This window comes from Gracilinanus agilis, chromosome 1, assembly GCF_016433145.1.
Source record: "Gracilinanus agilis isolate LMUSP501 chromosome 1, AgileGrace, whole genome shotgun sequence".
Classification (NCBI taxonomy): domain Eukaryota; kingdom Metazoa; phylum Chordata; class Mammalia; order Didelphimorphia; family Didelphidae; genus Gracilinanus; species Gracilinanus agilis.
Genome location: NC_058130.1, coordinates 134,257,816 through 134,388,030, shown reverse-complemented (window position 1 = coordinate 134,388,030; position 130,215 = coordinate 134,257,816). Strand labels below are relative to the sequence as shown.

At 46.8% G+C, this 130,215-nt stretch overlaps 3 protein-coding genes, 1 long non-coding RNA gene and 2 other non-coding genes across 6 annotated transcripts; 2 read left to right on the top strand and 4 right to left on the bottom strand.

Annotated features, from left to right (window-relative positions):
• The first annotated feature begins 8,584 nt into the window (after window positions 1-8,584).
• RAB26 (RAB26, member RAS oncogene family) lies at window positions 8,585-39,034 on the top strand. Its single transcript, XM_044657086.1, has 9 exons — window positions 8,585-8,794; window positions 13,497-13,607; window positions 30,576-30,617; window positions 30,742-30,808; window positions 31,204-31,256; window positions 37,045-37,110; window positions 37,348-37,404; window positions 38,437-38,513; window positions 38,932-39,034. The coding sequence occupies exons 1-9, from the start codon at window positions 8,585-8,587 to the stop codon at window positions 39,032-39,034; spliced, it is 786 nt and encodes a 261-aa protein (XP_044513021.1).
• Window positions 39,035-42,725: 3,691 nt separating this feature from the next.
• On the bottom strand, window positions 42,726-45,730 carry LOC123230900. Its single transcript, XR_006505092.1, has 3 exons — window positions 45,545-45,730; window positions 43,574-43,611; window positions 42,726-43,345 (listed from the first exon to the last, which is right to left on the bottom strand). It is a non-coding gene; the product is annotated as an uncharacterized LOC123230900 (long non-coding RNA).
• LOC123232788 lies at window positions 43,453-43,535 on the bottom strand. Its single transcript, XR_006505293.1, has one exon. It is a non-coding gene; the product is annotated as a small nucleolar RNA SNORD60 (small nucleolar RNA).
• Window positions 43,703-43,786, bottom strand: LOC123232789. Its single transcript, XR_006505294.1, has one exon. It is a non-coding gene; the product is annotated as a small nucleolar RNA SNORD60 (small nucleolar RNA).
• A 16,426-nt stretch (window positions 45,731-62,156) lies between the features above and the next one.
• TRAF7 (TNF receptor associated factor 7) lies at window positions 62,157-107,284 on the top strand. Its single transcript, XM_044657222.1, has 21 exons — window positions 62,157-62,227; window positions 73,841-73,959; window positions 77,755-77,812; window positions 81,306-81,397; window positions 86,298-86,414; window positions 90,631-90,723; window positions 92,201-92,234; window positions 94,363-94,546; window positions 94,841-94,975; window positions 96,059-96,276; window positions 96,857-96,930; window positions 97,535-97,583; window positions 97,773-97,900; window positions 99,281-99,363; window positions 100,012-100,051; window positions 100,818-100,934; window positions 104,469-104,591; window positions 105,416-105,535; window positions 105,807-105,938; window positions 106,046-106,165; window positions 106,534-107,284. The coding sequence occupies exons 2-21, from the start codon at window positions 73,879-73,881 to the stop codon at window positions 106,546-106,548; spliced, it is 2,013 nt and encodes a 670-aa protein (XP_044513157.1). The 5' UTR covers window positions 62,157-62,227; window positions 73,841-73,878; the 3' UTR covers window positions 106,549-107,284.
• Window positions 107,285-110,409: 3,125 nt separating this feature from the next.
• Window positions 110,410-123,590, bottom strand: CASKIN1 (CASK interacting protein 1). The gene is made up of 17 exons (XM_044657085.1): window positions 123,445-123,590; window positions 123,234-123,329; window positions 122,874-123,004; window positions 121,282-121,390; window positions 120,918-121,026; window positions 120,690-120,784; window positions 120,005-120,122; window positions 118,179-118,280; window positions 117,954-118,048; window positions 117,769-117,853; window positions 117,550-117,638; window positions 116,442-116,552; window positions 116,258-116,359; window positions 114,301-114,439; window positions 112,005-114,056; window positions 110,982-111,384; window positions 110,410-110,689 (listed from the first exon to the last, which is right to left on the bottom strand). Exons 1-17 carry the CDS (start codon window positions 123,586-123,588, stop codon window positions 110,593-110,595), a joined length of 4,077 nt encoding a protein of 1,358 aa, XP_044513020.1. The 5' UTR covers window positions 123,589-123,590; the 3' UTR covers window positions 110,410-110,592.
• Window positions 123,591-130,215: the final 6,625 nt, after the last annotated feature.

Genomic DNA, 130,215 nt, shown 5'->3' with positions numbered 1-130,215 from the left:
GGGAGGAAGAGGAAAAGGGAGAGAGGGAAAAGAAGGGAGGCAGAGAGGGAAAAGAAGGGAGGCAGAGAGAAAGAGAGGGGAAGAGAGGGAGAGAAGAAGAGAGAGTGAGGGATTGGGGAAGAGAGGGGGAGTGGAAGAGAAAGAAAGAGAGGAAAAGGAGAGAGGGAGAGAAAGAGAGAGGAAAGGAGGAAGAGAGGAAGGGAGAGGGAGGGAGAGGTGGGGGGGGAAAGAGAGAATGCTTAACAATGGAAATAGGTCGAGGACTGAGAAAAGGCCATTGGATTTGATTCACTGGTAACACTGGAAAGAGCAGTTTCAGCAGAATGGCAGGGTTGGAAGCCAGATTGCAAGAGATTGAAAAGTGAGTAGGAAGTGAGGAAATGGAGGCCACAAGGGCAAGCAGAGGATGGGTTCCTTCTAGGAATTCTGTCATGAAAGGGGGAAGAAATGTAGGATGATAGCTTCAGGAGATGGCAGGGTCTAGTGGGAGGTGTTCTAAGGACAGGGAGATCTGGACATGTTTGTAGGCAGCCTAGAAGGAGCCAGTGGATAAGGAGAGATTGAAGATGAGAGAAGAAGAAATGATTGGGGGCCAAAATCCTGGAGGAGGTAGATCAGTCACAAGTTAGATATTGATCTTGACTAGGTGAAAAGGCCCAGTCTTTCAAAAGAGGCTAGAACAAAGGAGAGAATAGGAGAATAATGTAGAGAGATTTTGAAGTATAGAGTAGAAGAAAAGAATTAACTCATAGACAACTGATCCTCAAGCTGGAGGCTCTGGTGAGAAAAAGAGAAGCTATGTGATTAAGTATTTAGGGAAGAAAGAGAAGGTTCCCAATTGGTACTGTGGGGAAAATCAAGAACCATGATAAGTGAGGTATCAATTGAGACTAGATCTTGTATTTGTATCCCTACTCTGTGTCAGGCACTGTGCTAAGTGCTTTTTTACAAAGAGTATCTCTTTTGATCCTTTTGAGATAGGTGCTATTATAATCTCCATTTTATAGTTGATTTAAATTTGAGGCAAATAGAGGTTAAGTAATTTGTTCAGGGTCCACTGACAGTAAGTGCCTGAGGCCAGGTCTGAACTGAAAAAACATGTAACATGGCCCAGCTCCTCCTCTCAAGACTGGATTCATGGGGACTATGTCTAATCCTAGGGGCTGACCCTAAGAAGGTGACCTCTTCTCTTTGGCTCATGTCCCCCTCTTGAAATTCCTCTACCCATCTCAACTTCTTAGTATCTTGCATCTTGAAATTGCACTTCTGCTGTCTCCTTGACCAAAGAACAAGCCCCTTTGGGAGAAGAAACAAATTTCTCCTTTGTAAATGTAAGACTCCCCTCCTCTACTGCATTATATTGACTCACAGAAGTAAGGATAACTGATGCACAATGGAGATGTGGGCCTCTTTCTTCTGGTTATGGGTGGGTGGAAGGATCACTAGATTGGAACCTCATAGGCTACCTCACAGGGTGCACATCCTGCTCAAGCAGCCCCAGTATTTTGGGGTCCCATTTTGGAATGAGTCAAAGATCCTGCAGGGTTGGGGCCTTTGAGGGCATGCTATGGGGAGCATACTCAATTTTGCACCTGAGGAAAAATGATATCAGAAATGAGCTTCTGAGGGAGAGGACAGAGAGGTGGAGGAGCTGACCCTGGTCATACATAGAGTTTCTCACTGGTTGTCAATGAAGGAAGGCCATGGCCACACCTGGAGATGGTCTCTCAATAAGAACCAGAAGAAGGAAATCATGTGAGTTAAGGAAATTAAAGTAAATCCACTTTAAGCCAGACAGATATGAAATCTGACTGTTACCAGAGATGGAGGGATGAAATCTGTAGCCAGTGACATATTAGCTACTTGGTGCCCCCATGTGGCTGTGGGCCTCTCTGTGACCCAGGTTCCTAATGAGTTTAAGAAATCTAGATGGCCAAGTCTGACTGGCATCTCTCTTTCCATGGAGATGCCAGAGAAACTGGTCACACCCAGCAGGGGCCAGTGAGGGAGAGCTACAAAATGCAATCTTCTTCCTATGCCAGAGCAAAGAGAAGGATAGGTAGGATCTAGGACATCAGGAGGAACTTTTCCCCAGTGACAGAGCCATTACTGAAGTATGAGCCATTGGTTCCATTGAAAGCTAGATTCTGGCTTCACAGAGATTCTTGCCTGCACCCCTCAGAGGGAAGGTTGTATGGAGTATAGCCCTCAGAATGGAACACTAAGGCCAAGGAGGTAAGAAGCTTAGCATCAATTGCTAGAGGCATTCCATAAAAATGTCCATTCTGGAATATCCATCTGAGTATACTTTTTTCTTTCTCTAATGCCTGGATCATCCAAGGCTAACCTTGGAAGCAGAGCTTAGTAGGTGCCTTATTCGTACCTCAGGGACTTCCTGCTTCAGGAAAGCCAGATCTCTCTTAGGAGGATAACAAACATCCCTTTCTCCACACATATCCTCCAAGAAGCTGCCTGTGCAAAAATGTCTGCCCTGAACTTCCATATCTGTAGCTAGTTCCATGCTTTGTTTGCCTGTGTGGTGACTGTTATGTCTATGATTGTCTGTATTTGTGAGACCACATATAATTGTGTATGTGTATGTTATATGAGGACATAGTGTCAGGAATTACACATAACTGTATGTATCTAGACGTGTATGATTACATACCCATGACTCTGATATGATGTGTGTCCATGTCTATGTATGTCATTACATGTGCATGTAGATATGTGACCATGTATATACTTGTGACTACATAGGCTAAAGGATTTTAGATTTAGAAAGGGAAAGGACCTAGAGCTCATCTAGTCTGACCTCTCACTTTCTGGGCAAGGAAAGGGAGGGCCAGAGAAATTGCAACCTGCTTAGGGATGAGATTCAAACCTCAGTCCTCTGACTCCCAGTCTGTGCCTCTTTTCCATGTTCATAAGTATGCTATATGATTGCATATGGCTACACACATGTCTCTGTATAGGACTACCTATATGTAGGTAAGCACCTACATGTGATTACATGTTACTATGTGTAGGTGTATGTGTAGACAGGTAGATGGATGGATGGATAAATAGATGGATGGATAGATAGATGAATAGATGGATAAACAGATAGATGGATAAATAGATGGATAGATAGATGGATGGATGGATGGATAGATAGATAGACAGACAGACAGACAGACAGACAGACAGACAGATAGGTAGATAGATAGATAGATAAATAGATAGATAGATAGATAGATAGATAGATAGATGTAAATATGTGTGTGAGTGTATGAGGTGTTCAGGGAGGACTGGCACCTCTGGGGTGAGGACTTGCCAAACCCTTTTCAGGACTGTTCATCCACCTTTGATGTCTACCTCTCAACCACCCCTCACCTGGGGTTTCAAGAAGCTGTAGTGTGTACAGAGGCCAAACCCTAGTAAAACTGTTTTGGCAGGCAGGTTAAACCAGGTTGAGGGTAGCTGATAAGCCTCAAACCCTTCAGTGAGTTAGGGAAATGTCTACACCAAGGATTTGAAGACTTCCTCTGGCAGAAAGGCCAGATGTAAACAATGTATTCCAGTAACCATGAGGGTGATTGAATCAGGTGCTGTGGAGCACTTAGAGCTTGGTCAGACATTGGAGACACCAAAGTCATCCCTTGCATCCATCCCCAGTGATCCTAACTTTTGTCTTGCCACTGGACTTGGATGACTGGAAGAAAGAATGAGGTTGATGACTGCCCAACTTTACCTCACCAATTACTGGAAAGTTAAGGCATCGCCAAAAGTGATGTCATTGGTCCGCTTTGTATGTATATGTGTGTGTGAGAGAGAGAGAGATGAACAGACCCAAGACCAGTGATAGAGAGGTCAGTAAGTGATGGAGGAGCACCAATTAACTGTCCAACTCCAGGGGGCAGCCTTTTCCTATAGGAAGAGTTCAGAGTCTGTAGGACTCTCCTAGCCTTGAAGTCACCCCTCCCTCCATCACTTCCCCTCAAAAGTACTGAGATTTCAATAAAATGGTTACACAAGCAGCTCAGTATATAATCAGGTCCAGAGACTAAAGGGAAACCCCCCCCCCCTCATTTTCAAAGTCCTCCTTTTCACACCTTTACTAGCCTCATACTCTCCAAAGGATTCTCATTTTTTTGAGTGGAACTGCAGATAGCACAGAGAAATTGAGATAGGCTGGGGATATAGCCAACTGCAGGAGTTCCTCATCTTAGTGAAGAGATGGGGGGGGTCTATGGATATAGTATGTGGTATACCCAGCCGGACTGATTCTGTTAAAATGCTTTTCTTCATTATAAGAGAGGGTTCAGTTACAAGGGAGATGAGGTTTAAGGAGATGTGTCTGTGATATAAAAATAAAAAGCATCAATAAAATTTTTAAGAAAAAATAAATGAGATAAGGAAGTTTGAATAGATGATATCTAAGATTGCTTCTAGCTATATGATTCCATGAATCCAGGATTTATAAAGATAGAAATTTTCATAAAGATAGAAAGATTCCAAATATATATGTGTTTTCTATATATGTATGTGTGTGTATATATATGCATGTTTGTATTATATAACATATATATATAAAATATTCCAAAAGTCTTAAACTTTAAAGCTTAAAATTATACTAAGACTTTTTGGGTACTCTACATAGAGAATGGAAGGAGACTGAGGGAATGATAATGGTGATGATGATGATGATGATGAAGAAAGCCTTTTTCTTGGATAAAGCTTGCTCTAAGCTGGTGGTGGGGAGCAGGGAAAGCTAGTTTCATTATAAAAGTCTTAATCCCATGATGACTGAGCCTCCTTCTCTAAGATCCTGTGGGGGAGAAAGACCAAATACCAGTGGGAATGACCTCTTCCTTCAGGTCATACCTCAGAATCCAACTTTGAGGGATTGCCCTTCCCCAAAATGAATATGGATGAGGGGTTCTGGACACTCAACCCACTGTCCTTCCATTCCTTCCCTCTATCTGTCTCTGGCCATTGATAGTTAGTGGTCCCCGCTATCCTCAGAGACACTGATGGAATGATCCATTGCCTAAGCTAGAGCCTGGGCAGCTACTTCCCTGGCTTAGCCTGAAACAGGAAAATGGATGAGGAAAAAAATGTGAGGGGGACCTAGGGAAAACAACCTCTGTAACAAGGGCACGGTTTGATTACTTTGAATAGGGACTGGTGTTTTTGCCATTGTCCTAACATGGCCTCTTTCAATTCACAATCCCCAGCCTTTTTCTCCATTGGTAGCTCTTCCCTAATAACCATGGTAGTGTATTCAATTTTTTCCCACTATTGCCTTCTTTTCCTCTGGAAACCTATTTGACCTCCGTTAGCCCAATAACCCTGAGATTTCCCCTTGACTCTAATGCCCCTTTGAGTAATCATCCTATCTCTTCCCCTTTCCCTTACTATCAGATTTCTAGAAAAAAGTAGCCTCAATGGCGTCTGGCAACATCTGTGCATTTTCTCATTACTGTCTCAGTCTAGCCTTAGACCTAATTGCTCCAACAACAGCACTTCCCTCTCTGGGTCATTAATGACTGCTTATTGCCAAATCCAAGGCCCTTTCTTCTCATTCTATCAAAGCAGAATTGCATAGTAGAAAGATCATTGGATTTGGACCTGTCTGTTCAGTTCCCTCATCTGTAAAATGAGAGCTTTGGCTCATTCCAATTCTAAAATCTTTTGATTCTATTTGCTCTTTCTAAAGCATTTGACATTGACTACCCCCAGCACTAAATTTGACATCAGATGATGTAGATTCAAATACCACCTCTACCGGTGTGACCCTGGTCAAGTCACTTAATCTTCCCAGGCCTCAGTTGGACTAGATGGTCTTTGTGGTCTCTAAATCTAAAGTCCTCTTATTCTTTCCCCTTTCGTGGCATCTGCCCTCTTTTGGTTACTCTTTTGTTCCTTTGTGGTCTCCTTAACTGCTTTCTCATCATTCTTCTACTGCCTAAATTCAAGCATTTTCTAAGGCTCTCCTTTAACCTTTCCTCCATTCCAGTTCTCTTCCTGGCCCCTACAACAGTTCCTTTATTGAAATCATCAATTCCCATGGCTTCAATTAACACTTCTATACAAATGTGAAAATTTGTATCTCCAGCATGACCCCAGAACTCCAGGCCTACCTTTCCAATTGCCAGCTGTACATTTCTATCTTTATATTCTTCTGGTGCCTCAAACCCAAAGCATCCAAAACTAAACTTGTCATTTTCCCTTAAAACCTTCCCTTTCAGTGGGATGGCAAAAAACCAAAGGGAGACTCTTCAATTAAGGAATGGCTGAATAAATTATGGTAAATTAACATGAAGGACTACTATGGTGCTATGAGAAAGGAGGAAATAGGTGATTTCAAAGAGATGTGGAAAGACTTTATCTGATAAAGCAGAACCAGAATTTACCTCTAACATCAGTCAGTATAATAAAAACTGAACAATTTTGAGGACGTTGATAGGAAGGAAGTGAACAGAACTAGGAGGACAATTTATACAGTGATGATACTGTAAAAACAGATTACTTTGAAAGCCATAAGAACTCTGCTTAATACAATGACTGTTCCTCACTATTGATGACCAAAGATACAACATGCTCTCCAATACAGAGAGGTACTGAATGGAGGGTGTGGAATGGTGTGTGTGTGTGTGTGTGTGTGTGTGTGTGTGTGTGTGTATTAGATACGTCAATTGAGGGAATTTGTTTTGCTTGACAATGCATATTTAGAACAAGAAATTTGTTTTTCTTTCTTTTCAATGGGAGGAATGGGAGACAGATTTCTGTCAATTTTTTAAATGGGAAGAGGGTGCTAGAGCTGTGAAATGTTGCCTGCCCTTTTATCCGAGGTCACTAGATTATTAGTTTTCGTAACTTTTAATTAATTACAAAGGGATATCTTACAAACTAAGGGTTATTTGTAAATTTAATGCAAAAACAAAACACATATCAATAGGATAGAAAAGGAAAAAAAAATTTAAAAGACCTTTCTCCTCTGCCCTGCGTTTTTTATGGCCTTTTTAAAATTTATGGTGGATACCACCCCCCATCTAGTCAACAACCAAGGCTCAAAACATTTATTGAGCTTGACTCATTCTTTTTCTCATTTCCTCAGATGTTCAACTAGTTTCCAAGTCCTGTAAATTCTACCTCCAAAATACCTGTTGAGTCTTTCACTCCTTTCCATTTGAACAGCCCATCACACACTAATTCTGGCCCTTATCATCTCTCCATTCTTATAACAGCCTCCTGATTGGCCTCTCTGCCTCCAGTTTCTTCCTTGAATCCATCTTTCATGGAACTGCTAGATTAATCTTTCTAATGCACAGTGGTGATCAGGCTATTCCCCTGCTTTCTCCACTGCCTCTGAGATACAGACTCCTCATCTGATCATTCAGGGCCTTCCATGGTTTGACTCCAACCTACCTTTCTAGCCTTATTCATATAATTTCCTTTCATATATTCTACTCTCCCGCAAAACTGGACTATTTGCCCTTTGCCTATCTTGTTCTGAACTTTTCCCACCTCTGTGCCAACAATGGCTTCCCCCACACCTTTCCACCTGTTGAAATCTTTCTGAATTTAAGACCATCTCAGCGGCCATGTCCCCAGCCAAGCTTTCCCTGAAGCCACAAGTGAATTCTCCCTTTTCTCATCTCTCTAACCTGATTCCATCCTGTTTAGGGTTCGACTACACTAATCCTAGTGAATCACTTCTCTCCTCTACAAATACGGTTCACTTGCCATTTACATTATAGTGTATCATCCTTCCTACTAAATCATAATCTCCACCTGGTCAGGAACTGTTTTCCTCCTGAGGGAACACGAACTCCTTTGTCCTGGTATCCCCAGGGCCTAACACAGTCTATGTCTTTTATATAGTCGGTGCTTAATAAATGCTGGTTAAATGGAATTGTTTCATATCACTTACCTAGGAAAATGGCTTCCACATCGGAGGGGTTTCTATTTGGTTCGGCCGAATCAAATGTGCTTATGTGTGTCTGTCTGTCCGCGTGAACGTGTGTGTGGCTGCGTGCCTGTCTTTCTCGATGTCTGTCTGTCTATGTGTACCCACTTGTGTGTGTGCTCCCTTCGTCTCCCTTCGAGATATCAGGTCGGGACAGAGGGGGTGGAAGGGAAGGGCTAGGAGCCGGATGGGCAGCAGGGGGGAGGTCATCCCTTTCCCCAATGTTCCCCCAACTCCGGGCTCCTCCCCAGGACACCTCTCGGGGACTACTCGATGCTGTTTGCACAGGCTCAGCCCTTTTCCTACTGCCAGTGGCAGAGGTGGCGAAACCCAGGGGTTGAGTAGCTGCCAGACCTGTCGATCAAAGGCAGGGTGGGCCAGGGGGCGTGCCAGGAGAGGGGCTTTGGCTGGGTTGGGCCGGACTGGGCTAGGCTCAGCTGGGGTCTGGGCGGGGCCGGGCTGGGGATGCGCTGTGCTGCGCTGGGCACTGCGCCGCCGCCGGGCTGAGGATGCTGGCGCTGCCGCGGGACTCTCGCCGCCGTCTGGGGAACAGAGCAGTCCAAGCCCGAGCCCGAGCGCAGTGAACGTCGTGCCCCGGGAACCCTAGGACCCCAGGACCTCTGACTCACGATGTCCCGGAAAAAGACCCCTAAGAGTAAAGCGGGAAGTACGCCCGCCTCTTCTCTGCCCACAGCCAAGGAAAACGGGCCGGTGGGCTCCGGAGGGGGCGGCTCTAGCCCGGGCCCTGGCCCTGCCCCCGAGGCACCGAGAAATGGGCTCCTGCTGCCAGGCCGTCCGTCCCTTAGCAGCAGCGGTGATTTCTACGACGTTGCCTTCAAGGTAAGCACCGGGATCCTAAGGGAGACAGACAGAGGGGGAGGGGGGGTACAGAACAGATCCTGCGGGGCTGGTGGACAGACGGAGCAGACCCATCGCGGCTTAAGGTGGTAGGCACAGACCATAGGCTATGAGTGTTTGGCAGAGGGGCACAGACCATGGGATGGGGGATTGGCCCAGGACCACAGATCGTGGGTTGGCAATGGTTGACACAGGGGCAAACCCTGAAGGACTGAGAGTAGTTAACAGTCACAGACCCCAAAGGGTTGGAGAAGGGGGAGGATCGAAGAAGAGCTAGGACCGTGGACCCCAGTAGTAAGACCGGCAGACTTTGTGAGCATAGGATGCAGCAGCAGGTGGCCCAGGGCACGACTCTGCTGATGGGGACCCTGGAGAAGTGTGGCACCTGGAAGCTGAGCTGGCCTGGTGTGACCTTTTCTAAGCGAACACATGCAGCCCTTTCCTAAGCTCTGGCTTTACCTCAAGCCCTGCAGGACCACAGTTTGGAGAAGGGGATCTAGAAGATTAGAAAGGGGCTTACTAGCTAGCCGAGGGCTATCAATCCCCCTCTAATTTTGACCACTGGGGTTGGGGGCAGACAAGAGAACCTTGGTGTGTTCCCTAACTCTTCAGGTTCTCTGTGATGGCCCTGGAGATGGACCCTCCCCTTTGGGCTGAAACACAAGTAGCTCAAGGCTCCCTGCCTTTCTTTCCCTTGGAGCAAGTCTGACAGTGAGGGACTTGGAAGTTCACACCAACAGATTTCATTGACTTCAAAGCTGACCTCTTTCTAGGCTCTGCTCTTTTGCCATTTCCTTAAAGAACAATTTCAGAGGCTTTCTATCTTTATTGTAATATACAAACTCCTCATCTTGGCACTGAAAGTCTGGCTCCAGCCTACCTCCCCAATTTATTTCACATAATCTCCTTTCATTGTATTTCAGCCAGACTGGCCTACTTTCTGTTCCCCCAACTCAGAGTCCCATCTTCTGCCTACATTTGAGAAAGCACAGGCTGTCTATCTGCCATGTCTGGAATGTACTCATCTCCACCTCTTAGAATCCTTAAGTTCCAGGGCATACCAGCCCCAAATTCTCAGATGTAAACTGATGCCCCTCCGCCCCAATCTCCTTCATTCCAATAAAAGGTCAGATAAACGTGAAGCTCATGAACAGGGGTAGCTAGGTAGCTCAGTGAATAGAGAGCCAGGCCTGGAGATGGGAGGTGCTGGGTTCAAATCTGGCCTCAGACATTTCCCATCTGTGTGACCCTGAGCAAGTCACTTAACCTCGGTTGCCTAGCCCTTATCTCTCTTCTACCTAAGAACTAAGATGTAGTATCAAGTCTAAGACAGAAAGTAAAGGTTTTAAGGGTGGGGGAAAGAATTCTTAGCTTCCTTCAGAACTTAATTTAGATGCTATCTCCTATAGAATGCCCTTCCTGATTATTAGTACTATTCTCTGGTTCTGCCTTGGTGATGACTACTTTCTCCCTCCTCAAATTATCCTTATTTATGCTCTTATTTATTTGTGTTAATATTGTATCACTTATCCCATATATCCTTATGTTCTTATTTATCCATGTTAATATTGTATCCTCCTTGTAAAATGTGTCTTTGTATCTCTGTTACCTATCATGACATGTTGCACATAGTAGGCATTTAATAAATACTTGATGAATTGCCATATTGAATGCAAATTGAGGAGCTGGGTTGTAACTCCTCTAATATGTGAGTGATTTCCCTACATCACCACTTCCCAGGGAATTGGCCATCTCCCTGATTAACCTGGAACAGCCCCTGGGCAAAGGGTTGACCCAGGTCACCAAGTGCTGGAGATGGAGACCTTTGGCAGCAATGAAAGGCACTTGGCCATCTGGGAGTGGTCAAGCAGACCTGGGCACCAGTCAGAACTTTTAGTCCTGAGGCTTTCCCAGAAGTTTAGCTTGGTTAAGCCTGCCCATGAAGCCCCCCAGGCTGACTGGTCAGTGAGTTGGAGAGTGGGTACTGTTAGCAGGATTTAGATATTTCTTAATCTTGACCCTGAGGCAGCCAGCCTTTCCAGAATCTGAAAAACTGGCATCTCCTTTGAGTAAGGAGAGGTCAGCTCCCTTTGAAGTCTGTTTATCCTTCTGCCCTCACTGGCTAAAGAGCAGGGCAGGGGGGAGGAAATTGAGGTTTCTGAATGGACACTTGTTCAGCATTGCTGTGGGATCCACATGGTCTAGGGCAAAGAAAGAGGATCTCTTAGTGTGGAGGCCACTAGAGTCTGGCACAGACTCTAGGCTGAGCTCTCTAGTCAGGAGGAAAACATCAACTTGTCCTACATGGACCTACCCCAACCATACATTAAGAATATATATAGGACAGCTAGGTAACCAGGCCTAGAGTTAGGAGGTCCTGGGTTCAAATCTGACTTTAGGCACTTCTTAGCTGTGTGACCCTGGGCAAGACACTTAACCTCAATTGCCTAGCCCTTGTGGCTCTTCTATCTTAGAACTGATACTGAGACAGAAGATAAGGGTTAAAAAAAAAACAAAAACAAACAACCCTACTTGGTCATTCCCTCTTTCCAATTCCTTGACCTCCCAGGGGGAAAAAATAACCTCCCAAAAGATTCTCCCTTATTTTCCTGAGCCCCCCAAGCTCATGTGACATTTTATTGTGATGAAGGGGGATTGGGGTGGTGGGGCATCAGTTTACATCTGAGAGTGGTTGGGCTGGAGGGACGAGTGGGTATGCTCAGATCATACCTCTTATGGCTAATGTTGTGTTGGGGAGTCAGATTGTAGCTCCTAAGGACAAGGGGAAAGGTTCATATCACACTTACTTGGTGTAAAGGGTAGGGTTCAAATCTCACCTCCTTAAAGTAGAAGTGTTAGGCTGCCAGAGAGGAATCAAATTCTGCATCCTGAAGGTAAAGGTGTTAGATTGGGGGAAGGGGGTGTCTGATCATTTTCCTGAAGGTGGGGCTGTTGGGCTACAGGAATGAATTAACACTTCTTGAATCCTGGGAGGGTCACTTTGGGGAGATAGGGATTCTGCCCAGATAAACACCTAGAAGGACCAGGATTGGGGAGTCAAAAGACCTGAATTCTATTCTTAGCTCTACCATTTATTTGCTGGGGAAATATCTAACTTCTCTGGGCTTTGGTTTCCATTTTTGTAAAATGGGGGCACATGTAACACTCAGGGCTATTGCGAGAATGAAGTTTAAAAAAAAAAAAGATGTAAATCCTTTGTAACCTAAAAAGTGCAACATAAACGTTAGCAATTCTTACCATCATACCTTGGGGGAAGGCTAAATAGGAGTCAGATAGGAGGCTTGGGCATTTGGGACATGGCTCTGACAAAAGGCATGTCCACCTGGGCAGGTATCATACCTTTCTCTCTCTCTCTCTCTCTCTCTCCTCTCTCTCTCCTTTTTATTTATTTGTTTGTCTTTTTTTAATATTTTTTTCCATGTTTCCATGATTCATTTTCTTTCTGTCCCCTTTTTCCTCTCCCCTCCCAGAGCTGACAAGCAATTCCACTGGGTTGTCATTCCTCTCTTAAGCTGCACTTTCCTCTTTTCTTTAAAATGAGGATAAAAACATTTGTGTTGCCTACTTCATGGGGCTGTTCAGAGGAAAATGCTTTGTAAATCTTAAGGCACTATGGGAATGTGAGTTTTATTATTAGTCATTATTTTTTAGAGGTAGCAAAGTGTGTATTAGATAGAGCTTTGGAGTTGGGAAGACCTAGTTTCAGATCTTGGCCTTGCCACTTACTGCCCTGTGTGACCTTGGGCAAGTCACTTTAACTGCACAAGCAAATCTAAGTCAATAGTCAGTTAGCAAGAACATATTTAGGGTTTGGTATGTGCCAGTCACTGTGCCAAGACTCATAGATAAGCCTACATTAGGGAAAGGAGTTTCCACACTGGGAGTTCCCAGTGCTAATGATGGGAAATGAGGACAGGTTACTTGATTCTCTGAGAAAGGGCAGATGGTAGCCATCCAGAGATAGATGGTAAGGAGAGGCTTTAGATCAGGGGTCAGCAATGTATGGCTCTCAAGCCATATCTGGCTCTTTTGAGGGCCAGATATGGCTCTTTCTGCAGGAGCCATAAAGTCAATTTTTTTTCAGGCGCTGTTACAGGAGCGCGCACTGTGAGCACTGTACAGCTCTCACGAAATTACATTTTAAAAAATGTGGCGTTTATGGCTCTCATGGCCAAAAAGGTTGCCGACCCCTGCTTTAGATTGTCTATGCCTCATCAACCCAGGACAGTCTTTTACCTGAAATTCTAAGAGTAGAGGACTCAGGGTCTTTCTTTGTGCCCCCCTTTGTGGGGAAAGCAGAGACAAGAATAATTGCTGTGCAGACTAGTACTCCTTTCTCTTTTCATGCTCCCTCCAGTATTTGGGGATGCTATGAGGAAAATGAGAGAAGAACCTGAGGAGTCTGAAGTATGTGGTGGCTCATGACAAAATGGGCCTCACTGTAACCTGCTGGGGATGAAGAAGGACCCTTGCTCATCTAGGCTGGGAACCAAGAGTCCCGGGACTGAGTCTACAGCTGCTGCCAGCAGCCTCAACAGCCCTCTTCAGGGCTGCCATGGCATTCTCCAGGGTTCTTGTTTCCTTAAGAACCCCCTAGCCTCCTGAGCCAGGGAAATTCTTCTTGCCTTTCTAGGCCTGACCATCTGCCCTTCTCTCTCCTCAGGTGATGCTGGTAGGAGACTCAGGTGTGGGGAAGACCTGTCTGCTGGTTCGATTCAAGGATGGAGCCTTCTTGGCTGGGACCTTCATTTCCACTGTGGGCATAGACTTCAGGGTAAGAGCTCCAAACACTCTTCTGGCCCCATACTTAATGACCTGCTGATAAAGAAAGAGATTGCCAGGATTAAAGGTTGAGGGGGAGGAGGCTGACAGGCTCAAAGAGTAGGGACCTGTGGGGGTTTTCCTGTCTCTGGGGCAACCTCTGGCCCTGGCAGCTAGAAGTCCCTGGAGAATGGTGTTGGAAGGGAAATGTTATGAGTGAAAGCCCTCCACAGCTCTCTCTGATCTCTCTTTCCCTGTTTTTATGTATGTGGGTGTATGTGTCTTTCTGTATGGAGGGCTGGGGGTGGGAATCTGTTTCCTGATGTCACCATGTGAAGGGCTCTGGAGTTGCTGTATTCCTGTCTTTCTGTGTGTCCCTCTTTGTGTATCTTGTCCGTGTGGGTCTAAGCTTGTGTCTGCCTGTTTGTGTGTATGTGAGCCCTCTCCTCTAGAGAAGCTAGTTTAGTCTTTAGCCGAGAGAGAGAGAGAGAGAGAGAGAGAGAGAGAGAGAGAGAGAGAGAGAGAGAGAGAGAGAGANAGAGAGAGAGAGAGAGAGAGAGAGAGAGAGAGAGAGAGAGAGAGAGAGAGAGTGTGTAGCTGTGCCTTGTGATGTGAGATATAGCATCTCACATCTCTCAATCTCTATGTGTGTCTCACTCTGCATCTGTTTCTCTGGTTACCATTTGGAGACACACAGAGCAAGGGGCTGGGTCTTGAGATCCTGGGTCTTTATGGGGAATTAAAAAAAACCCTTTCCTCTAATCCTGACAGTCCCCTCCACTTGCTCTGAAATTCCAGGTTCCAGAATTGGTTTTTAGTTTTAATTTCCTGATAAAGAATAAGGACATGTAGGCTGTCTTTCTTGCAACCTAATTACAAACATTTTTATCAGAAACTGGATCCATGGGCTCCACACAAGCAGGCTTGGGCCTCTTTTACCCTGGGGGAATGATATTTGTCTGACTCTATCCAGTGCCCCCTACACACCCAGTCTCAGGACCAGAATGATTCTTCCAGAGGCCAGGTTATGTCCTCCTGGGTGGATTCTGCCTTTCTTCAGAGAAGGTGCTATGCTCAGCTCAGCTTGGGTCCCTACAACAGGGACAGTTTCCTAATGTCTGAGCCAAAGCTGCTAACTTCAATTCAATGTAATTATCGGTAATCCTAGAGTTGTATCTTCTGGGCTTCTGCTTGGGGGGAAGGAGGCCTGTGGGAAGATTAAAAGGCTCTGTGGGGATTCACAGGCATAAAGCCATTGGGCAAACTCCTTTTCCAATAAAGGAAGATTCTGGCTTCTCAACAAGGCCCCTTCCTGCCCCTTTCCATTGCTTTTCTGGCCCCTTTCTGCCTACTTCTCAAACAGTGGATAGGGTACTAATGGAGAAGTCTGGGATAACTTGGACTTGGATACTGGAAAGGGTAGAGGGGCTAAAACAATAATGGAAAGAGACAGGAAACAGGAGAGTGGAGCAAAGAGAAAATCTCTCCATAATCATACATTACCCTGCTGTACATGCCTCCCTCCCCTCCCCACCTCCCCCAAGCAAGACTGGGAGCCCAAGAGGGAGCAATTGAGCAGTTGAACATAGCTCCAGGCCCGTTCTCTGAGTCAGAGAGCCACTCTGGCGGCAACTGTGGGGTGATCCAAATGGTCCCTAGGGTTTGGGAGATCAAAAGGCAGAACATCTGCTCTTTGGTCCAGACTCCCAGCAGGTGCTGCTTGGATCCTCCCCATTCTGTCTCCTACAGATGGCTGGCCCTGGCTGGGTTCCCTGGGGTATCAGGATGGGGCTGAAGCTAGAGGAGCAGCTCAGTAGAAGAGGTGTAAAGCTTGGGTTGGTGGGAATTGGCTCCTATTTCAAGGGCTTCTCTTCCTTTGCCTCCTTTCCCTCTCAAGGCAGATGAAAGCCAAGCTTTATCACCCCTTCACAACCCAGGAGCCTCTTTCCCCACCTTCTCCCTAGCTTGAAGTTCTCAGTAGAAGAAGGACCCATCAAGGCAAGAGATTACCAAGTTGCCTGAGGCTGTGTGAGGGCAGAGGTCTTGGTTCAATCAGCCTCTATGTCCAAAAACCCCAAGCCCTTCCTGGGCTTTGCCAACTCCACACCTCTCTTTATCTATATGGATTTTAAGTGTGGTTGCTTTTCATGGGAGCGATTGACTGACCTGGGATATCTCCGTGTAACTCTGTGTGTGCACTCATGTGAATCTAACCAGCAGAGCTAGCAGAAGACAAGCTGTTGCTCTAGCAACCCCCCCCCCCCCTTCCCAGTCCCACCTCCTCTCCCAGGTCTGGGAAGTGACTCACTAGAAGCACAGGTGCCATGTATCCCCCTTCTCCTCAAGTCCACAGCTTCCCTCCTGCTCCACTTGGTCTGGGCCTGAAAGGTGTTCCAGTCTCCTAGGGGGCACACCTGATGAATGTGTTCAGCGTCCTCAAGGTCATTTGGAGTGGCCTGATGGGCTAGTGCAATCTGAGGCTTAATGGCACCCTGTTTGGGCGTCTGCAACTGGGCAACCTTACAGTGGCAGCAGGGGGTATGGTGCTGCCACTTACCGCCTGCTCCCTGAACACTCTGTTCCCTCCAATGTGCACATTAATATTCAAACCATAATGGCATTAATCTCACTTGGCTTGTCCTTAGTCCCATAAGGTGCTGACGTGATCCACCATAATAGCCTGAGATGAACCCAGGCGCCTCTCAAATGAAGAGTATTAACAACTAAATAAATAGTGTTATTTGTAACAAACAAAACAAAATCCAACTTGTCAACAGTGCAGAGTAGGAAATGGCAGCTTGTCCCATTTTTCCCTTTGCTGGATGGAAACAGTGGAAGGAGTACTGGATTTTGAGTCAGAAGATCTAGGTTCAGATTCTGGCTCTCCCACTCACACTGGCTAGGCAACTTTGGGCACAGAAATTCACCTCTCAGACTGGGTCTGTTTCATAGTCATGAGCTCATGAATCTGGAGCTGGAAGGACCTCAGGGGCCATCTAGTTCCACCCCTTTATTTTATAGATGAGGAAAGTGAGGTTCCGGGCACTTAAGTGACTTGCCTGAGGTCATATACATAATGTAAGCTTAGAGGTGGGATTTGGATTTGGGTCTTTCATCTCAGGCGGCTTGGTGCTCAATGGACAGGGCCCCAGGCCCCAAATTCCCTAGTTCAAATCTGACCTCCCATTTGTTTGTATGTGACCCTAGGCAAGTCACCTATTCCTGTTTACCTCAGTTTCCCCATTTATAAAATGAGCTGGAGAAGGAAATGGCAAGCCCCTCCAGTATCTTTGTGAAGAAGACCCCTACATGGGATCATGAAGAGATTGACATGACTAAAGAACAATGAAGCAACACCTTCCATCTCAGGAAGCAGCCTTTGCATTGTACCATATCATTTCTTTCTTTGTGACTTAAGTGGGTTGGACTACACAGCCTCTAAGATCCTTTCCTGCTCTGACACTGTGATCCTTTGGCCTTTTGTTTTCCTGGGAATCATAGGAATTCATAGTTGGGCAGATGCCTCCGGGAAATCCCAAAGTACTTATCTTCTAATTCCTGGGAATTCCTCAAGCATTATCTATCAGTTATTATGCTACACTTCTCAGTAAGGAGGTAAGAGAAGCCAATGGATAAAGGGTTAGACTTGGAGTTAAGAAATCTTGGGGTTTGAATCCTATCTCAGACACTTACTAGCTAATCTGTGAAATGTGGATAACAGAACCTGCTTCACAGAATTGGCTTGAGGATCAGGTGAGAAGATATATGTGAAAAGAAGAGGAAGGGGACTTGGGATTTCATAGGCATCAGGAATTCCCAGATAAGGAACTTCCTCTACTAATGCAGGTAGCCATCTTATTTGCAGCTTAGAATCTTAAGGAGTTACCTTGAGCACTAAAGGGTTAAAGTTACTTATCCATCAGAGGTGGAACTTGAATGCATATCTGCCTGAAACAGGACAGTGATGTAGTGGCTAGAGCACTGGAGATGGAGTCAGGAAGATCTGTGTTAAAATCCTTACTCAGACATTCACTAGCCATGTGACCCTGGGCAAGTCATTTAATTTATCTGAACTTCAGTTTCCACATCTGCAAATTGTTGCTCAGTCATTTCAGTCATGTTTGACTCTTTATGACCCCATTTCTTGGCAAAGATATTGGAGTGGTTTGTCATTCCTTCTGAAGTTCATTTTTCAGATGAGGAAACTGAGGCAAACAGGGTTGAGTGACTTGCCATGGGTCACACAACTGGTGTCTGAGGCCTAGGTTTGAATTCAAGTCTTCCTGATTGGTGCTCTGTCCACTGCACCATCTTGCTGCCCCCATATGTAAATTGAGGACTGAAAATAGTATCTACCTTGAAGTGCCTTCCTAATGTAATATATCTCTCTACATTTATTTATGTGTTGTTGATAGAATATTAATATTGTTAATATTAATATATCAAATATTAAACATATGCTATTATCAACAATATCAATAACAATATTGTATTCCTGGTTTTCTATCCATTGCAAAGCACTTTGCAAATTTTAAAGCACTATAATTATCCGTTATTATTATTATTATTATTACTGTTTATTTGGTTGGTTAGTTGGTTGATATTTCTTGGGCTGTTCCTCTGTGTCACTGTAGTAGAACTAATTGTGCCTGGCTTGATAGCCTTTTCCCAGACAGATTGCTTAAGATGCCCCTGATCAGCCGTCAAGTTTCCTGTCTTTTCTGAGGCACTGCCAGGAGGTGGTTTCGGTGCCACATGAAATATTTGCTGGGAAGCCAGAGCTGAGGCGCCATATCTGCTCTTGCTGCCAGCCAGAAGGCCTTCCTTCTCCTGCTCTAACTCTTGCCCAGCGTCTCCTGGAGGCAGCTGTCAAAGCCCCACTGATATTAACGTGCCAAGTCTGTTCTTGAAAATGGAGTTATCGGCTACAATGGCTATAACCTGTAGGATCCGGTGGCAGGGAGTCTCAGAAACAGGGCTACTTGCTGACTTCTCTCTGCCCCAGGACAGCCTGAGGAAGGGGCAGAAGGGCCTTTGCCCTTGTCTTTCCCAAGATACTGTTCCAGAGGGGCAGAACAGTGTATCCACCAAAATGCTCCCTGTCTCTGATCTTTAAGCTCTCACAGATGTTGCAGTACCTGAATTATTGATGCCCAGCCTTTGCTGCTTTAGGCGCATGCTGTGGCGATACTTAGAGAGTGAGACTGGGAGGGAGTATGTGAAAGCTGAGGCTATGAGATGATGGACAGATACCAGGTGGTCCCTTAGCCCATGGGGTAGTTCTGAGCTCCATCCCACGACCCACACACACCATGTTCTGGCTGCTCTCCACCAACCAGTCTCTGGCACAGTTTGAAGAGTTAGCAGATGGGTTGTCCCTCAAGCCCTTAGCACCGGGCAAGGTTGGTGGTTTGTTTTCTAGAGATGATCCATGTGTGGCCAGAGTGCCACTGGGTGTACAAGTGGGAGCAGGGAACAGGGCAAGTCAGCAGCCCACTCTTAATTTCCATGGCCTGGGAAAGGAGCAGAGGAGACTGCTGAGTTATCATGTCACATTTTTAGAGATGAAAGAGGCTTTAGAAGTGATCTGGTTCAACTCTCTCATTTTATACATGAGGCCCAGAGAGAGAAAGAGCTTGCCTGACTTCAGTGGCAGAGTAAAAAGATCATGAAGGAGTTAATTAGAAAAGGCTTCCTGAAAGTGGTAAGCTTTGAATTGGTTCTTTTTTTTTTTTTTAAACCCTTGCCTCTGTCTTAGAATCAATACTGTGTATTGGTTCTAAGGTAGAAGAGCAGAAGATCAGTAAGAACTAGGCAATGGGGGTTAAGTGACTTGCCCAGGGTCACCCAGCTAGAAAGTATCCGAGGTTAGATTTGAAACTAGGACCTTCTATATCCCAGGCCTGTCTATTTGTTGAACCACCTAGATCAGTGGGTTCCCAAACTTTTTTGGCCTGCCGCCCCCTTTCCAGAAAAAAATTACTTAGTGCCCCTGGAAATTAATTTTTTTTAATTTTAATAATATTAATAGGAAAGATAAATGCACCTGTGGCCATCGCCACTCCCCTGGATCGCTGCAGCACCCACCAGGGGGCGGTGGCACCCACTTTAGGAATCACTGACCTAGATGCTCTTCACTCGTCCTTTTAACAGCTTCTAATGTAACATGATCTCAAGATTCTTCCCCATCCTGGAGACTTTTCTAGCTCTTAATTGCCAAGCCTTATCCCAGGGGTGGGACATGTACATCCTTGGTCTAACCAAGCTTTAGGGGAAGGGGAAACCCAGACGTAGGCTTCAAAGGAGCTGCAGGGTGTCTGGAAGACAAGACTCACCCATAGGAGACAATTAGAGAAGGATTAAGGGCATCTAAGTGTTCTGAGACTTCAGTGGGTGTAGATAGGAGAAGATTGGAGAGAGGACAGAACTTGAGCTGAGCTTTGAAGGACAGTCAGAAGAACTCTGAGACTGATCAAACTGAGGTCAGGACCCAGGGCAGAACAAGAAAGCTCAAGTCTCGGAAGTCAGTAGGGGTCTCCAGAATTGATTGGTTTTTACCAATTTAGTTAGTTTCTAAGGTCTACATTGTCTTCATTTTAGTGGTTTACCTTCCTCAGAGATGGACAAGGGTTTGTACCCAGGTATCTAATTGACATCTGTTGAGTCAAGGAGTGACACAGAGCCATCCATGTCCACTCAATCCCCTTGAAATTGGCTTTTTGTTCACTCTTGGTCAGCTTTATGAGGAAGCTGAAATAAAGGTCAGACTTCCACTTGGGGCTAGGATACAGAACAAAACTAACTAGATTGTACAAGGAAGGAAGGAAGGAACTCTCAATCTTGACCTCACTGGTTACATATTCTAACTAGTGAGCTCACCAAGCACGGGCAGCCCACTTGGGACAAACTCCCTCCTGTTCCAGCCCACCACAGCCACCTCTTCTATGGGTCTCCACTTACCTCATCCACTCCCTCTATATTCAGTAAATCAACATTTATTAAGCTCTTACTATGTACCAGGCACTGTGCTAAGCCCTGGGGATACGAAGAAAGACAAAAGACAGTTCCTGTCCTCAAGGAGCCCACAATTTCTAATCTTAATAAACACTAATTAAACAATAATAATGAACTTTACTATGTGCCAGGCACTGGGCTACAAAGACCAAGCCTAAGGAACTTACATTCTTCTGGGGAGCATATTAGGTGTACGAGTCAATAAATACAAAGTGATTTAGAGAGAGAGACCTAATAACTAGAGTCAGGAAAGACCTGGTGTAGGACAGACATAACACTTGAGCTGTTTTTTGAAGAAAGTTAGGGAAAAGAGGCAGCTAGGTAGGTGGTTCAGTGGATAGAGCACTGTGGAGTTGGGAGGACCAGGATTCGCATCTAGCCTTATAACTTCCTGGCTGTGTCACTCTGGGCAAGTCACTTAACCCTAATTAGCCTAGCCCTTATCATTCTTCTGCCTTGGAACTGATACTTAGTATTGATTCTAAAACAGAAGGTAAGGATTTTTTAAAAAAGAAAAAAGAAAAGAAAGCAAGCTAAGGAAACATGCAATGTAAGGTAGAGATGAGAAAAGATGGCATTGCTTGGACAGACCTAGAAGCTAGAGACGGAATAGCATGTTTGTCTGGAACAGAGAACAAAATGAACCAAAGAGTGGAAAGGGAGGTGAAAGCCAGATTGTGGAGAGCTTTAATTGCCAGGCTGAGGACTTTATATTTTATCCTGGAGTCAATAGAGAGCCACTGAAGATTTTTGAGTAGGGAAGTGTCATAATCAGATTTGGGTTTTAAGGATATCGATTTGGCAGCTGTGTGGGAGATGGATGGAAGAGGAGAGAATAATAAAGGCAGGAAAACCAGTCAGGAGACTACTCCAGTTGTCCAGCCTAAAGATGATGATGGCCTTCTAAGGCATTTTTCTTGGGAAAAACAAAGCAGGGGAGGGAAGGTCCTCAGCCTTTGTGCTGGCTCCCCTTCTTCCTTTATCTTGAGAGATCCTGGTTTGTGGGAATTCTGATTCTATGACTCCCTTCCTTTCTTAAATACTCATAGGCAAATATTTATGAAGCCCCTATTTATTATGTGCCAGGCACTGTGCTAAAAACAAATACTATCTCATTTGATAGAAGGAGAATGCCCCAGAATTATGGGCAGCTCTAGGGAAATCTGGAGGGGAAGAGGGACAAATCAGAAAGCAAGGACAGAAGAGCTCAGCAGGTTCCCTGGAAGAAGGAAGCCAGTCAGGAGTTCTTTTAAATGATGTTTCATTTCTGCTAATTGAGTCTCAATTATCCTGGGACCAATGATGGATTATGGGGTTGTCTAGTCCTGTGTTTGCTTCTCCTGTTCCTTTACCCTGGCATGTTAGCTTGACAGCAGAGAGGGCCTAAGACCCAATCTCCTTGTGTGTTCCTGGAGGTGGGAGTGGGAGTGAGAAGGGTGGCACTATATATAGAGAGCCCTGCCTGACCACGTGTCAACTGCTAGGTTTTGTGGGAGGATGGGGTTTCTTTGTTCGAGACTGAGATGCACTCTGATGGATCTGTGGAGGGAAAGGTTTAGAGACAGGGAAGTTAGGTGGGCTGATAAGAAAGCCTCCAGCTCAGACACAGGCAGAGGTGATGGGTGTGCAGAATCTAACACTATCACTCCCAGAGCCCCAAAATGCAGCCCCCACCACCACTGAAGACTCTAGGTAGCCTAGGCTCAAGCAAGGAACAGTATTTGTGTCTCTCAGTGTGCATAGGGCTCTGGCATTAGCAAGTAAAGCTCCCTTACAGTCTCTCAGCCTGCTCACTTAAGACCTCCCGTCCTTACCAGGTCCTGCCCAGAGGGGAAATTGGAAAATATTAGTGCCAAAAGTTTCAATCAGTTCTTCACCCACTAATTAACCATAATGAATTCTAATCGATTAAATCATTATAATTGGGTTTGTAACTTTCTTTTTTGTTTGTAAAAAAAAAAAAACTCTTACCTTCCATCTTAGAATCAATACTGCATATTGGTTCCAAGGAAAAAGAACAGTAAGGGTTAGACAACTGGACTTTAGTGTCTTTCCCAGGGTCACACAGTTAGGAAGTATCTGAGGCTAGATTTGAACCCAGGACCTCCTGTCTCTAGGCTTGGCTGTTAATCCACTAAGTAACCTAGCTTTCCCAAGTTTGTAACTTTCTATCCTGCCTCTGATTCTGACTTCTGAGGATAGTTGAGGCAGAAAATGGACAAGATAACCTTGACTACTTCTTCCGAAGAAGGGTTGAAATTCATAACTTCTCTTTGACAAGAACTTTCTCCTCTCCCACTTTCAGGCATGGGAAGTTCCAGTCCCTTCACCCTCTGTCCATAGTGATCAGTGTGTGCAAAGACCAGAATATCTTCAATATTCACTGGGACTTCAATGATTCTAAGACCCTTAATAGGCAAGATCTGTTGATGCTGCCATTAGCAGATTCTTTCACTACTCCCCTATTCTCTAATGAGGCCAGGCAAGTAGGACATGACCCCTGAACACTGTAAGCACTGCATAAATGTTGATTGGGTTCAATTTTTAATCAAATTGGATGGATTAACACCAGTTTTCTCCTGGTGATTATGTATGGTTTCAAATCATACAATGATACGATCTCTAAGGAATCAAAATTGTCCACAGGGCAAGAGATATGTTTAGAGAATGCTCAGAGAATTTAGGTCAAATTTTGGATGAACAGAATAAAATAATGGAGTCAGATTCAATGGAGATTTATGTTTGTGCATATTGACTTAGGAAACCACAAATTAACATTATCTATGTTGTATTATACTTTTTTTTTAAACCCTTGTACTTCGGTGTATTGTCTCATAGGTGGAAGATTGGTAAGGGTGGGCAATGGGGGTCAAGTGACTTGCCCAGGGTCACACAGCTGGGAAGTGGCTGAGGTCAAATTTGAACCTAGGACCTCCTGTCTCTAGGCCTGACTCTCACTCCACTGAGCTACCCAGCTGCCCCCTATACTTTTTATTTATTTTATTAAACATTTCCCAATTACATTTTGATCTGATTTGGGGCCATACTCAGGATGGGCTGATAATGAAGAATAATAGACGGGTAATCCATTAATGGTACCCTCCTAATAGTAAGACATCTCTACCCCCCAGCATGCTGGGTAGATCTCTTGTGGAAGATTTATGGGGGGATGTGGCCTGATTGCAATCTTTGTGACTAGGAGTTCCCATACCTATGAGATCACAGTCCCATTGAAGAAGAATGAAATAGGTATTATATGGATTATCTTAAGAATAGCAAAACGAGTCTAATTACTCAAATATACAAGGAATTAAAGCAATTGTATAAAAAATCAAGCCATTCCCCAATTGATAAATGGGCAAGAGACATGAATAGGCAATTTTCAGGTAAAGAAATCAAAAGTATCAATAAGCACATGAGAAAGTGTTCCAAATCTCTAATAATTAGAGAAATGCAAATCAAAACAACTCTGAGGTATCACCTCACACCTAGCAGATTGGCTAAAATGAAAGAAGGGGAGAGTAATGAATGTTGGAGGGGATGTGGCAAAATTGGGACATTAATGCATTGCTGGTGGAGTTGTGAACTGATCCAGCCATTCTGGCTGGCAATTTGGAATCATGCTCAAAGGGCTATAAAAGAATGCCTGCCCTTTGATCCAGCCATACCATTGTTGGGTTTGTACCCCAAAGAGATCATAGATAAACAGACTTGTATGAAAATATTTATAGCTGCGCTTTTTGTGGTGGCAACAAACTGGAAAAGGAGGGTATGTCCTTCAATTGGGGAATGGCTGAACAAATTATGGTATATGCTGGTGATGGAATACTATTGTGCTAAAAGGAATAACAAACTGGAGAAGTTCCGGGTGAACTGGAAAAACCTCCAGGAACTGATGCAGAGCGAAAGGAGCAGAGCCAAAAGAACATTGTACACAGAGACTGATATACTATGGTAAAATCGAATGTAATGGACCTCTGTACCAGCAGCAATACAAAAACCCAGGACAATTCTGAGGGATTTATGGTAAAGAAAACTACCCACATTCAGAGGAAGAACTGCAGGAGAGGAAACACATAAGAAAAGCAACTGCTTGAACGTATGGGTCGGGGTGGACATGATTGGGGATGTGGACTCGAAACTACCACACCAATGCAACTACCAACAATTTGGAAATAGGTCTTGATCAAGGACACATGACAAAACCAGTGGAAATGTGCGTCGGCCATGGGTGGGGGGAGTGCGGGGGGTGAAGGGGAAAGTAGGAGCATGAATCATGTAACCATGTTAAAAATGATTATTAATAAATGTTTAAAAAAAAAAGAATAGCAAAATGTTAATAGTGGAAGGATCCAGGGCAGCAGATAGGTGGCTTAGTGGATAAAGAGCCATATGTAAAGGGAAGTTCTGGGTTCAGATTTGGCCTCTGATACTTCCTAGCTCTGTGATACTGGGCAAGTCACAATTGCCTAGCCCTTACTGCTTTTCCATCTTGGAGTAGATACTTAGTATTGATTTTAAGACAGAAGATATGGTTTAAAAAAAAATCAGTAGAAGAGACCTCAGATATTTCATTGTTTATACAGGCCCATGATGGTAAGTACTTGCTCAAGGGTACAAGTGAGTTAAGGGGTAGAACAGGGATTAGTATTCAGGTCTCTTGACTCATAGAATGCCCTATATGCCAGGCATTGTGTTAAGTGCTTTACCAATATAATTCATTTAATCATAAGTTTAGAGTTTTTTCCCTTCACCACACTCCTATTAGATTTATTCTATTTAATATATATAACCATCTAACATAGAACATCTGACCATTGTGTGGCATGAATATAAAAAATGCGGATATCTAGGATCTGGACCATTCTGGCTTCTGAGAGACTGTGATTTCCACCATTTGTGGAGAATAGGCATGTACGGCTAGAATTACACTGACTGTGGCCTAGGCAGAAGGGGAAGAGGTCTAGGTAAACAAGATCTCTTTTAGGAACTGATTCACTCCTATGCTTACAAGAGTAGGATTGCATTAGAATCATATCTTACTTGGTCAGCTAGTGGCTCAGTGAATAGAGAGGCAGACCTGAAGATGGGAAGTCCTGGGTTCAAATGTGACCTCAAACACTTCCTGCCCATGTGACCCTAGGCAAGTCACTTAGCCCCAATTGTCTAGCCCTCTCCACTCTTCTGCCTTGGAACCAACAGTTGTTATCAATTCTAAGACAGAAGGTAAGGGTTAAAAAAAGAAAAAAGACTCATATCTACCTATTACCCATCAGATGTTTGTTGCAAATAAATATTGATGCTCTTTTAGGAGTTCTGAATTTAAAAAACAAAAAAAATTCAACAGCAACAACAACAAAACACTTTCTCTGGTTGTTCCCAAGAGGATGGTAACCGCTTACTCTTTGCCAGCTTAGCTCTCTCCCACCCAACACTAGTTACACAAAAGATAGTCTTTGATAGCAAGCAAGCACATTTATCCAAGCAAATAGTGACCAGAAATCAAGGAAGCAATGCAAATTAGAATAGAGATAGAATACACAAAAGAAAATTAGTTCTTCAACTCAAGAATGAGATAAAACTTCAACTCAATCAAAGGGAGAATGAGCTCACCAGGAAAGTTCATTCTCAGCAGTCTCTGTGGGGTACAAATTATGGGAATCAATAGACATGTTGAGGAGCCAGACCCCTCAAATCTGTGGCTCTGGGGACTTCCACTCTTCAAAAGTTTGTGCCTTCTCTCTTACCTGTCTTTTTCATTTTAAAAAATTTAGTATGTTTTATTTTTCCCAATTACATGTAATAATTTTTAACTTCATTTTCCAAAATTTTGAGTTCCGAGTTCTCTCCTTTCCTCTCCTTGACCTGTCCCTGAGACATCAAGCAACTTGATCTGGGTTAGACATGTGTGATCTTGCACAACATATGTCCACATTAGTCATGCTGTGGAGAAGACTTGTATGAAATAAAAACAAAAAAAAAACACTAAAAAAAGTGAAAATAGCATGTTTTTGTTTTTTGTTTTTTGTTTTTAAAACCCTTACCTTCCATCTTTGAGTCAATACTGTGTATTGGCTCCAAGGCAGAAGAGTGGTAAGAGTAGGCAATGGGGGTTAAGTGACTTGCCCAGGGTCACCCAGCTGGGAAGTGTCTGAGGCCAGATTTGAACCCAGGACCTAGGGTCTCTAGGCCTGGCTCTCAATCCACTGAGCTACCCAGTTGCCCCCAGTAGCATGTTTTGATTTGCATTCAGACTCCCTATCAGTTTTTTCTCTGGAGGTGAAGGGTGTTTTTCATCATGAGTCCTTTGGAATTGTCTTTGATCACTGCACTGCTGGGAATAGCTAAAGCCATTCATGGTTGTTCTACAATATTGCTGTTGCTGTGTATAATGTTCTCCTGACTCTGCTTATTTCATTTTGCATCAGTTCATGTAGATCTTTCTAGATTTTTCTGAAATCCTTCTGCTCATTATTTCTTATAGCATACTAGTATTCCATAAAAATCATATACTACAACATGTTCGGTCATTCCCCAGTGGATGGACATTGCCTCAATTTCTGATTCTTTTCGGGAACAAAAAGAGCTGCTATGTGTATTTTTGTACGAATAGGTCCTTTTCCCTTTTTAAAAAAAATTTATTTGGGATACAGACCCAGGAGTGATATTGCTGGATCAAAAGGGGGCATGCACAGTTTTATAGTCCTTTGATGCCTTTTTTTTCCTCCAAAGTCTTTCCACACTTATAGGATCTTCTCAGTCAATCAGGAGTCATACACTTAGAGCTACACAATAGACATCCCTTCCACATTGTGGGGATTAGGGTGCAGCACCCCTTATCTGGAAAATTCATGTAAAATTTTTTGGCCCTCTTTTCATACTAGAGAAGTCCAAATTGTGTTTACAGTATCTTATTGTAAATTTGGGGTTAGGGGCAGCTGGGTGGCTCAGTGGATTGAGAGCCAGACCTAGAGACCCTAGGTCCTGGGTTCAAATCTGGCCTCAGACACTTCCTAGCTGTGTGACTCTGGGCAAGTCACTTAACCCCCATTGCCTAGCACTTACACTCTTCTGCCTCGGAGCCAATACACAGTGTTGACTCCAAGACAGAAGGTCAGGGTCTAAAACAAATAAATAAATAAATGAATGAATTGGTGGTTAAATATGCATTTCTGAATTTCTAAACTTCTGTGTCATCTGCTGGTCTATCTGTAGCTTCTGTGAAACTCCCCAAAAATTCCCATTGAATTTCTTATGCTGACCCTCAATATTTCAACAGCACAATGGGTAAAGTCAAGATGTGGAAGGGATAACTGTACACAGTATCGTGTGATTGTCCTTTATGGAACTGCCTCACCTACCTGGGGATAGGGTGGTGGTATATCTAGAACCTGATTCTTAACACTATCCCTTCTCACTTTCCTCCCCTCATTAAGAGACTTCCTCATTTAAATTTAGCATTAAGGACTCTCATTTCTCATTTCTGCAACAGATCTCAACTTGAGACAGGAATCAGTCCATTTCTAAGTGCCTGTGAAGCCCCTGAGTGCCTTGTCCTATGTAATTAGGGGGAGGAAGGCACAGGAGAAGCTGACCCAGGCTCTGTCCTCTGGCAACTCAAAAGATTGAATGAGAAGAGAAGAGGAGGCTGAAGGTTAAAATGAGAGAACTAAATGCCCAAGTGTGTAACTCAGATTGAAGGCTATGGGTCTTCAGAGAGAGGGGAATTAATGTAGGCTGATGTGGTCATGAAATACTTTCTAAAGAAGGTGGGACTTGGGACAGCTAGGTGATTCTGTGAACAGAGAGCCAGGTCTGGAGACTGGACGACCTGGGTTTAAATCTGGTCTCAATCACTTCTTCTTCTTCTTTTTTAATCCCTTACCTTCCATCTTTGAGTCAATACTGTGTATAGGCTCCAAGGCAGAAGAGTGATAAGGGTAGGCAGTGGGGGTCAAGTGACTTGCCCAGGGTCACACAGCTGGGAAGTGTCTGAGGTCAGATTTGAACTTAGGACCTCCCGTCTCTAATCCAGGCTCTCAATCCACCGAGCCACCCAGCTGCCCCTTCAATCACTTTTTAGCTGTGTAACCCTAGATAAGTCTTAACCACAATTGCTTAGCCCTTGTAACCAATACTTAGTATTGATTTTAAGATAGAAGGCAAAGGTTAAAAAAAAAAAAAAAGGGAAGACTTTTGAGCCAGGCCTTGAAGGATGGATAAAGAAGAGGGAGGGGAACAGCATGAGCCAAAGCATGGAGATGGGGAATGAAGCTGAGAGGAAGCCATCCTGGTTGGAGTAGAATTTGTGCTTTGATAGGAAAGACAAGTCTAGAAAAGCACATTAGAGGCAGGCTCTTGTAGGGACCTGAGTTTAGACTTAATTCTTTAGGCATTAGGGATGAGTAGTTATTGATACCTATGCAACCCAGGGTCCTTGTGTTTGCCATTAGAGGCTCTTGAGCCACATAGAATTGTGAAAGAATACAGGCACTGTGGATGAGAGACCAGCCTTGAGAGATGCAAACTCGGCCTCTTACAAGCCCTGTGATGGTGAATGAGTCATTGGACCTTTCTAAGTCTTATTTTTTCTCATCTGGTAAATGGGGTAGTCATGCCTGCTGTGTGTGTGAGAGGGGGGATAGAGGGAGGGGAATGGAGAGGAGGGAAAGAGGAAGAGAGGGGACAGGGAGATAAAGATCCAGGAAGGAGAGGGGGGAAGAAGGAAGAAGAGAAGGAGAGGGGAAGCACAGAATTCAGTTGGCTTCTTTCCTAGCTCCTTCCCTGAGTGAGGTCTCAGTTTAGACACCTTTGGGAAACAGGGTGAATGTGAGCTGGCATAAGTGTGAACAGGAAGCCCATCTGTTTATCCATATATCTTCTCATCCCCCACCCATTCCCAGTATCAGAACTCTGGGCCTGATGGCTTTGGGAGTTTAGGATGAACCTTATCCTACCTAATACCTTAAGTGGCTTCTCCTTTCTGCCCAGAGGGAGCCTCCAGCCATGTGGGACCAAAGAGGGACCCTTAGCTGAGAGTAAACACATCTGGGGTCAGCCTGAGAGTCTCAGCCTATTCCCAGGCTGAGTAGAATTGAGGAGTGCTCCCTGGAGGCAAGAGGGCAGGCAGGAAAGAATCTTTTCTTTCCTCTCTAGGGCTTTACCATAGCTATTTTTATTTATTTTTTTATTTTTATTTTGAATATTTTCCCATAGTTACATGTTTCATGTTCTTTCCCTCTCCCCAAAGCCCCCCAGCCCCCCTTAGGCGACGCACAATTCCACTGGGTTTTACATGTATCATTGATTAAGACCTAATTCCATATTATTGATAGTTGGACTAGAGTTATCGTTTAATGTCTACATCCCCAATAGTATCCCCATCAGCCCATGTGTTCAAGCAGTTGTTTTTCTCCTGTTTTTCCTCCCACAGTTCTTCCTCTGAATGTGGCTAGTTTTCTTTTTCATAAGTCCCTCAGCCTTGCTCTGGATTCTAGCATTGCTGTATTATAGCTATTTTTAGAGAATAACAATAGCACACTAAGTTTCTATGACATCTTATCATTTAAAAAGTTCAGAGTCTCTCATGATCCTGGTAATGAACCTGCAAAGTCATCAAAGCAGGTATGGCAATCCCATTTTACAGATGAGAACACTTAGACCCAGAGAAATCAAGCTCAGATCTCCATTTGGATTCTATTCCCTGCTATTGAAGGAATTAACACAAACCCTTCATATAATTTATAATGATTTCACTGAGAAATCATGTAGGAGGGAGGGGTACTACAATGTGGAAGGGCAAAATGGCAGGATTGGATCTTGCAGAAAAGCCAAGAGAGCTATGGAGCAGGCTTCTTCTAGTGGGGGGCCCGGAATCAGGTTAGAACCTCTTCAGACTGTGTTGGCTTTGCCTCTAGAACTGAGCCCAGTATCTCTCCTGGGGGAGAGATTTTTTCTACTTTTCCAGAATAAAGTCTTGAATGTGGATGGGGTGAAAGTAAAGCTCCAGGTGAGTGGAGATGTGGCCCTGGGGCAATGGGAGCAGAGGCTGGAGGTGGGGGTGGGTGGAGACTCCCTAGGGCTCTGGGGGGGTGGGATGGTGTCTCTGGCTTGATGGCCTCTCTGGGTTTCAGATCTGGGACACTGCTGGGCAGGAGAGGTTCAGAAGTGTGACCCACGCCTATTACCGGGATGCCCATGGTGAGCTCTGGGCCCAAGGGACCTCTTAGTCCATCCCCTGAACAGCCATTCCCAAGCAAGAGAGCCGAGTGAGAGGGCTAGTTTGGATCCCCATCTACGAGGATATGCAGCAGCAGCCCTTATTCTTACAGAGTTGGAGGGTGGGGAGGGAAGTGAGGGAAAGTATGGAGCCCTAGAGCCCCCCCCTCCCCCAGGGGTGGGGATGGCCCTCAGACACCTGGGGAAAAGGGAAGGGCTGATCCTGGGCTCTCAGAATCTCAGATATCCTCATGGGGTAGTCAGGTCGCTGCTTCTGAGGTGTGTGAATAGACTAGGATGAGGTAGGCATCATGTGAGAGAGGTGTGATGGGTGACTTGACTGTGAGTCGTTCACATCCCTTTCCTTCTCCCCACAGCTCTCCTGCTGCTTTATGATGTCACTAACAGAGCATCCTTTGACAACATCCAAGTAAGTGATAGGGGAGGGGGTTTTGTGCCAGAAGCTTCCACCCCAAGGCAGGGGGAGGGACCATATGACCCCCGAGTGCCCACAAGCTCACTGAGATGAATGTGGCGAGGGCCAGGGCCAGCTGAGCTTATATTAAGACTGTGCTTGCAGCGAACCCATTCTCTTTCCCTTCTTACCCAGACCCAGCCTGCACACAGCTCTGAACAGAAGCTGCAATGGGGGTGGACTCTGCCCCCTTCCTTGACACACCCAGGCCCACCAAGGGTCAGTCAAGCAAGAGTGACAGCAAATATTATTTCAGTGTTTGCCAGGAAAGCATATGGACATATGGCGAGTGGAGTCCAGGAAACTGGGACATTGGCAATAGGAAAGAAACCTCCTAGGTAGCAGATGGAGGTGCAGTGACGGGGTCAGCCTTTTTCTCTTCCTCTCATAGAATTCAAACACCAGGTTTTTTGGAGACTCTGAGGACAGGCTGAGAATCAGAGCCTCTTTCTCAACTCCTTTGCCCACAAATTCCTCATTCTAAGTCCCATGATCTCTTTTCTATCTTTATTCTGTGTCTCCACCACCACGCCACACCTGTGATGATTTTCCCCTCCTATGTATGCCATGTCCCCCAAACCCCTTGCCTTTTTCTCCCCCCATATTGTGTCTCCCTAATCTTCAAACCAAGTCTTTTGTCTCTTAACCCTCCCCCCAACGGCCTGTGACCTTCTTCCAGCTACCATCCAGGTGACTTGAGATACGCACACCCCTTTGACTCTCACAGAGAGGGAAGATGTTAAGCCCACAAAGACAGGCTCAGAAATCTCTTTCCTGAATCTTTAAATAGGGGAGAGGGACTGGGCAGGCTCCGGACTGAGGATGAGGTACTTGGGCTCAGACAGAGTTGGGAATGGGAGGAGACATGGTCAGAGAGCTTCCTTTCTGGAACAGTGTTTCTGATCCATGTTCCTTTTTTTTTTTTTTTAAACCCTTACCATCCATCTTAGAATCAATATTGTATAATGGTTCCAAGGCAGAAGAGTGGTAAGGGCTAGGCCAGTGGTTCCCAAACTTTTTTGGCCTACTACCCTTTTCCAGAAAAAATATTACTTAGCGCCCCCTGGAAATTATGAAACTATTTATTGAACTCAGAATAGAATGTAATACAAAAAAAGTGTGGCCATCACTGCCTTCCTGTATCGCTGCAGCACCCAGCAGGGGGTGGTAGCGCCCACTTTGGGAATCACTGGGCTAGGCAATGGGGGTTAAGTGACTTGCCCAGGGACACACAGCTAGGAAGTGTCTGAGGCCAGATTTGAACCCAGGACCTCCCATCTCTAGGCCTGGCTCTCAATCCACTGAGCCACCTAGTTGCTTCCTGATCCATATTTCTAACAAATAAAAATCTCACTTAAGGGAGAGATAGAGTCAGAGATGTGATGAGAGGTGGTTGGATGGGGGCATAGTGGATCTGAGAAGGTAGGTTGCAGTGAGTCTGACAAGAAGATGGAGATTGACCAGCCTGGAATGGTCAATTCCTAACATCCTATTTTAGGAAAAGTATCGAAAAGCTGGAGAGTATCTCAAAGAGGCTTACCAGGATAGTGGTCATAATGGACATCATGCTAGATATTAATTTCTTGGAGGAGCTAGGGATGTTTCAACTGGAGAAAAAAAAGGAAGAGAGGGGAGGGAGCCCATGACTGCAGCTCTTGAAGGGCATTTGGGTGGGCGAGAATCTGATTAGACCTGTTTTTACTTGGCTTCACAGGGCAGGACTAGAAATAATGAGTGGAAGATGCACGGAGACAGGCAAATTTCAGTTCTATAAATTTCTGATCTGATTAGATCTGCCTAGAAGTGGAATTGGTTGTCTGCCTCGGGAAGCAATGAATTCCCCATCACTGGAATTTTCAAGGAGAGACTGGAGGACAATTCGTCAGGGATGTTGTTGAGGGAATTCCTGTTCATAGAGGTTGAGCTAAACGATCTCTGAGATCCCTTTAAATGGCCATATCTGGGAGCAGTGAGGTAGTTCAATAGACAGAGAGACAGGCCTAGACATGGGAGGTCCTGGGTTCAAATGTGGCCTCAGACACTTCCTCACTCTGTGTCCCTGGGCATGTCACTTGATACCCATTGCCTAGTCCTTACTGCTCCTCTGCCTTAGAACCAATCCATAATATTGATTCAAAGATGGAAGGTAAGGTTTTAAATATGTAAATAAAATTTTAAAATAAAAAATAAAATAAATGACCATATTTTGGGGAAAAAGGGCAACTACAACATCCGTCCATCTATCTTCTTCAAATGCGAAGTGGAGAACACATTCATTTCCACATTTATCTAGGGCCTAGTGTGTGTAGAGCATGGCACTAGTGACTATGGGAAGATAACAGCTTTAGAGAAGATGAGGAGCTTATTTCCCTACCAGTTAGTGGATAAAGAAACAAACAGAGTACTTGATTTGGAGTAAGAAGACCTGAGTTCAAATTCAAGGGCTCTTCTACATACTTCCTATGTATGATCTTGGACTAAGTACTCTAAGCCTAGACTAAATGAAAGAAGGGTTCTTAACATTTTTTTGTGTGTTTTGGGCAGTCTGGTGAAGCCTATGGACCCCATTTCAGAATGCTTTTAAATGTATAAAATAAAATACATGGGATTACAAAGGCAACTGGTTAGCTCAGTGGATAGAGCATTGGGCCTGGAATCAGTAAGACCTGAGTCCACATCTAGCCTCAGAAATTACTAGCTGTGTGACCTTGGATAAGTCACTTAAATCTGTTTGTCTCTGTTTCCTCACATGTAAAATAAGTTGGAAAAGGAAATGGCAAATCACTCCAGTATCTTTGCCAAGAAAAACCTGAATGGGATCACAAAGAGTAGGACATGACTGAAATGACTGAACAACAACAACTATTATTAGAATATTTTTTTAAAAAGCCAAGTTTACAGACTCCAGGTGAACAGCTGACTAGACAATCTGTAAGGTCCCTTGTAGATCTATACCTTTCCGAACCTGGAATGTAGCTAATTATACTACGGTGGGTTTTTTAACTGACCTGCCTGTGATTTCAACTGCCATGGGAGTTCTCTGTGAGGAACTTTCACTAAATAAACTCAGTGGCCCCTGGGGAACATATTATAACCTTACAAAGTTTTCTTGGGGTACTGAGAGGTTACCTCAACTTATCCAAGGCCACATATCTAGTAGATAGCAATTGAATCCAGGTTTCCCTGATTAAGAGACCAGTCTACTCAACTCACCCTCTCGGGGAAAATCAAGAGGATGGACTAGGTGTTCTCTTTAAAAACCAAAATCCTTACCTTCTATCTTAGTAGCAATACTGTGCATTTCCAGGGCAGAAGAGGCAGTGGGGGTTAAGTGACTCACCCAGGGTCACACAGCTAGGAAGTATCTGAGACCAAATGTAAACCCAGGACCTCCGGACTTTGGTCCTGGCTCTCACTCTATTGAGCCTCCTGGCTGCCCCCACGTGTTCTCTTTAAGGTCCTTTCCAATTCTAAAATCCTCTGAACGTACAACGCATAAAGGAATCATAAGATGCCTTCTCTAACAGGATAAGCTGACTGTAAGTGGAGCTGGGCCGTGAACATAGTCGATGCAGACAAGAGATCTGATGGTTTCCATGCTTAGCCCTGGGTGAACTTTCTAGCTCCTTCCCACAGTGGTGCTTGGAGGTTTGAGAAGGTAGCCCAAGCCCAAGCCAGACACCAAAGCCTGGAGGATCAGAAGACTCATCCTCCTCCTTGGCTCTAGCCCAGAAGAAAGATGGGAGCCAGACGGGATCTGTATTGGCCAAGGCAGGGCATCTGGGCCCCATAGTTCAGGAAGTGCCCAGGCTCTCTCCCCTCCCCAAATCCTTCATCGACTAGCCCCAGCTTTGTGCCAATGTCTCTTCACCTCCATCTAGTGGTGATTTCAAGTCTAGGCTTTTGCTTGTAGCCCACAGGAAAGGGGGAAGAGGTAGAGTGATCCTAAGTAATATCAACAATGATAACCAGAATCGCTAACATTTATATAGCACTTACTGTGCTAGGTGCTTTACAATGATCATCTCACACGATTCTCACAACAGCCCAGGGAAGTGCTATCATTATCCCCATTTTTTACAGATGGGGAACCTGAGGCAAACAGAGGTTAAATGACTTGCCTAGGGTCATATAGCTAAATGTCTAAAGCTGGATTTAAACTCAAGTTTTCCTGCCTCCAGGCCCAGTGCTCTAGCCACTGCACCATCCAGCTGCCCTTCGATACTGGATTATTTTGCCATTTCCTTTTTCTCCAGCTCATTTTAAAGATGAGGAACTGAGGCAAACAGGGTTAAATGACTTGCTCAGGGCCACATAGCTAATAAGTGTCAGAGGCCAGATTAGAACTCAGGCAGAGGAATCTCCCTGATTCTAGGCCAGGCACTTTATCTACACTATCAGAGGTCCTCTCCTATTAAGTCCCATTCCTACATTTTACAGATTCCTCCTAAATCTTCCCAGAATTCCCACCAACTCCCTAGCTCCCAGTTACAATGAGGGAATCTCTTCATCATTTGAGCAGGATATATATTTACCTGGCTCCCCCAGGGTATAAAAGGGGGTAGAAAGGCACTAAAAAAGTATAATAGCCTCTAAACTTACTCCTAGAGGAAGTATTGTAGATAAAGGTCAATTCCCCAGTAGAGCAGAAGGGATATGGTCAGAGCTCTTATCTCCTGAGTTATGGCGGAGGAGAAACTGAGTTTGGAGTCAGAGGATCTGAGTGAGTTTGAGTCCTAGCACTGTCATGAGCTGTGTGGTCTTGGGAGAGCTATTTATCCCTCTGAACCTCAGTTGTCTCATCTGTCAAATGGGGATGCTGACACTACCAGTAGACACCACCAAAGAGAGATTGTGAGGACTGAATGAGATTATCTATAAAATGCCTTCTAACTCATAAAAGTGCCAGATGAAGGTGTCCATTCAAACATTTGCTAAGTGTCTATTATGTCTAGGGCATGCTGCTTAGCCCTGAAGGAGATATTGAGGATTTTTTTCCTTTAATTTTTAAATTCCATTTTCTTTTCTTTTCTGTTCTGAATTCTCTCCCCATTCCCTTTTCTTCCCCCCACCTCACCTACCACCACCTACTGAGAAAGCAGGAGAAACAAGACTTTAATGGTTTGGGATTATATATGGACATACAGAATTTAGACACAGAAGCTGCCTTCCTGGAGCTTTCAGGCTGGTAGGAAGCTAGATCACAATACACAATGTTATATTTTATGTGGAGTAGAGAGATACAAAATAATGAGCTCTATGAAGTCTGAGGGAAGGAGGTCCTTATTATAAGGGGTGAGGGAGACTTGGCACATAGTAGCTTTTTGGAGGCGGGGTTCTGGACTTGTGATAGTAGGCATTTCAGAAACATTTGTTGATTAAAAACTAATAGGCAAAGGGCAGTTAGGTAGCACAGTAGAGTTCCAGGTTTGGAGATGGAAGGTTCTGGGCTCAAACAGATTTGATCAAAACAGATCTCAGATTCTGCCAAGCTGTGTGACCCTAGGCAAGTCACTTAACTCCAATTGTGCAACCCTTACTTCTCCTCTGCCTTAGAACCAATATACAGTAAGGTAGAAGGTGAGGGTTTAAAAAATAATAATAATAGGCACTCTGGGGAAGTGGCTTAAGTTGGCCGGGGAGTCATGGAGACCTGGCTTTGGGGATGTTGGGGGAGGAAGGGTGGTCACTTTCTGGGTAAACTTCTAGGATAGAGACTAGAGTTTCCCTTCTTTCCCTGTAGGCCTGGCTGACTGAGATCCATGAATACGCACAGAAAGATGTGGTGCTTATGCTATTGGGAAACAAGGTAGGTGTCCATTGTGGCCTACACTGGACCTTGGCCGGGGAAAAAGCAGAGCTTGGCTATTTGGAGGTCTTGGCCCTAAGTCTTCCTGGCCAGCAGACTGTTTTTAGTATCTGTTGGCAGGTGATTGCCATTCAGACTCAGCTGAGCATTGCTTCCTTGATGGCTAGAAAGCCTTTTCTGTCCCTCAAGAAGCCCAGAAGGCCTCACTGCACTCTTATTCTTTGCACACCATTTTAGGTGGACTCTACCCAGGAGCGAGTGGTAAAAAGGGAAGATGGGGAGAAGTTGGCCAAGGTGAGCACACCTGTTGGGTGTTTAATTGGGGGGGGGGGGGGAGGGTGGATAGAAATAGGTCAACTAACAGAAATACTCAATGGCAGCAGTGAGCCAAGACCAGCTCTTGTTTATGTCCAGCTTGGTGACTTGGTCCTCTAGGAAATAGGATGACTCACTGTTAGAAACAAATATGCAAAGGCCCCAGTGGGCTGTTGACCAAACTCTAATTGCAGTGACCTATCTTGGTCCCAGATGATAAAACATACTTCCCTCCTCTTGCTAAAGAGGTGGGGGACTATGGATGTGGAATATTGAATTCTGTCAAATATGGTCAATCTGAGGGTAGGTTTTAAAGAAAAAACAGTAGTATAAGAATGCAAAATGGGACATATGAAGCCTGCTGTAATATCCCTGTGCTTGTAGCCAAGCCCATTGGCATGGAATACTAAGGCCTATGGCTGAGGAGGGAATTAAGAATTGACAGAGAAGCAACTAGGTGGCTCAAGGGATTGAGAGCCAGGACTTGAAACTGGGAAATTCTAGGTTCAAATATGGCCTCAGACATTTCCTAGCTGTGTCACTCTGGACAAATCACTTAACCTCCATTGCCCAGCCTTTACTACTCTGTTGTCTTGGAACCAGCCCTCATTACTGATTCCAAGATGGAAAGTAAAGGCTATTTTTTTTTTTAAAGTGGGGAGAAGAGACACAAAAAAAGCAAGCTCCTTAGTCCCTTGCCAAAAGACCCCAATTCTTGTATCAGGACTGGGTATGGAGAATGCTGGTCAGCACATCCTCCTCCTCTAACTTAGGCTGAGTAGAACTCATTGACAGATGTCCCTGGGACAGAATTCTTTTGAGTCTACAAATTCTCTGAATAGTCATGGGGAAGGCAGCTATTGAGAGTGAGGAATGATCTTAAGAGACCCCAGGGCTTTTGGTGGTGAACCATCCCCCTACCCTAAAGGCCCCCAGGATTATACAGGAGGGCCTGCCCGCCCGATGCTCTGCTCCCTTACCTCCCCTCCAGCTGGCAAGCATGTTTTGCAGGAGTATGGGGTGCCCTTCATGGAGACGAGCGCCAAGACAGGCCTGAATGTGGATTTGGCCTTTAAGGCCATTGCAAAGTAAGTGCCCTCTTTTTCCTCCCCCTCTCTATTTTGGGTCTTTCTTTCTGACTTGGACATGTGCATGGGAATGTTTATGGGGGTATGCACCAATTTTTTTTTGACTTGCCATTTTGTTCTTTGAAGATTTAAGACACTTCCTGTCCTTGGTGGCCTGGATCTACTGCTCATTTGCTCAAATAGGTTTTTAAGCTTTAGTCCTCCCCATGGCCCATGGCCCAGCCAGGCTTTCTCTGCCCATATCATTTACATTTTGGGGGGAAGAGAGGCCAACACTACCATTTGCATACATGCAAAGTATCTTATGGCAGTTATTGGCTTGACTCTTGCATGTATGTGCTCAAGCAAACTTGTCCGAGTCCAAAGATGAATGCTAGCTGGCACATTCTAGTTGCCTTCCATTTCTCTCTCCTTGCAGGGAACTGAAGCACAGGTCCATGAAGCTGCCCAGTGAACCCAAATTCAAATTGCATGACTATGTGAAGAGAGAAGTTCGAGGCTCAGGCTGTTGCCGCCCCTGACCTGGAGTTCCTCAAGCCTTTGAACCCTGCCCAGGGACAGGTGACTGTGCTCCAGTGCCCATGAGCCACCTTTCTTGTGGACAGTCTATGCATGTCTGTTGTGTGTCACTCTTTGTAAAGGTGAAAGAAGGGAGGTGCAGATAAAAGGACAGCAAACTGGGTGGGAGAAACGATTCTCCTAGAGGGAAAAGAACAGTGAAGGGAGATGACTTTGAACCAGCAAGGTTCTAGACCTGCCTGGAAACACGGTGCTGGGACAACTAGTTCCAGACTCAGTTCCTGGAATTAAGGTTCAGTAACTTCTCTTTTTGGCTGGTCAGGAAACTCATTCCCTGGCTCTGTAAGGTAATGCCGACAAAGGTACTGAATCTCATCGGTTTTGGATGCTCAGTGTGGCATGTTCCCTTCATAAAGCATCTCTCTTGACCAAATGAGTTTTGCCAAAGCTGTTTACAGACAGAAGATAAAAGGGTCAGCCCTAAAAAGGACATGCCTTTGTCCTTGTCCAGCTGCTCACTGTAGGTTACTGGCTTTTCCAGGAAAAAAAAAAATTGTAATTTCAACCAATTGGCTTTCCCACATGTTAACTCACTGGCTTTCAATGAACTTGAGTTTCACCCACCACATGCAGGGGTCCAACTTGGCAAATTTCCATAATAGGGGCACTGGTTCCCTGAATTTTTGCTGCTGTTCCTCCCTAATATCTTCCAATGTGTGGTTTCTATCCTGTTTTTTATTTATTTGATTTCTCAAGGTTTCTTTTGAAATCCCTCCTTATAAAGCTATTGAGTATAAAGAGAAAGGTTGTGGTTTCCCAAAATTTGTTGGAATGGACAATCACGGAAGAGCCTCAAGATTTGCTTTCATTATAATGCCAGAAAACAAAGTTACAGATGAATTTCAGACTCATCTACTGTTCAACTATTCCACAAAGGTAGGGCTTATATTTCCCCACTACCAGGGTACCCAGGATTAAAGTTCAAGTGGAACCTCCAAGAGGGTAAACAGGGCTAAATTGTCCCAAGTAGAATTGGGAACACTAGCATTTCAATATTATTTCTCTCCTTCCCTCGCACCTTTGGGGAGGTCTCAAGTTTGGAACCCTACTCTGCTGACCAAATGGGACTCTAGTTTTGTGTTTAGTGGACCTGATGGACCTGTATCCTTTGGACTATTAGATTGTGAGCTCTTTGAGGGCAGGGACCACCTTTTGCCTTTTTTGTATTCCCAGTGCTTAACAGAGTGCCTGACACTTAGTAGGCACTTAATCATTGACAAAAACCTGAGCTGCCCTGAATGCTGGCAAACTGGAATAGAAGATGTAGTTCCAGTCTGAGTGCCAATCTCCACTCTTGCTAAGAGGATAAATGTACACAAGGTTTGTATTTATCCTCTTTATTCCTTGAGGTGATAAATAAGTTTAGGAACCAGGTATAGATAATAAAGATAACCTACATGGTAGTACTTTGAGGTATTTTCCTATTAGGAATTGAGAAACAGCATCTTTTTTTTTGGTGTTCTTAAATAGGATAAGGTCATGGGTAATGACCTTAAATTAACTTACAAATGTAGTTTTTTAAAGTTTCTAAATATATTCTTGTCATCCCAATCAAGCCTCTCAATAATCCTCAAATAGGCAAGGTTTTCCATTTATGGGTGATAAATCAGATTCATATTATCCAAGATGGTCACCCAGCTGGCCCTTAAACCAAGTCTCCCAATTCTTCCCCATGGTGAAGCCTGTTAAAATAGGCTCAGCCACAAGGCTATTTTTCCCCCTTAATGGAAAGAGAACTGTTCTCTCCTTCACAAGAATACATTCCAGTTAAGACAAACTGAAAAACAAAACCCTGTTTTCACTGACTTAAACAGTACCATCACTTGAAACCATTTGGTGGGGCTTGGAAATAAAATGATACTGGGGGTATGCTATTGAAACAAGTCTAAGAGGAGCCTTATTCACCAGCAAACTCCATTTATGTGGAGACTGCATAGAATATTTTATAGGTAATTAGGAAACAATTCTCTAATTTACCAAGTCTAATTTGGAATACTGGTCGAAAATGTGGGCTCTGATCAAGTTTCAGGGCCTCACCAAAAAAAGACCTGAACATTAAGGGTAACAAGGTCCTGAAATTATTTCTATTTAATCAAGTCACCTTGATGGTAACAGTGTAATGACTGAATTTCACAGGAGCTTAAATAGCATAAGACAGCATCCACACCAGGAAAGTAGACTGAAGAGTAAGAAACAAAGCTTTTGCCTTGTATTAAAAAAGGTTCATTAGTATCAACAGCTGTAAATTCAGTGGTCATGCTATATTCTGTCTGATGATAGCTTTTATATCATGAAGTGCTGCTGAGACAAAAATGGAAGTTCCCCTGACCTTGTACAAACTTCTTGTTGGCCCTTCTGTTCATGGATATTATATTCTATAATGCTGTCAATAAACGTTTCTTGGGTTTTTTAAGAGCAATGTTGTGTTTTGTGTTTGGCACATAAATTTTAAAAATTAAAACTATGGCAAATCAAGATAACTTATGACTCAAGGTAAAGATTAAACTTTCTACCAAGGGCATGCAGTAAAAGGGATATGCCCACTCAAAACCTGCTTCCAACCTAAATTGTGTACTTACCCTTTTGCTTCCTTGTAATAGTTTAAATGGCAACCTCCCAAAAAGACTGCCCAAGAGCTCACTCGTCTCCATAAATAATTCACAAGAGGATGAACATAAATTTGGCTCCATATGCCATTTCTAGTTGGCACATAGTCCAGGAAAATTTGAAGGGCACAACTCGTAAGGGACTGCTGTAAATGGCCTATCTCTTTCTAGGACTAGCCAGGAAACAAGAACAGCAAAAGAAATGCATTTCCTGTGTTTTAAAAAATACTTCAAAACAAATACTGGTCTATTATGATCTTAGGCAAATCAATTGAAGGAAAGTGGGATGAAGGGGGAAGTAATATAATAGACCTGTGATGGCAAACAGAGCATAAACAGACCCTTCTGTGGACACAGGAGCCAGAGTTGCTCCCTTCCCTCTCTCCACTGAGCCTCCCCACCCTCTGCTAGAACAGCCCTATCGAAGTGTGTGTGAGTGTGTTCCGGTATGCAGTTTCTAATAGCTGTAATAGATCTTCCAAACTCTTAAGAAAATCGATCACTCAGAAGGCAATGAAAATCATATCATTTGCGGGGGAAGCTACATGGCTCAGAAGATTGTAGAGGAGATTCTCATTCAACTATGGACTGTACTACTATAGCCACTGAGATCCCTTATGTTTCTGATATTTCATGTTTGAATGTTTTTCAGTAATGCCTTCCTCTTCATGACCCTTATTTGGAGTTTTCTTAGCAGATACTGGAGTGTTTTTGCCATTTCCTTCTCCAGCTCATTTTACAAATGAGAAACTGAGACAAAAGGGTTAAGTGACTTGTTCAGGATCACACAGCCAGTATAGTATGTGAGGTTCAACTTGAACTTGGGTCTTCCTGACTCCAGGCCCATCACGACTCTTCCACTGAGCCACCAAGCCTATAGTTTAACAGGTCTTGTCCAATATAAATATCAATGGCGCATACAGTGATAAGATGCCAGAAAGTAGCAATTTACCAATTTTCATTTTATTCAGAACTTAAACATACAATTATAACATGATATAATATATATCAAAACAGTAATCAGTGGATGCCAATAATACAAACTAGGAATACCGTCTAAGCTTGAGCTCAGACATAAGTTCCTTGCAAACTCAAACATGCCAGGTAACTGCATTAAGCATGGCATAGTTGGAAGTGGTATATAGAAAGGTGAGTAATGTCCTCCCTCTCCCCAATTTCCCTAACATTGGTAGGGAAACAAGTATTGTAAGTGTATAAATATATATCATATAACAGAAATTATATATTTAATTAAGACACAGGGCAATAGATTGAGGGAGAAAGGATAAACAGTCCAAAAGAGAACCACCATCATCTCTGCTAACTGATTGCCCTGGAATTTGCCCATGGACATATTTGAACAGACTCCATTGTGGGACTATGCCTGTAAAGGCCACAAGCCAGAGACAGAAATGAATTCTTTCTGACCAATTTTAGCTCTTGTCAGAGTCTAATCAAATGCCTCTTTTATGGCAGGTGCCCCTTTACTGCTACTATGGAATTACTTCTTTTCACTAGTTTATCTATATGCATTCTGCCAAAATGTGTTAAGAGTATAGGGTTTTCCCAGCTCTAAATCTTTAACTTACCAACAACACAGAATAGAAATGCAGAGAAATTTATTGTAGCTTGCTATCTTCGTGGAATCTAGAAATGAAAAAGATCCACCACATATTTAGAAGGAACACTTGATAGGCTGATAATTTTCTGCCACCCATTTTTCAATTCATGCCCAATGAATTGTAATCTTTATTGAGCCTCAGGGTTGCTATATAATCAAACTGCATATGCAGGTTTCATACGAGGTGTCAGAAATGTAAATGTCTCATCATCGGCTCAGATTATCACAAAAATAAAAATATTAAAAAGTCTGACCTGTTTGGTACTAAGTTCATCCACAGCATAGGGTATACCTAAAAGTATAAACAGTGCAGTTATTACCTACAATTCACCTGAATAAAACTCTTAAATAAATTGCAGTTGCAGAATAATTGACAAAATATGCAGCCTCAGATCTTAAGCATAATCAAGTATTGGTACTGGCAATACTCATACGAGGTGTCAGAAATGTGGATTTCATCATTGGCTACCGAGATGTGGCAAATGGCCCAAGATAATTAAGTGGAGTTCACTAAGGGGTAGATGCTTATTTTAGAGAAGGAGAATACTTTCAATTGTAATTGTGGAACTTCTGGGGCCTGCTGAGATCAGGTAAGCTGTTAACTTAAAACAGAAAAAATGATATCCCTAGGGCTAATATTTTCCTTCAGTGTTCTCCCACTAGATGGCAGCAAATAAACGGAATACTAACAGCTCTCTAAAAAGTCAGTCCTGAACTCAATCCAACCATTCTGGATGGAAATTTGGAACTATGCCCAGAGAGTGCTAAAAGACTGCCTCCCCTTCCATCCAGCCATACCATTGCTGGGTTTGTACCCCCCCAAAGAGATCATACATAAAAAGGCTTGTACAAAAATATTTATAGCCGCGCTTTTTGTGGTGGCAAAAAAAAACTGGAAAACTAGGGAATGCCCTTCAATTGGGGAATGGCTGAACAAATTGTGGTATATGCTGGTGATGGAATTCTCTTGTGCTCAAAGGAATAATAAACTGGAGGAATTCCATGTGAACTGGAAAGATCTCCAGGAATTGATGCAGTGAAAGAAGCAGATTGCTACACTGTGGTAAAATAGAATGTAATGGACTTCTGTACTAGCAGCAATGTAATGACTCAGGACAATTCTGAGAGATTTATGGAAAAGAACACTACCCACATTCACAGGAAGAACTACAGGAATGGAAACAAAAGAAAAACAACTGTCTGAACACATGGGTTGAAGAGGACATGATTGGGGATTTAGACTGGAAAGGATCACACCAAAGCAACTATCAATTATATCATCAATTATATGTAAATAAGTCTTGATTAACCAAATGTGCGTTGGCAGGAGGGGGGGGATGAAGGGGAAATTAAAACATAAATCATGTAACCATGGAAAATTTTAATTAAAAAAAAGTTTAGGGGCAGCTGGGTAGCTCAGTGGAGTGAGAGTCAGGCCTAGAGACAGGAGGTCCTAGGTTCAAACCCGGCCTCAGCCACTTCCCAGCTGTGTGACCCTGGGCAGGTCACTTGACCCCCATTGCCTACCCTTACCACTCTTCTGCCTAGGAGCCAATAACAGAAGTTAAGGGCTTTAAAAAAAAAATATTTAAACTAAAAAGTCACACTCAAGATTACTCGCCCAGTCTAATTTCCCTAACTAGGTAGATATTGAGCTGCTCCACCTGGGCACCCAGGGATATCTGGTCCTAGCAGTTTACTAAAGAGCCTACTATGCTCTTTATATATATAAATATATATATATACTGTGCTAAGGTACTAGGATTACAAAGGTCAAAGCCAATCCCTGCTCTGTACCTAGTTCCTCTAGTCTGGATCGTCTGGAGCAAAGTTCTAAAACTTTGGGGCCCGAGACCATGAACTACTCTCGAGCAACGAAAACGTGTTTGTTCCCACACGCCCCAAGTTTAGGGGGAGGTGGAAAGGAATTCTCATTCTCAGTTTAAGAGCAGGATTCCCGGAGTCCCCAATCAATCAGTAAATGATCTTAATCTCCAAATCGCAGAACCAGGCCTCCCGCAGAGCAAACAAAAATTCTAAATAAGTGAAAATGCTTTTTGGGGTCGGGAGAGGGAAGACTGGCAAGTTTCGGTCTCTTTCTCCAAATTTCCCAAGCGGTCGGGCAGCGAAAAAGGAGCAGTGTAATCCCTTTAAGATTTGTTCCCATGCCTATAGTAGTGGGAGCCCGCCCACGTGGCCTGCGCTGGCCCAGAGGCCCCGCTCACCTCGTCAGTCTGGTGGCCTTGCCGCCGCGGCAAAGCTCCACCTACGAGAGAATGGGTCATTTTGGCCGTCGCTCCTAGGACCTATGGCAAGGTAAGGAAAGAAGGGCCGCGAACTCCGAGCCGAAAGGGGCCAGATCCAAGCTGAAATTCACAGCAGGACAACACTAATCCTACCTCCGACAGGAGGTCGCGCAAGTCCGGGAAAGAAAGAGAAGCCCGCCTTACTGGCTTTTATAGAGGACCAGCTTCCTAGCTTCGCAATTGGACTAGCTCTAACGGAAGTACCCGCCCACCAATGCCCCTTGGCCCTCGGCCCCGTGGTTTCCGCAGCTCTCAGGCTCACTGGCAGTCAATTTCGATTCTAGTTCGCCAATCTGACGCTAGCTAGCGTGCTTTCTCAGCAGGGCCACTTCCAACCACGAGAACAGAACCTTTGCCCTTCTATTGGGTCTGATTGGGACGGCCGGTGAACCAAAGCCAATAAAAATCCAAATTGTAACATAGAGTGATTTTGCTATCTCCAATCACGACTGGTTACGCATGTGCCACCGGGAATTGTAGTTTTCTTCAAGGAATCCTCTTCAGAGGCGACCGAGGTCGATGAGGCGAAAGGACTACAAGTTCCAGAGAGCGCGGTTTCCGCGCGGTTCCGGCTTCGCGCACCCCGCCCCCTTCCCGGCAAGAGGGGGAGGAGGACTAAGGGGGTCACTATGTGCCCGGAGGAAGGGGCTTGTTCCGCCACCTTCGCTTTCGGGCAGCAGCTGACCGGTGAGTCCCCACGGGGCAGCATACGCTGGGCCAGACACTTTTGGCGTTTGATGGGCTGCATGTTCCCCGAGGACCTGGCAGCCGCCCTTAACTGTCACAGATTACGAGAAAGGGATTTGGAGGAGGTCGGGGCCACCCCAGGACTGGGAGGGGGCGTCTAGCCGCCTCTAGCTGGGTTGGTGGGATCTGGCCGTCCCATCTTTGAGAGAAGTGGGCGCTGTCACGTTCTTCGAGACTGAGGATGGGGTGGTCAGGGTCCTTGGCCCGTCGCTCACTGAAAAGAGAGAACTAGGCTAGAGGCTGGAGAGTCAGCGCTGCCCCTCACTTCTCAGGATCATCACAAGCTTGGGGAAGGGCTAAGACTAGCAGGACCCTCGCAGGCTGTGGCAAGATTAAGCTTGTCTCAGACTTAATGAAGGGGATCAGGCAGTGGGGTCAAAACTGTTCAAGGATGGGGATGGGATGCTGTAATAACAGGCTGGAGAGGAAAGATAAAGCGGAATTTCAGGCTGGAGTGGGTTGGGACATTATTGGATTAAGAAAAGAGGATGGTCATTGTCTTCACCTACTGGTTGGTGGGTACAGCCCATTCATAGCCTTGGGAGGAGGATGAAGCAGGGCCACTACAGATTTGTTTGGGAGAAGTAGTGGTTAGAGCTACTATGGCATTAGGAAGGGGTAAATAGATAAAGATCCTAACAGGCTGGAGGCTGAGCTACCAAGGCTTCCCTAACTTGGGAATGGGGAGAAGAAATCTTTTCTATCCCAGGTTGAGATTACATGTTTTTTTTGTTTTGTTTTGTTTTGTTTTGTTTTGTTTTGTTAATTTTAAACCCTTAACTTCTGTGCATTGACTTATAGGTGGAAGATTGGTAAGGGTAGGCAATGGGGGTCAAGTGACTTGCCCAGGGTCACACAGCTGGGAAGTGTCTCTAGGCCTGGCTCTCAATCCACTGAGCTACCCAGCTGCCCCGATTACATGGTATTTTTGAGGAGCTATGTGGTCTGGGCTGTCTCTGTATGAAAATGCAGATCCTTTAAACTGAATTATATCTAGACTGTTAACTGGTCTAAGCCATTGCCAAAGTATGTGTGAGTTAGCAGCCTGGCACAGGGCATGTAGAGATAATAAAGTGACAGACTGGAGCTATTCCCCCTAGGGCCCTGACCTTGATACCTTTCCAGAGGTGTAGGTGTTATCAGCCTTCTGACTTTCAGACTTGAATGCTGCATCCTGTGTAATACTCAATTGAAGGTGGGAAATGCTTCTCTATTTCCCATTTCTGAGGTTGCATTCATAACTCTGAACCCTCACTTCACTGAAGTGCAGTAATTGTGTTGGGAATTAGTAGTCCGTGATTCTCTCTCTCCATTGGAATGCCAAAGCTTCAGTGAATTTTCACTTTCTCTCCCAAACAGATCCCATAGGCTATGATAATCCTTTCCTGCAGGTCTTTTTAGCAGATGTTTCTGGGCTCTGGGGCCAACTTTACTTCCCAGAGTTTTTCCTTCCTTTTTCTGGCTGTGTGGCACTCATCCTTCTGACTTCTCTCTTCCTGTCCTTCTCCCTCAGGAATTTCTTTTGCCTGTTTGTTCCTTCCTAACTTGAGTAAGTGACTCTTCAATAAACATTTCAGTTTCTCAAATGTCCTGTAATTCAGTCCTGACATCCTTTTGGTTTCTTTCTGCTTCTGAGCATCTGTCCAATATAATCTTCTTTTCTATCAAAGAGAAGGCTTCCTATTTATATTTCCCCCTTGAATACCTCTCTGCCATAAAGGACTGACTCAGACATCGCCTCTGAAACTCCATGATACCTTTATTCTAACTTCTAAAGGCTTTTGTTGGCTGAAAATAGTAGCAATTAAGAAATAATCAAATATAATTTTTCTGGGACAGGTAGGTAGGTGAGTAGATAGAGATCCAAGCCTGTAGACAGGAAGATCTGAATTCAGATTTGGACTCAGACACTTCCTAGCTGTGTGACTCTGGGGCAAGCCACTTAACCCCAATTGCCTAGTTATTACTACTCTTCTGCCTTAGAACCAATAGGTACAGGTTTAAAAAAAATAAAACAAAAAGAGCTATAATAAATTTTTTTGTACAAAAAAATAATAATAAAAAAAAAGCTTGTCAACTCCCATCTTCTCTTTCGATTAGCACTATGACTCAGGGCTACACAAGCTGATGATTGAACTGGTCTACAAACTTCTGCCCTGCCTTATAGCTAGTCCTTGATGGTTTCTCAATGTCTAGTTCCTCTAATGCATAATTGTATAACCTTTTCCTTAGCTCTTTGCTTTTATATAATTTGCTCCTTGCTTTTCTATAAGTCATGTTTGTAGAGGGCTTTAAGATCTACAACGTACACCTTCCTCCCTGTCAGCTTAGTGAGGTAGGTAGCACAAATATTATTTCCCCCCCTCCCCCCATTTTCCCCCAAGTATTGTTATCCTGGTTTTTCAGATGAAGAAACTGAGATTCAGAGATATAAAATGGCCTGCCAAGATCACCTGGCTAAGGAGTATCAGAGCTGCGATTCAGACCCAGGCCTCTCCTATCTACAGGTTTAGAATTCTTTCTGTTGCTCAGTGAATGCCTCTGGTTCCTATATCACTCAGCCATAATTCTCCCCAGTTTCATGCTTCTCTGCTAATCTCTTTCACTGTATCTTTAAAACCTTACCCTTTTGTAAATAAACTCCATTTCATCCTCTTATAACCACCTGGAACTAAAGGAAACCTGGTTTTCCCCTGGCAACATAACATTTACCTCTCAAGTACTGGTCACACTTCTCATGGTCTCAAACTGTTACAGTCTGGAGGAAGAGTTGGCATATTTTTTGTTCCTCTGATTTTTGTTTTCTCACAGTTACTCAATAGTTTCTTCTTTTTAGAATTTCATGCCATCTGCAGACCTGAATTTAAGTAGTTGCTCTACTATTTACCACTTATGTGACCTTTGCTTCCCATCTCTGGACCTCAGACTCCTGTCAAATGGGAGAGTTGTTTTTGTTTTTGTTTTTGTTTTGTTTTGTTTTTAAACCCTTATCTTCCATCTTGGAGTCAATACTGTGTATTGGCTCCAGGGCAGAAGAGTGGTAAGGGTAGGCAATGAGGGTCAAGTGACTTGCCCAGGGTCACACAGCTGGGAAGTATCTGAGGCCAGATTTGAACCTAGGACCTCTCTAGGCCTGGCTCTCAATCCACTGAGCTGCCCAAATGGGAGAGTTTTAATAGTTGATCTCAGAGCTCCTTTTCAGCTGTAAGTTTTGTCATTTCTTCTCATCTCTATTATTTATTTACGGGAGACTTTCCCATCTTCCTCTTGTGATCTCAGTACCCATTTTAGTTCTTCACTTCAGACTATATCTGCTGGAATCCTTATTAATAGCTGTCAAATCCAGTGGTCTTTTCTTAGGCCTTTTCTGTTCCAGTTGATCCCGTTGATTGTGTACCTTTCTGCAATGGAAAGAATGCTGGATTTGTAGTCAAAAGCTCTAGGTTCAAATCCTAGCTCTAACACTTTTTTGTGTTACATTGAATAAATCACTTAACCCCTCTAAGCCTCAGTTTTCTCTGAAAAATGTAAGGGTTGGACTACGTGACCTTTAGAGTCCCTTCTAGCTCTTAAAAAAAAATGCAACTAGGATCTAAATGATGGTATTTTCTTTTCCCAGATTTCTGTGACATTGCCATATCAGCTCACTTGCTTCTCTGGTTGCTTCCTTCTCAGTCTCATTTTTTCATTTCTCTTCTCACAATACAAATTTGGACATTCCCAAAGACTTTCTTCCCTAAACTTCTCTCTCTTTTCTTCTCCTCCTTCTCCTCCTCCTCCTCTTGCCTAGGGTCACATAGCTAGGAAGTGTTTGAGTACAGATCTTCCTGATTGTAGGCATAGTGCTCTATCCATTGAGCCATCTCAATATCATCTCTCCATCAATGATCTTATCCATTCCTATGGTTTCAATGAGCATCTCTGCCACTGTACTCAGGATCACCCCATTTTCAGTCCTACATATTTAACTGTCTGCTGTTATCTCAGACTCAATATGTATGAAACTGAATCCACTGCCTTCTCCCCCAAACCTACTCTTTCTAACTTCCCATCTATTGATTGCACTACCATGTTCCTAGTCACCCATTGAGCCGTTTCCAATTATTCTCTCTCTTTTGCCCTTTCATATCCAATCACTTACCAAGTTCTGTTGTTTCTACCTCTTCATCATAGCTTCCTCATTGGTCTCCCTACATCAAGGCTCTTTTCTTTCCAACCCATTTTTCTACCATGGCCACTTCTAGTGGTTAAGTCTAGTCAAGTCACTCCTCTACTTGAGCAATCTTAAAAAGGCATGGAATAGGAAAGAGAGTGCTGGAGTTGGCATCAGGCAAATCTGAGTTTTAATTCTACCTCTGACATGAGTTGTATGATCAAAGGCAGTTCATTTGATATTTTTCAGCCCCATTTTCCTCACTTGTAGATTGAGGTTGTCTAAATGATTCTCATACTTTTTAGCCTCGGGACCCTGTTATACTCTTAAAAGTTGAGATGGAGGAGGTATGAGAGAGAATTTGGAACTTAAAAAGGATTACAAATAATGAGTGAAAGCTGGAAGAGGAAAAAAATATTGAAGACTCCCCCAACATTTTTTTTCTATGGATTATGCCTATCAGTAAATACCAAATTAGAAATTAAAACATCTTATTATTATTATGAAAATGGTTTTAACTTTAAGCCCCTCCTGAAATGGTCTCAAAGACTCTCAGGGGTCTCTGGACCAAACTTTGAAAACTACTGACATAGATCAGTTAATAAACAAATATTATGTGCCAGGCACTATACCAAGTACTGGAGATACAAAAAGATGAAAAAGGCAGTTAGTGCCCTCAAGGAGCTCACCATCTAATGGAAGAGACAATATTCAAGCAAATATATACAAATAAGCTCTGTACAGGGTAAATAGGATTAACAGAGGGAAAGCACTAGAATTAAGAGGGATTAGGAAAGGCTTCCTATAGAAATAGGAATTTTAGTTGGGGTTTAAAAGAAGCCAGGTAGTCCAGTAGATGGAGATGAGGAGGGAAAGCATTCCAGGCATGGAGACATCCAGAAAAATGTGCAGTGGAACAGCCAGAACAGTATCACTAGACAAAGAGTATGTGGAAGGAAGCAAGATGTAAGGAAACTAGGATATGAAGGGTTTCAAATAGTGAATAGAGGATTTTTCATTTGATCCTGGAGGTAATAGGGAGCCACTAGAGTTTGTTGAGTAAAAAGGTTGTTTGAGTAGCAGAGTGGGGGTCTCTTAGGACCTTAGGTGATCTCTGTGTTCCTTTCTAGCTTGAAATCATTGAATCTGTGTACTTTGCAATCTGTGTAATTTGCAACTTAAAATCCTGTATCGATATTTATCATTATTAATAATGTGCCAGGCACTGTACCAATTATTTCAGGATTTAAAGCCCTTCTCAGACTGGCTTTCACCTACCTTATCAGCCTTATTTCACAAAGATTATTTACAGGCAAGCTATACTACTCATCTTTTCCTTGGCCTCACCCTGCCCTCTCCTGTTTTTATGTATTTGTGTATGGCATCCTCATACCTGGAATAGCTAAAATCCTTCTCTTCCCTCAGAACCCAGCTCAGGTGCCATCTCTTCCTTGAAACCTTTTCCCTTTCTGGTTATGATTCCTCCCTCCCTTTAATTTTCCCAATTTGACCTCATCTGCTCATCTAGTACTTTCTAATTCATATTTATTTATATACAAGCATTATACCCTTACTGCATTATGAATTTCTTGGGGGTGATGTTGTTTTTCACTTTTGTATAACCAGATATAATAGGCATTTAATATTAATTGTATTGGTCAGTAGATTAGTATTCAAGAAATGTGGATGAAAGTTGTAAGACTTCTTTCTATTGGGTGCAAGAGCCCACTTTATTGTGTTTGCTAAAATGCTACTCTTCTTGAACATTGAATAGGACCTGAAGTGACATCAATTGCTAACAAAGAAGAAAGGTTGTCCTATTTTGATGCTGAAAGGAACTCTATGCCTCTCCCTCCCTTTGTTGTGCCCTTAGCCTGCCCTAGAGAAAACCTTCAGAAACCACTAAAGGAGGCCTTCAGTCTCTAGATATAGAAGACAAGCTGTTTTGGTCAGATTCTAAAAGGCCCACCCCCTGAATACTTCACACAAGTATGACTGGCTGCTCGAAGCCAGTCAAGCCATTCTAGGACTGGAATCAGGAGGTCCTGGGTTCAAATCTGGCCTCAAGACATTTCCTAGCTGTATGACCCAGTGTAAGTCACTTAACTCTAACTGCTTAGCCCTTATCACTCTTCTGCTTTGGAATCAATATTTAGTATCTATTCTGAGACAGAAGGTAAGGGTTTTAAGAAAAAAAGATGAAAGTTCTAGGAAGAATTCATCAATGGGAGCAGGGGCCATTAGGGGCAGGGGAAACTAGTTGCAATCAGGTCTGGGCCAGGTTTGGTTGTGATGGGAATAGAAAAGGAACTAATGTGAAATTGTATAGGAGAGAGTTGGAGCTGGAGGTTGAGAAAAGGGTAACAAGTGGTGCCACTGATAGAATTTAAAGTTGAGAGTTGAAGGGATCCCCCTGAGGCACCTGCCTTCTCTAGGCCGGTCTGCAGTAAACTGGGCTTTATGCTATTCCAGGAGAGATGACTCACTGGAGACTAGAAGAATGAATGAAAATCAGAGATTTTTGCTGCCATTCAGTTGAATTGCCTTCAGGGTATGTGGGCAATGGGCCAGAGAAGTGCCTAGATACAGCTGCCCAGACACACACTGTATGTTCCAGGGAAGAATGTTGGGGTAAGAGGAATCTAATGGCACATCTGGGAGAAAGTCTGTGTTTATGTTGCCATGGGAACCTCATGTTTCTATAGTATTTGGAACCTTTGCTCATGGGCCCCATTGACATACAGCTGCCTCTTGGGGGATGTGGGGTGGCAGCCAGCACACTGCCTCATCGAAGGTGAGGAACGTCTTGGCCAGGGTACCAGGTCAGACTGTTCGTTCCAATAGAAGGAACCCTCTGGGATCATCCTCAAGTCCCACGTGCAGCTCGTGGGGCCTCTGGAAGGAATCCAGCAAGCACAGCCTCCCACCTGGAGCTCTGTTTAGCTGTCTTTGAAGTCAGACCAGAGTCCACCCAGCTGGGAGCTGATGTTTTCACCAGGCCAGCCTCCACCCCTCAGGCTGATTGCTGCCAAACGTGCAGCTTAATTATGGTTCCAGCTCTCAGCACTTGCTGTTCTCTGGAAAATGTCAAGTCACTAAGACCCACCTGCATGCAAGCTGGACACATTGGAGGCTTGGGGCAAGAAGCGCATTCTAAAGTCCCTTCTCCTTCTCTGGTAGACCAGGCAGCCTGTGACCCTAACACCAGGCAGCTCTGTTCCAAATATTCAGCCTCATGAAGAATGTTGAGAGTCTTCCCTTCAAGATTCACTTGATTTCTGAGGCCCAAGCATGAAAGTACAAATTCCAGCCAAGACAGACCAGGAACTATTGGGCTCCCCTTGGAACTACAAACTATATTAGGTCCTAGATGGTTCTAATGATCTGGGACTGAAAGAGACCTCAAAGCAGGTCCACATCCTCAGATTCTCATAAGGATAGTACATATCAGTAAGCATTTATTAAGTGCCTACTGTGTGCCAGGCCCTGTGCTAAGCACTAGAGATACCAAAGTAGGCAAAAGACAGTCTGCCCTCCAATAACTCACATTCTAATGTTAGGAACTGTATCTGTAACTTCATTGGTAGAGGAAACTACTGGATGAGGGAACTCTCTCTAGTGAGGAAGGTCAACACCTTCTCTGTAGTCTCTGAGCCTAGAGTTCTGAGATTTGCCCAAGATCACAAAACCAGATTGCATCAGAGATGTGACCTGAAGCCAGGTCTACCTAACCATTAGGCCAACTCTGTCTAGTACACTGGTATCAGAAATCCTGGGATTCTGATTCTTTGCCTCTAGCTTATATGCAAGTCCTTAGATCTCTCTGTCCCTCAGTTTCCTGACCTGTAAAATGTTTGGTCTCTAAGACCCCTCCCAGGCTGACATTCTGTGAGTTAGAGTATAGTTTGATTGGTGGGTTAAAGTGGTCATGGAAGACTTCATAGAAGATGTGAACCTTGAAGAATGGTTTGAGTAGGGAAAATTGGAGGCATATTTATTGATGGACCAGTTTTCTGGGTGACTTAAACAAGGCAATGGAATTCTCCAGTTATTTCTTCAGAAGAGTCCTCAGAGCCCAAAGGTGCTAGGCAGGAGACTTGGAGAGAGAAGGAAAGGACATCTTTTCCTTCATCAAATATATGTTCTCAAGAAATTACATTATTTATACCTGTTTCCTGAACTTCTCATTCCATTCCTCACCTCTGTTTTCATTCAAGGCGCATCCCCTATGAATGAAATACATTCATCCCTTTCTCTTTGCCTGTCTTGATCTTTATCTTCCTTTAAGGTTCAGTTCAGATGCCCCCTTTTCTGTGAAATGTTTCATAATCTCCCTTCTCTTCCTCCTCTCCTCTCTCTTCCCACCTCAACCTCACCCATGTCTGTCTAACTGTTTTTCATATACATATACATACATACTGCCAGTGCTCTTTTTTGAGTTATCTTGTATAGTTCTTTATAGAACTTTATAGTTCTGGGTATGTTGTATCCTTCCAGTAGAGTGTAAGGTTCTTGAGGGCAGGTACCATTCTTTTTTTGTCTTTGTACCTTTGTGCCCTTTATCCCTTTAGTCATTGTACACAACAGGCACATAATGAATGCTCATTGTGTTTAATCAAACCAAAAGATAGGTGGAGTTAAATGAAAAGAGAATCACAAGTGTGTGTTTTCTAGAAGAGGAAGGAAAAAAGAGCTCAGGAGAGCGAAACAGCAAGGAATAAAGAATATCGGTGCTAGTTGAGGGAATCTGATTCCTGTGGAAATCTGCTTGTAAGCATCGTTATCCAGAAGTAACTATTAATCTCAGCTGAGGAAAGGGCAAGAAACCTTTTTTCAGCTAATAATATACAAGCTGAGTTTGAATGGAAGGACACTCTGGTAGGTATCAGTGAGCCAGCAATAAAAGAATGAATGTTACATGAGATGCCTGGTTGAAAGTAGGTGGAGGAGCAACTTGGTAGCACACTAGATAGAGCTTCAGGACTGGAGTCAGGAGGATCTGGGTTCAAATCTGTCCTTAGACACTTTCTAGCTGTGTGACACTGGGCAAGTCACCTAACCCCATTTGCCTAGCCTTTGCCCTGCTGTCTTAGAATTGCTACTAAAACAGAAGGTATGAAGTTAGAAGAAAAAAAAGTAGATGGAGTTTCAGTAGTTTCTACCTTGCTGCATGAATAAGATGGCATCCTTGCCAACATTAGTTATTGGTATAAATCACAAAATGGAGAGGATGAAGGGGGAGGGGGGGGAAATGGAAACATTGTAATCAAAAGGAATGGAGAAAAAAATAAAAATGAAAATGCTTTAGAACTAATGGTAAGGTCTCTTCCAACCAGGAACATCTTCATCCTTTGGCTTTTGGGGATGAACTGTGGCCACAGTGGGAAAGGAGGGTGAATTCGAATGGGGGAGAAGAGGGATTCCATGAAGTTTATTTCATCTGGATCAAGTCCGCTTCTTACTCGTACCATTTTTGTGACCTGGGATAAATGATTTGATTTCCTTGGGCTTCAGTTTCCTCATCTGTAAAATGTGGAGAAATTTTTTTTCTCACGGATAGCATCTCTGAGGTGCCTTCTAGTCTAGGTCTATAATCCTCCAAACATTGCTACTACATGCTCCTCCTCATGTCTGTCCGGAACCTAAGTTGTGCTCTAAGGAGTGCTCTCCATGCTGAGAGCTCCAAGAAAGATTTTCCTGAATCTTTAAGACTCGGGTCAGATGTCACCTTCTCTGTGAAACCTTCCGTGAGCTCCCTTGAAATTATTACACCCTCCTTTTATTATTTGACCTTAATTAATAAATTGGATCTCAAAATGTAAAGCTATATGTGCCTCCAAATAAAAAAATGCAATGATATTTTAAAGATGGAGACGGGGACCCACAGAGACCATAGGAACCCTCTCTGGTGTTGCAAAATTCCCATTATGTAGTTTGAGAATTGGTGTTCAGTCTTTTCAGTCATTCATGACCCCATTTTGGATTTTCTTGGCAAAGATACTGGAGTGATTTGCTATTTCCTTTACCAGGTCATTTTGCAGATGGAACTGAGGCAAACAGGGTGAAGTGACTTGCCCAGCTGAGGTCAGATTTGAACTCTGGAAGATGTCTTCCTTACTCTGGGTTTAGCACTCCTGTTCACTGCACCACCAAGCTGCTCCTAAGATGAGAATGAGTCAAAATGTTTCCAATGAAGTGTTACTATCATATTTGGGGTACTTACAAGATTTTGAATGGGGACAGTCAAATTAGGTTAGGACAGTAGACACTTTGTAATTTTATACCATATTCCCTACTAGTATCCTTCTGATGACACACATACTCCGGTTACTCTGAGTCTTTAAGCAGGATTTCCCTTTGGGACTGAAATGTTCTTTCTGATGTTTGGATTTCCCTCTCCTTCTCCCTCTCCCTCTCTCCCCCTCTCTCCCTCCCTCCTTCCCTCTACCTCTCCCCCCCTCCTTCCCTCTTTCTCCCTTTTTCTTTCTCTCACTCACCATGTGGCATCCTTATCTGAGTTTCACAATGGATGCCCTGTCCACCCCTTTACCTTAACCAAGCTTTGGAAGACTGATATATGAGCATTGATTTCCTGATACATCTCAGCACTAGTTGATGTGAAGTAGATCTGCATGCCCCCATCAAAAAGCCAGGATTGATTCTGGGGAAAGAAAACACATCAAGACAAGGAAGTTGAAGAGTCTCCTTCTCTTAGTTTCCTGTTCTTCAAGGAGTTTGTAGGATGACTAGACAACTTCCTAGTCTGGAGAAGAATTGGTTCAGAGACTACTTGGCCCATATATTGCCATAGGACAGTTTAGAAGTGGACAGGCGAATTTGCTGATGTGACTTGGGTGGAGTTTTTTTCTCATGGAAAGCTAGCGAACTGCCTTGCAGACCAGACAAACACACAAAATTTCTGACAGAGATAACCTAAATGAAGTGACATAGGGGCCCACACAGACCCTTTTAAAATGGCACGTTCTTTTTTCCTGAAGGTCAATTAAGTAAACTCAGAGCAGCTGGAGGTTAGTGTCACTAGAGAGCCTTTCCTGGTACTATTTCCTGATTTTGTATTTTAGGCTGGAAACTTTGTTAATGGAAAACTAACTTCCTCTTGGGTTCTGCAAATTTATCTAAGTGGCTCCCAGATCTGGGCCCCCATAGACAGGCCTCTCAAAGTAGAAGCACAGTTGAACATTTAATCCCAAAATGGTTATCAGGTTAACCTGAACTGGAGTTTACTTTTTGATTTTTAACAACTTCTGTCCAGTCTGTTACTGTGTTCATTCAGTCAACAAGTATTAAGTGCCTTCTATGTGCTGGGCACAGTGCTACACTTGGAGTTACATAGGGAAAAAGCAAACCTTCAAAGAGTTTGTATTTTGTCAGAGCCATCATATACATATGTTATGATGTACAAAATTTATGCCAAAGGTAGTATGTAAGTATATACAAGATAAGGGGGGAAGAGAATGAGCCTAGCAGCCAGGAAGATGAGGAAGGGCTTTATGCAGGAAGGAGTGCTTGAGCCAAGCTTTGAAGGAAGTTAAGGTTTCTGAAAGATTAGGGTGAAAAGGCATGCAGATGAGAAATAGAATGTTTTGTAGGGAACAGCAGAGTTCATGAAGTGAAATAATATAAAGTTAAAAAGCTTAATATCATATATTAGAAAGGTTTGGAGGAGCAAACCTAGGAACTCTAGATAAAAAGCCAGAACTAGATCAGATCTAACCTCAGATATTTCCTAACTGTGTGACCCTGGACAGGTCACTTAACCCCCATTGCCTAGCCCTTGCCACTCTTCTGCTTTGGAACCAATACTTAGTATCAATTCTAAAATGGAAGGTAGGGTTTGGTTTGGTTTTAAAGAAAAGAATTGATAACTAAGACAGAAGGTAAAAGTTTGAGAGAGAGATTTAAGTCAGACTGTGAAGGGCTTTATGTGACAAAGAGAGCAGGTTGTATTTGATCCTAGAGATACAAGAGAGCCAGTGAAGTGTGAGGAGGAAAGTGATCAGATGAGACCTGTGCTTTAGGAATGTCCTGTTGGCAGTTGTGTGGAAGCTGAATGGGAGAGACAGACTATTGTTTAGGCAGAAAGAGCCCGCTGAGGGGGGGGGGGGTGTCAAGCATTTATTAAATTTCCTGTGTACCAGGCATCGCGCTAAACACAGAGGATACAAAGAAAGTACAAAAACACTCCCTGGCTTCAAGGAGCTCACATTCCAGTGAGGTTCTGAGGAAAGAGTGTCCGTGTAAATTACCAGGTATTTACAAGACAGAGGCAGAGTAGATGGAAGGTAATTTTAGAAGGTGGCACAGTGGATAGGGTGCAGGGTCTAAAGACATTCCTTCCTATGTTCAGATCTAGTCTCAAAATTTACTAGCTTTGTGACTCTGAGAAATCACTTAACCCTGTTTGCTTCTGATTCCTCATCTATGAGATGAACTGGAGAAGGAAATGGCCAACCACTCCAGTATCTTTGCCAAGAAAATAGGATCATAGAGAGTCGGATACAACTGAACAACAGTAACAATCTAGAAGGGAAGGCTTTAGTAGTTAGTCAGGAAACTGGGAAAGGTCTCCTGTGAAAGGTGGGCTATGAACTGAGACTTGAAGTTAGGAAACCTAAGAGGCAAAGGTGAAAAGGGAGAGTATTTTAGACCTGGGAGACATTCATTACTGAAGTCAGGGAAGGTCTTGAGGACTGCCAAGGAGCAGCAAACAGGCCAGGGTAGCAGGAGAGGGGAGTCAAGTATATGAAGGCTAGAAGGGCCAGGTGACAAAGAACTTTCAATGCCAAAGTGTTTTTGTTTTTTTTTACTCTGGAGGTGATGCCAGTTGAAGCTTATTAAGTCCTCATGTTTGTGGGAGCCAGAGAGGGAAATGTTGGATAACATGGTCAGACTTTTGCTTTAGAACAATCACTTTGACAGCCAAGTCTAGAGTGGATTCAAATGGGCAAAGATGAGGCAGAGAGAACAATTGGAGGAGATTTGGCAGTAATCCAGGAGAGAGGTGAGCAGGGCCTGAATTAATATTAATAGAGAGAAGAGATGGACATATGTGAGAGATGTTGTGATTGTAGGAATGAAAAGATTTGGCAACAGATTGAATATTTGGGGTGAGGGAAAAGGAAAAGTTGAAAGTGACACAAAGATTGTAGATAGACCTGGGTGACTAGAAGGAGAATCTGGAAGAGGGAGGGTTTGAGTGGAAGGTTGTTTTGGATGTGTTGAGTTTGAGAGGCTTACAGGACATCCATTGTAAGGTATTGAAAAGGCAGTTGATGACTTGGCACTATATCTCAGGAAAGAGACACAGCTAGGAGGCTGAGTAGATTGAAAGCCAGGCCTAGAGATGAGATCTTGGGTTCAAATATGGCCTCAGACACTTTCTAGCTGTGTGTCCCTGGGCTAGTCACTTAACCCCCATTACCTAGCCCTTACTGCTCTTTCAGTATTGATTCTAAGATGGAAGGTAAAGGTTTTTTGAGAAAGAAGGAGAGAGGAGAGGAGCCACTAAGGCTGGATATATGGACCCTAGGAATCACCTACATAGGAGATAATCATTGAACCCAGGGGAGGTTATAAAATCACCAGGTAAAAAAGTATAGAAAGAAAAGAGAAAAGGGCTGAAGTGAGAACCTTAGGGAGTACTCATAATTAATGAATATAAAATGGAAAATGGACCAACAAAAGAGACTAATTGCTTAAATAATTGAAGAACCAAGCGAGAGCAGTGCCACATAATCCCAGAGAGTAGATGGTAGTGGTAGATGCTGCAGGGATTAGAAAAAAAGCCATTCAGTCTGGCAAATATAAGTGGTAACTTTGGAGATAAGTATCTTGAAAGAAAATGAGAAAAGAGGAAGTGGTGGGTTCAAGGCCTGCCTCTGCCTAGTTGTGTAACCTTAAGCAAATTCCGTAAGCTCTCAGAGCGGTGGAAAGTCTCATCTGTAAAATGGAGCTAATCCCAACAGTCTCTACCTCATAGGGCTTTGTGGGGATCAGATAAAACAATGGAAATCAAAGCACACTGTAATAGTCTAATAGTATACAAATCAAAGGTTCATGGATTAATAATAATAGTAAAAATATAGCATGTAGTGCCTACTGTGTGCCAGGCCAGGCCCTAAACACTTAAAAAACATCTATAACTTGCACAATAACCTATTGTGGTAGATGCTTTTATTATCCTCATTTTACAGTTAAGGAAACTGAGACGGAGGTTAAGTGACTTGTCTGAGGTCAGCATCTGACTGCAACCCCTTTTTCCACTCTAGGTTTTATCCACTGCCTTCATTAGATTAGAGCTTCAAAAGACATTCAAGACCTTCCAGTGTAGGAGTTCTTAACCTAAAGCCTGTGGATAGTGGAAAAAGTTACATCTTTATTTTCACATCATTGGTTTGCTTTTGTAATCCTTATGTATTTTGTTTAATACATTTAAAATCTGACGAGCCCCTAGGCTTCACCACACTGCCAAAGGGGTCCAGGACACAAAAGGTAAAGAACCCCAATCTAGTACAACTATGTCATTATACAGATGAGGAAGTAAGGCTGTTGTTATTTAGAATTCCTAAGAGCTTTACACACCCTCCCCCCCACCCCAATAAAAGCAGTTCCTGCCAATGCTTGGTGCTGAGTAGCCCTGAGCTAGCCCTGAACTGACCTACACTTAGCTGTGCTACCCACATGATTCATTTGCATTCAGCCATAAGAGTTTGGGCTCACCGTGATCTCAGCACTTTCCTGTTGGTCTGGACAAGAAGCAATGCAGTATATTGGAGAGCTTTTGGAGTTAGAAGCATCCAGGCTCAAACTCTGCCATTTAACTGCTTCTGGGACTTTGGCAAGTTACTGCTTCTTTCTGGGCCTCAGGTTTCACATCTGTAAAATGAGAGATTGAACTAGATCAGAGGTGTGAACTAGAAACAGATCCTTGCGGGGTAGTCACATAGAAAATCACAAATTAATATTGTCTGTGGTGTGTCATATTCTTAATTATTTTGTTGAACATTTCCTAACTACTTTCTAATCCAATTCTCATAGTTTGACCCCTCTGAAGTAGATGATTTCTTCTAAGGGCCCTCCAGTTTAAAATCTGTTTCTCTGATCAAGGCTTGAGATTATATTAATAGAGGATAACTGGAGAAGGAGAGGAGGAGTTATGGATTGCAAAATCAAATCCCATTTGAGTTCAGCTTTTTAAAAGCCTGAAATATCTTGGTGTTGAGATGCAGAATACAGAAAAGCCAGTCTGCTCAACTGGGAAAGCTGCTTTTCATTTCACAATTGACTCCAGGGTGCCTCTCTATTGAAGACTCTAATAAGTGTCTGAACATGTGAATAGAAACTTTTCCCACCTTTCCCCCATCTTCTCACCTCCCCCTAGAAAGCCTAGAGTCTCGGAGCTGAGTCTATTTCTGCTGAAGCAGATTTGAGGGGTTGTGGGGAGAACCGGAGAGTTTCCCTTCCTAAAATCATTCAGTTTGGGACAAATTCAACCCATCTGCAGCAGGAGTTCTGATTGGCTGAGGCCTGGGGTTTTCCAGGGTGATTTGCATATTGTCCAGTTCTCTGAATGCCTTTCTGTTTACATCACTTCAGAGAGACACATAGAGGCACCCACGCAGATTGAGCAAGAGACATTTTGAAAGAGGATGAGTGCAGGACCGGCAGGAATTTCCTAGGAGGTAAAACATTTGTCTGTTCCAGACTCAGGTTTAACCGTTGGGTATATTTCAGCAGAGCGGCTGATGCCGCCACTGCCACCCCCACTATCATCCCGGGTTGGATTTGTTGCTGATGAAATTGACATTTTGCACTTTTCCTGTAGCAAACTGTGGTTCCTGGTAACATATGGCTATTAAAATTCAGGTTAGTTAATTATTTGCAAACTCATACTGACCCAGCAACTTAATTGTTTTCTGTTCTGTGGCTGACGTGGTAGCCCAGGCTGAGGGTGATATTTGAAATCAAATTAATTTCCCGTCTCTAACTCTGCATCTCTCAGGAAACACTTCATTTAATGCTTCTGTAGTGTGACTGCTGTTCTGCCAAGTACTTTTGGCTAATTTGCTGTTAACTTGTTTTCCCAGTGAAATCTAGCTTAGAAGTTTCTCTGCTTCCTTGGTGTCTTTGCTCGAGACTTTGGACCCCTGGCTAAGCAGCCATCAAGACGGCGCCTTAGCTAAAACCTGCTTAATGTTCTACTGTTTGTCTTAACGTCCCAAGATTGAAAATTGTAGTGAGAAGTTGTTGTGTCCTGTTATAAATCCTTGTCAAAAGCATGCTTGGAAGAGTCTTTTGTGGGGAGGAAGTAAATACCTGTTTCATACCTGGGGGAAAAGAAGACTACACCTTAAAAACTGGCAGTTTTCCCTCTGTAAAGAGCTTTTCTATCTGCCCTAGAAGCAAAGTCTGTAGTTTCTATGTTAATGCCAGCTCAGGTGTCCTAGTTAGACTCATGTAGTCCAGGGTTTCGAGGCACAGCTAATGCAGAACAGAAGGGAGACCCTGAGGGCTGTCCTAGTTTTGTTTTGTGTGTGAACCAAACAGCATGCTGGCGAGGAATTCAGGTCACATGTTTTCCTGAACAGAGACTGATAGTGATTGTTCCCAGGTTGTAGAAGCTGGCCAGCCCTTTGAACCTTTTATCTCACCTGTTGTAGCACCTATTCTTTCCCCAGTAGATTTTTTGAGACTTCACAGGCTGTCAGGCATACTGCTTAGTACTTTGTCCAGCAGAACTGGGACATCCGTGTAGATTTTTTTGCTCTGCTACCTCCCCTGAACAGATAGTTGGAACCATACAGTACCATAATGGGGCAGAGGGGGCTAGCAGGAGGGTGAGTGTTCACCAGGGGAAAGAGCCACCCAGAATGAAGGCAATGTACATGTGGCTTGCTTGCAACCTTTTCAAATATTCTGGAATGAGAAGAATCCTGAGCCAGGGCTCCAAGACAATGATGCTTGCCCCTCCCTCCCCTATTACCATTCCAGGCCTGCTGGGGAGTGTTTTAGACAATCAGTCCAGCCACTTTTTTGGAGGCAGGGTATTAACCTGTTTGCTCTGTGATCTCTGATACAGTAGAAAGAACACAGGCTTTGGAGTCCAAGGCTTAGGTTCAGCCTCTTTTTCTGATACTCTGACCTTGGCAAGTCACCTAACTGTCAATCAAGGGGGTTAGTCTATATTGCCTTTGAGGTCCCTTCTAGCTCTAGGCCGGCAATCTGTGACTGTAGAAAAGTGAACACTTGAACTCTGCCTTCAAAGAGCTGCCAAACTAATTGGGGAAATGAGACATATGGAAAGGCAAACTCATTATCAGACTAGATTGTGGCAAGTGCCAAATGAATGGAAGAAACTCCAAGCCAGGTGCACAGAGGAGGGAAAAGATCACAGTGAGCACAGAAGGCTCCCTGGAGGAGTTGGGGCTTGAGTGATAAAATGGGGCTGGTTGGGGAGAGGAGATAGGAGGATGGCATCCTTAGGGGAATCGTGTGAGCACAACTGCAGAGACAGCAATTGACCAGGTGTGTTTAGGGAATGGTCTAGAGACCAGCCTGGATGCAGTGAGGTTTTATGTAGGAAGGTATGTGTGTGTTTCTAAGTGTCTAGAGCTATACTCATGCTAACACCATCCATCTGGTCTCATTCAGCTCTAGACCAGAATTCAGAGATGTGAGTCCAAGGCCCAATATTACTGTATACTTTGAACCAGTCGCTTTCTTTTGTTTATTTTTATTTTTTTTAACTTACCTGCCTTACATCAATACTCTGTATTGGTTCTAAAGCAGAAGTGGCAAAGGCTAGACTGTGGGAGTCAAGTGACTTGCCCAGGGTCACTCAGCTAGGAAGTGTCTGCGATCAGATTTGAACCCAGGACCCCCTGTCTCTGGGCTGGGATCTCAATCTACTGAGCCACCCAGCTGTCCCCAATCTAGTCACTTTTAGAGCCTTTTTCTTCACCCTTAAAGTGAAAGTAATAGCCCCTGCCCTACCTACCTCATAGGGGTTTTACTAGCATCAAATGAGACAACAGGAGCACCTTCTACAGTATAAAGTCAGTGCAAAGAGGGGCAGGGGTGTTATTACAGAGATCTTCATTATATAGAACATGGGCTCCTGACAGTATCATTTTCCTCTTCGTGCCTTTGAAGCAAGACCCGGAGCATAAGGAATATTGAATGATTAACTCATGATCCTTGCCAACATAAACTGGTTCATTTTGGTTTTCCTATTGAAAGTGAAAGATCTGTAACAGTTAGGATTGAATGCAATCACCTTTTCTGCCTCTATTATAAGCCCTCTTCTCCACATTGACTCAACTCTGGAACACTTGTAGTCCCTGCCCTGGAGGAATTCCTGTCACAAATACATGAGAAGGATTCACACTAATTCACAAAATAACTTGACCCTATGAAGCGTCAGACCATAGTACAGAAACATCCTCCTTAAGATACAAAATGGGGGTGAGGGGGCTCAGTGGTTAGAGAGTCAGGCCTAGAAATGGGAGGTCCTGGGTTCAAATATGGCTTCAGACTCTTCCTAGCAAGTTAACCCTGGGCAAGTCACTTAACCCCAATTACCCAGCCTTTACTGCTCTTCCACCCTGGAACTGATAGTTTCAATTTTCAGACAGAAAGTAAGGGCTTAAAGAAGAAAAAAAAGATACAAAATTGTGCTGTTTTATAGCCTACCATATTAAGCTTTTAGCACTATGGAAGCATGGTATGAAACTGGGAAGTTAGGAATGTTGGAATATGACATACACATATACACACCCTTTTTTTTTCCATGATGAGGAAACTAAAGCCCATGTAGATGCAGGGACTTGCCCAAGATCATACAATAAGTTAATGAAGAGAACCCTGGATGTAATAAGAGCAGAAAGCCCGAATCTGACTCACAGCACTACTACCTACTTTAATCAACATTTCTCAGTTAACTATATTCAAGGCACTTGGGAAACAGACAAATATTAAACAGTTCTTCCCTTCAAGAAACTTATTTTCCATTTTGGTGTGACTGATCAGCTTAGGTTCTACAGGGCCAAAATAGAGCCATATGACTATGACCTCTAGAACAGGGGCTCTGTATCTGGAAAGGGTCCCATCTGAGAAGGAAAGAGTGTTTGAAGGCAGATATGTGATAGGGGTGAGGGGGTCAGACAGGATCTACTGCAAAGGCTGTTTAGCCCAAGACATTCTGATCCCTTGATATTTTATGTCTGGAGGAAACAATGCTTTTTAGTCCCATTGGTTTATGGAATTGTCAGACTCTTTCCTCTCCAATCCCAGACAGGAATTGTTGTTCATCTGTCTCCCTGCCAGGCTAATAACCCCCTCCCGGGTACCCCCCTCCCCCATCAGCTTGAAAAAAATTCCAGCACCTGGGGATCTTCCACTTTTAAGATGTAGTGCTGTGGTTCCAGGATAATAGCACCCCCATTCACTCCCCTATCCCCTGTCCCATTAGCTTCTTCTCCCCTCTGTCCTTAGAAGTCAAGCTGCTTCTGTACCAAAGGAACCAAGGCATCCTGGCCTAGACATAAGATAGGCTGAAACTACAACTGAGGTTGAAAGCAGTTAAGTGATTCTGCAGGGGGTCACATAGCAATATATATAATTAAGTATCTGAGAAGGTGTTTGAACTCACTCAGGATATCCAAGTTCTCTCCACTATACCTAATTCCATGGAGCTCCATGGTCATCCCAGGCTAGCCAAATACCTAGGATAGTGATGGTGAACCTATGGCACAGGTGCCAAAGATGACATGCAGAGCACTCTCTTGGGCACAAAGCTGCTAACCCCCTCCATCCCTCCACCAAGTTTGTTACTAGAAAGGCAGAGGGACTCGGGTAGATCTGCTTCCCTCCCCCTCTCCACCAAGCCTCATATCTTTTCACATCCCCCACTCCTCTGCCCAGCAGCCCAATGGGAGTGCACAGGGGGTAAGGTGGGTGGCTCATAGGCGGGAGAGATGGAGGGGAGCAGAGTGTTTGGGCCACTCCTCTCCATTCACTGAGGACATTCTTTACTTCACCTCTGCTCAGCAGCCCAATGGGAATTCTTTCTTCCTCTCCTGTGTGGGGTAAGGGGGCGGGGCAGGGTGTACCTGGCACTCAGTGGGGGGACAGGGCCAAGCCTCCACCTCTAAAAGGTTTGCCATCACTGGCCTAGGTGCTCTTCTAGTGAGGCTGTAAAGGGTTGGACTGAATATTCAAAGGGGTGGTCTTCAAGGAATTGATTCAATTCCTAATGAAAAACTCAAGTCAGAATGACTTTATGGTAGTTTATTTACAAATAGGAAGTGAGAGTGAAAGTTAAGAAAATCAGAGAAGAGGATAGGGCAAGATATCTAACCTAACATGCTACGTATTTTGCTCTGGCCCTGGCTCAACCCAGGCAGGGCTAATTAGTCCTCAACCAAAGGGGCCTCAGCCCTGAACCGAGGGCCGAGGGATGAATAAAGCAAAGGCTTTAGTCACAAAGCCTCCCAAGAGGAGAGTCCCTTCAGAACAATCCAAGAAGGAGTCAGTTTTTTTTCACTCACCATGTGGTATTGCAAAGAGAGAGATTTAAGAACAGTCTCACCAGGTCCAAGGTCTCAGCCAGAGCTCCTCCAGGTCCAGTTCAGGGCTGAAGAGCAAGTTCCCCAGAAGTCCTTGCAATTTATCAAGACCATTTCTTTTGTCATTTCCTGTGCCTTCCTCCCATTTCACATGTATCAATTACAACAAAGGCTTTGCTTAGGAACCACCCAAGGGGGCAGTCAGTAAATTCTGATGTCACTCACTCTTGCACACGTGGGTCATAGACCTCCCCATTTGAAGATTAAAGTGGTGTTTACACTTTTGGTGATTAAATCTAGAAACCCCTAAAAGTCTTCTAACTACAATAGTTAGAGATAAGAGGGAAATAGAAGAGAGAGAAAGCAAAACCAATGTTTTGCTAGGTGCATTGACAAAAAGCCAGTTAGGGGCCCTTTGGCATAAAAGTTTACATTCAAAATAATTGTGTTCAACCCCCTTCAGTTTAATCAACTGTGCCTCAAAGTTCAGTCTGGATCTTCTGGTTTCTGTAGGCATCTTTCTCCAAACAGTTCATTTTCTGGATTCAAGAAGTTAGATCCTATAAATTTGCTCCTGCAAGGAAAGCCCACTGGAATCTGGTTCTCTAAGCCTTCAATATGGCATGGGAACCCTGGGCCTAGAAGAGATCTTCCTTCTTATCTGTATCTTCTCTGTATTATCTGTAAAATGAGTTTGAACCATATAACATGGTCCCTTAGAGCCTTGTAATTCAATGAATTCTGTAAATATTTTGAAAGGGAAAAAAGAGACAAAAGATTCAATTTGTAGAATATGTTTCAAGGTACCAGAGAGAATGGAGTTGAGGTAAGGGGAAAAGTAATTTAAGCCATTGACCATGACTTGGGGGAAGTCTATCCTATTCATTCAGCAAAAAGAAAAAGTAAACACTTTGGGTTTTAGTCCAGTGCTATCTCTTCCTTCCCTGAAGCCATATCCATATTCTGGACTTCTCAGAAACTACTTTCCCCTTGCTTCAACTTGATTCTCCCTGCAGAAGATTCTCAAAGCTGGATCTTCTGTCTGGTTCTTCACTTTATAGAGTTCGCAGAATTACAGAATTGTAAAGGTTACCCTATCATCAGGTTCCTCATAAATGATCTCTTTCACCTATGCCTTGTGGCTTTAAGCCTTTGGGCTAGGCCCATGTCAGACTCCTCTGATCCTGATCATCCATATCTTTACAACCTAACTTGTTGCTGTTGTGCAGTCGTTTCTGACTCTTCATGATCCCAATATGGGATTTTCTTGGCAAAGATACTGGTAATGTTTACCATTTCATTCTCCAGCTGATTTTACAGATGAAGAAACTGAGCAAATAGGTATAAATGACTTGCCCAGGGTCACATAGCCAGAAAGTGTCTAAGACAGGATTTGAATTCAAGAAGATGTATGTTTTTGACTCCAGGCCAGGCATTCTATCCCCTGTACCAGCTCTCTGCCTGCTAGGTGACTATTGATCTCAAATTAACTTGTTTTTTGGCTCTTAGCTTATGCTCCTAAAGAAATTCCCAATTCTCCAAATATTGGCCAAACAAATCTCCCAGATACACCTATGGTCCAGTAGAGATTTTTTTCCCTTTTCCCATTAAGGACCAGATATTTTCCTCACCTTAGAGGCATAAGTTACTGATTCTCATGTGGGACTGTGGATCCTGAAGGCTACATGTTATTATAATACAGAACTGCATGACATTAGACAGAATCATCAGCATATTGTCTCTCTCCCTCAGTAATCTGACCAGGATCATCTCACCACAGAATACATATTGTCTGTGCCAGAAAATTCAGATCTTGCTGCTATAGAGATATTTTGTGATGTGTCAAGTGATCCGTTTAAAAGTGAAAGTTTGAGTGGATATTAACAACCAAGGCACAATTTTCTCTTTTTTTGGTTATTTTTTGTTAGTTATTTTTTAAAGATTTTATTTTCCCAATTACATATAATAATTTTCAACATGCATTTTCCATAATTATAAGATACAAACTGTCTCCTTCCATCCTTCCTTCCCCTCACTAGGGGGTGGTAAGCAATTTGGTCTGGGCCATACATGTATTATCATGCAAAACACACTTCCATATTGGTCATTGTTATTAAGAGCACACTCATACAAAACTAAAACCCCAAAATAAAACCATATATATATATATATATATATATACTGATGTAAAAAATAGTGTGTTTTAATCTGCATCCATCCAACTCCAACAGCTCTTTCTCTAGAGGTGGATAGCATTCCCCATCTGTCTTTCAGAATTGTCCCAGATCATTGCATTGTTGAGAGTAGCCAAGTTTTCAGTTTATCATCTTACGACATTGCTGTTACTGTGTTCAATGTTCTCCCAGTTCTGCTTATTTCTCTCTGCATCAGTTCCTGCAGATCTTTCCAGCTTTTTCTGAAATCATCCTGTTCATCGTTTCTTATAGCACTATAAGTATTCCATCACTAATATGTACCACAATTTGTTTAGCCATTTCCCTCACTTTCCATTCTTTGCCACTACAAAAAGAGCTGCTACAAATATTTTTGCACACGTATGTCCTTTCCCCTTTTTTATTACCTCCTTGGGATGCAGACCCAATTACAAGATCAAAAGGTATGCTCAGTTTTATGGCCCTTTGGACCTAGTTCCAACTTGGTGGGCACAATTTTCAAATGTGGAAGGTAAAAGATTAAGTTTGCAATCCTTTGTTTGAGACACACAAATGCCTTCTGGCCTGTGTTTAGGGTTTAAGCCACCATGCATGGAAAGAAAGCAAGAAGTCCAAAGTATGCTTCAGGGCAGCAATGCCCTGCCATGTTTTTGTTATCCCTCAGCCTGGCTTTTTATTAAATGTAGGCTGAGGGGGCAGCTAGGTGACACTGTGGATTGAGAACCAAGCATAGAAATGGGAATTCCTAGGTTCAAATCTGGCCTCAGACTCTTCCTAACTGTGTGACCCTGGGCAAGTCACTTAACCCCCATTGCCTAGTCCTTACCGTTCTTATGCCCTGGAACGAATACACAGTATTGATTATAAGATAGAATGTAAGAGTTTAAAATAAAAATTAAAAGAGATAGGCCCTGCCCTCAAGGTTATTACATTTTTTTAACCCTTATCTTCTCTCTTGTATTAATTCTAAGACAGAAGAGTGGCAGGGTCTAGACCAGTGATGGCAAACCTTTTAGAGACAGAGTGCTGGGTCCTGCTCCCACCCCATTCCCCAGACCTAGTGCTGTGCCCTGGCCCCTCCCACCCGCACCACAGACAGGGGAGGGAAGAAGTGCTCCCATTGAGCTGCTGGGCAGAGGGGTGGGGGATGTGAGGAAAATCCTCAGGCACATGAAGAGAGGCTCGGGAACAACTCTACCCCAGTCCCTCTGGCTTTCTAGTAACAAACTCTGGTGGGTGACTGCAGGCGTGCTCACAGAAAGGATTCTGTGTGTCCTTTTGGGCATGCATGCCATAGGTTCACCATCACTAGTCTAGACTATTGGGATGAAGTGACTTGCCCAAGGTTACATAGCTAGGGAGCATCTGAGGCCAGATTTGACCCCAAGTCCTCCATCTCCAGGCCTGGTACTCTATCCATTGTGTTACCTAGCTGCCCCTAGGGAGATAATACGCCAGTTAGAGAAGACAAATATTTAGGGAAATGATAAGTTTTGTTCCAGGATGGTCTGGTGTCTAGGCCAGCTAAGATAGTGGATTAAATCACCCATCAGTTGAGTTGGGCACTAGGATGGGAGATGAATCAGATGTGGTACCTGCTCTCACAGAGCTTATACTAGCATCAGAAAATACTTCCTTACTATTAGAACTCTACAGAAATGGAATGGCCTGTGAAGGGTGTGATTTTCTTTCATTGGAGATCTTCAAAGACAAGATGATGTTAATTGCCTTATAAAGAAGATTCTCCATCAGGCAAGGGCTTGATGACCTCTAAAGTCCCTTGCAACTGTCAGATTCCATGCTAAACATATTTAATCAACTGAATGTTAGAATGACAACTAGATAGAAGAATTCAAAAAAGCATGAGAGACTAGGACTGGGAAATAGCACAGTGGAGCAGAAAGAACTCTGTACCTTGAACTCAGAAGATGAATTATAATTCAGCAAGCCCCTAATAATTGGCTGGGTGACTTTGGATAAATCATTTCATGCCTCTGAATCTGAATCCTTGTATGGCAAGTGGGGATGTCAACGTTAGCTGTAATTACCTTACAGTATTGTGCAGAAAGTGCTCTATAATGTACTATATAGAAATGTGACATTATTGCTAATTATTATAATTAAAGGAGAGCAATCCCATCAAATGTCAATTGCATTCTGTTGGCATTATTCCTCACTGTGAATTTTTAGTTGTTGTTTTAGAATTAATAATAATAGTCTTAATGTGTTGTTTTTTTAAGAAACTAGTCCTCATTGGACAATATTTTTCTCTTTTCCTTGCTGCCTTTGCTCTTGGATGTGCCCCAAGCAACAGAGCAACATTCATCCTTGGCTTCTAAGCCTAGGCCTCACACATGGTCCCAAGAGAGGGAAAACAGTGCCTTGCCCAAATAGCACAGGCATATCTTAGTGTGGCCTCTAAGCCAGGCTGGGGAAACACAGCCTATCATTCCAGCTGTCTAACCAAAACTCATGTGGAATCTTAACGGCTCATGATCCCAAATTTCATTTTTCCCCAGCCTAAAAAACATAGCCACATAGTTGCTTTATCCAGCAGTCCAGGGAATGGAGCCTTTGGGTGGGTTGGGTGGTGATAATGTGAAATTTGCTGCCATAATGGTTCCCAAGACCAACACTTGCCCTAGAAGGGATTGTCTAAACACCATGAGAGTTCCCCCCTCCAATCCCCAAAACTCCTCCAGGTCACAGCTTATAGTTATTCCTCCTGCTCCTGCTGATATCTAGTTATAGCAACCTTGACAAATGAGGATTGACTAAGGAAGTGAGATTGGGGCCAAAGTAACCATCATGCTTTCCTCCTCATCTAACTGTAATTCATTAAACTCACTCCTTAGATGGACAAAGACTAGAAGATTTGGGGTTAGGTAAGGAAGGGTGACAGTAAAAGTAGAGGCAAGAAAATTGGGCAGCAGAATCATGCCTGTTTCTACCTCTGCCTGTATCTAGGACTTCTCTCAGTTCCTTTTGGTTCTCCACTTTGAGGGAGACAGAACTCCCTGCCCTTCCCAGCCATCTCCTCCTTTGTCTTCTTTCTGAGAACATCCTACACCAGGAGTGGGATCCCATTGTCTGTAGAGATAACCAGATTGTTTCTCTTTTCCTGCCTTTATCTTCCCTCTCTGGACCAGCTTCTGCCACTCAGTGGGCCAGGATTCTGGGACAGAGATGAGCCCAGCCTGCCCTTTGGTAAAGAGAGACATGTTCCCAAAGCAAAGTCAGATGGAGGGAGTGGTGATAGCGCAGCCTCCTCCTGATTCAGTTTCCCTTTCACGTGTCCTCAGCCTCCTTGCCCACACTCTGCCTCCTGCAAGCCCGAGGCTATTTGACCATCAGCATCTGTTTCTGTTTTCAGTGTAAGCAACAGTGTTAATAATCACAGTATTCTCCCAATTTTACAAGCATGATGGCTAGGATGCAGCAACTTGGAAATCAGGAACCCTGGGTTCTAGTCCTCTCTCATTCTTTAACCAGGTTAAATTACTTCACTAATCTAGGCACCTCACAGGGGAAATGGGGCTAGCAATCCCTGGCCTACATACCTCCCAGGGGTGTTATGAGGATCAAATGAGAAAATGAAATGGAAAAGCACTCATGACCTGGAAAGCCCTGTCCATATATGAGTGTCTGTTAACTGTTATGGACCAGGCACTGTGCTAAATGTTGGGATAAAAGAAAGGTAAGAACAGTCCCTGCCCTCCGGGAGCTCACATTTTGATAGGGAAGACACAATGTAAATAACTAGACACATATAAGATATAAACAATTAGGCCATATCCACAATCACATAGCTTTAAGAAAGTCATTAAAGCCACTCTGAGCCTCAGCATGACTTGAAAGTGGTTGAATATATGTCTCCTGGTTCCAAATTTAGTGGGTTTGATTATGCTTTACTGCGTCATGTCACATCAGGGACTCCATCCTTATTCCTGTGGGATTCTATAGCATCTGCCTGCCTTCAATCTTATCCTAGAGGGTAAGGCCATTGGCCTTTTAAAGTCAATGGCAAGGGGCAGGTCCCTAGGCTTAGCTTGGAGATAAGTGCCATCTGCAGAACGTGGAATTGCTATTGTAGGCAACAGGAGGAAAGTCTCCCTGCCCACCCTGAGCATATGCTGACTCTTCTCTCCTCCTTCTCCTCCACACCTCCTCCCTCCCCTACTACCCATCACTCCCAAAAGGCCAAGTTCAGGGAATAGGGAAGGAAATGGCCCCATCCTGGGTCTCAGACACCAGAATGAGAGTCAGGAAATGAGGCCTTTGTTAGGGGATTGGCTGTCAGAGGGTGATGGGAAAAGAAGGCCTTTATTTTACATGTAAATAGGGGAAATTAAAAAAGAAAAGAAAAGGCCTTTGGCTTGATCCAGGTTCAGACCTGAAGCCTGCCTGGCCTCAACCAAGTGCTTGCAGACACTCAACTTTGTAATTGCTCAGTCTCGTGCCAAAGGTGGGGACTGGAGAAGTGACATTTTGATCCGAATTTGGGCATCTGCTCATGTTCTTTAAAGAAACTTTGCTTTTTCTCTCCTCCCCACAGAGAAAGCTGCCTGTGGATACTAAATGCTGCTCTAGATTATGAGCTCAAGCAAGAGTGCACGATATAATCGTTTCTCTGGTGGCCCAGCAAACCTCCCTCCCTCGGACAGCACAAACGGGGTAAGGGTGAGAGCAGGAACTCCTCTGAGTTGCTCCCAAAGTCTGGATGAGGGGCTAGCTTAAGACCCCATCCTGTCTTGTCTTGCTTGTTGATGACTCAGAAAGAAGCATCCCTTCTAGACAGGAGGAAGGACCAAGGTATCTTTAATGTGGTCACTAAAGAACCAACTTGTTTGTCCCATGCAGACCTTGTCACCATGGCTTGTTCTAGGCGAGGGACCTTTCAAGGAATAAACTGCTAGCATTGGAGCCAAGAGCCTTCTAATGCAGATGACTGACTAGATGTGGGAGGAAGAGCCAGAGAGGGAGAGAGCTGCCTGGGCAGCACTTGATATTTATAGAGGGCTTTATACTTTGGTGAGAAAAGATAGCCTTTCTTACTACTCCTGCAGTTCCCTACTGATGGCCTTGCAGAAAACAGTGCTTCCAAACTAAATTGACCACAGAAAACTTTACAGCTTGAGCTAGATTCACAGAACCCATAAGTCCTCCTGGGAGACCTGGGTTATACAATACTGCTGAGATGGTTAGGGATCTGGGAAATTTTGAAGCAAAATAGAGGGAATTAAGTCTACTTCCCTACCAAAATATTGCTGTGCATTTACAATTTGATAATCTATTAGAGCAGGAGATATCACTGGCATGAAATTTTCATGCGCTCCCCAGTTCATGTTGGCAGAACAAACAACCTCACTAGGCTTTTTGTTTTTGTTTTTAAACCCTTACCTTCTGTCTTAGAATCAATACTGCATATTGGTTCTAAGGTGGAAGAGTGGTAAAGGCTAGACAATAAAGGTCAAGTGACTTGAGGTCACACAGCCAGGAAGTGTCTGAGGCCAGATTTCACTAGGGTTTTATGAAACAGCATTTAGGAGATGCTGATGCAGTGGATGACTGCTTGTTTTTCACATTCTGGTTAGCCTCTCCCCTGTTCTAATTTCTGAGCACCAATAGTTAGACCTCTAACCTGAATCCCCTGAGCCACATATCTGCCATGACTCTGCCCCACACTTCCACCCCCCCCCCCAACCCCCAGAATGGGGTCCCAGCCCAAGAGCAGTTGACTGTCCCAACATCTTGAGAACCCTTATCTCTGTAGAATTTAATAGAATTTGCCTGCCAGGTTAGTCCCAGAGGCTGAGGCCAGTGACCTTTTAAAGTCAGCAATCAAGGAGCAGCTAGGTGACTCAGTGGATTGAGAACTAGGCCTGGTTCTCAATCCACTGAGTTCTAATCTGGCCTGGGACACTTCCTAGCTGTGTAACCCTGAGCAAATCACTTCCCCTGCCTTGCCTATCCCTTACTGCTCTTCTGCCAATGAACTAATACACAGTATTGACTCTAAGAAGGAAAGTAAGGGTTTAAATAAATAAAGTAAGCAATAAAGTTTCCTGGGCTTACAGTGGAGAACAGTACTATATTCAGAAAATGGAACTGTGGTTTTGGGAATGACAAGAACTCCCTGCTTATCTGTCCTTGGCCTGTGAAAGCCTACTTGTTCTATAGGACTATGTGAGAAAAAAAAGGTTTTGACACTATGATAAGGAAACTGAGGAACAGAAAGACTCCAGGCCTGGGGTGTTACCTTGGGCCTTCTTTAGAAGTCAGAGCAGCACAAGCATTTAGGGGCTTCCCAGAGGCAGAGGTGTGAGGCTAAAGGCCCCACACTACTTCTTAGAAAGCTTCATTACATTAAGGGGTCTCTGAGGCTGGTCCTGCTCTTTGACCTAATGAGCTTATGGCTGACTCCAATATCTTCCCTAAGTAATAAGATAGGATGTGGACTGACTATGCACAAGGATTGTCCAAAGTGGGAAAAGTGTCTTCTAAGGTTCTGCTAATTAGATTGATTTGTTTCCTTTGAGTTTTATGAATTCATCTTGTCCTAGGTTTACCTTACTTCTCTCCTCATCTTAGTGGACAGAGAAATGGGAATTAAAGCACTGAACATAAGTGCCTAGCTCTATAAGAAAGGCTGCGTGCCTAGTGAGCAGAGCACTGGTTCTAGAGTCAGGACATTTAACTAGCTGGATGACCCTGAGCAAATCACTCTTTCTACCTCAATTTCCTCATCTGTAAAAAGAGTATAATCAAGTACCTACCTTTCAGGGTGGTTGTGAGGATCAAATGGGATAATATTTTTCAAAGTGCTTATAGTGCCATATAAATGTTTACTATTATTATTAGGCTTTTTATTTATTTTTATTTCATTAATTTAGAAAAATTTTCCATGGTTACATGATTTATGTTCTTTCCTTCCCCTCTTCCCTCCCCCCTGTAAGAAATAAAATGGATATAGAAGGATAGATTTAAAAATATTATGGTGTTAAAAGATTTATTGGTAGCCATTAGAAAAATGAAGCCACATGCCATACTAAGAGTCAGTTTAAAAGCCCCACATCCTGTTACCTCCACCTCCCATCCTGGCTCTGCTCCAAATCACCAAAAGAGACAGAAGGAGGAGTTAAAGCCAACTATAAAACAATAACGTGACCACGTAAACATGGAGGCGCAGGAGAGATTAAAGGGGTTTGGGGAAAACTAAGGACTTATGGGGGGGTGAAGTCCAAGGTTCAAAATCTCCGTTTATATACCCCTCCTGTAGCCACTCTGCATTTCAGCTAGGTTTTACAAGTATGATTGATCAAGGCCTATTTCCATATTATTAATATTTACAATAGAGTGATCATTTAGAGCAATGGTTCCCAAGCTCTTTTGGCCTACCACCCCCTTTCCAGAAAAAATATTACTTAGCCCCCTGGAAATTAATTTTTTAATTTTAATAGCAATTAATAGGAAAGATAAATGCACCTGTGGCCATCACTGCCTCCCTGGATCGTTGCAGCACCCACCAGGGGGTGGTAGCGCCCACTTTGGGAATCACTGATTTAGAGTCTACATCCCCAATCATATCCCCATCGAACCATGTGATCAAGGAAATGTCTTCCTTCTGTGTTTCTACTCCTACAGTTCTTTCTCTGGATGAAGATAGCGTTCTTTCTCATAAGTCCCTCAGAATTGTCCTGGCATTGCTGCTAGTAGAGAAGTCTATTATATTCAATTGTGCCACAGTGTATCCATTTCTGTGTACAATGTTCTCCTAGCTCTGCTCCTTTCACTCTGCATCAATTCTTGGAGGTCATTCCAGTTCACATGGAATTCCTCCAGTTCATTATTCCTTTGAGCACAATAGTATTCCATCACCAACAGATATCACAATTTGTTCAGCCATCCCCCAATCAAAGGGCGTCCCCTCATTTTCCAATTTTTTCTCACCACAAAGAATGGGGCTATAAATATTTGTACAAGTCTTTTCCCTTATCTCTTTGGAGTACAAACCCAGTAATGGTATGGCTGGATCAAAGGGCAGGCAGTCATTTAAAGCCCTTTGGGCAGAATTCCAAATAGCCTTCCAGAATGGTTGGATCAATTCACAACCCCACCAGCAATACATTAGTGTCCCAATTTTGCCACATCCCCTCCAACATTCATTACTCTCCCCTGCTATCATTTTAGCCAATCTGCTAGGTGTGAGGTGGTACCTCATAGTTTTTGATTTGCATTTCTCTAATTATGAGAGATTTAGAACACTTTTTCTTGTCCTTATTGATAGTTTTTATTTCTTTATCTGAAAACTGCCTATTCATGTCCCTTGCCCATTTTTATCAATTGGGGAATGGCCATTGGGCTTCTTTTTAAAAGGCCCTAGGTAAGTCTTTAGAAATCTCCTTAACTTCAGCAATACTTCTGCTCAAGGGAGGGAATGTGATTATGTCATCTCTATTCTCTCTTTAGACCAGAATGGAAACTACCTTTGGTCCTGCATTTTCAGCTGTTACCACCATTACTAAAGGTGAGCTCCTGCCAGGATCCACATGTTACTCCGAAACTGTCACACAGACTTTGGTCCTTTGGGGGAGAACCTGGGTGAGAGCAATTAGGGAGGAGGAGTTCCAGCTGGGAATTCACCTGGAGAAAACAGCCAGGTGCCAAAGCAAAGAGAAGGGAGGTCTTAGGCTCCTAAGAGCTCCATGTAGACCTGGAAAAGACCTGGGAGACCATCTTCTAACCTCCTTAGTTTTGGGTGGGAAAACTGAATCCTAGGGAAATCTGGTGATTTGCCCAAGGTGACCTGGAATGAAGAAATAAGATTATGGGCTCCTCTCCCTTGTCCACATTATGCCTTTGTCCTTAGAATCCTGGTGGACCCCTCCTAGGTGGGTCAATGAAATCAACCCACTCCCCCCCCCCTTTTAAGGAGAATATTTAACATCCTAAAGTGAAACAAACCATTACTTAATCTGAATAATAAAATAATAGTATTACATTTTCAAACTTTAGGCAAAGCTAATTAGAATTAGAGGAAGGCAGATCTGTCAAAGTTGTAAGAAAACTTGGGAGCCCTGGGCCCTCTGCATGAGTTCTATCACTCACTGTTCCACTTAGGTTTTTGTTTTTTTTTAAACTCTTACTTTCCATCTTAGAATCAATACTATGTATTGGTTCCAGGGCAGCACTTAGTTTTAAAAATTGCTTTTCTGTCATTGTCCTTCAGATCAGCTCAATTTCATGATGGTAGTGGCCACTTGCTTACACAAAGTGCTTCTTGTACATGGGTCATCCTTTGGTGGGTTTTTTGGTTTTTTTTAAACCCTTACCTTCTGTCTTAGAATTGATACTAATTATGGGTTCCAAGACAGAAAAGCATAAGGGCTAGGCAATGGGGGTTAAGTGACTTGCCCAGTGTCATACAAGAAGTATCTGAGGTCATATTTGAACCCAGATCCTCTTGACTTTAGGCCTGGCTCTCCATCCACTGAACCATCTAGCTGCCCCCTTCAGAAGTTTTTTAAAATATTGTATTTATAGCATTTGGGGAAAGCTCCTAACTCTCCTTAAAGAAATGATTGAGGATGGGGCAGCTAGGTAGCATAGTGGGTGGAGCATTAGGCCTGGAGTAGGCTCAAATTTGGCCTCAGATATTCCTAGCTGTGTCACCCCAAACAAGTCACCCCCAATTGCCCAGCCCTTGCACTTCTGTCTCAGAGTTGTTACTAGGACAAAAAGTAAGGGTTTGAATTTAAAAAGAAAAATGATAGAGAGCCATATAATTGGCTCCTGTAGTAGACCTGTTTCTCTTCGCCATCCCACCTACATATACCCATTACTGAACTGTCAATGGAACCACAGCAAAGACTGCTGGGCAGAGTTAAAGGTTGGCGGTCCTCATTCTACTAACCACCACTCCTATATTCTCTTTTTTCTTTCTCTCTCTCCCCCACTCCTTCCTCTCTATCTTTCCTATCCTTTCCTTTCCTTCTCTGCAAATTTAATGCATAAGATTTACCATCTCAAAGTCCTGAGGGAAATATGCTTAACCTACAATCATGCTATCATCTAGCTCCCTGGACTGAATCTTCCCCTTTCTTCCTCAGCTGTAGCCTCCTTAAGACCCAGGGAATCTTGGCACTGGCTTGAGAGTCCCATGGGGGTTTCTAGAGACAAATATTTTTCCTTTGGCTCACCTGCAGAGTAAGCATCCATGCTCTAAGAGAACTCCCAAAACCCCAGCCAAAAACAACCCTAATTTGTTTACTTGGCACTGTACAGAAAATGAAGGATACAAATCCATATTTTCCACTCTAAGGGACTACCTCTGGGACATGTCAGACGAAAGCACAACTGCCCTCCAACCTTGAGTAATGGAGAGCACCACAACAGGATGTCAGGCAGCCTGGCTCCCAGGCTCAGTTCCAACTTGTAGCAGGCTATGGTCCTTTATAATCCCACCTTTCTCTGGTCTATGCTACAGTGTTCTTGAGCCCTCTACAGTTGCATAGAATCTCAGGGTCCTGAGGTCTCAAGGCCATCTATTCCACCCCATACCTGGCCATGAATCTCCATAACATGTGACCATCTTGCCTTTACTTAGGGCCTTTTAGTAAAGGGTTATCCTCTGCCTCCTGAAGCAGCCTGCTCAATTTTGGGACATTTTGGATATTAACATCATTGTTCGCTAGTTTTTTTTTTTCTATCTAGCCTAAAGTTGCTCCATTGTAATTTCTACCTGTTGCTCCCAGTTCTGCTCTCTGGGACCAAAATGTATTCAAGTTGACCCTTCTCTCATACAGCAGCCCTTCAAACACTGACTATTATGATTTCTACCTCCCTCCACCCTACCCTTCACCCTTCCACCCTCTGCCCCAGTTTTCTCTTTTATAGACTGAACATCTCCTTTTTTCCTTCAATTAAAATTTCCATGGCGTAATCTTGAAGCCCTTCAACATCCTAGTTGCCTTTCCCTGAATATTCTCCAGCTTATCAATGTCCTTCCTAAAATACAGCCACCCAAAGCTAAACAGAGTACTCCAGCTGTAGGTTGACCAGGACTCTTAACCCACAGTCCTGGGTACTCTACCTTTCTGGGGTTTTTTCCCCTTAAAACCTTTGTCTTCCATCTATCCATTCTAAGACAGAAGAGTAGTAAGGGCTTGGCAGCTGAGATTAAGTAACTTGCCCAGGGACACAGAGCTATGGAAGTATCTGAGGCCAGATTGGAACTCGGTTACTCCCAACTCCAGGCATGCTGCTCTATCCACTATGCTATCAAGCTACACCATCTTTCTTAAAACTACAAGGAGCCCTGTCACTGCTTTGTCTGGCGTTGGGTGAGCTCAAGTTTTTTGCAAAGTTCTCACCTGGGAAGCTGTAATTTAGTCTAACCTGTACTAACAAACGAGGCTAGGACAGGTTCTCTTGTATTTGCAGTCAGATTTGGGGTGCAATCAGAAATTCAGTCTAGATATTCACCCTGCCTTTAGATTCTTCCTATCTTACTCTTCCTGGTCCCCAACTGCACTACAGAGAGTAATGATTATGAACTGTCTATAGGTTAGACAAGGTAATAGAGATCTAGCTACTTTTCTTGCCTAAAAGGATTCCTGGCCTAGTGTCCCCATTTTTCCAAAGGTGAAGACTTTTCCTCTGCCTCCCCCAGCTACTTTCTACAAATGATTTGGATTTCTCTGTCTGTTGGTTTTCCTTACCAAATCTTTGTTTTCCTTGCTCTCCCCAAGGGTACTTCTTTTAAGTTGACAAAGGCGCTTCTGATTTTGCTGAAGCTATGGTAAAAATGGTCTGCGCCCATTTCATCTCCAAAAGTATATACAGGGGCCTGGGCCTTAGCCTATTCCAAAACACTAAAAAAAGAGTCCACACTGTGTTTCTTCTCTCTCTTCTTCAGTCTCTTCTCCCCCAGTGATCAATCAGCTTTTTGAAACTCAGAAGTTAGATATAAAGAAATTGGAGCCTTTTCCACCTGTAAAAACCATTTTTTGTTTCAGTAGCTGATGGGACCAGCACATACAAACAGCATCGTAGAACTCCCTCCTCCTCCAGCACACTCACCTACTCCCAGAGGGATGAAGAGGACAGCATGGTATGTCTACTATAGTAAGCGTCTTTCTAGCAAACTAGTTATTATATTCGGATAATAAACCCAGGAGACATGACCAGAGGGTATAGTGGACCTGGAAGTACCTATTCTGATTGCCCAAGGGATGTGGTTTTCTACAAGAACTCAGTTTCAAGAAAGGTAGGAAGTGGAGATTTTGTATAAGTGAGGCAACTTAGTCAGTGCAATGTGTACATTTGAGCTCAGGAGATCATTAAGTTGGACTCATGTGGCTCTCTTCTTGCCATTTAAAGCTATGTCCTGAATCAGATGGAAGTGTATAGAATCTGGGCTCTGGGACACATTGGACATACGGACACATAGCAAACGCCAGGGGATTTGAAAGAACTTCTGATGACTTTGAAAGTTCTCAGTCTTGAAGAAGGTGATGATTGTCAGAGAAGCAAGACACTGGTTCACCTCTCTCTTAGGTGATTGAGTTCAAGGAGAGGATTTCTAGATACAGAGGCAAGGACACCCAACACTAAAGGCAAGGGATCTGGTTCAAATCCTGCCTCTGGCAATTAATACTATGTGACCTTGGGTAGATCATTCAAGCTCTTGATGCCTCAGTTTCCTCATCAGTAAAATAGGGATGGGCCTGGATGGTTTCTGAGATCCTTTGCAGCTCTACATCTGTGATCTACTTTGTACACTCAGGGCCTCTGAATAGATAGGCACAACATGTCAGAGAAGCCTTTGTAAAGAAGCCCTTATGGCTACTTTTGTTAACTTAAAATTGTTCAATCAATCTTAGGTTGTTTTTTGGTTTTGTTTTTATTTTTCCATCCCTATTTCTGTTTTTCATTCTTTTCATTTGAGGACAAAGTTATAAGATGGAAGGCTTTCCTTACCTCTAAGTGCGCCGAGTCTTCGGGCAGTTGGAAGGCAGTTAAGGCTGAACAGATGTGGGGTTCTCAGCTCTTTTTTTTTTTAAGCCTAGTCTTGCTAGGACAAATACCTCAAACTGTCAAATGATTGCAGATTTAAAGATATGAGAGAGGAATGTTGATACAGCCTAACAAAAGTAGAAAATCCAGCACATGCCATAGTCCACCCCCGCCCCACCCCCTACCCATCATGTAAGCTCTTTTAGGGATGGGATGATTGTCATCTCCAATACCTAGCTGATACCTTGCACAGAATAGATACTTAAAAAATGTTTGTCAAATTGGTTTTTTAAAAAAGAGAAGGAAAAACACATGAACAAGATAAGGGGAAAACCCCAAAGCCTGATGACAGGCATCCCCAGTACAGAGGGTGATATGCCAGAGGGAATCCATCCTTATTGGACCTTTCAGGCCTATAAAAAAACCTTCTGTCCTTGGGGTAAGACCTCAGCTGGAGGTCTCCAGAAGGTAGTTTCCAGAAGCCACTTTCCTTCCAGATCCCAAGTTTCTCTGGGAATGTTCATAGCTGTTGCTGGTTTTGTTTTGTTTCATATCTTTGTTTTTTCCTTGTCTCATTTTAATCCTCAGCACTTAGAGTTTCTGGCCCATAGAAGGCACTCAATAATGCTAGTTGACTGTTGTACTTGTGCCTTTTCTCCTCAAACATTTCTGTTTTGTAGTCTGCATCTTTTCATTGCCAGGAAAGCCATATCATTAGATTAAGGGCCAAGGGCCAGTAGGTTGGCATTTGTTTTCCCCCTTTCCTGGGCATGAAATAGGAGCCTTCATTCCACTGCTTCGTCCATATGGCCACCCTTGATTGCAGAGGTTTGCTCTCCTCTGTTCCCAGCCTTCTTCACTCAGGAAGCCCCGAGTACCCAGTTTATCCCCTAATAAACTTTAGGAAGCACGTATTCCAGGCTAAACTAGGCACCTAGAATAGAGACAAAAGTTAAACTGTCCCTGCCCTTAAGGTGCTTCCATTCTATAAGGCAAGACAACTCTATTTTTTTTCCCTAAACCCTTAGAATCAAGATAGGTTTCAAGACAGAAGAGCAATGGTGGGGAGGGGGGGGTTAAATGAATTGTCCAGGATCAAACAACTAGGAAGTGTCTGAGGTCAGATATCAACCTAGGACTCCTGTCTCTGAGCCTGGCTCTTAGTCCACTGAGCCACCTAGCTGCCCCCAAGACAACTCTGTTAATAATAGAGGGGCAGCGTAGTAGCATAGTGGATAGAGCAGCAGGCCTGGAGTTGGGAGGACCTGGTTCAAATCTAGTGTCAGATATTTCCTGTCTGTGCCACCCTACACCCTAAGGCATTTAGCCCCAGTTGCCTAGCCCTTGACAATCTTCCGTTTTAATACTGATACTAGGAAAGAAAGTAAGGATTAAAAAAAATAATAGATACAGAATGTGTCCCCAAATAGAAGCCTAATCCCATGAACCTCTTTGGACGAGTCTTTCCCTTGCCACCCTCTCTCCGACCCCGAGTCAGCTCTGGGCAGATGGGGCCCAGTTTCCCATGGCTAAGGCCCATAAGCAGTGGTAACAGAGCTGTGGACTGGCTGGCTAGGCCCTCATCTCTCCCTTTGGAAGTTGTACTTGGCCCCTTGCTGTGGTTTGGATCTGTTCTCTATGTGTCTCCTGGTTTTCCATTGCCCGTTAGGATGTTTTGACTCATTTCCTTAAACTTTCCACTCTCGTTCCTTATGTGGTATTTCCATGCAAAGATAAAGGAAAAGCTATTTGCAGCATTTCTTAGTAGTGGGAGCCTATTGGTGGGCTTTGGCAGCCTCTTGAGCACACAGGGTACAGAGGGAATGTGGCTGCCCTCCATGTGAGTAGCAGGCTAGGAGCACCTTTAAAACTGGCTCTGCTCTGGTCACATCCTGTTGGATGATGGAGGGCTCATAATTCAGCTCAGATCCAGTTCCTCTCCTGCCCTCTCACTGGTTATTTTGATTTTTTTTTTTTTTTTAATGATTAGAGTACAGGATAGCAGGGAGCTCAGGAAGACAAAGCACAGTGAACACTGACGCTGGCCCAAGGAAAGGATTAGATCCGACTAGATGGAGAGTCAGAGGTAATTGTGAGTTCAGTTTCTCTCCTTCCCAGGCTCTGAGCTCCTGCTGGGAGACTGGCCCTCTTCCAGAAAGAGAAAAGGGGATGTGGATGGGGACAAGTTTTTATTCTAAGACCTAAGGCCTGTGATGACCAGGCCCTCAAATACTCTTGGTGCTTAACAAATGTCTTAATAGTCATTTCTGGGCTCAGGTAGGAATGCTGATGGAATTTTTTTTTAACCCTGACCTTCCATCTTTGTATTCATTCTAGGGTAAAAGAGTGGTAAGAGCTAGGCAATGGGGGTTAAGTGACTTGCCCATGGTCATACAGCTAGAAAGTGTCTTAAGGCCAAATTTGAACCTGGGACCTCCTGTTTCTAGGCCTCACTCCCAATCCACTGACCTATCTAGCTGCCCCAAGTTGATGGAATTTGAATTTGGGGAGTGTGAACCTTTCAGTCAGTTAAAATAGTCACAACATTCACCTAAGGGGAAGATATATCTATGGTTATCCTGAGAATGTGAACAGCAATTTCCATCTCCTCCATGGATAAATAAGAAAAATAGGCTTGTACTACAGCTAAAAGGATTTCAGTTAAGAACAGGGAGGTTTTGGTTTTTAATTTAATTGTTGGGTTTGTTGTTGTTTTAATACACCAAATCTGAGAAATTTGAACATGTGAACACAGGAGGTTCTGGCATCTTTGTTTCTGGAGACACTGGTGAGCCTTGCAGGTTCCCAGGATGGGTTAGCTCTAGTCAGATCTGAAGAAGGGGTGGCCACTAGAGGTCCCTTCAGCCATGGAAGGAATCCTGTCTTTCATGGGATCCTTAGAAACTCCTTGACCTGAACAAACCAAAGCAGCCTCTAAGAGTTTTCCAGAAAGAGCCAGGAAGCTTTTGGGACCTGAGTGGGTCCCCTCCCTTTCCCCACTGGAAGCCCTCGAAGCCCTTCTCAGGCTACAGGGGAAGTATCATTTTGCTTTCCAGAAAGAACTACTTTGTGTTTGTATATTTAGTCCCTTGCTGTTTTCGCTATTCTGCTCCTTCCCTAAATGCCTGCCCACTAGGTCAAATTGTCTGATTTTCATGGCCTGGTCTGACCTTCTGGAGGATGTAGAGAACTCAGATTCAGGTTTGCAGTTAAAACTTTCTATCGAGTTGAGGACCATTCTAACATCTCCCTCTCGATCTAACCGACAGCTGGATGGTAATGAACAGTGAGGGCCTGAGTGCTTCATGCCCTGCCTATCCCAGCACCCCCCTTCACAGCCCCAAAGACTGGTGAGAGCAGGATTCTGGATTGGCCTTTGGGCTGCCCCACTAAATACAGGAAGCAGGAAACGGCCTAAGAGTGTCCTCATTGAATTGAATAGGAGGAAGTCACTCCATTGACACAAAGAAAGTTGGCAGATGTTAGATAGGGAGTAAAACAACAATTTCTTGGGCTGAGATTTCAGGGCCAGTCAGCCCCTGGAAGCTGCAGGGAAGGCCCCTGGCGCTTTCTCTTTCAACAGGGAATGATCCTGTTTCAAGGGAGTCTGCTTGTTCAGGCTCCCACAAGTAGGCCCTAGTGGGATGGGTGGAGCAGAGCCTGGTGCATTGACATGAGTGTGTAACTGGTGCTCACACTTTTGAAACTTCATCCAACTTCTTAGTCACATCCCCAACTTTATGGGGATCACCAGAGGCTGGAATGCAGTGGGACTTGGGAGCCAAATCTGAATTAAGCCTCGGCTCACTGTGGCCTGACTTGAGGGAGCCTCACCACAGCTCCAGAGCCCCAGGGGATACAGAGATCTCTGCCGAGCCACCTGGTGAGCCAGAGGACCGAGACTGCCAGGAAATGGGCTTACGGGGCACTGGTGGCATTTCCTGAGGTAGGGCCTGAGGCTAATTCTTGCCTTGCTGTCTCTTTTCCATTTGCAGCCCCCAATCAACACCCCTCGACGCTCTGATTCAGCCATATCTGTTCGCTCTTTGCATTCTGAATCCAGCATGTCCTTACGGTCCACATTCTCCCTGCACGAGGAGGAGGAAGAGCCAGTATGTATCTGGGTTGACTGGGGGGTTGGGAGAAGCATGTGCAGCAGTGCAGAGGCCCAAAGGGGCCAGTTTTCTTCTAGTTGATGATAGAATTTAGAGCTGGAGGGGGCCTTAGAAGTCATTTTGCTCAGGTAGCACACTGGATAGAGTGCCAGGCCTGGAGTTGGGGGGGCCTGGATTCAAATCTGGCATCAGACACTTCCTTAGAATTGATACTAAGACAGAAGGTAAGGGTTTAGAAAAGAAGTCATTTAACTCAACTCCCACATTTTACAGCTGAGCAGAGTAAACTGACTTGCTCAAGGTGACACAGGTCTAAGCAGCAGAACTAAGATTAGAACGCAGGTTTCCTGACTCCACATTTCATACCCTTTCTGCCATAGCACACCGGGCCATTCAAAGATGGCCCGTGACCAATGCATGGAGCAGAGACCTCAGCCACAAGATATTTGCTCTAAAAGGCATATAAGTGAGAATTAATCCTGGGCCACCTCAACCCTCCCTGTGCTGTCATGCTTCCCTGATCAGCTTGATGAAATGTTTCACCGACCTTTGAAGAAATATCCCAAACAACCTTAGGAATGGATTAATATAAAACAAGGAAATCATTAGCATTGTTCTCGCTGCATTCTCATCTCAGTGGCAGATGGTAGGTACTGCAGAGACCTGAATGCACCAGAGTGATCTTCCATGGCTTTCCTGGCCCATGGCATTTTTCTATCTTTGTTTCATGGTGCCCTGGTTGGACTCAGGTGGTCAGTACCTTGCGGTAACTTTGTTCATGTTACTGAGTCCGAGGCCCTTGGAATTGAAAGTGGTTTCAAACTTGTCCCCTCCATCATTATAGATAGCAGAGGCTTGTCCTAGAAGCTGCTCAAGGCAGAAACCTTTTCTTTTTTTAACCCTTATTTTCTGTCTTGGAATCGATACTAAGCATCAGATCCAAGGCAGAAGAGCAGTAAGGGCTAGGCAGTTGGGGTTAAGTGATTTGCCCAGGGTCACACAACTAGGAAATATCTGAGGCCAGATTTGAACCCAGGATCTCCCATCTCCAGGCCCAGGTCTCTATCCACTGAGCCACCTAGCTGCCCCAGCCCTTTCTACTGCTTAGGGCCTGCTACCTCCAGGAAGGCCATCTGCAATAAGAGCTAAAGACAATTAAAGAATTAGACCTCAGAGGTCACCTCGTTCAAGTCATTTTATAGATGTGGAAACTAAGGCCCAGAGAGGTTAAATCACTTATTTTAAGTCATACAGATAATAAGTGGCAGGCGCAGGATTCATATCCTCTAAAGGTCCTTTAACTCCAGATCTAACACTTTTTCTGCTATGTTATGCTAAGAGAAAGAGAGGGACCTAAGACCTGCAGAAAACTGTTCATAGGATTTGTATATAAGGTAGATGAGAAGCTAACACTACTTCCACTGCCCCCTCTCCCCAATTATAACTTAGTAGCCTTCACTCATTTATGCCTCTGGAGCCACATTTGCAAGACCAAGAACTTCTTTTTACAGAGCTTAGACCAGTGAAGGGCAAACTTTTTAAAGAGGGGGCCAAAGGAAAGGAAATGCTCATCTGTCAATCTGTTTCTAAGGCAACTCTTTCGAAGTTTCATTGTATTGTATCCTACTCATTGTATTTGTCAGATTAAGAATAATGTTGTGGGCTGGATAGAACATTTCAGGGGGCTGCATCTGACCTATGGGCTGTAATTAGCCCATCACTGGTCTAGACTAACATTTTCTCATGTGGAAATCAAGAGCCCTTGAAGAACCAAATTCTTTGTAGCCAAAGAATTATGGTCTTATCACTTTTCTAATGATCTTAGGGTTGGTCTCTCTTTGCTCAGAATTGAAAGGAATCAGGGTTTTAGCTATTTCTCCAGTAGCCTTAATTGGACACATTTAATTTAATTCAACAAATATTTTAAACTATATTTTTTTCTTAATTTTTATCATCACCTTAATTTCCAGATATGTCATTCTGTTCTTCTCTCCCTGGTGAGCCATCCTTTGTTTTTAAAAAAAAGGAAAAAAATTTTTAAAAAGCAATTCCGGGAATAGCTAGGTGGCTCAGTAGATTGAGAGTCAGGCTTGGAGACAGGAGGTCCTGGGTTCAAATTTTGCCTGAGACACTTCCTAGCAGTGTGACCATGAATGAGTCAATCAACTCCCATTGCCTAGCCCTTCTTGCTCTTCTGCCTATGGAATATTAATTCCAAGATGGAAGGGTTAAAAAAAAAAACAAGTCAGCAAAACTAAGCAAGGCATCAGCTAAGACAGACAATATATACATTATGTTATATCTCACTTTTGCAAAGAAGGAATCAAGGTTCATTTTCTTATCTTTTCTCCCAGGCCAGGTTTGCTCATTAGAATTAACCAGTATTCAGTTTTGGCACTTCAGTCTTTGTTGTTGTCAATGAATCTTTGTTTTCTTTGTTCTTTTTACTTACTGTGTCAGTTCATACAAGTCTTCCCATGCTTCTCTTAATTTTCCACAGTCTTCATTTCTAATAGCACAGCAATATTCCACTATAGTCACAGACCACAGTTAGTTTAGCTGGCCCCCAATCAACAAGGCATCTACTTTTCAGGAAACAATTATTAAAACTCCCTTTCACAAGGACAGTGAGGTAGCACAGTGGATAGAGTGCTAGGTCTGGAGTCGGGAAGACTTGGGTTCAAATTTGGCTTTAGACACTTCCTACATGTGTCACCCTGGGCTAGTCACTTTATGTCACTTAACCCCACTTGCTAAACCCTTGCCCCTCTATCTCAGAGTTGTAACTAAGACAGAAAGTAAGGGTTTTAAAAACAAAAAACTCCTATTGACCCATTACCAAGTTCTGGGATACAAAGACAGAAACCACATAGACCCTTGTCATCAAAAGACTTACTGGCTATTAAAAGAGGAAGCATGTATACATGTCTCACAGGAGAGAAAGAACTGCAGAGGCAATGACCTAAGGAACTGGAAGAAGGAAGAGGCCTTTTTTTGGCAGGGATGGGGGGAAGATGGGCAGAAGAGGCTAGGATTTCATGGAGGGCTTTCACAAAGGGAAGAACTTTGAAGGAAAAGGGAGAAGGAAGAAAGGAACTATGCCTGAGTGTTCACTGTCTAGCTAGGAACTGCCTCTTGTAGATAGAAGACCTTCCATCTCGGGAAAAGGCAGCTGAGTTCTCCCCAGGGTATGGTGCTTTTTGCTGGACTTGGGCACTGCCTCTCTGCATGTGACACACAGCACACTTTGGAGGGAGAGAGAGAGTCCCACCATACCTTCAATGGTAGGTGCTGATTCTAACTGTACTTGCAATGGTGAAGGAGCTGTGTGTGCTAAGATGGAAGTTCCTTGAGGGCAGGGATGGTTTCCTTTTTGTGTTTTTATCCACATTGCCCAGTGTAGTGCCTGACTTGATAAATGTTTATTGAATTTGAATACTACGGCTACATTTGGCATAAGGTATCAGTATTCCTTCCCCAAATATCTGCCCACTTAATCAAATCCTTGCCCTTTTGATTGGTTACCTATCTACCTACAGTGTCTTATCCTTCCCTCCAGTGGCCTCTGAGGGAAATGGGCCATTTGGAAGAATTTTGATGGCTCTTTTCCAGTGACTCAAGCCACTAGGTAGGCCTGACTTGGGACGATTTACTGAGCAGCTTATCTTGACCCACAGATTTCAAAACCTGTCAGTATGGGTGGAATGGCTCCCAGAGTCATCCGAAGTAGCCTAATCAGCAAAAGTACAAGTATCATGTGACCCTGGGGCAATCACTTAACCCCAGTTAACTCTCCCTTACCACTCTTCTGCCTTGGAACATGTACTCAGTATTGATTCTGGGACAGAAGGTAAGGGTTAAAAAAAAAAAAGAAATATATATATATATAAAAATAAAAGTATCACTTTTTTCCCCAGCCAAAGTCCCCGCAGCTTTGATACCCAGCAGGCTAGTCTCTCTGGAGCTCTACTTGAGGCCTCTCATTCTTAGTTCTCTACTAGAACCTCAGAAGGAGGCAGAGGCAGGTTTGGCTCCTCAGTGGACCTTTATTGCCCATTCAGCAACTCTGTCTATAGATGGTCAGCCTGACCTGGATGCTGAGGACAGACAACATGTGGAGGAAGTTTCCCCCAAAGAGAGCTTCACCCTGTGGCACAATAGCTTTCTGACTTTGCTTTCAGTGCTTCACTCTCTCCTTTCCTCTTGGTCCCAGGAGCCTCTGGTGTTTGCGGAGCAGCCATCAGTCAAGCTGTGCTGTCAGCTCTGCTGCAGTGTGTTCAAGGACCCAGTGATCACGACCTGTGGGGTAAGGAATCTACCCTCTGCCCCAGAGCATCAGGGCTATGGATCCATCCTATGCTTCTCTCTGCTTGGGGTTTATAGCCCTTGAATCCTCAGTGGGAGAGGCAGTATGGTGTGGTAGATAGGGTCCTATTCTCAAGTCAGGCAGGTATGGGCTCAAATCCCACCTCAGACACTTACCAGCAGTGTGCCTCTGGACAAGTCACCAAGATTTGCTAGCTGATTTAGAAAGCATGCCGCTGCTAACAGCTGGGTTGGGAGCACCAGAGGCTGCCTGACTTAGGCTAGAAGGAGAGAGAGAAAAGAGTAGGTTACAAAGAATTATTGGATGTGGGGTGAGGAGTGACCTTTGAAGTCATTTTGGCCCATCCTTGCCATGTGCCACTGAAGAAGCTGAGGCCTAGGGAGGACCCAAGGTTACACAGTAGGTTAGTGATCAGAGCCAGGGCTCCTGACAGCCAGTTCAGCTGTCTGTGCTGTACCGTTCTACACTGCAGTGTCTGAAATGAAGCCTCTCAAGAATAATGATGTGTGGTCCCAGAATCACCATCCAACCCTGACTGCTGACCAGCCACCCTGCCAGGCTATAGCTTGGGTCCCAGTGGGGAGCAGTTCTGAGAGCAGGTTCATCTCTATTGTTTCTATAGCTTCCCCCACTGCTGAGTCTGGTGTAATGTTCTCTGATAGTTCCTAATAGGAAAGGCAAACAGGAGACCCCTTGTCACTCTAAAATAGAGGGCTAAGGGGGCAGCTAGGTAGCTCAGTGGATTGAGAGCCAGGCCTAGAGACGGGAGGTCCTAGGTTCAAATCTGGCCTCAGACACTTCCTAGCTGTGTGACCCTGGGCAAGTCACTTGACCCCCATTGCCTACCCTTATCACTCTTCTGCCTTGGAGCCAATACACAGTATTGACCCCAAGACGGAAGGTAAGGGTTTTAAAAAATTAAATAAAATAAAAAATTAAATAAAATAGAGGGCTAAAAGGAAAACTGTTCTTTAGCAGGGAAGTCAGCTAGATCAGGCTGCAGAGCTGAGAGCAACACTGATCAGCTAGGCCATAGCCTCCAGGCTACCTGAGGGTTGCTTGTTCCTTTTCTTAGTGCTTTAGGGCAGGGTGGCAGAGCCAGATGCCATGTGGACCATGAGGAGAAGCCATAGGATCATAGTGCTAGGGCTAGAGATCACAGAAATGTCTCCCAATCCAACTCCCACATTTTACAGAAAAGAGACCAAGAGAAGTTAAGTAGCTTGCCCAGAGCCATAGAGGATTCCAGCTTAGGTCTTCTGACTCCAGATGTAATGTGCTTCCCTGCCAGGAGGGTTTGGACTCTGGTTCCCTGGAGTGTATGTTCCCCATGAAGTAGGCCCCGGGGAGGGCTGGGGAATAGGGGCTGGGCCCAGACAGACTCACCCACAGACAGCATTTGTTTACTATCTGTATGAGTCCTGTTATGAGCCCTACTTTCTCATTGTCTCCACAGCACACGTTCTGTAGAAGATGTGCCTTAAAGTCTGGTAGGTACTTGGTCCTCTGCACTACTCTCTGCAAGCCTGCCTTGTGTCTCTGCCAGTTTGTTAACTTTCCGCTGAACAAAAATGCAGCCAACTTCACAGCCCAGAGAAGGGCTTTTTAAGGGCAGCCCAGGGTGCCGCCTCTCTAAGCTGCCTGGCATTATTGATGGATGCCGCTGCTCCGGCCTAATTGTCACCATTAGCAGCGAAGTGCTTTTGGGATTTGCTGTGATTAAAATTCCAAAGAGCAAATCAGAGATGCCTGAGAGCTTCCGAATGGGGGCGGGGAATCAAGAAGAGAGGCACCAGGGGCTCAAGAATGGCCTAGAACACACTCTGCAATCTCCTCAGCCCTTCTGTTCACCTTTAAAGGGGGCTTGGGACAGGGCAGAAGGCCATCACACATCTCCCCATGTCCTTGGGGATGCTCATGCCCTCTTTCAGACACTCAAGGGGACCTGGTTAAAATAGCTGGATGATTGAAGAATAAAATAAAAATGGATGAATGCTTCCACTAGCTCCTAATATTTCATTCCATTTGGCTGAAAGTAGCTAGAGCCTGAAACTCACCTCTAGATGGTATTCTATGTTAGGTGTTATCAGCTATGGTTTGGGTCATGTGGAGGAATGGCAACCCAGAACAGGGTCAGGGAGTATGCCCTTTAGTGCTCAGTACTTTGACCTAGATGCTGAATATCCTGCCAGTCTCATCTTTTTGGCTACTGCCTATCTGAAAGGCCCTGTTTCCATCCATGAAGTCTGCCCAGCATCTCTCTATCCCACCTGTTTGTTTAGCACTATCCTTGAACATTTCATCCTTAGAGACAGTGTCTATATGAAATCTTGACCAGACAGTTGGCCTGTGCCTAAGTCACCACCCTGTGCCCCATTCACCTTACCTGAGTTCGAATAAGGTTTAAGGCAGCTTTTGGAAAGTAATAGAACTTGGGATGGGTGCTCCAAGTTCCTAATTCTTTTGTCTTATGACATCATTCCCTTGGACTCCAACATCAGAAAATCTGTCCCTAGAAAACGGCAGAGAAAGGAGAGCACTTCCTTTCTGGGTCTTTGGGTCACCCTATCACCCTATGCCAGGGGTCACAGGAACTCTTAGTCTTAGCCTTTTCTACTCAATCCTAAGTGTCAACTCTTAAGACAGAAGAAGGGCTAGGAAATTGAGGTTTAAGTGACTTGCCCAGGGTCACATAGCTAGGAAGTATCAAAGACTAGATTTGAAGCCAGGATACTACTCTTCCCCCATCTCCAGGCTTGACACTCTATCCACTGTGCTACCTAGCTGCCCTAGTCCTAACCTTTCCCAGGAGCATTATATCCAAAGAAAGTCATGGAACCAAACCCTGGACCCTCACCAAACTCCATACTGATACATTAGTTGGTAAAGGCACATCACCCTTTTGCTGGGCCTCAGTTTCTCCATTTATAACCTGAGGGTAATAGTTAGCATTTATATAACATTTTAAAGTTTAGAGAACACTTTATATATATTATCTCATTTGATCATCATAACAGCCCTATAAGGTAGGTGCCATTATTATCCCCATTTTACAGAGAAGAAATCTGAGGACAGAAACAAATAACTTGCTCTTGATCACATAGTTGCTAAGTATCTGGAGCAAGATTTGAACTCAGATCTTCCTGAATCCAAGTTTACTACGACATTGGCATGTTTACCTTTATTCTCCTTCAGATAAGAATGTGGGGTGATTTGATATAGAAAGTAGTTCCCTGGAACTTGAAAGTTCTCAAATGAATCCCCCCCTGCAACTACCCCACCTTGTGCTTCTGGGCTGTAGAAGTGGTGGAGTTAGGAAGTGAGCAAGCAGAGCTGCCTCAGGGAAGGAAAGCCTGGCCCCAGCGAGGATATTTCCCACTCCCTCTGCCCCACAAAGCTCTAGTCCCCAAGTCCCTGACCAGCTTTTCTGTCAGCTCCCTGGAAGGAAGGGTGTCTTGTCTGCACAGGCAAGGCTCAGGTCTTTGGTGTCTGAGAACATCAAAGCTTTCACGGTAACTGGGGAGGAGGAACCCAAACTTCTCATAGGGCCCCACTTCTGTAGCCTTGCTTATTGTAGAGATCCCTTTCCTCACTTACCCATTACTCCCTCTCCTTCAGAGAAGTGCCCAGTGGACAATGCCAAGCTGACTGTGGTGGTGAATAACATCGCCGTGGCTGAGCAAATTGGCGAGCTCTTTATTCACTGCAAGCATGGCTGCCGTACCGTGGGCAGTGGAAAGCCAGCCACCTTCGAGGTAGATCCCCGTGGCTGCCCCTTCACCATCAAACTCAGTTCCCGGAAGTAAGTGAACATTCCTGGGAGCAGGTCTTCCTTGTGGGCTTGTGCTGAGACTGGTGACAGCTCCAATTTTCCTTTTTGGGGACCTTTCCTTTATATCCCATCCACTGGGCCTGGCCCCTCTTAAAGAGGTTCATAGCCAACATACCTATTTGCTGCTATACTCTCTCTAGTTCTGGGTATTGGTCCAATTTCAGGAGGGGCTTCTCATTCCTATTTTGGGGCAGAGATCTAGGGAAATGAGGCTTTCTCCAATTGAAGTCCCTGGGCTCAATTTCATGCCATGTCCTTGAGCAGGGACCATGAAGGCAGCTGTGATTACCGGCCTGTGAGATGCCCCAACAACCCCAGCTGTCCCCCTCTGCTGAAAATGAACCTGGAGGCACATCTCAAGGAATGCGAACACATCAAATGTCCTCACTCCAAATATGGGTGAGTAGCCTGAGCCAGGCCCTGGAGAGTGGGACTGCTGGGCAGGCTGAGGGACCACCCTGCCTGAGCTGAGGTAGCGCCACTGAGCAGGGGCTGAGAGGCATGGATAAATGATCAGCTGGAAGACTTGGCCAGGGATAAGGCATCTTAGAGCCATTGGGGACCTGGAAGAAACTGTTTATTCATATGACCATGAGAAAGTGCTAAAACCCATTCTCTGGCAAATGTAAATAAAAGAAGACCAATGGGTAGTAGTAAGGTGGCACAATGGATAGAACACTGGGCTTGGAATCAGGAAGACTCATCTTCAGGAGTTCAAATCCAGCTTCAGACACTTACATAGCTGTGTGACCCTAGGTAAGTCACTTAACCCTGTTTGCCTTAATCCCTTATTTGTAAAAAGAAAAAGAAAAAGACGCCTGTCCCTCTGGAGAGGTCTGGATTCATGGGTTCTGAGAATAGTAATAGCTAGCATTTCCATACTTATTTTATATTTACACAGTACTTTATCCTATTTCATTTTATCTTTATAACAAGCTTGTGAAATATTTGCCATTATTACCCCCATTTTACAAGTGAGGAAATTTAGGCTAAGAGAATTAAGTGACTTGCCCAGACCTACATAGCTAGTAATTGACTTTGGTGAGATTTGAATTTCTTGACTCCAAGTCCAGCACTGTAACCACTCTGAGACCTAGCCACAGAGCTGGACCCCCAGCCCAAGAGCAAGCATGAGGCCAGAGAGGGAATGCATGCTGGCTGGATGCTTTAAGAGTGCCTAAACAGGGAAGGAACCACTTAGCAGGGGTTATTCACTCTATATCCTAGCACCACCAGTATGTAGAGGGCCATCCCAGGTTCCTCCTCGCTCCTAGGGAAAGAAGCTAACAGGGGATTCCTAGTGCCATGGAAGAGTGGAGCTTAGGGGGTAACACACAGAGCCCTGGGTATACTGGTAGCTTCTGCTACCAACTGGAGGGAGCCCCTGATGGGGTGGGCTGGGGAGGACTGTCCACATCTCGCTAGTATTTGTCCACAGACAACCTTGGGTCTGGGCCCAGCCGCACCTTCTTCTTTCCCCAGCTGTACCTTCATAGGAAATCAAGACACCTATGAAACTCACCTGGAGACCTGTAAGTTTGAAGGCCTGAAGGAGTTCTTGCAGCAGACAGATGATCGTTTCCATGAAATGCATGTGGCCCTGGCCCAGAAAGACCAAGAAATCGCCTTCCTCCGGTCAATGCTAGGGAAACTGTCGGAAAAGATTGACCAGCTGGAGAAGAATCTGGAGCTCAAATTCGGTATGGAAGTGAAGACTAGGCCTGCCTTAGAGGGCCCCACAGAGTATTGGATCCTGGCCAGAACTGGGCCTCATCTCCCATAGAAATCAGTGCCCAGTGGAGCATTTACCTTTTTTTTATAATTATGCATAGAAACAATTTTTGACAATTGTTTTCTGACATCTCCCCATTCAGATGCTCTCTTCCCTCAGCACCCCCCTCACCCTACCCCAGGCAGTAACTAGCCTGATACAGGTTATGCCCCCACTTCATGCAGAACATATTTCCAGTGAACACTTCCTCCGAACTCCTCCTGGGGCAGCACAGAGGTGTTGGGGAGTGATGGCATTCTCTTGCCTCTCTAACCCCAGGGCCTAGAGCAGAATTAGAGAAATCATCCCATCCTCAGCATCCTCAGTGGTGAAACAGAATGGGTCATCCTGACTCGAGCAGTGCCCACTCACCCAGGGGATGGCCATCTTGCCCCTGAGCTGAGAGATGCCCTCCGTTCTATTGCACCCCCCCCTCCCGAGGACAGCCCCCTTCCTCTTGTTGCCAGAAGCAATGACCCTGGCAATGCCTTCTACCTCCTTCCTTCTAGATGTACTGGATGAGAACCAGAGCAAACTGAGTGAAGACCTCATGGAGTTCCGACGTGATGCATCCATGCTGAATGTAAGCTGTTAATCTTTGAGCCTTTCTTGCTGGGCAGAAATTCCAGTGGGACTTGAACATGGGGCAGAACTTGAGCTTCACCTCATTTGAGCTGGGTGACAGGCTGGAATTTCCAGCTGTAGGGTGTGCCCAGACACCCCTTTCCTCCCCACCACACTCAAGATGAATATACTGAGCAGGTTCCAAGTATTATGGGACCCCTTTCCCCCAGCCCCCTGTGAAAGGAGTTTTTGTTTGTTTGTTTGTTTGTTTGTTTAAACCCCTTCCTGCCATCTTAGAATCAATATTGTGTATTGGTTCCTAGGCAGAAGAGCAGTAAGGGCTAGGCAATGGGGGTTAAGTGACTTGCCCAGGGTCACACAACTAGGCAGGATCCATGGCTAGATTTGAACCTAGGACCTACTGGCTCTCCTCCACTGAGCCATCTAACTGCCCCCTTTAATAGGAGTTTTTATAGGCCATTAGTTGACTAAAGCCTTCTCTTGATGAAGTTAATTGCTATTAGTCCTAAGCCCAGCTTTTGAACCTAGCCCTCATGCCTTGGCACCATGCCAGTAAGGGGAAAGAAGCAGGAATTGTGACCCTTTCTGCCTCTATTTTTCAGGATGAGCTGTCTCACATCAATGCCCGCTTAAATATGGGAATCCTAGGATGTAAGTATTATGTTTACCCTCCATCTGGCTTTCCTACAAAAGGGTCCAGAGCTTTGTGCCATTCCCTTTATTTACTTCCCAAATGGTCCCTGTTTGTTTCTGGGGAACAGGGCAGAGCTTAATGCTAAGCTCCCTGAGGCAGGGAGCAGCCGCTGTCCCTCAGCCTCACAGATTCTGTTTTTTTCTCAGCCTATGACCCCCAGCAGATCTTCAAGTGCAAAGGGACCTTTGTGGGCCACCAGGGCCCCGTGTGGTGTCTCTGTGTCTACTCCATGGGGGACCTACTTTTCAGTGGTTCATCAGACAAAACCATTAAGGTAAGTTTGGCCCCCTGGGAGTGTGAGCATGTGTCCCCAGGGCACAGATTCTTGGCCAGGCTGTGCTATCATATTGTCCCAGTGGTCTCCTGCCACCCTGGGTTTTAACAGCCTTGGGCTCAGGGCATTGTGGGGGGGGGGGGGCGGGAGGGGAAGTAGACTCCCCATTGTTCCCTGTGCCCCAGGGGTGACAGAGACCAGAGTATCATGACTTCCTCCTCTGGCCTCCAATGCTGCCTTTTCCGGATTCTGTTTGACTGAACTTGTTGCCCTGACAGTAGTACACGCACAAGTTTATCAGCCTCTGACAGCCTTAAAAGGTGATCCTTTGGTGGGAAGGATGCTTTGGGAACAGGATTGCCTGAGCCATCAGGGAAAGGATTTTGTTTTGTAGATCCTCCTTAAGCAGCAGCCATGTTGGCTTCAGTATATTGGGCCTACACCCTGATTGGGGAGGCTGTGAATATACCCTGTACAGAATTGAGGAGGGAGAGAATGCCAGAGCCCCCAGTCTAGTCTTCACGTGGCCTAGACTCCTGAGTGAAGCAGAGATGGCAGCTGCCGATTACTCTTGGCCTATTGTTTTTGAAAAAGATATGGAAGTAGAAATCTCTTTGGGACATTCTACTCTAGTCAGAGGCTTCTCTGCCAGCAAGTGCCACTCTCCTGGGCAGCCCTTATGGCCGGGCCCAGACCTATGTGTCCTGAAGTAGGGAGGAAGCAGCCAGGGTCTCCAGAAATAAGAAAAGGTAAGACCTTTCTCCCTCCTTCCCTCATGAAGGAAGGCCTAAGGAACCTCAGGCCGGATCTGAGCCTGTTCCATTTGCTATACTCTCTGCTATTCTTCCTCAATGCTGGTTTCCCTTTCTATAACCTCCTGACCATAGAAGCCTTCCAAATCTACTCTGCCTCTGAAAAATCAGATGGCATCTTTGTTTCCATAAGTGCCAGCACAATGTCTGTACTTAGAAAACTTCACAAGTGGCTTTTCCAGGGGCCCTTCGATCATCGATTGAGAGCTGAGAAAGGCCTCAGACACCAGTTAGTCCAACTCCCTCATTTAGGAAACTAAGACACAGAGTGACAGGGATTTGGCAAGGTCTTATAGGTTGTAAATTTCTCAGCTGGGATTTGAATCCAGGTCCCCTGACTCTTATATTCAGTCTGCTTTTCCACACTGTGATGCCTCCTATTTCCAGAGAGCAGTTGCTTTGCTGAGGGGAGACCTCCAGTCAGAGAAAACAGCTGTAGATGGACAGGACCTTCTTTGATTCCTGCTTCCCAGCAGTATCAGCTGACTTTCCAGCCTGCTGTCAGGGTGGCTATCCAGGTCAGGCCTGCACCCTTCCTCTATGTTCTGAGCCCTGTCTTTCCTATTAGGTGTGGGACACCTGCACGACCTACAAATGCCAGAAGACCCTGGAAGGCCATGACGGCATTGTGCTTGCGCTTTGTATCCAAGGGTGAGTGCCAAGGAGGGGCCGCCATCACCATGTTTTTGTGCTTGTGATGGCACGCACCCACGTATCTCTGTGTATGAATGCTGGTGTTGGTATTCAGTAAGGGGTGAGGGATCGGCAGGAGTGTTCAGAGGCTGAAGGGATAAGCCTTTGGGAGCTCTCCAAGGAAGTCCCTGGGTCAGGGAGGCCACTGGAACATGGCAGGCAGACTCAGGCAGGTGGAACCAGCAGGCTGGTGAGTGAGGGGCCTCTGATGTGTTTGTTTAGGGGCTCAGCAAGCCATTCTTGGCCAGATGCTGCCAAGATAGCAGCTTTGCTGTGCATAGACTGCAGATTTATTCAGTGCTAATGTGCGCGGTAATTACTTCACAGCTCATATTTGCACAACGCTTTCCAGACATTCATCAGTACGCAGCACTGGGGACAGGGACAGGAATGACGGGAGCACAGGGGCACTCCCGTTGTTCAAACGAGAAGTCCGAACCTGAGGCCTGGCAGCGTAGCTTTGGTGCTATGTAGAGACGACCTGAGGTTCCTGGGATCCAATATTAGCCGTGGTCTTGGAGGCCGCTAATGGGAGCAGCAATGGAGAGCTATGTACTATCGGGAGGTCTCTCCCACGTCACTACAATGAACCCTTTAATTCTCCAGGTGCAAGCTGTACAGTGGATCTGCCGATTGTACCATCATTGTGAGTGTGGCTCAAGAGAGGGCTGGGGCAGGCTGGAGGAGGTGGGCCCCCAGAAATGGCAGGTGATGCTGTCCCAGGTGTCCAGATCCCCAGGCTTCAGGGCAGATGTGAAAGAGATACTTTGATCCAGAGTTGAGAACCCTTGCCACAGCCTAAGCTGCTGCAGGGACCTTCAAGGAGAGGGTGTGCATATCTGCATCCATGGGTATTCCTCCAGGCCTTCTCACCCAAGGGGACTGTTTAAGTAGGGCATCAGGTCTGCATTCCCTGCCTTTGTTTGTCCTATTAACCCAAGGCCCACTCCACTCCCTGAGAGAGAGCTGTGGTGTGTATGCCCCCTGGCACCTGCTGTCTTCTCACCTTCTTAGACACTGACTTCAGCTTCAGCTAGGGACCCTGCATCGTCAGCCCCGTTCATTTTTGGGCATGGAAAATCAGCACACCTAGGCCAGAACAGGGCCTCACTGATGAGCTGAAAACAAGTTTAAAAGCCCCAATCAGCTAGCATCCTTAGCCACAGAAGTTCAGCCAAGGAGGACATGAAGGGAACACAGTTTTTGTCCCTGGGAATCCTAGTTTGGAGAAGGGTTTTTTCTGGACCCTAACTCTCAGGCTCACTGAGACTGAGACTGAAGGGGCCAGGACCTGGCTGAAGCTCATTCCCCACACCTTTGCCACCCAGAGAAAATAGGGAGCCAGAAGCCCATTCCTGAGACACCCCTCCAGAGAGATAAATCCCAGTTAGCTCCGTCTTTTCCTTCTCTAGGTCTGGGACATTCAAAACCTGCAAAAAGTCAACACTATCCGAGCTCACGACAATCCTGTTTGCACTTTGGTTTCCTCACATAACATGCTCTTCAGCGGCTCCCTCAAGGCTATCAAGGTACTGAGAGAGTTGGAGATGAGTGTCCCTGAGGGCCCCTCCAACCACGTCAACATGAACTACCCTCCCTGCCCCCAAACATATACCACGCACATGCTTAAGTGGGGATTGTTCTTAGCTTTAACTGTATATAACCTGAGGGTGAAAGAAGTATTGTGAATTGGGTACCTGGTGAATATTTCTCTAAGAAAGGGAATGTGAGACTGACCCATCACTCATAGAAGTGGGTAAAGATGCAAATGTGGCATTTGAAAAATGGCTCCAGGTGTGGGTGTATGGGGCAGAGGTCAGTGGGAGGAATTAGGGGAGGTACTCGATTTAATCAGAGAAAGAGGAGAGGAGTCTGGGTGCTGGGGAGAAGATACTCAGGGATTTCAGCTACTGACCACAAATGGAGGGCCTGGTTAAAATGGTGGGTAGATAATAGCACAGTTAGTCCAGGAAATTGGACAAGCCTCCATGGCTCAATTAGAGTTTACTTAGGCTAAGGTCCCTGTCTGTCAAGCTCAGCAGTTCTGTGCTTTGTCTCATGCTCATTTTGTTTTATTGTATTTCCCATAAGTGTGAAAGTCCTTTGGAAAAAAGCAACTTTTGTTTGGAGTGAGCTAAAGGAGGAAAACAAGAACTGGTAGAGGTGGAGAGATACAGAAGGGGCCATCTTTCCTTCATCTTTGGGGGCATATTACTCCGATCAAGTATAGGATAGAAAAGCAAAGAATCCCTAGCTAGAATTGGATTTGGTCAGTGCTCTTTCTGCCAACGGTCTGATTTTGTTTGTTTGTGTGCGTGTGTGTCTGTGTCTGTCTGTGTCTATGCCTGTGTTTGTGCACGCACATACATGATAGGATTTTCAGAGCCTGCGTCAATAGTTATTGTATGCACACCTAGGCCTCTTGAATGGCCTTCCCCTGGTATGTCAATGCCTGTGATTCTCAGGCTCTCAGAGTACACATGCCTTGTCCACCAGAGCTGTATGTTTCCTGTCGGCTGCAGGCTACTTGGCTCTCCTACAGAGGGTGAGGCAGGATGGCTGATTGTTTGCTTGGCCTTCGTAGGCCTTTGTAACAACAGCCCTTCACATTTCACCAGAAATTCTAGGCTGGTTCTAGGGCGTTTGGACAGGGCAATTCTCATGAGCTTGGGTCTTTACCTTTAATGCCCCAGGTTAGCCTAGTCTTGAAAATCCTGACTCACCTTTCTCCTCCTTGCCTAGCCTGTAGACCTCCATAGTATTCTGAAGCTCCAGATGCTCAGCTATCCATATGGTAGCTCTTAATAGCAGAGCACATATACATATATGATAAATATAAATATACTTGTATATTTATATGTATACTACTTGAGTATAAAAGATCAATTAGCTAACAAGTCTTTATTTTATTATTTCTTTTAATCCTTATTTTCCATCTTATAATCACTACTGTGTATTGGTTCCAAGGCAGAAGCGTGCTAAGGGCTGGGCACTGGGGGTTACGTGACTTGTCCAGGATCACACAGCTAGGAAGTGTCTGAGGCCAAATTTGAAACCAGGACCTCCTAATTCTAGGCCTGGCTTTCTAAACACTGAGCCACCTAGCTATCTCCATAACAAGCCTTTATTAATCACTGTAAGATCAATCAACTAATAAGGCTTTATTAAGTACCTACTATGTGCCAGGCACAGTGGGCAGCTAGATGGCTCAGTAGAAAGAGCACCAGACCTGGAGTCACAGAGACTCCTCCTCTTGAGTTCAAATCTGGCTTCAAACACTTACTAGTCATGTGACCTCAGGCAAATCATTTAACCTTCTTTGTCTCAGTTTCCTCATCTTTCAAACAATCTGGAGAAGGAAATGGCAAACCACTCCAGTGTCTCTGCCAAGAAAACCCAAATGGATCAAACCCGGCCTCAGACACTTTCCAGCTGTGTGACCCTGGGCAAGTCACTTGACCTCCATTGTCCACCCTTACCAATCTTCCACCTATGAGACAATACACCGAAGCACAAGGGTTTTAAAAAAAAAAAAGAAAAAGAAAACCCAAATGGAATCAGGAAGAGTCAGGTCTGAAAACCACCCAACAAAAACAATGTGCCAGGCAGTTGTGATAAACACTAGGGTTATAAAGATGGAAGCACAAAATCCCTGCCCTCAAGGAGCTTACATTCCAACCAAGGAGACACCACATACATAGGTAAATAGATCCTGATTAAATATAAAATGAAGACAGGGTGATTTTTGAAAGGAGGGGCACTAGCAACTGGGGATTTCAAAAGAAACTAGGGATTCTATTTGAGTTTTAAATGATGAGAGAGCATTTCAAACAAAGGGGGATAGCCAGTGAAAAGACCCAAAGATGAGAGCTGTAGGGAAGTGATTCGTAAATGCTAAACAGATCCTTGAGGTAATGAGTACCACTAAAATTCATTGAGTAGTAGGAGGCTTAGAACTGCTCTTAAAGAAAATTACTTTGAGGACTGGACCTATGGTAGATTGGGGAGAGACTTGAGGTAGGAAGGACCAAATGGGAGGCTAAGACAAGGTGAAAGGTGAAAGGGCTTGAACCCAGGAAAGAGTTATATGAATAAAGAGAAGGAGATACATGCAAGAGATTTGGCCATAGATTGGATATGTGAAGGGAATTTGAAATGTCTATGGGACATACAGTTCCAAATATCTAATAGGACATTATTTAAACAGAGGTTCTTCTTTTCTTGCTTTTTCAGTGGGGAAAGGGAGTGGAGATGACAGGGAAAATGTAAGGGGAAAAAAAGACAGATCTTCATTTGAAAAACATTTTTTAATGTCCAAAAGCTAGTAGCTCAGTGTATTGGGAGCCAGGCCCAGAGACAGGAGGACCTGGGTTCAAATCTGGCCTCAGACACTTCCTAGCTGTGTGACCCTGGGTGAGTCACTTAACCCCCACTGTCCAGCCCTTACCATTATTCTGCCTTTGAACAAATACACAATAAAATGGAAGGTAAGGATTTTAGGAAGAAAAAAGGAGAAGAGAATGAGAGAAGAGGAGGAAGCAACAACTAGAGATGGTTTTTCAAAAAGACTGAAAAAGGAAAGACAGATATAGGATGATAGCTAATGGGGAAAACAAGAGTGTATTTGTAGGCAGCAGGGAAGAAAGCAGAAGATAGGCGAGATTGGAGATTAGAGGGAGAGATGATAGTGAAGGAAATCTGCTGGGAAGACAGAAGGAGGCGTGAGCAGGGACATATTTAGAGGAGTTGGCCCTTTAGGTGAAGAATCACCTCATCATCAAAGGTGGGATGAAAGGAAAGAGTCAGGGATGATGTCAGGGGACTGAGATGAGGCAAGGAGAAGATAGCTCTCAGCACTTGGCTTTGAAAAAAGTATAAGATGTAGTCTGGGCAAGAGGTTGGGAAGAGGTCTAAAGGAAGAGAAAGTTGGAACAGCCTTTGAAGGGAGTGGGATGGAGAATCAGCAAAGGTTGACATTTGCCTTCCTTGAGCCTAATGGAGCAAGCAAGTTCTGGTTCAAGCAGGTTCTTCAGGTGATCACCAGTTGGTCTGTTTACTTGCAGGTCTGGGATATTGTGGGCACAGAGCTGAAGCTAAAGAAGGAACTCACGGGCCTCAATCACTGGGTACGGGCCCTGGTGGCCTCTCAGAACTACCTGTACAGTGGCTCCTACCAGACAATCAAGGTACTGGAACTGGAGGGCCAGAGGCTGGGAACAACTGAGGGGCCTGGCTTAGCCTGTCTAACCTTCCATCCCCAACCCAGCCCTGAGAGATGCTCCTGAGGCAGCCAGCAGATGTGTGACTCTGTGAGGAGGTAGCAGTGCCTGTCTCCATGACAACCCTCAGTTACTACCTCCTGTGCTGAGCCACAGATTTTAGCCTGCAACAGAGAGGAGGCCAGGGGGAAGGCTGGGGAGTGGGTGTCTGCCTAATCCCTGGCAGCTGCCTCCTATGGGGCACTGGACAGGAAGTAGTTCTATAGGGAAAACTTCAGCAACAGAAGCTGACATAATAATAGGCACATTGGGTATTTGGAGGCAGAAACCAAAAGGTTGGATGTGCCAAAGATTAGCAGTCCCTGTATCTTGGGCCTGTCCCCATCAGAGGGAATGGGAGGCTCCAGCTGGGAGATTGAAGCCAACCCCAAGGGTACCCCCTGGAAACCACAGTAGGAGAACCATGGCAGCAGCTGCTGCTGTCCTAATCATGCTCCTAAGCAACTTCCAGGCCTGTACTGTGGCAGAAGGAGGATGCAGAGCCTGAAGAGATTTCTGCGGCCCTTCTTTCCCCCCAGCCAGTCAGCCCCCTCCCTGGACAGCTTCTGGACAGTCAGGGATTGTGATTGTGGAGAGACAGGGCTAGAAATTCCTCCTCCCTCCTGATGAGCAGAAGAGGGCTTTTTCCCAGACAGATTTGGGGCCTAATAGTGGCTAAAGAAAGAGAGGGAGCGGGAAAGGGCCACTTCCACACCCCGAGTGGAGGCCTGACCTCTTTCACTCGGCCACAGATCTGGGACATCCGAAACCTCGAGTGTATCCACGTGCTCCAAACGTCGGGGGGCAGCGTCTACTCCATCGCTGTGACAAATCACCACATTGTCTGTGGGACCTACGAGAACCTCATCCATGTAAGGGCCAGGGAGCCCCCGGGGAGCCCCCAGCCCTCCAGCCTGGCTGCCCTGCTTTCTCAGGCATGGCCTGGTTCTGGGCCTTCTCTGACCTTGGGGCAACCTGTAGAGTGCCCATTTCTGTGCATTCTGTCTCTGCACCCACCTATCTCCTTTGTCTGGGGCCCTGCCTGCTGCACTCTGCATCTACTCTTCTGCTTGTCTGGGGGGCCCCTTCCTGATGCTCCTGCCCCTGCCCCCAACCATCCTTATGCCATGTTTTCTCCCCCAGGTTTGGGACATTGAATCTAAGGAGCAGGTGCGGACATTAACAGGACACGTGGGGACAGTGTATGCCCTGGCAGTCATCTCTACTCCGGACCAGACCAAAGTTTTCAGCGCCTCCTATGATCGGTCACTCAGGGTACGTGTCTTGGGCCCCTAGGCACTGTGCTGCCAACGGGAAAGGCCCCGGAGGCCTGGGCCCCACTGCTCCTCCCGCTCACTCCCCCTCCCGCCTTCCCTCCTCAGGTCTGGAGTATGGACAACATGATCTGCACGCAGACTCTCCTTCGCCACCAGGGCAGCGTCACCGCCCTGGCTGTCTCCCGGGGCCGGCTTTTCTCTGGGGCAGTCGACAGCACTGTCAAGGTGAAGTGACAAGAACACATCCTCCTTCCTCCCTAAAAGACCCTGACCCTTAGCACAAAAGCGGAGCGGGATTTCCCATTGGGTTAGATGAGTCACAGCCTAGCAGAACTCTCAAGCTCCCCTTTGTCACAGAGAAAGATCTAGAGGGGGATTCGGTCTCTGCCCAGGGCTAGAGTGGTCAGGACACAACATCTCATGCCTACCCCTTTCTGCCTGGGGTCTCCTCAGCCCTTCCACTGGCAGCGTCAGAGATCCATGGTGGCTAGGCTTCCCCACGTAATAGGATGGAGGATTCACCAAAGATGTCTCTAATGCAGGCCCCAGGCTAGGAGCTGGTTTGGACCATTCAGAAACCTTTTCTTTCACAGGTTTGGACCTGTTAATGGGCAAATCCAGGCCAGTCCTCCACCTGGGAACCACAGGATCCTCGTCCTGCATTGTGCCATCCCATGGCCAGAGCCTCAGAGGGAATCCCCAGGAATGATTGCCACCCAAGTCAGCCAAGCAGCTGCTCCTGAACTTTTGCCCCAAAGCTGCTGTCCCAGGTACTGGGCACCCTCCTGGGCAGGGCAGGCACCTCAGCCCTCCTGTTCTGCCCACCCACCCTAGCCACAGGATGGAACAGTAAATGGACCCATGATGGACTCCTACACAAACACACGCACGTGTCCCTGGGAGACCTTCCACTCCAGCCGGCTCCTCAGAGCCCCTGTCAAAGTAGCCTGGCAGGGTGGGATGGGGGGCCCCAGCCCAGAGGCCCAGTCCTCCCTGTCCCTCCCCTTGGTAGATGGTAGTAGATGCCCCCCCCCGGCACTTGGGCCTGCTGGTTGGGCCTCACAGACACTACAGACACTCCTCTCCTGCCCGTCGTTGCTCGCTGTGCTGCCAAGACAATATCAAGCTATTCTCCGATTGTGGGCTGTTGGGGACACTCCCGGGGCACCAGGTACGATGCTCATGGCCCGCCCCAGCCCTCCATTCGCCTTCCCCACATCATGGAATGCCTCACCAGGCAAGGGACTGGCCTTGGGTACATTTTTACTCACATTTTTTACGGTTTTTAGACTGTATATAGATTTGATTATTTCCTCATTGACAATAAAACCTAAATGGAGCGTGGTGGCGAGTTTGAGTCCGTGGGGCCCGGGCACGGCCGAGCCGGGCCTCTGACTGCAAGGATGGGAGGAGAGGGCCTCGTGTAGGTGCTGTGCTCACGTGTGCCTGAGCCCAAGCAGAAAGCACCATTTTCCCAAGTCTTTTTTAGGACCTGTGAAAGGTGGAAGGTGGGGCCCTGGTGGGGCCTTATGAGCCTAGAGATGGTCAGAGAACAAACAGCTGCCTCAGTGTGTCCTCTGAGAGCCTGTCGGTTCCCTCTCTTATCTCCACCGGCGGCCTGCACCATATTTGATCCCCCCATCTCTCCTGAGGCTACCTGAGGAAGCCAGGGGAAGTCCTCTTCTCCCACAAAAGCTGAGCACCAGTCACCAGGATGGTAGCAGCCATCATGTCCACATTTAGGCTTAGCTTCTCCTAGCCAGATACCCTAACCTCTGTGGGGCCCAGCTTCCCTCCATCCCCAAAAAACCGCCAGCACTTCCATTTTCTGACATTTATTGAGAGCCGATGGCAGGAAGCGCAGACGGCTGCATAGACCACTCACCATCCCACGGGGCCGGGCACACAGATCCTAGAAAGTCCAGTCTGTCCAGGGCCCGGATCCCTCGGACACACACTGACCAAACACACACAGATGGATGAGCCAGGTGCTGTGGTCCTCATCCACTGTGGCAATGACAAGGCCGTGATGTCCTCTCGGTGTGTCAGGGCAGGGGGGGCGGGGGGACCCTGGTCTGGATGCTTTGGACTTTGCTGCCCGGCCTCAGACTCAAAGGAGCAAACCAAAAGCCCGCAGCAGGGGGACGTCACCAGTCACCAGGGAGATGGCAGCGCACACATACACATACGCACACATACGCACACAGCGTGGGGAGCACCAAGGGAGATGGACAGCTGGAACAATGGAATACGATACAGAATCCAGACCAAACGACCAGCACAGAGCACACTATCTGTCCGTCCGCTTGTCTCCCCAGCCCAGAGGCCTTCGGGGCTCACACACACATAGTCGTCTTCACAACAGCTAGTTTCAGGCTTTTAAAAAAATTTGTGTTTAAGAAATGTCAGAAGTCGTGCCCAAACACATGTGGGTCAGCCAACACAACAGAGGAGACCGCTGGGGACCTCGAGAGTGAGGGGAAGGGGTGGCGGGGCGGGGGAGGGGGCAGAAAAAGGAGGACCAAAGGCATTCGTCAGAACCCGGAGCAGGGAGAGCCACTGGTGCATTCCGGAGGGTGACGCGTGCCCTCACGCACACACGCACACACGCACACGCCCGACGCACCGCATCCACCCTCCCCAGAAACCCACACAGGCACCGCCGTCCGTGGCTCCGGCCACAAGTGCTGTCGCATTCCATCCCGGCCCCTGAGGCTCGCTGGGCCCACTCACCCACACGGGCAGAGCCCGCACAAACGGCCCGACACACTCCCCGGGGCTGCGGCACACCCAAGAGAAGGAGGAGGAGGAGGAGGAGGAGGAGGGCAGCCCCAGCGCCTGAAGGTCTCCGTGGTGTGGTGCCGGGGACGCAGCCCATCAGCAAACAAGGCACATCCTTCGAGTTCTTCAAACGCAGAGAGATGAAGAAAGAAGAGCGGCAGGGATGGGACGGCAGCTTCGCGGAGCCCCCAGGCACACCCATCCCACCCTTCCGAGGGGTAGGAAGCCTCCTGCTTGTGCTACTGGGAAAGCGGTCTGGCCACTGAGGGACAGACAGACGGACGGATGGACAGACAAGACAGGTGGCCTTGGCCTCTAACAGCTTTTGTCTCAAACTAAAATCCAGTTTTCTCTTGGTTGGTAAATGGTTTTCTATAGAATCAATAATATTTCTTTCTTTAAATATATATTTGTTAAAGTTAAAGTTTTACCCTTTTGGATCTCTGGGAAAATCTGCCTCAGCTCATTTCCAATAAATTAATACTCTTCTATAGCTTATTATCTGGTCTATGCCTCTCCCTTGGGGGGCAGGGGTAGGGCCGTGGGGTCGTGGGGAACGCACTGACTGAGCCTTGGGAGGAGCTGTCCCTGCAGACTCACCCCAGGACCAGGCTACTACCACTGGTCTCTTTGTGCTGTGATGGAGCCGGGGTGGGGGGCTGGGGCCGGAGCCCCCCCCCCAAGCCCAGAAAGGAAGTTAAGCGAGGGGAGGCAGTGCCCCCCCACCCCGAATCCCCAATCGGAAGCAGTTTCTGTGCTGTACCTCTGGTCCTCAGGCCTGTGCTCTGCGGCTGACTGGGAGCGAGGGGAGGGGAGGGGGCTGGGCCTGCCTGTGTGGGGTACCCCCCCACCCTCCAGTGGTCCAGGGAGCCTAGGACCAGCCCAGCCCACAAGCCTGCTTCTCTCCTACCGCCTCCACCTCTAGCCAGCCCTACTTTGCCCCGCCATCCCTTTGGCACTGAGCCTGGCAGCTTTGTAGCCCTACCTGGGACACGGCCAGCCAGCCTGAGGGCCTGAGGAAACAGAAGCCCCCCAGAAGAGACCTGAACCCCTTCCCCTCCTCCTGTGGGGCGGAGTTAGGAAGGGCACATACCGGACAGACCGACGGGGACCATAGGAGAGGGAGGAGGGAGGAAGGGCTGACCCAGCTGTTATTATTGCATCATGGGGGAGGGGGGGGAGAAGCAAGAAGAACGCAGCCCTGGGCCGCTGTGAGGTGACCACTGGTAGCAGCACCAGTGGCCAGAGAGCCCTTGGACAAAGTGGGCCAACCTGTGACCCCAGCCTCCTGCTCTACTCATGGCCCCCCGAAAGGTTGTGCTTGTGATCAGGAGGGGCATGGGAGGGCAAGGGAGTGGGGACCCCCTTCCAGGGCACCCCTTTCTCAGTCTTTATTCCCTCCCACCCCAAAAAACATTGCTGCCCCCATACCCCAACCACCAACTCCCAGAGCTCGACCACCAACCACCATCCAATCAGCCAAGCCCAGGGGTGGGAGGGAATGAACCCCTCCATTTCCTCCCACCCCCCCCAGGAATTCTCTGGCCCCCAAACTCTGAGTCCTTGCCCCACTCCCCAACCTCTCCATCTGCTCCACACCCGCATCCAGCCCAAGTCTCTGCCTGGAGGCTGGGTCAGTGCCAGGCAGAGGCCGAGAAAAGGGCAAGGAGGCAGCAGCAGCAAGGGGCCAGATGGGGAGGGGGTTCCATCAGGGAGGCCATCCCCCCAGAGAGCACCCCCCCAGCCTGCAGCACAAAGAAGGCGGCCACGTGGATGGCCGGCTTGGAGCCCAATCCTGAGGTAAAGTTCTGTGTGGAGCCCGGGGTGGGGCGAGGGGGGGAGTCCTGAGGTTGGCTGGGCACCTGACGGGCTCACTCCAACATGGCATCCAGCTGGTCAGCCAGGTCATCAAACATGCTGCCGATGTCGTCCAGGATGCTCACCGTACTCTTGGACTCGGCCGCCGAACTGAAACGGAAAGGGAGAAGCTGGGGGCGACGCCGGGGGAGACGGCAAAGGGGGATCCCAGGCTGGGAACCAGAGTCTCGTCCCCCCCTTTGTTCTACGACCACGAGAATAATGACTTACCCGAGGTCACGCGGGCACTAAGCAGAGCCGGGGTTAGAATTCAGGCCCAGTTACTGACCCAGATGGCCGGCTCCGGACAGTGACCCCGAGGTGATGATGGGGAAGGGGGGAGGGGACCAGGGGAGGAGCGGGGGAATAGGGGGGGCGGTGACCGTGGGGGTCCGACACATACTCAGCTGCCTGCCCATCGTCTTGCTTAATCTTCTCTTCCACAGCCTGCAGGGCGGCAGCCAGGGAGGCGCTGGTCTCCTCCAGCTTCTGGTGAGCACTCTCGCTGGTGCTGCCATCTCCGGGGGGCACGGCCATGGCGGCTCGCGGTGGCTTGATGGGCACCTGCTGGGGGGGCACACCCGGCGATGGGGGCTTGGCAGGGCTGGCGCACAGGGAGGGCGGTGTGCTGGCCGGCTTACTGGTAGTGGCAGCGGCAGGTGCCTGGCGGGCTGGGGAGGGTGTGGGCGTGGGGCTGGCACTCACGGACTGTAGTCCCAAAGGGGCCTTGGCGGGTTTGGGTGCTGTGGGTGGAGGGGGTGGCTTGGGAGACACCGGCGGGGGCGTTCCGTGGGCCCGCTTCACCTCTGCGGAGGGAGAGAGAGCGTCGTGCCAGCCGTGCCACCCTCCGGCCTTCCAGAAGCGGCTGTGGCGGAAGAACCCACCGGCAGGCTGCCGCCAGCCTTGGCTCCCCCATTCCCTCCCCGGCACCCCCTGAGGGTCCCGCTAAGCTAGGACGCCGCCGCCGAGCGTCTTCAACTAAAGAAGCAGGCGGAGCCCTCCTGGGGAAGAGTCCGGGGCGAGCCTACGAGGCGACTGGATGTAGGTCCCGAACGGGTCAGGAGGTCCCAGGAGGATCTGGCCCAGCGCCCCGGGCCTCCCACAGAGCGAGGCAGCCGAGGCTCCCGGCCCGGAGCCGAACACTGGACTGTGGGGCAGGAGCCCGGGGAGGGGGCGTCAGGGACAGCCTCAGAAAACCCGGCTGGCCCACAAGACCCAAGTCTGGACTCCCTTCTCCATCCTGCCTCTCACTCCCTCGCCGTGCGGCTGAACTAGCCGGTCCCTTACGTGACTTCCAGCTCTAAATATTGGGGTCCTAAAAAGAGTCCGTTCTGTTGGGGTGAGGCCCGTGCTGTCTGCCCTGCCTCCTCTCCCCTGGGGTCCCGGACCTCCACCTGCTACCCAGAGGGGAGAGGGCCGTACCTACCTGGGCTGCCGGGGCTAGGAAGCGGAGCCTTCTTGGAGGCCGTTGGAGGTGAGCCCTGGATCTTGGGCACCGGCTGGGCCAGGACAGGTTTGGGGGACACCGGGGGCTTGGCAGGCTTTTTGGCCTCTCCATCAAGCGGCGGGGGAGGAGGCAGATGGGCAAGGTCCACGGGAGGGGGCACGGCGGGAGGGGGCAGCAGAGGCAGCTCCGGGGGGCCCCCGCTCTGCTCAGAGGCTGGCCGCCGGCGGACGGTGCCCGTGCCGTTCTGATAGACGGACAGTGGGGGCGCTTCCATCCCGGGCTCCCCCCGTTCCTTGGTCTTGGGCCTCCGTTTCACGGTATCTGACTCGGTCAGGATGAACTTGACATTCTCCTGCTGGCTCTGCTTGGCCCGGATGCGCCGCTTCAGCGTGGCACTGGCCTCCACCTTGGCCAGGGGAGGGCCCTCGCTCCCCTCCCCCTTGGCCGGGCCCCGGGGCCGCTGCCTGATGGTGAGGCTGCCCTCCTCGGCGAAGGGGAGATGCTCGGGCGGGCCCTGCTCCCCGCGGCGGGCGGCGGCCAGCAGCCCGGTGACGGGGCCGCTGAGGGTGCGGCGCCGGTTGACCACCTCGCCGTCCAATCCGATAGCGTCTTTGTGCTTCACCGAGGCCAGCATGGTGGCCACCCGGCCTGGCTCGGGGCTGGCGGGGTGCCCGGGGGGCCCCGGGTGCGTGGGGTGGCCTTCCGGGGGTCTCCGAGCGGCCCGGGCCCCACCCCCGATGGATGACAGCTCCAGCATGGCGGCAATGCTCTTGACGCTGCCCGCGCTTCCTGTGTCCACGCTGCCGGCCAAGTCACTGGCGCGGCGCCTCTGGGCCCGCCCGCCGGACGTGCCCTCCTCGGGCCTCGCCTCCTCACCCTCTCCATCCTGGAGCGGCTCGTCTGCCAGGTTGGCACTGGACATGGCAGAGCTGGAGCGCTTGGGTGGGGGAGGAGGAGGCCCCTTCTTCTTGGGCCGCACGGCGAAGGACTGGCTGCGGTTGACGTTCTTGTCGCTGCCCGCCGGGGTCCGTACCGAGTGGCTCCGTCCCACCCGCCTCTGCACCGTGGCGTAAGGCCCCGCCGCGGGCACCATCAGCTCGTCGCGCTCAGGCTCGCTGTCCGAGGCCGCGTAGCGGTTCAGGCTGTGCGCCCGCTTCTTGGGCCGCCCGGGCTCCTCGTCGGCCTCCCCCGCGGCCCCGGGGGGCAGACACAGCACGGGGACGGGCATGGGGGCCGGAGCCACGGGCGGGGGCGGCCCACCATCGCCTTCCACGGGCTGGGGGAGCACGTAAGCAAAGCCCCGGTGGGTGGGCGACTGAGGCAGCGAGCGGGGTGACATGGGCCGCTCGGCCGGAGGCAGCAGCTGCGGGGTGGGCTTCACCTTGGCCGTGGCCGGGGCCGGGCTGTGGGGAGCGCCCAGCGTCTGGGGCGAGGCCGGCCGGGCCTTAGTGGGCGTCTGAGGCGGCGTGAAGTGAGCCCCGGCGGCCCCGGGCGGGAAGGACTGCCGGGGCTTGCCGGGCACTGGGGGCACGCTGGCTCTCTTGACGCCGTGCCCGTGGCGGGCGGGCCGGGCCTCTTTGGGGCTCGGTGCGGCGGAGCCCTCGTCCGCCAGGTACTCTTGGCTCCGGGACATGGGGCCGCTGGGGCCCGCCGGCCCGTCTCCCAGAAGCTCCTGGGAGCTGCTCATGTGGCGGGCCCTCCCGCTCAGGCTGGACTCGTGCCGCAGGGCGCCGGCCCGCGGCGTGGGGGGCAGGCTGTTGGGCGGCTTCTCGGCCCCGCTCTCCGGCCCCGGGGGGGGCCCCGTCATGGCGGCCTGCAGTTCATCGCTCAGTTCACTGTCTTGGAACGTGGTCATCTTGGGTGACTGGCATTCGGCGGGGGTGGGCTCCGGGGGTGGGGGGGACTCGATGGCCACCACCTCCAGCGACTGGGGGGCCTTCCTGCGCAGGGCCCCCGCCTCGTACTTGCCGTACTCCGCTTTCTGAAGCTCCGCCAGTTTCCTCACAGCCAACATCAGCTTCTTCTGGTGCCCTGGAGGGGAGACACGCTGATGGGATGGGCCACCCCGGAGACAGCTGCCTGCTTCCCCGGCCTCCCTGGCCTCTCTGGCCTCTCTGGCCTCTCTGGCCTCTCCAGCTTCCCCGGCCTCTCTGGCCTCTCCAGCTTCTCTGGCTTCCCTGGCCTCCCTGGCCTCCCCAGCCTCTCCAGCTTCCCCGGCCTCCCCGGCCTCTCCAGCTTCTCCGCCCTCCCCGGCCTCCCCTGGCAGGGCCCTTACCTAGCTTGGTGATGCCGATCTCCTGCAAGTCCTCCCAGGTGATGTCGGTGATGAAGTCGATGTTCTCGTAGCCGTTCTCCACGAGCACTTTATAATACTGGGCGAGGCCGATCATGGAGAGCCACACGGCCAGGTTAGCCTGAAGAAGGACACAGCGGAGGGCTCGCCCGGCTCTCAGGACGAGGCCGGCTTCCCCCCCTTCCCCCACCGCCTTCCCTGGCCACTGAGGCTGCCTGGCCTTGCCCTGCCCCTACCTCCGCCCCCCCCAGCTGCTCACTCAGAGTTGCCAACTGTGGCTGGGGTCAGGCAAGGGAGCGAGAGACGGGGAAGAACAGACAGACAGACAGACAGACGGACGAGTCAGCAGGTGTCCCAGAGAAATCAGACCGTGAGAATATCGGGCAGCGGACGCTGTCCTGAGCCCGGCTCTAGGCCTGAGGCCTTCGGGAGGCCAGTGCCGGGGGTGTAGGGAAGGCCCCCCGGTCTGAACCCACCCAGCCTGGCCTGCCCGGGCACCGGCATTCACCACACGCCACCAGAGACACCAAAACATCCAACATTTTGGCCCTGGGACCCCCCTGGGACCTTGCCCAGACAGACGGAGGTGGGGAGGGCTCGGTGACTGCTTACCCACCCCCGCCCCTCCCCACCCAGCCAGCCAGCCATTGGTCCAACCATCTGTCCACCCCACCGCCACTAACTGACACAAACCCACAGGGACACACATCCAGCCACGTGTGTACACAGACCTCCCCAGACACGCACACGCACACACACCCAGCGACTGCGTCTTCCTCTCGGCCGCCATATACATCTACGCGCCCGCCATCTCTATGTTCTGTCTACGGCACGTACACACACACACACACACGCACCCCCTGCGCCTCTCTCGCACCCATCATCCTCTCTCCTCTACCCACCACCATCACAGCTCCCTGCACCGGCTACTTCCCTGACCAACAGAGGCAAAGCTGAAAGAGGAGCCCGCGGGGACCTCGTAGGAGTGTGGCCTCCCTAGGAAAGAGGGGTGTCCCCCTACAGACCCCGCTGCTCGTGGCTGGGCTTGGGGAACCCCCCAAGAAGAGAGGGAGCTCAGGGAACCCCCCCCCCAAGAAGAGAGGGAGCTCGGGTGCCTTTCTCGGACGAGGGAAGGAGCGGCATGAACGTCCAAAGGCCCCTTCCAGGTCTCCTGGTCCATCTCTCTCCCCTGCGCCCATTTGGTGGATGAAGGGACCAAGGCCAAGGGAAGAGGACTGACCGGCGTGTTCCAGGCCACACCATGAGGCAAGGGGCTCTTTGCCAGGCCAGCCGTCCAGGGCTCTTTCCACTCCCTGCTGTTGTGTGTGTGCGGGTCCAGCGGGCATGGGTGGACTGAGTGAGCCTGACCTGGTGTGGGCTACGTGTGTGGATTTTACACTCTGGCTACTTAAACAATCCTTGTCGACTGAAGGAGTCTTGGGCCCCGGCCATTGCCTAACAGAGGAGAAAAGCTGGGCCGGGACGCTGGGCTCGGCATCTCCTTCTCTTTCTCCTTCCGTCTCAGCCTGGCCCTAGCCGTGCCCCGCTGCCCTAGGACCTGCCCCAGTGGGGAGGCCAGCCCCGGTGCCCATGATGGACAGATGGCTGGACAGGTGGCTCACTGCTGGCAGGGCCCGCGCTGCTCCCGAGGGGCCATCCTCAGTGTCTGACCGAAACGTCGCCTCACTCGTCTCCCCAGGGCCAGGTCGGGGGCAGCGGCTCCGTCCAGGCCAGCGGGCGCCGATGAGGCCGGGCTGGCCCGCAGGTGTATGCCCCGTGCCACAGGCCCCGTGTGTGGCTGCCCTGTGCCGGGCAGCCACTGGGCTCCAGCGCAGAGGGCGACTGTCTGTCTGTCCTGGGGCTCCAGAGTGAGGCAGCACCCTCTGCCCTCCCCATGCCCGCCGCGGCTCTGCCACTGCCGGGGCGGGAGGGGCCTTACGGGTTTGTGTTCAGGCAGCCAGTCGGGGAGGGTCAGGCTGTTGATCTCAGAGGTTATCTTCTTCCGGTGGCCAGGTTTGGTGACACCAATGGCCGTGAGATCCTAGGGCAGAGAAAAGGCCCCGTTACCGAGGTGGCAGGGCTCCCGGGGCCCATCTTCTGGGCCCAGCCAGGGGCCAGCTCACCTCGGGGGTCATGCGGCTGATGGTGGGGAGATCGTAGCCAGAAGTGACGAAGTTGGAGGCATAGTGCTGCAACTGGAAGGTGGCGAGCCATTGGGCAACGGCCTCCGCGCTCTGGAAGACACAAGGGAGCACGGGCTGCAGGCTGGGCCGCCGGCGGACAAGCCTTCTGGTGCCTCCTGGCCTCTCCCGGGACCACGCTCGGCCCCAGGCCTGCCGCTTCCTCCTCCGGCCTGTCCGTGGTCATCTTGGGGCTGCAGCCTTCATCCAGGCTCCTCCCCAGGGCTTGGCTTCTCCTCCTCCTCCTCCTCCTCCTCCTCCTCCTCCTCACTGGCCTCGCCTGGGCTCAAATGCTGTGGCTGCCACCCAGCCTGGCCACCATCTTCCAGCGCTGCTCAGCCCTCTGGCCCTCCATCCGGCCACTCCAGCAGAGTTCAGCCACTGTCCAGGGGCCTTGCACCTCCCTCCCTTCACCCTCCTCCATCTCTGTGTCCATAGCTCCAGGCTTGCTCCCCCTCTGGCGTGCCTAACCGTGTGTGTGAGCATGTTGTGGACAGGTGTGTATGTGTCTTCGTGGTAGCCAGAGCTCTGCATGCCCGCTCTCTCCCTGGGGCGCTCTCTCCCCACAGCAGCCCGTGCCCCCACGCCCTAGCCTGGCCCAGCCCTAGAGGCCAGCCCTAGAAGCGAGATCTCAGGGCCATCCTGGCCTGCAGACATCCCCCACAGCCACTCAGCATCTTCCACAAATAACGCATCTCTCCTAAAACATACACGCGCCTTCCCACACACACCCCAGGCTGACAGAAAGGCACACACGCACATAGATGCCAGCGGCTGCCCGGCACAGAACAGACAGACAGACGTCAGACTTGCCCTGGGCTTCCTACAGACCCCTGCAGCTCAGGATCCCTACCCCCTCGCCCGCATTGAGGGCTTCTGGCTGCCCGCTTGGCCAGTTCTGGCGGATACCCTCAGGGATCTCCAGCCCCTTCCTCCCTGCCTCCTCTTCTTGAGCCCCTTTCTCCCACTGCCCCCACAAGTTAATAGGCGAAGGGGGCAGCTCTGTGAGCTGAGAAGGGTCCCAGGTTGACCCTAGAGGCTTGTCCCTCACCTTTCCCTCGGATGCAGGCTCCAATTTTTTGGCTGGCTGCTCAGCATAGGCCTGCCCTGTGTGTGGCATGGGCTGGGCACGTGAGGGACCTGGGCAACAAGGGGAGAAGGGTGGAGCGCTCGTTAGAGGCTGGAAGCCTCTGAGATCCAAGGATGGAAGCCCAAAGGGGAGGAGGTAGAAGTGGGGTTCTGGGAAGCAGGTTGGTGACCAAGGTCTCACCTGAAGGGCCCTCGAGGGGCTTGGTTGGACTGTCCCCTGTACCCGACTCCTGGATGGACTTTTGGGACAGCACAGTTGCTAAAAGCTGGGGACACAAAGAGACAGACCCAACTGGGGTCACCAAAGAGCCAGCCTTTGCTCGGGATGTCCCCCACCCACCTGTTTGCCCCTCTGTCCGGTCATACCTTGACCCCTTCAGAGCTGGCGTGCAGAGCGTGGCTCCCGCTTCCCCCACTCCTCCCGCTGGCCACACCGCCCAGACTACTGCTTCGGTCAGCACCTGCCAACACCAGAGAAGCTTCAGGAACGGTGCCCACTCCCTTTGCCCCTCCTTTTGGGTCTCGCTTGCTGGCTGTGGGTAACGATGCCCACCAGAGCGAGAAGCCCCTGCCCTGCCCTGGCTTCCATACCAGTGAAGGGTTTCCTCAGCACCCAGATTTCCTCTGGAGGGGCTGCAGAACTGCCCTGGGAAGGGGACAGGTGAGACGGACTCATGTCAGCTCCGCGGGAACCTTCAAACACAACACAGATATGCCCTGAGTCTTGACTCCTTACTCCTGGAAGGAATTCAGGCCCCTCCTGTGGGAGTGGAGCCTTGGCTGGGCCCCTCTGGGTTCCCCAGGGAGAGCACAGCAGCCATGCAGCTATCCCTCCTCCACAGCCTCCCAGGACCCCGAAACCCCAAATCTCCTTCCTCTCTCTTAATGGGGTGGGCTCTGACAGAAGAGGACAGGCGGGCCACAGTCACAGTTGGGCCAGCTACCCCTTCCCTCTCCCCTCTTGTACCCCAGCCTTGAACTCACAGCCAGGGGCAGGCCAGTGAACCCTCCCCCTTGAACCACAGCCCTGAACCCTGGAATTCTTCAGAGCAAGGGGATCAAACAGTCGCCTTGGAGGATGTCTGCTCAGCTCTGTATGGGCTGAGGACAGACATAAGGGGGAGAGGAACAGAAAGCAAATAGAGAAGAAATTGAACAGGCAGATAGAACCTCGGAACCATCCTCATCCCCGCCGACATCAGCTCCATTCCCAAAAGGTGAGCACCTCAAATTGCCCTTCCCTCTCCAAGCTGGGTAGGACCTACCCTCCCCCTTTTCTGAGTAGCAGCAGAGGGAAAGACACAGAGATACTCAGAGAGATCAGGGACAGAGACAAGAAGATAGAGACATGAGAGAGACCCAGAGAAAATGGGAAACGGGAACCAGTGAGAAATGCAGACAGATAAACTGGGTAGAAATGCCTGGAGCAAGCGAGGGGCCTGAGTAACTGGCTGTCACTGACCAGGGGAGGAAAACACTCAAACTCAGAGTAGACCAGTTTGCAGTCAGCCTGTCTGGGGCTCCTCTGGACCACTGCCAAAAAAAGGCATTCTGGGGAACAGCTGGAGGGAGGAGGAGGGATGCCGATAAGGGGGAGTGGAGAAAGATGGAGCCTTGACAGCAGAACAGGAGCCAAGAGCCAAATGAACCACTCCCCTCCCTTCCCCTCCACTTCAGCTCCAGGGGAGGGAGATTGGATCCATCGAGGTATTCTTACCAGTTGATGCAAGAAGTGGGCTAAGGGTTAGGGAAGGCTCCAGGCTCCAGACTCTGGATTCCCTCATCTAGAACAGATCTGATTCTACTGGGCCCTTTACAATCACCTATTACCCCAGGTTTGGATCTTCCTCCATGGCCTAGCTCCTGATTTCCTACATGATGACTCATCTGGGGCTCAGGATCTTCAGGGACACCACAGGAGAGCATTCTCATTTCTATAGCTGAGGGGTGCTCGGACACATGCACACACGCACCCATGCACCCGTGTTCAGTTCTCCGAATACCCAGTATGAACATGAGAGACCACATGCCAAGGTCAGGCTATTGGGGTATGGTGGGAAGGGAGGAAGGGTCAAGAAAAGAGTGCTACCTGGGACATGAAGAATCAGAAGGGAAAAGATGGGAGGGAAGAGGAAGGAAAGGAAGGGGATCCACTCCTACCCCCTACTGAGAGGCAAAGAGGTCTCTTCCCATCCCTCTTCCCAGAGAAGGTCGGTCTTGTTCTTAAACCCCAGGAAAAAAGAGTCAGGAATTGCCCCTGGAACTGTCCAGTGCTAGGAAACTGAGTCTGATCAGGGCTCAGGGTGGGCATGTGGGGTCAGGGGTACAGCAAGGTTTAGGAGTGAGAATGAGAATTGGGAGGTGAAGGGTAAAGTCAAGGGTTAAGGCCTGGATGAGGGTCAAGGTAGACTAGTTGCCTGCTCGTTTGGTGATGGCCTCGCCTAGGGTAGACGGGAAATAGCCAACACGATCATTGCCAGTCCGGTTGTCATGGATACAGCCTTTCCACCTGCCATCAGGATGCTGCTCAAGGACCTGTACCAAGTAGGGGGCAAGGTTGAGGACCTCTTGGAGGTTTGAGGAGTCTTGGGGCCCAGGACATCATGATTCAGGGAAGATCCATTCCCCCAACACACTATGGTTGTAAGAACAAAATGGCAGACAGCAGGGAGGAGTTCAGGAGACTCCATCTCCCTTCCTTTGCTGTCAAGTTGAGCAGAAAATTAAGCTTTCTCCCAAGCCAAGTGAATGAGAGCATATTGGTGTCACTAGTGACTCCCAAACCTACCAGGAATTCTCCTAAATTATTAAGTAGGAGGAGGGAACAGCTCTGCATCCTGTCCTGGAACCAATCCTCCTCCCTTGGAAGCTGAATATGCCGCCACCACCCCAAATCCCCTGCCATGTTCACGACTTCTCGCTGGCCGTAATCATTTCCCCCAAGTGGCCACATTCCCCCACTTCTTCATCCAGAATGACCCCAAGAGAGATGAGGTAGGAACCAAGGACCCAAGAAATCTCTGACATCAGTCTAACTCACTGACTGACCACATCCTCCCAGGACCAATTTCCCCAGTGAACATTCCTCATTTTCCCACTCACAGTGATCACATCTCCCGCCTTCACATTCAAACTCGTCAGGTCATAATTGTTGCAATAATCCTTTGTTGCTCGGACCTGCAGGGCTGCCGAAGCCTCTGGAGGTGCAAGAGAACAAACCCACCCAGTGCTAGGAATTTAATCCAGCCATAGTACCTCCCACCCTCTGAAGATCCCTAAGTCCAACCTTCTTTATGCCCCCCACCCATTGCCAAGGCGGCTGCTTCCCACCTCTGAGCAGCTGTTTGATCTCCTTGCTGGCCTGGGAAGTGGTAAACTGGTGGACGATGTCCAGGGCGGTCTGGCTGTAGGTGTTCCTTACATGGGCATTGATTCCACTCTGGTTGGAGGGAGAAGGAAAATTCAGGTGAGGAGGTTTGGAACTGGGATTGTGGGGCTGGAAGAGCTTGGGGCAAAAGCAGAAAATGGGCACCAAACCCACTGCCTCATCCAAAGTGCCCACAAAGGAGATGGGGTGGCGGACCAAGGACCCCGGAGGTCTCTGACCTCTGTCTAACTCCTGATCTCTGTGCCCCCAGCCCTTCTCTCCCAGACTCTGACCCCACCAAGTCTGTCTCCCACTCCCTGAGCTTACATCCAGCAGGAGCCGAACCACATCCGTCTTCCCACAGAGTGCGGCCTCATGCAGGGCAGTGCCTGACTTGGTCTGACGGTTAATGTCAATGCCAGCTTGGAGGAGGAGTCTGGGCATGGGGAAGGCAAGAGGGCCAGAGGTGAACCAGGACACTGGCAGCTAGGTCTCGTCACAGCTTCCTATCTCTGACGACGAGTCTGTGCCCCCATCACACAACCCTCAGAAAAATCTGACTCTTCCCTTTTTCTCATTCTTCTTTCTCAAATGACCAAGTCAGGGTCTATATCCTCGGCCACAAACTACATCTGTCCCCCTTTTTCCATTCCTATACCTTCCATTCTAGGATAGGTACGGGATTATTATTATGGCCTCCTTGCTTTCATTCTTTCCCCCACCAAATTCATTCTTTACATTACTGTCAAAATAACCTCCATAATGCACCACTCTGAGGACATTACTTCAGAAACCTTCAATAGCTCCCCAGTGCCCACCAGGTAAAAACTACATTTCTTTGACTGGCATTCAATGCCCTCCACCCCTTAGGCCCATCCAAATATAGCTCCCCTCTTCTTTAATGAGCACCTTCTGCTCCAGCCAGTGTCTCTTTCCTCACTTGTCTTCCTCTCCTGAATACACAAAGCTCATTCCCACCACTCATACTGCCTCCCTCATCAGGAGTCCAACCCACTCCCTACCCAAATGCCACCAGCTCCAACCCAGGCTGAATCTCCTTCATCTGAGCACCTAGAGCTGAAGCTCCCAGTCCAGTCCAGTCCTCTTTCCCACCTGATCTGGTCCTGTTTTCTCGCTTTTCTCTGTGTAAATTTAGTCTCCCTCCCTGATAGTGAGCGCAGCACCTTCCCCAATGACAGGACTCTGGTTTATCCCTTCTGTATCTCCCTCCCCAATTTCAAACTTCCCAAGGTAAGGGCAAGGTCTGCTCTTTCTCTGTCTTCCTCTTAGGGATGAGAAAGGAACAAGCATTTTTTTTAAACCCTTACCTTCTGTCTTGGAGTCAATACTGTATAATGGCTCCAAGGCAGAAGAGTGGTAAGGGCTAGGCAATGGGGGTCAAGTGACTTGCCCAGGATCACACAGCTGAGAAGGGTCTGAGGCCAGATTTGAACCTAGCACCTCCCCTCTCTAGGCCTGGCTCTCAAACCACTGAGCTACTCAACTGCCCCCAGAACAAGCATTTATTAAGCCCCTACAATGTGCCTGGCACTATAGTGTAAACAAGTATCATCTCACCTGATCCTCATAACAACCCTGGGAAGTAGGTGCTATTATTATCCTCATTTTATAGTTGAGGAAACTGAGGCAGGCAGAGGTTAACTGACATGCCCAGCGTAGCACAGATAGTAAGTATCTGATACTGGATTTGAACTCAGGTCATCTGGATTCCAGCTTCAGGTCTCTGTCTTCTGAGCCACCTAGCTGCCTAGTTCTCAGGGAAATGATGCACAAGATTGGGCAAATGGGGTGAAGGAGTATTCAGGAGAGATAGGTTGGTTAACCAATAGAGGAAAAGAAGAAAATCCAAAAGCCTTTCCTGCCTCCCCACTCCTGTCCATCCCTTGCCAGTGGCATACCTGATAATGTCAATGTGACCATTTTTGGCGGCCAGGTGCAGGGGGCTGGTGCCATTTGGGTCAGTGGCATCTCCTGGCCGAGGCTCCAGGAGGGCCGCACACATGTTACTGCTCAGGAGCAGCTGCACTACCTTTCGGGAGATAAAAAGGGAAAGGAGAGCAGAGTCAGGACAGCTACTATCACGGACGTTGTCACTGTGCCAGAGAAAGTGGGAGGGAGGCATAAGATCAGGCGTTCTCAATCTGGGCTCCCAGGCCCATCCCCAGGCTCAAGAGACAGAAACGCCTGGGCTCTGTCATTTCCCTCCCTCTCTCCTGTTCCCAGGCCACTGCCCACCAAGGGGCCCCTTGGACACTTACCCCGACGCGTCCAAACTCACAGGCCAGGTCCAAAGGCGTCTTCCCTGAATTGTCCACAATACACGGGTTGGACTGATGCTGAAGGAGCATCTCTGACTGCAGGTCCCACAGGGGAGGGAAAGGGGAAGAGGGAAATCAGTGAGAGCCGATAAGGGTCCAGCAACCCATCCCGGCCCTAGTCCTCCCTCTGCATCTGCTCTGGAGCCCTCACCACATCGTAGTGCCCGTGCTGGGCTGCCAGGTGCAGCGGGATATGGCCCTCATCTGATGGGACGTTCACAGCGGAGCCTGCTTTCAGCACCAACTTCATAGGCTCCTTCCTCCCTTGCCAGGCTGCATAGTGCAGAGGCCGCATCCCTGGGGTAGGAGGTTGATGGTCAACTAGACTCTGACCCCTGCCTCGGCCTAGGGTCTCCCTCCAGAGGGGGGAGGAGTGAGGGGTGGGAGGGGAGAGCGCTTGCCTTTGTTGTCTTTGATGTCCACAGCAGCCTGGGCCTCCAGCAGCAGGGCAATGAGCTCTGTGTTACCATTGAGGGCAGCATGATGGAGGGCTGAGAAGCTGGGAGGGACAGCGTTGGAAGGTCACTTTAGAGAAGCGTCCAGCTTCGGCTCAAATCCCCTCCAATACAGCCATGGGCCAGAGGAAGGGTCAATCCCCCAGTGACTCCCCAACTCACCCATCTGGGTCCTGGAAGTTGACATTAACCTTCTTGGTGGAGCCTAGGAGCTCTAGGAGGGAAGGGAGGAGGAGTGAAGAGGATGAATGGGGGGAACCATTGCTTTCCCCAACTCGAGCCATCCTTGATGGGACACAGACCCCGCTGCCGGCCAAAAAATGTCCCACAAACACCTCTATTCACAGAGAGTCCTAAAGTCAAGAAGCTGGCTCCAGAGGAGATAGAACCCCAATGTAAGTCCAAGGCTGACGTCCACCGTCTTGATAGTAATTAATCATCATCATGATAATGAGCCATTATCTAGCACTTACTACATGCCAGGTACTGAGCATTATCCTTTACAGACAACTCATTTTATCCTCACGATGACCCTGAGAGGTGGGTACTTTTTGTTATCCCCATTTTACAGAGGAGGAAACTGAGGCAGACAAAGGTTAAGTAATTTGCTCAAGGATGCCCGGCTAGTAAATATATGCAGCCAGATTCAGATTCAAGTCTTCCTGACTCCAAGACCAACACCCTACCCAAGGCACCACCTAGCTGCCTCACGGACATTTCCACAGCGTTTCAGAGCATGCAAAGAACATCGTCTTCTTCATTCCTCATGACAACACTAAATAGAGTTATTCTTGTTTCCATTCCACAGATGATAACACAGGCACAGAGAAGCAAACCTCCCAGAGGCAGAAGTGGCAAGATTGAAACCCAGACCCTCCCTCTCCACCAAGCCACAGTGGCCATCCTTCATCATTAACAGGAGGGAAAGATGATTGCAGATGAGCAATAACTTGGAAAAATGAAGGGACACTCCCTGGGTTTAAAGGCCCCTTCAACCCATTAATTCTACCTTCTTCTCTGCACACAAAAACCAAATTTCTATGAGGTTTCACGAAAGTGAGGATAGGATGGGGCAACGACAGTGACTACACTTCCCAGCTGTGTGACCCTGGGCAAGTCACTTAACCCCCATTTCCCAGCTCTTACCGCTTTTCTGCCTTGGAATGGATAGTTAGTATTGATTCTAAGACAGAAGGTAAGAGCTTTAAAAAAAATGAGAGGAAATGCTGGCCTCAGTTTACCTAATGAAGGTCCCTCTCCTGTGCCAGGCTGCCATAAGATTTGAGATGCCACTGGCTCCAGAGCCTTCCTTACCACCACAAAGAACCCCACCCCCCTTGCTGCCAACAGGACTGGGCAGCATCGTCCCCCCAACCCCGTCCCCACCCCCACTCCGCACACACAGCGCCATATCCTCCCCTGGGCTCCTGGCCCACCAGGGCAGTGATCCAGCTGCTGCTGCTGCTACTGCTTCTTTTACTAAATATAGCCGGGGGGTGGGGTGGGGGAGACAGGGAGAACACACAACAGGCTCTCCTACACACACACACACACACACACACTCTCTCTCTCTCTCTCTCTCTCTCTCTCTCTTCCAGGACAGGCTGAGGACTCTGTATGGGAACTAATTGAATAACTCCCCCAGTGAGCGATCCATCTTCCTGACGTCTGCACATAGGGTGGGGCAGCTCAGGCCAGCTTGGGAAAGCTAGAAGATCCAGGACAGGGGTGTCTCCTGGGGAGAGACAGGGGCCCCCAAGGCCTCAGTAGGAAGCTACTGGCTCATGAAGCCCTCACCCACTTTTCTGGGCACTCAAGAACGGGGTTCTTGCTCTCTCGCCTCCTCAACTTCCCCCTGGTTCTTCAGCATCCCCAGCATCCCTTGGGAGAGGCTGGGACGGACTCTGGGGGCACGTCCTGGTCCAGAAGCTTAAAGCAGAGCACTCCCTACTAAATGTGGAGGAAAATAAATGTACAGGCAAGGGTGAGTATCTGTCCGTCCATCTGTCTGTCCAGCTCTCCATCTCTGTCTGTGTGTCTGAAGCATTCCTAACAAGACTGAGATTCAGATGGATAACGAGCAAAAAACTCCCAATGCCGCCCTTCAGCTGCGCTTCCTCACTGTCCCCCCCTAACCCCCCCAGGTCTCAGGCCAAGAACCTAGGGCCGATACATCTGGAGCAGAACCAAATAGCTTATTTTCTGACTCTGATGGTCCAGCCATTCTCTCAGCTTCCCCAATCCTCTTGGTACTCCCCCCACCAAGTTCCATCATTCCACCCTGCCCAATTGCAAACCAATTCCACCAGATTGCCCCCTCCCTCCAGTTTCTCCAGTTACCACCCCAGAACCAGGGAGAGACACCCCAAGACACCAAGCAGACCCTAGCAGAGACAGCCCAGGACACCAGGACTCTACTCTTGCTAGAGAAGGAACAGGATGTCAGACAGATAGACAGAACACACAGAAAAATGGGCAGCCAAATGGATGGATGGGTGGATGGCCATGGACAGACAGATAGAAGGCAATCCCCTCAGAGCTGGCTGGGTCGGCCCTTGCCCTGGGCTCAGGCCCTTCGCCGGATCTGAGTCAGTCCTGGCCAGACTAGTGGTCCCCCACCACCACTGGGCCTGCCAGGACGTTGGTTACATAACCTGTTTGTGGGTCAATCAACTCCTTGGGGGAGGGGACCTCCAGGCTGGACAGAAGCCCCTTTGTCCACGATTAGGACGAGGGGGTGGGGACTTATGGAGAGGCCCAGGGGGTGGGGTCTGGTGGAAATATGATAGGATCGAGGGGGAATGAGTAGATGGTGTGATTCGATTTCTAGGTTGGGAATCAGAGTACTGTGTTCTAGTCCTATCTCTGACTATGTGAGTTTGAAAGTGACTTCATCCTTCTGGGATTTAGTATCTCCCATAATGTAAAATTAGGGGTTTGGATCAGATCATCTGTAAGGCTTCTTCTGTTTCTAAAATTTCTCTTCTAGCTCTAACATTCTACATTCTAAGGTCCCTTCCCCTCCCTAAGGAGGCAACCTAGGTAGTATACTGGCTAAGGGTGCTGGGCCAAGAAGACCTGAATTCAAATCCTGCCTCTCACACTTATTAGCTGTGTGATCCTAGGCAAATCACAACCTCTGTTTACCTCAGTTTCCTCAACCATAAAATGGGGGAAATAATAGCACCTACTTCACAGGGTTGTTTTGAGAATAAAAAGAGATCATATTGGGAGAAAGAAAAAAAAAGTTCAGCACAATGTCTGGCACACAGTAAATGCTTAATAAATGCTTATTTTCTTCCTTCCTGCCTATTCTTCCCTCCCTCTTTCTTTTCTTCCTTCTTTCCTTCCTCCCTCCCTCCTTCCCTGCCAGCTAACATTGTGAGCATCAAAATCTCTTCTAGCTCTAACATTCTGTGTGCTTAGGTCCCTTTCAGCCCTAAAATTCTGCATTCTAAGATCCCTTCCAGCTCTGACATTCTAGACACTAAATCATTCTATGCTGTAAGATTTCTTCTAGCTCAGGCCTTCTATGGTTCTGTGATTCTATCCAGTGAGACCCACACATACATCTGTTCAGTCACACCACAGCACAGTAGACCTACCCCATTAGCACATAATAGGTGCTCAATAAATATTTTTTGAATGAATGAAGTCACACATCCACATAGTCACATATCCACTCACTGTCACATACACAGTCACCCACGCTTGCCTCCCTGGCCAGGGGTGAAATTTAAGAGCAAAGGAGAATGATCGCTGGGATGGATCTGAAACAAACACTGGGAAGATGGGAGGGTCCTTGCCAAGAAAGTAATCCCCCCTACCTCTATCACACTCACACACACACACACACACACACACACACACACACACACACACACGTACGTCACAGAGTCAAACAAAAACACAAAGACAGTAAAGACATAGCCAGCCAGCCTGATAACATCCAGAGCTGGGGAGAATCCATCTCCTCCACTGGACAGATTAGGGAATTGAACCAGGATGCAGGACACTTGTGCCCTTGTCCTCTTCTTTGCTCCATTTCAGCCCTGTCTTAGAGATCTCCTAGTATTTCATGAGGGGAGGGAAGGGAAGGGCTTCCAGCTCTTCTATCCCGCTCTTTCCCTCTGAAAATCCACATAAAAGGTCACAGATAGCCCCAGGTCTTCCAAGGCTTTTTTGAGGTCATCAAATTTCTCTCTTCCTTTAGGGAAAACAGCTAACTCCTTCAGCCCAGGAGTTTCTTGCAGCAGACATAACAAATGACCATGCAGAGAGACCTTGAGAGCTTCCCACTGTATGATCACCCTCTATCATCCTTTGATATCAGCTTATACTCCAGATCTTAACCAACTGAATCCTAATATCACTGAGGAACCCTAAAGCAACTACGTGGCCTCCAGGCATCAACCAAATGCACCCCAGAATATCAGCACCCTGATGCTCTGATAGCAGCCTAACCATATCATCCCACTGATTCTGAGATATCACCATACTGACCTTACAAAACCAGCACTGATTCCTGGGATATCACCTCATTCACCCTGAGATCTAATCATACAGATCTCATAATATCACTCTCCTGACCCTGTGATATGATCACGTCAACTCCAAGATAGAACGCTAATCCCATAGTATCGCCCTGCTCGGTGGTATCCCTATACTTACCCCTATTATCACATATACACAGTAGACACTGACAAGTGTGTCTGAGTGTGTCTTGTGTTCCCTCTGAAAGGGGAAGGGCTTCTCCCCAAAGACTAGGAGAACCCCCAGGGCAGAGGTTACACACATAAGTTCAGGCAAGCTCTGACCAAGCTAAGATTTTGACACAGGATGGGGTCAATGCTTTATCACAGGAAAGGTGATGGAGGGAGAGGGAGAGCTCCAAGTATAGTGTAGTAGGTTTAAGGGAATGAGGTCTTTAAGGGGAGTTTAAGGGAGTAGTTAGTCCTTTTGGATTCTCTCAGCCATAGCCTTGCTCTTGGGAAGCCTCAGCTTTAAAGGGAAAACACACACACACACACACACACACATACACACACATACACAAATCAACCTGTTGATATCATGTCAGAGTCATTGTGGGATGATTGATGGAAGGCTGAAGATCTCAGTGCCTAGATGCTCCTGGTTTCCCCCATCACCCACTCTGGTTGCACCAAAATGAACAAGGCATGAGGTTGGCCCACACCTTTGGCTTCTCAGGATCCTTGAATTATATGGCAGTAAAATGATTATAGGTCACTGGCAAATGGTCTTCCTGGCCTACCACACATAGGCAGGCATTGATACCATGGAATTGTGGGAGATGTTCCCCCAACTATGGATCAGGGTGACCCTCTTCTTCAAATCCCCATATCCATCAGCAGTTAAGTTTTATCAATGTAGCTCAGTAATAATTTGCATCCATTCCCACCTCTCCACTCACACAACCACTACCCTAGAACAGGCCCTCATTACCACTTTCCTGGAAGATCATAATAGCCTCCTAACGGCCTTCATTTCTCTCCTTTCCAAGCCATCCTGCACATGCTGCCAAGTTAATCTTCCCAATGTTCCACTCTGATCACAACACTCTTGAGCTCAAAAAATGTTCAGTGGCTCCCCACTGCCCACTAAATAAAGCCCAAACTCCTTAACCTGATATTGAAGGCCCTCTACAAATATGGCCCCAGCCTACTTTTCCTCATGTAAACATACACATAACTCACTTTTCACAGCTCTCTAAGGTTTATAGAGTGCTTTCCCTTAATGTCATATAAACTTGAGAGCAGGGGCAAATTTGTGTTTTGTCTTTGTATTCAAAAAATTAAATTGGACATTCCCTTCAAGATCAAAGGGATAAGGACTGGACTTGTAAATTCCATTGACATAGGGAGCTCCCATTGAGGAACTTCCTCTACAAGTGCAGTGTGGCACCTTCTCTGCAATTTTCAGCCTTAGCAAGTTGTCTATAGACCTGAAAGATTAAGTGATTTGTACAGTATGACAAAACCCGCATGTGTTAGAGACCTGAACCTGGGTCTTGCCAGCTCCGAGATCAGCTTTCTATCCGCTATTCCATCCTGCTTCTCTATGGGGTTGATAGAACAAATATTACCATTCCCATTTTACAGGTGAGAAAACTGAAGTTTAGAAACATATAGGATCTGAACTCAGAATCCCTGACCTTTCAAATCTGACTTCAGACACTTCCTAACTGTGTGACCCCGGGCAAATCACTTAACCCCAACTGTCTACCCCTTCTGCCTTAGAATTTATATTTTAACAATTCTAAAACACAGAGTAAGGAGAAAGAGAGAAAGAGAGAAAGGAAGAGAGAAAGAGAAAGAGAGAGAGAAAAAGAAAGAAAGAAAGAAAGAAAGAAAGAAAGAAAGAAAGAAAGAAAGAAAGAAAGAAAGAAAGAAAGAAAGAAAGAAAGAGAAAGAAAGAAAGAGAGAGAAAGAAAGAAAGAGAGAAAG

Excerpts from the sequence above, each read along its gene's own strand:
- RAB26 (XM_044657086.1), top strand. The coding sequence starts at position 8,585 with ATGTCCCGGAAAAAGACCCCTAAGAGTAAAGCGGGAAGTACGCCCGCC. Across the intron at positions 37,111-37,347 it reads TTATGCTATTGGGAAACAAG|GTGGACTCTACCCAGGAGCG; the intron begins GTAGGTGTCCAT and ends ACACCATTTTAG. Across the intron at positions 38,514-38,931 it reads GCCTTTAAGGCCATTGCAAA|GGAACTGAAGCACAGGTCCA; the intron begins GTAAGTGCCCTC and ends CTCTCCTTGCAG.
- TRAF7 (XM_044657222.1), top strand. The coding sequence starts at position 73,879 with ATGAGCTCAAGCAAGAGTGCACGATATAATCGTTTCTCTGGTGGCCCA. Across the intron at positions 94,547-94,840 it reads ATCAAACTCAGTTCCCGGAA|GGACCATGAAGGCAGCTGTG; the intron begins GTAAGTGAACAT and ends GTCCTTGAGCAG. Across the intron at positions 97,584-97,772 it reads AAATATGGGAATCCTAGGAT|CCTATGACCCCCAGCAGATC; the intron begins GTAAGTATTATG and ends TTTTTTTCTCAG.
- CASKIN1 (XM_044657085.1), bottom strand. The coding sequence starts at position 123,588 with ATGCGGCCTCTGCACTATGCAGCCTGGCAAGGGAGGAAGGAGCCTATG. Across the intron at positions 121,027-121,281 it reads TGGTTCGGCTCCTGCTGGAT|AGTGGAATCAATGCCCATGT; the intron begins GTAAGCTCAGGG and ends CCCTCCAACCAG. Across the intron at positions 111,385-112,004 it reads TCCTAGCCCCGGCAGCCCAG|AGGTGAAGCGGGCCCACGGA; the intron begins GTAGGTACGGCC and ends CTCCCTCCGCAG.